The 130,281-nt window shown below is 42.7% G+C and overlaps 1 protein-coding gene across 1 annotated transcript; it reads right to left on the bottom strand.

The window, feature by feature from the left end:
- Positions 1-21,996: 21,996 nt before the first annotated feature.
- LOC126262970 (uncharacterized) lies at positions 21,997-104,478 on the bottom strand. Its single transcript, XM_049959920.1, has 4 exons — positions 104,363-104,478; positions 67,643-67,724; positions 46,703-46,797; positions 21,997-25,009 (listed from the first exon to the last, which is right to left on the bottom strand). The coding sequence occupies exons 1-4, from the start codon at positions 104,445-104,447 to the stop codon at positions 24,864-24,866; spliced, it is 408 nt and encodes a 135-aa protein (XP_049815877.1). The 5' UTR covers positions 104,448-104,478; the 3' UTR covers positions 21,997-24,863.
- Positions 104,479-130,281: the final 25,803 nt, after the last annotated feature.

The following is a 130,281-nucleotide window of genomic DNA, read 5'->3' as shown; positions in this document are numbered from 1 at the left end:
TGTATAGCTCTCACTCTCAAAATTGTTTTTAAATTAAGAATCTGTTCTGCACATGATCTACCTTTTCTAAATCCTGCTTGATAATCTCCTATATTAGGTCCTGCTTGTTCCTCTGTTCTATTTAAAAGTGCTTTGGAAAGTATTTTGTATGTCACTGGTAACAAGGATATGCCCCTGTAGTTGTTGGTGTCTGTTTTATCTCCTTTTTTATGGAGAGGGTGGATCAATGCTTGTTTCCAGTCACTGGGTATGCTTTCTTTTGTCCAAATGTCTTTAATTACTTTGTGAATTTTCTGACATGCGGATAAGCCCCGTAGTTTCCACATTTCTTCCACTATCCCATCCACACCTGGTGCTTTGTTATTCTTCAATGCTTTGATAATCTTTTCTATTTCTTCTACTGTAGGTGGTTCCGACGGTGGATTTTCATGTTGTGATTTTTGAAACTGTAACCTGTCATTAGGCTCCTCACAGTTTAATAGATTTTCAAAGTATTTAGCTAAGATTTGGCAGTTCTCTTTATTGCTTAAAACCATTTTTCCATTTTTATCTTTAAAATGTAAACTTGGTGACTGGAATCCTGTTAAAACTTCTCTGAAAGTCTTATAGAAGTCTCTAGTGTTGTTCTTTTTGAAATCAGAATCCATTTCTTCTAATCTGTCTTTGTCATATTTTCTTTTCACTGATCTGATGATTTTTGCTGTCTTTTTCCTTTCTTCTTTAAACTCTTCCCAGTATTCGTGTTTCTTATTACTGTTCCATTTTTTCCATGCCTTTAGTCGATTGTCAATTGCTTCATCACACAGCTCGTTCCACCATCTGTGTTTTGGTATTCTTCGTGGCTGTCCCATTTCTTTAACTGACTCTATCATTGTTTCTTTAATTTCTTCCCAATTATACATTTTTCGTGTGTTTAGTATATGACAGAATTTGTCCTGCTTTTGCAGGAGAAATTTAGTGTTTACTCTTGGAAATCTTCTTGGTTTTGGTTTAGGTTTGTTTGGTTGGAACATGGTCTTTATTTCTGTCAGATAATGATCTGAGTCTATGTTTAGGCCCTTCCTCACTCTGACATCCAAGATTTCCTTGTAGTTGCGAGTCGTTATTGCCACATGGTCCAACTGATATTCACCTTGATTTGGATTAGGTGATACCCACGTTTTTTTCTTTCTTGCAAGTTTCCTGAAACATGTCGACATTAATTTTAGATTAAACTGTCTACAAAAATCTATGAGTCTTTCCCCATTTCTGTTGGTTCTTGCATGTGCTGGATAATCTCCAACTACTGATTTAAATTTTATTTCTTTGCCAACTTGTGCATTAAAGTCTCCCACTAAAATTTTTATATGTTCTTTTGGTAATATGGATGTTTCGTGTTCAAGCATTTCCCAAAAATCTTCCACTTTGTCAACATTTGTTCTGTTATGTTGGTTAATAGGTGCATGTGCATTAATAATAGAGTAGCGTTTATTGCCTGACTTGAACGTCAGAAATGAATTTCGTTCTGATGGGGAGCTAAAATTAGTTATTGATTCCGTAAGTTGCTGTTTGACCATAAATGCGGTCCCTAATATAGTCGTATTATTGGAATTTTTAATGGCTGGTTTTCCTTTGTAGATCCTGTATCCACCTGATTCAAATGCATTTTCATCCAGATACCTTGTTTCTTGAAGAGCTAATATAAGTATGTTGCGTTGATTGATAGTGTCCGTTATGTGTTTTAGTTTTCCAACTTTCATAAGTGTGTTGATATTCAGAGTCCCCAGTAGATGTTTTTTCTTGGGTCTTATCTTTGAAGAAGTACTAGGAAGCCCCGACTCATCCTTACATGATGTTCTAGGCTCTCCAGAATCCAAAGGCCTAGTTGCACCGCCATGAATAGCGATGGAAGATTTGTTACTTCCTTGAGTAGTTTTCATTTTGAAAGTTACCATCATGTCTTAGGTTAAAGTTTGGTTTGGGGAAAGGTAGTTGAACCTTTCGATGATAAGAATTCAAGCATTTAGCTTAGAATTATAAGTGAGGCCGCCACTAACATGTGGGACAGACGCCTTTTGCAGCCGCCCACTGTGGGAACAGACGCTACAGTCTGGTGCTTTTATACAAAAGCCTGCCTCTTCCGCCAGTTCCGACGTTCTGATGATCTTCATCGCCACCTTCACTGCCGTTGAGGTCTTCACCGTTTCCCTGGCAAGGTACTATCACCTGGGCCAGGTGAACCAAGGTTTTTTAACGAGGTGTTACTCCTCCCCCTCCTCCTTTTTCAACCGGGCTTGGGACCGGCTTTGGCAGAGTTATATATATATATCTAAAAACAAAGATGATGTGACTTACCAAACGAAAGCGCTGGCACGTCGATAGACACACAAACAAACACAAACATACACACAAAATTCAAGCTTTCGCAACAAACTGTTGCCTCCTCAGGAAAGAGGGAAGGAGAGGGAAAGACGAAAGGATGTGGGTTTTAAGGGAGAGGGTAAGGAGTCATTCCAATCCCGGGAGCGGAAAGACTTCCCTTAGGGGGAAAAAGGAAAAAAGGAAAAAAAAGGACGGGTATACACTCGCACACACACACATATCCATCCACACATATACAGACACAAGCAGACATATTTAAAGACAAAGAGTTTGGGCTGGTGGATTTCATAGCAGCGGTAGTGTTGAAAGCGGAAAAAAATTTTTGGTTATGGTTTGGAAGTGGGTGACGTATTATTGAGTCTATATAGGCGGGATAAAATTGTATAGTAGATTACGGTAAAAAGGAGAAGGTGAATACAAAGTGAAACTACTGGCACAAACAAAAAGAGAAAATAAGATGACAGAAAAGATTTCGAAAGACAACAGTGACAATAACAAACGTAATTGTTGGGTTCAAATTAATGATATAAATTAATAGAGGGAAACATTCCACGTGGGAAAAATATATCTAAAAACAAAGATGATGTGACTTACCAAACGAAAGCGCTGGCACGTCGATAGACACACAAACAAACACAAACATACACACAAAATTCAAGCTTTCGCAACAAACTGTTGCCTCCTCAGGAAAGAGGGAAGGAGAGGGAAAGACGAAAGGATGTGGGTTTTAAGGGAGAGGGTAAGGAGTCATTCCAATCCCGGAAGCGGAAAGACTTACCTTAGGGGGAAAAAAGGAAAAAAGGACGGGTATACACTCGCACACACACACATATCCATCCACCCATATACAGACACAAGCAGACATATTTAAAGACAAAGAGTGACTGAGTGACTGCAGTCTGCGGGAAGGCTGGCCCCATATATATATATATATATGTATATATATGACATCCAATCTTTCAAATTTACTGTCTCTGATGGACACACGTCCAGTTCATCCGCTCTCAAAACCCCGCCATCTCTCTCCCCACGTCCACCACTGCTGGCGACTCACCTCCAACTGCACAACGCTACGAGCTGTTAACAGCCAACTGCTCAACACTACAATAGCAAATATTGCAACAATGCCGACCAGCCTCAGACTGCACACAGCACAGTCAGTGATTTTAATACAGAGCGCTACGTGGCGTTACCAACATAAGAACCTAAACAGCCTACTTGCTGCGTGCAATTTTGTATCAACATTGCTGTGGGTAAGCCTTGCGCCTGCCAAACCAGCAACCAACATTACATCAGAGGCAAGCGGCCACATAGCTTCTAGGGGCCAGCCTTCCCGCAGACTGCAGTCACTCAGTCACGATCCATCTGGCCACCAGACAGCATCTCAAGCGCTGACAGAGATCGCTGTCCCCATGGACTTATTCTCTGCATGGGCCAAGTGGCTAAAAGTAGTGGCTATGATATCGAGGCGCCTGGGCTGTATTTAGGTCGGCACTCGAGCCGCGATGAGTGTGTTCCCCCTCGGCCAGACATCAAATGCAGTCTCATTCCATCAATCAGGAACTCACTTTGGAGCCGCCACAATGACGACGCCGTTTTGCGTACCAGTATTCAGCTAGGAGACTTGTAAGATTTCTTGTGTTTGGTTGTATCCCGTACTTGACTGTGTTTCCTTATACCAGAAATTTGAAACTGGACTGTACTGGATCTTTAACTCATACTGTGTCTCAGTGTGCAGAACTGTAACATCGAGCTCCCGTTAGGGCTTGAATTTTGGCTAGAGTAGTAGCGCACTGTGTATTTACTAGTTAATGACATTTTCTGACAGTGTTTGGTTTCTTCCTCCAGAAAATATTGGTGTTTATTGGTTCTTCCGCAAACAGTGACTATCTTCCTATAAATATTGTTGTTCTTTCATTACTTGAGAAGAGACTTTCTTTTCAAAACCGTTTATTCCTTATTCAACAGTAATTGTCTATGTCAAGTGATTAATTCTTACAATTTTTCTAAAAATTTCTTTATTCAATCCAATAATATGATACATAACAACCGACCACCTTATACATTAGTGGGTTTTAAGATCTAGAATTCAGTGGTATTTAGCAGCACTTTCTAATTCTAATTTTAACCTTCTTACATGCTACAGGAAATGATAAGTTAGTTGTTCAATGGGTAAGAACTAATCTACTCTGATGTAACTATTCTAGAAGCTACTCCCTGCAGCGTTACAGGTGTGCCAGTCAATGTATAAACCTACTTGTTTGCCGTGCCCACCGAGCTAATCCCAGTGGGAGTGCCCCTGGCACTGGGCTGGCCTGTAGAAAATCTCTGCAGGTTCTGTTTGGAGATGTCCTGATCTACTTCCTACTGAAAATTATCTATCTACTAAGTCATTATCGGTGTACAGTTGTCAAGTCCGAGATATTTGCGCACATTCCCCCTGTTCCAGAACGTGGCGGATTCTTACCGTTACGGCGATTGGCCAATCCACGCCCTGGCGGAATGGGATAGGTCGCATTCAGTCATGTCGTAATCAACAGTTCATATATTTTCCCTTCGATATTCCCGCCGGACTTTTGACGATACCTCACTGGCAAGGCGGTTTATGGTATCAAATGTGGTCGGGTTCCTGATTAAGTGATAGGTGTCATTGTTTGGTAGCTGGTGTCTTAGGTCAGTGGCTACGTCATCATGGACAGGGCACTCGTAGATCACGTGGTCTGGAGTGCCCAATTCAGCTCCACAGTCACACGAGGGGGTAGCCCTTTTTCCGAACCGGCAAAGATATGCCGGGTACGGTCCATGACCTGTGAGAAAGTGCAGCAGTCCCTTACTTGGTTGGAAGTGCGAGAGCTGGAGCCGTTCTTTGATGTCCGGCAGCAGTTGGGTGAGTCCTTTTGCCTGTTTCCTCTCTGTCCCAGAGTTCTTGCCACAGCTCTTCTCCTCTTCTTTTGATTGCAAACTTATCCCCCATGCGCACCCCCAGAATGCTCTCAGTTTTTTCTCTTTCTCCTCTTTTTACCCAATACCAAGCCGCCTGTTCCCGAATTTTAATATCCAGGGGACACAACCCCATGAGTATCAGTAGTGCCTCTCCCAGAGATGTTCTGTATGCTCCAATGGAACGTAGAAGCATGTTACGCTGCACCCTCCTCACGGACATAGCAGGCATGACCCTCGTGAGTCTGTGTGCCCAGACTCCGGATCCGTAACCCACAATGGAGGCAAGAATGGTGTTGTGATATAACTTTATGAGTTCTGGTGGAAGGTGAAATCTTCTGTGTCCTATCATGATCAGGTTGTTCAGAGCTTCTAATTATCTTTGAGTTGTCGCTTCGATATGCTTAGCAAAACTCCATCTTTCATCAATTATCACTCCCAGATACTGGGCCTCCCGACGCCAAATTACTGGTGAGACCCCGATCCTCACCGTTGGATTTCTGGCCAATTGGCCTTTCAATAGTAAGTATGTTGACTTGTTAGGCTCTGTTGTCATTTTCGTTTTGTGGCACCATTGTGTGAGAATAGTTAATGCCCTTTCAATCTTAGGTTCGAGATCTTCGCCACTCCGACTGCCAAACAGCAGGAGGAGGTCGTCCACGTAGGGTGTCGCCTCTAGCACATCCGCACTGCTCTCGAAGCTCTCCAAGCTCTCCAGGAGAGGCTCCATGTTTACACCCCAAAAGAACGGCCTCAGAACAGAGCCCTGTGGACACCCCTTCGTAATCTTCTTGCCAATTCGCGCGCTAGGAGACGATAGCCAAACCTCCCTTTCCATACAATAGCTCCTAAGACAGCCGTATAGCGGCCCTGGACACTCCTTCTCGCTCAAGCAGGAGAAGAACGAAGGCCACCACAGGTTGTCGAAGGCGCCACTGATATCAACCGTGATGCCAACTATGTATTTGTGCGGAGACGACCCACAGACCTCGGCCGCCAGGGCAATTGCGTCAGACGCAGATCGCCCCTGCAGAAAACAGAACTGTCTTCCGCTCATCCCGCACAACACTCGGTGTGCAGTCAGTCTGTCAGCTAGCAACCTCTCCAACAATTTGCCCCACAGGTCCAATATACAAATTTGTCTGTAGGACTTTACTTCTTTTGGGTCTTTATCCTGACCTTTTTTGAGGATAACTACATTGGCCTGTTTCCAGATAGAGAGAAATGTTCCGAGGCGCAGGACCTCATTGTAGATTCTTGCTAGGGGTGTTGCCAGTTGAGGAGCGAGGTACTGCACCACTTCCGAAACAATGCCGTCTGGTCCTAGGGCCTTTCCTCTCTTTAATGGTTTTATATGCACCGCCACTTCCTCTTCCGAGAATGGGTAGACCATCGTATTATTCCTGTATTCTTCCTGCATAGCCTGCCTAATTAGGCGTTGCTCTTCTGTGTCCTCTTCAGTTCTATCATCAGGGAGGAGGGAGCGGAGAAGGACCTCAGCAGTTTCCTGCCAAGACCCCATCATCCGGTTTCCATCCCTGACAGTGGAAAGCACCATTGGCGACCTAATTTTCTTCCTTACTATCTTGTAAGAAATGCCCTAAGGATCCATGGCCAGTTGGCTTTGCACATATTTCTCCCAGATTTGCAGCCTGACTGCTCGTAGTTCCTTCTGGAACTGCTCTTTGGCTTCTCTGTATGTTTGAAGCCATCTTTGGTTTTCTTCCCAGACGACACTTCGCTGGTAGTGCCTCCTCGCCCTCCTGACAGACTGACGTTTCTACTCAAGTTCTGCAGACCATGGTGATGGAGAGGCCGCTACGGCTCTCCTCCTGGTTGGTACAGCAGCCTTCACCGCCCTGGTAATTGCGCCCACCGGCTCTTCGGCGTGTTTATTGACATCTTCATCATCCTCTGGCCACGTCAGGGCGGCAGACTCTCCTGCAAGGTGCTCCCAGTTAGTCTTGTTGTAGTTTAGCTGTACTACCCACCCTATGTCCCAGTGGCACTCTTTATCTGAGATTGTGAAGGTAATTAGATTGTGATCGCTAGTTGTGTCTCTGTCTCCAACTATCCAATTTTGTACACTGACAGCGATATTGGCTGTCATCAACGTAACATCAATGTTCGTTCCCTCGCCTCCCCTGCCCGTATAGGTGGGGGGTTTCCTGGTCTATTGCGATGACAAGCTGTAGCGACATAATAGTCTCTTCCACCTTGCCTCCTCGTTCATATCGAGTGCCACTGCTTCACAGGGGGGATTTGGCATTCACATCTGCCACCACAACAATCTTTCTCCCTCTCAGCACTATTGCCACCTGCGTAAGTTGGTCAAGATACACTTCAATGTCTGTGCCGCACTGAATGTACATATTTTTTTAGATATATGATGCCAATTGGTGACTGAAGTTCTATGACACTGCAATGATCGTCAGAGGGGTGTGAAAGCACTGTTAAACGCAGTGTCCTATTGGTTACTATGGTGGTGGCTTTTGGGTCGTCTCCGAAACCAACTACTTGCCCACTCATGGCAGCAAAAGCTATGTTCCCTGCAAGAGAGTATGGCTCCTGCAAACAGAGCACATCAAGGCTCTTCTCCTCTACCATTCTCCGAAGCTCCTGCGTGACCGGCCTGCTATTGTGTGCATTTAGCTGTCCTATCTGTATTTCTGTAGTCATGGGAAGTATGTGTGTACATAAGCATTCCAGAAAGGTCTTCCTCCAGTCATAGGCTATTCTCCCATTAAATAGGACAGACTGATTGTATATTTCGTTTAGATCAAAGATTTCATTTCATCTTTCGAAAACTTTCTTTACGAGGTCACATAGGGAGCCGAAGTTGGTGGGAAGATTCATAGTCTTTAGTTGTACCCTGTCAACAGCCTCCATGGCCGAGAAGGTGACCTTACGCCCATTTTTATGTCCCACTCGCGCTAGGAGTCGCAGTGCCGTGGTCAGGACAGCCGGCTCCTCCAGGCGGGACAGTTGCAAAGAATGTTCAAGATTTGGGTATATTCTGACAGGATCAACTGCTGTTCGTCCAGCTGGTCGTTGTCCCGAGTCAGTGCTAACATTTGTATTGCTGACTGTGTCTGCGTTTTAACTACTAACTGTGTTAACCTGCACTGGCGGTTCCAGTACAGAGCTCCCTTGAACGAATACTGGTCGGCCCACTGCTACAGGACGCCTATCTTGAATTGCCTGATTTCCTGGCGCTCGTGGTCCCCAACAATAGGGAGAGGGGGCGGCCACTTGTTCCTGTGGGTCCGTCTGGACGCACGCATCCTTCATTTCCCTTCTTCCATTTTTACGTTCTGCAAGTGTTGCGAAGAATTGTTTGAACTGAGCTGCTCTCGGCGCATCCCTTCGCCTCTTGCATGGGGATTTTCTTTTAGGCATCCTGGATGCCGGAGTGGACTCAGCCATAGTCAGTTCTTGATATTAATCTCTGTTCTAGCATCCTGTACATTGGGCAATTCCGACCAGTGGCATTGCATGTCTTTTTGCCCCTCCTGGTACAGGGGATACATATTCCAGTTCTTGTGCAATTCTTTTTAACATGATCTTCTGCTCCGAACCTGGAGCAAGCCGACTTCCTTTCACAGTATTTGTGTATGTGGCCTAGATCTCCGCAGTTATGGCAGCGAGGTACCACCAAAATGTCCCGCACGTTGATAGCGTGGAAGCCAATGTAGATCTTACCCACTGAAGTTAATATTTTCTACATTTTACCAGATACTTCCACCACATGATGCAGTTCATCTCTATCTCTCGGTCCTGTTTTGAATCTGAGTTTAAATTCATTTTTGAATTCTGCCATGTTTATGTCATCAAAATTCTGGTTTCGTACCGTCTCATAAAGGTCATTGTTGTCAAAGGTAACTGGAGTGTCAGACATGATTACTAACGGATTCCTCTTTTTTGGGGTTCGCATTTTACAGCCTTACACAGTTTTTGATTACTTAGTATCTTATTTTTATCTTCCTCTGCTGCTACATCGACTATTACAACGTTCTTTGTAGCTTTAACTTTGTTCACTTTTATTTTGTGTTTTACAGGATTTAACATTGTGAATATCTCTTGTACCTTTTTGGTGTCTTGACCGGGCAAGGGTCTCAGAAACACGGCCGTGTCCAGTCTTTGTGACACTTTAATTATCGTGTCTCTTGTTGTTTGGCTCTTAGATGTAGCTTGAGCTCCTACACCAGCCCCTGATTTTGTTGGCTTTCTTTCATTTTCCCTTTGGAGTCCTTCAACCCGCCCCTCGAACTTCGCATGAGTGATTGCCCAGGAGGCGAATTCGTTTTTCAAAGTCAGGATCGCAGCCTGGCTTATCTTGCCGTTTTTGGCATTAGCTTCCAGGTATTGTGTGATCCTGGCATGCCTCTCACTAATGCTTTCCTCGATCTGTCCCGAGCCCCCTTGTGGGAGGGAACAGAAAGCAATGAAGCCCTCGAAGGCGTACATGAATCGCTTGTCTCTGCATCAGCCATATTGTCGACAAGCGAAAAAGGATTGGGAGCCCATCTGTTGCCCCGGACCGGCCTCTCTGGCATGGAGGGGGGGGAGGGGGGGGGGACTTGCGGCTCTCCCACCGGCCTCGCCCCAAGGCCAAGGGCACTCTCGAGCAGCAGGGTTCAACGCGCCGTCGCCAGCGCACTGGTCCCCATCGATGGCTCCGTCATCGACGATTTCACCCGACGCTTCTCGGCAAGTGCACCCCGCACTCCGGAGAGGCGGATGCACCTCTCGCCCTTCGCCGCTTACTAGCCTGAGCTTCCACCTCTCGGCCGAGGACCCACTCCTACTCAGGTGGTGGGCGAGTCACCCAGTCATTCAGCGGCCTGGACCCAGCTAACCTAGCCCAGGCGATGTCACCACCTCCTGGGTTTTGGCAGAACACGCTCCAGTTACCCAGGGGCGCGGCGAAGCACCTTTGCCGACTCGCGCTGCGATCCCACGCCGACAAACGAGGTCGCCGGCATGCAGAGCACCTGCTGGTCTGTGCCCTGCGAAAAGGGAGAGGGACAGATCGTCGTTTCCTCAGACCCAGATCACCCTGTGCCACACACCCTTCGCTTTCGCATCGAGTTGGGTCCCAACCCTCCCTTCTGTGGCAAGGCAGCGTCCGGAAGAACCCGAGAAATGCCGAGCTTAACATCTGGCACCACTGGAAGGCGGAAAAAGCCACTTGAGAAGGGGAGGCTATGAGAGACGCATCACTTCCCCCTTACGGCGCGCCGGCAACGGACAGGGCCGCACCAAACGCACCGTCAAGCGACCGACCTCACGCCAGAGGTACATTGTACGAAGCCACAATTTGGAGCAGATTTATTCTCTTTTGTTAAGCAAACTTTGCTCTACCAAACCTACTCGAACATTTCTTGTTCGCCAAACGAGGCGGATACAAGAGACCCTTTGTCCGCTACTGTTCCTAGGTGTACACCGAGGGTTTTTTGGCAGCTACTTAGTTGATACCACTCATAATGTCCAGTATAGCTGATCGCTGCTGCCGATCTGCGGCAGGGAAGTTTCCCTTTTCTGTAGCCGAGCACCCGTTGCCACAGTAAGATCGTTGATGATGCAGACCATTGAAACTAATATGTCGGCATGTGCTGTACCACATTTCCTGACTTTGCTGGTGGTCACACTAGCTATTGCGAAGTTTGTCAAGAGGGGCTCTGTGGCGATGGCATATAGAGCCTTACTTGCTAAACTGAACACTCAGTTCATAGAGAGTCCAGTGATCAGAACTCGTGATGAAGCGTCAGTAAAGAGCCCTTTAATTAATTTAACAAAACGTGCACAATAGCCCATTCCCTTCAAGTTATAGTGTAGATATTCATGACTGGCGAGGGAGTATACGGTTTCAAAGTCAGAAAACAGAAGGGCACCGCAGCCCTTGCTTCGCGTGAAGGGACTAATTATGTCGCTTCGGTCGGATATGGCGCTGTATGATATGCGCCTAAGCTCTTCCTTAAAACTAGTTGCATTCACAGTTTAACCTCCCTAGCCATGTTCTTGTAGTCCATATTTAAGAGTGTGATGGGTCTCATTTATTTTCATAATCTTGCTGTTGCGCTTTTTAGATAGTGGCACGATAATATCATCTTTGAAAACGAAGGGTATATTTTTAGCTTACCATAACTCGTTCACCATTTCCAGTAACGTAGCTCCAAAAATGTCTCACAAATGTTTGCAAGAGGAGACTGACTGTTCCTTAAAGTACATGATTTTATTGAATTCATGGGATCCTTGCGAATTTATGAGTTCAGGAATGACATAGGTAGCATAAAAAGGACATTTAAATTGCTCTGGTTGTTATTATATACAATGCTGGTTATTTTAAAGCAGCTGAAGGTGCGCCTTGGAAGTTGTGAGTGCCTTTCCAGCCACTTATAACTCATGCCAGACATCATGGCGCATTCAAAAAGTTTCATAAGTATGCCAAAATGCACAGGAACTGTGAGTGGCATAAGGATAAAATTTAAAAGCCAAGTCATTTTGCTAACATTATGATATATAAACGAAGAGTCTAGAAAAATAAGGCAATGAGAATCTTGCAAAATCAGCACATACTAATCGCACTAAGAAGAAATCAGTTGTTTCTTGGATATTGTTTTGCTCGTTATATGATTTACTAGTAAGAGGGAAAAAATCCAAATGCTTTGATGCTTTACTGAAGTTTAGAGTATGTAGATGATACACTGCGGTAGGATTTTGAAAGTTCCCCTAAAAATGTCACTTATATTTCTCATAGAACCCAAAATGATTTAGATTCTGAAGCAAAGTGTACAGTTACATGTTACGAATAATCCTACATGTTGTGGGTGAGCGGGAATGCAATGTAGTTACTAAGTAAATTGATTTGAAAATCGATATTGAAGCATGCAGTAGTAGTTCAAAAGCTGAAAATGGGGGAAATGTTCGCCATCTGAAACTTTTAATGGCAGGGAAACTACTGATTGAGAGAACAGGACATGACAGGACAAACAGGAAGTAGCGTAAATGGCGTGAAAATAAAACATGATAATGGGAAAACAGGTTTTACTATAATTGTACTAGTTGCTTGTTTATGTTTATAACAGTGACCGGTGCACTGCAGGAACAGACAGGGGGAAATGAAGAGCAGATAATAACCCCCTCAAACTTTCTAAATGACATGTGTGGGGAAAAACTTTTGCCTCTACTGCATGAAAATCTGTCGGTGCCCTGGAATAAGGTAATTTAACAAGTTTGAGAGGCAATATGGAAACACAGATGGATAGTAAAAGAATCATTTCAGCACCAAGAAAAGTATAAACTTACGGAGACACAAAGGAATTAAATACATTAGCTAACAGTGGGCACTGATTTATATCAATGGGCCAAGTTGAAAATTTGTTCCAGACCAGGATTCGAACCTGGGCCTCCTGTTTGAATCCTGGTCTGGAACATATTTTCAACTTGACCCATTGACATAAATTAATGCTTACTGGCAGATAACGTCCTTAACTGGCTTGTGTTTTGCTTCACAGTAGCTGCTGGATGAAAATGGTGTCTGTCTCTGAAAGAACAGACACCATATATTCAGGGTGATTCACGAAGATATGCAAATATTTTAATATGTTATTCTACAAGTAAAACTAAAGAAAAAAGTTCATATAAACATAGACGTGTATCTGGAGTAGTTTTCAGAACATCCAGAGAACCGAAGGATTAATTTCGTAAAATTTTTAATTTACTACCTACTTGGTCCAACTCATTTTTTAAATTCCAGACAGCTGCACAAAGTTTTCAACAGAAGTTTTAGAGAATTTAATTTTGGAAAAATGATGGTAATAACGTTAACTGAAACTGTAAGAATGTGTCACATAATCTTCTTTTGTTATTTACTGTGTTCTTTCATTGAACAATACAGAAAACTAACTCGTTTCAAAGTTAGGAAATGACTGAAACAACTAACTGACGGTTGCCAGCAATGACATAAGCGTTTCTACATTCTTAATGGAAAGTATACAAATTTACTTGTATAATAATCTTTGCTTCTCTGGATGTTCTTGGAAACTACTGCAAATACAAGTATGGAACAAGTTTCATTAGATTCACCAGATCAATAAAAACAAAATAAATGGAGAGTGTGCTTAACTTTAGACTCGTACAATTTTGCGATGGCTCCATATTAGCAAAGTTGCTAAATTTCACGCAAAATCTTTTATTTGTAGAATAACATACGAAGGTTGGAACTTAAACAGTGGCAACTATTTACTCACAACCGATACAAAAGAGTTACATGTTTGCACCTGTTACTGTCCTTCAAAGTAGTCACCAGCGTTGTGCAGAACCCGTTGCAAGTGATTTGGAAGGCGTAATATACCGTTAGCACAGCCTGCTCTGTTGATGGTGCGAATGGAGCGGTCTACTGCCTGTCCAATCTGTTCTGAAGCGAACGCCACGAAGTGGTTCCTTCATCTTAGGAATCAAATCAAAGTCACAAGGACTTAAGTTCGGGGAATATAGTGGATGGTACAGTACTTCCCAGTCCCATCGACCGAACAGACCAGCCACACCTTGAGCTGTACGGGCCCGCGCATTGTCGTGCTAAATAATGGGTGGGTTGAGCAGAAAGTGTCGCTGCTTCTTTCGCAAAGCTGGTCGCAGGTGATACTCCAAAAACGAACAGTAATACCGAGCATTGACGGTGTGCCATGGAGGAACGTAATGCGTTAGGATAACACCGCCACAGTCGTACACGCCGGCCGCTGTGCCCGAGCGGTTCTAGGCGCTTCAGTCCGCAACCGCGCTTCTGCTACGGTCACAGGTTCGAATCCTGGTTCGGGCATGGCTGTGTGTGACGTCCTTAGGTTAGTTAAGTAGTTCTACGTCTAGGGGTCTGATGAGCACAGATGTTAAGTCCCATTTGAACAGTCGTACACGAGAATCACCATAACTTTCACCATACAGGGGCTCTGACGCACTTTCGACCCATAATGACGCCTTTCGTTGGACTGGCGTTTCAGTTTTGGCTCGCACGATGTGGCCCATGTCTCATCCAGTGTTACGATACGGCGTAAGATTCGACAGGCATTAGACAGCTCCATTCGCACCATCAACAGAACAGGCTCTGCTAACGGTATACTACGCCTTCCACATCGCTGGCAACGGGTTCTACACAACGCTGGTGACTACTTTGAAGGACAGTAACAGGTACAAACATGTAACTCTTTTGTATCGGTTGTGAATAAATACACTCCTGGAAATTGAAATAAGAACACCGTGAATTCATTGTCCCAGGAAGGGGAAACTTTATTGACACATTCCTGGGGTCAGATACATCACATGATCACACTGACAGAACCACAGGCACATAGACACAGGCAACAGAGCATGCACAATGTCGGCACTAGTACAGTGTATATCCACCTTTCGCAGCAATGCAGGCTGCTATTCTCCCATGGAGACGATCGTAGAGATGCTGGATGTAGTCCTGTGGAACGGCTTGCCATGCCATTTCCACCTGGCGTCTCAGTTGGACCAGCGTTCGTGCTGGACGTGCAGACCGCGTGAGACGACGCTTCATCCAGTCCCAAACATGCTCAATGGGGGACAGATCCGGAGATCTTGCTGGCCAGGGTAGTTGACTTACACCTTCTAGAGCACGTTGGGTGGCACGGGATACATGCGGACGTGCATGTCCTGTTGGAACAGCAAGTTTCCTTGCCGGTCTAGGAATGGTAGAACGATGGGTTCGATGACGGTTTGGATGTACCGTGCACTATTCAGTGTCCCCTCGACGATCACCAGTGGTGTACGGCCAGTGTAGGAGATCGCTCCCCACACCATGATGCCGGGTGTTGGCCCTGTGTGCCTCGGTCGTATGCAGTCCTGATTGTGGCGCTCACCTGCACGGCGCCAAACACGCATACGACCATCGTTGGCACCAAGGCAGAAGCGACTCTCATCGCTGAAGACGACACGTCTCCATTCGTCCCTCCATTCACGCCTGTCGCGACACCACTGGAGGCGGGCTGCACGATGTCGGGGCGTGAGCGGAAGACGGCCTAACGGTGTGCGGGACCGTAGCCCTGCTTCATGGAGACGGTTGCGAATGGTCCTCGCCGATACCCCAGGAGCAGCAGTGTCCCTAATTTGCTGGGAAGTGGCGGTGCGGTCCCCTACGGCACTGCGTAGGATCCTACGGTCTTGGCGTGCATCCGTGCGTCGCTGCGGTCCGGTCCCAGGTCGACGGGCACGTGCACCTTCCGCCGACCACTGGCGACAACATCGATGTACTGTGGAGACCTCACGCCCCACGTGTTGAGCAATTCGGCGGTACGTCCACCCGGCCTCCCGCATGCCCACTATACGCCCTCGCTCAAAGTCCGTCAACTGCACATACGGTTCACGTCCACGCTGTCGCGGCATGCTACCAGTGTTAAAGACTGCGATGGAGCTCCGTATGCCACGGCAAACTGGCTGACACTGACGGCGGCGGTGCACAAATGCTGCGCAGCTAGCGCCATTCGACGGCCAACACCGCGGGTCCTGGTGTGTCCTCTGTGCCGTGCGTGTGATCATTGCTTGTACAGCCCTCTCGCAGTGTCCGGAGCACGTATGGTGGGTCTGACACACCGGTGTCAATGTGTTCTTTTTTCCATTTCCAGGAGTGTAGTTGCCGCTATTTAAGTTCAAACCCTCGTATTAAAATATTTGAATATCTTCGTGAATCACCCTGTATACAATATCAAATTATCCACTTATATGCATATATATCACATAAGCTTAGATCATGCCCAACCAATCAGCTGTATATCGCTAAACGAAAACTTCACAAACAATTTATGCCACTATCTATTATCTGAATTGTACAAGGGCAAGCAGTTCTTACGTAATATTAAGCTGTCGTCTTGATTGATGAAACACAGGAAGCTCAACTAGTCACTTTAAACCATTCAAACGTGAGGCTTAATTCCTCTTTCATCGTACTTAGGCTCTGTTTGACGACTAATATAATGATCGTGGCAAACACTTCTATAAATTTACGCCCACACGTTCCTCAAAAAGTAAATTGTGCGCTGCATTGTGACCCCCAGCTGTCCTCACGTTGTTAGTGATAACTGAGCTCGCTGTAAGTGAAGTTATAATATAACAATGCAAACTAATAGCGCACATGCAAGTGGAATGTCTTTCATTAAAGCACTTACGAAATTTTTGCAGTTGTTGTAATGTGAGCGTAATAAGAGTAATTTGGACAGGTCTCATAAAAAGTTTATAGACCCCCTTTTCAGAGAGAGTACAGATGTGTCCAGTTGTCAAAAGACTTTTAGTGACAATTAATACAAATACTGATGACTGCCTGTTTAAGTCACGGTTAAAGGGATTAAGTATAATTATGCAGAAATGAAGAAAGTGACTTCTAATAGACCCAGGTAGAGAGCTGCGGTCCAGTGCAAAATTAATGATGAAGAAGAGATGTTTAATACATCAGAAATCGGAATGCTATAACGAATTTTTGGCCAGTGCCAGAAGTTGCATCATACAGTGAAAACCTAGTAGAAAGTTTCACTTAATTTCATACACCAAATGATGGCGTACGTCGATACGTCTTTCGATAAACGTTTCGCTTGTAGTTGTAACGATATATAGTATCTATCGATTTCTGGAGAAGTCCTTGTCTTTAATGAACGTAAACATTAATAATCTTGGTCCATTGTAGAACTTTTGTCTGTCATTGTTGCACATAACAGTTCTACACGATCTTGAACAAGCTGATACCTCATAAGTGTTCTGTTGAAACATACGAACGGTTCTCAGATACACACAGAACTAAGCCGATTTATGCAGTGTTCAAAGGAGCGTGCAAGTGCCGCCAACTTGTATGCTGTTTTATAAATAACTTTGAAATCAGAATTATACGTTCACAGCGTCACTTACACGTGGAAGACAGCTGTAATAACTCTCACAAAACCTCGGCGACTAATGTGGGTAACGCTAGTTATTCCGTTGTTGACCCCCGGTAGTGCTCGCTCTCACAGTCCACAGAAAAGGAAACGTCAAAGCTTGTGCGACTCCTTACCCAGCCACCCAGCGACCCCAACTCTTCCTCCTATCAGCAGCCGCTGTGGGAAGTGACTTCAAACCGACGTGTCACGTGATGCGACATGTGCCATGATAGTTTGGTGTTTTGTATTATAACTTGCAGTTTGCCTTTTGAAGGGAACGGCGCAATGAATATTTATCACTAACACGTTACCCTTGTCGGAAGTTCTTATAGCGAAGCGTCAGTTAATAACAAATTGGCGGTGAAAGCCTTGCAATAACAGTACTGCTTGTATGTATCTATCAAGGCCGAGTGGATAGAGATGTCGCGTTATGGAAGTGACGAAACCAGGTTTGCGTCTAGCTGTATGCTAAAGTTTTTTTGTTTCATCTTCATCTTTTCTAACAGATCCTTGAACTAAGGATCACATTTGTATTCGTCTTTGTGCCAAGCTAACATGCCATATTTAGTAGTTTCCGCACTTACACTTGCGTATTATGAAAATGCACTGTTTTAGTGATACATCAAATGAAATATCTCTTCAAAACGCTTTAGTTTTTAGTACAGTTTATACTGCTGATGTGTCGGAAAATGTACTTTAACATAAAATGCGTCGTGGCATCGCATTTCGCACTAAACTGTAGTTACAGCTTAGCACTGAACATATGTGGTCTAATACTTCTCGCTGGCTTCTCATTACAACAGAAAAGGAAAAGCAGATTTCGAATTACTGGCAACCAGCGTAACCTGAAGAAAGTGGCATTAGCACTCCGGTTATTAGCATCTGGAGACATATTAGTCATTGTTTTGCAGTTGTAAAACTACGGTAATTGTTCGTAAAAGAGATGTGCAGTAATCTAGCGTTGTGATAAATAAGAAAGATGGACAAGTTTGGTCATATTTAATTCTTATAAAACCGAATACATAAAAAATATTTGTACATTATTTACATCATAAAATGTTATAGACCAAAATTAAGATACAGTTGACATACAGAATATTTACGTGTGTCCTTCACAGTAAGTTACACACAGTCAGTTTACAAATTATATAATTTTTCATTGCATATAATCCGTTTCGAATATTCATTGTCCATACGTTTTTTCAGTTTCATTTGTTTTCGTTTACTTGTACATGAAATCCATTTGTCTTCCTAGCTGTGTGTAGTCGCTGACAGCAGGAATAGATGATGTTGCGGGACTCTTCAACTGAAGGAGTCAGAGACATATTTTGCCTGAACAGATGACGTTGCGGAAATCTTCAGCTGAAGGATTCAGAGACATATTTTACCCGTGGGAAGGTTTCTGAAATATTTGCATCTATTTAAGGTGGAAAATAACCTCTTTTCAGAAACATGTTGAAAATGCTTTATTTTGCTGCACCGCACGAGATAATTGAACCCTGCCGCGATCACAGCATACGTCCAGATGCAATAGTCTTTGTTCTGGATGAAGCGATAGACGTCTTGGTAAAACTGGCTAGTTTGAGTGCACAATTGATAGTGAAGAGGCGTAAATTTCAGGCAGAGCAATATGTAACTTTCTACTCCTTGAGGAAAGCTAACTAATGGAGGGTTCTTGTCAATGACTGTTTGAACATGCTCATTATTTAAAAAAATTTAATGGCTTTTCATATGCAGTGATACCGAAGTTGGCTCTGCAGAGTGTAAGGTATTTAATTGGAAACATCAAAATATCTGGAGAACTGTGCAGCCCCAAAAGAACAATAAAGATCAAATTCGCATGAACGACAGGGACTGCAAGATGGTACTATTCAATTTCTATTAGATGAGGCTGTTGTGAATTAAACAGAAAACAACTTTATTATTTAAATTTAGGTACCCTGTTTTAATTGCATATTAGTGTTCTATGAGAAGCCTTTAATAACTGCAACGGAAAAGTTTTTTCAAATGATGGATGAAACCGAAGCACCAAACACAAATGCATATACAGAGTTTATTGTGATCAACCATAATGGTGAAATGACATAGTTTTGACGTACTGGAAAGCTAAGATCTTCAAGCAATGATGATAATTCCAAAGCAAGGAAGATTAACAAGTTTGAAACACATTATTGCACACAAAATATTTACTGACCAAGTACACTCACGTTCAACATCAGGCAACGGTTTGTGAAGGCTGAGTCATCTCACATGTTAAAAAAAATCTGGTTTTATTTCTATTTGTTAACTGACAAAAATCAAGGAGGCTATGAAGATCATTACCGCGAAGTTCCTGATACATCGAAATTTGATACAGGTAGAATTTGTTACTTGTATGTGTAGCCGCGCATGGAACGACTCGTGGAGTTCCAGCAGTTTAGACAGCGGGAGCCAATCACGGGCTGTGAGTGAGAATTTTGTTTTGAGACAATGTGGTCGAACATAAACTGGCTTTTGTGTAGCGTCGACGCTCCATAGTCGAGACAGCGTAAGTAGATCGCTGGCAGCTGGCAGCACTGTTGCCAGCTTTCAATTGTGAAGCGGTAACGACTCCAGGCGGAAACCGTAGCCGTCCACAAGAGCTAGTGATGCCATGACTAATGATGATGATGATGATGAGTTCCAATACTCCGAGGAGCGTAGGGGACGATGCGGGAGACCCGCACCGCTGTACTAGGCAAGGTCCTAGCGGAGGCTGTTTGCCATTGCTTTCCTTCGACCGTAATGGGGATGAATGATGATGATGAAGACGACACAACAACACCCAGTCTAATAATTACTAATAACGAGACATAAATTTTTTCCTTTCTTTTACTACCTTGTACTTCATTGATATATTTATGGTGACATAGAATATTTTTCATTTGCCTATATAGTGTACGACATGAAGTGTTACTATGTTTACTTCGCTGTTTCTATATGAGTTCCTTGTGTAAGGACTTAGATTTTTTCTAATGATCTTTCAGTTAGTTTTATTAAATGTATTGTGTGAAACGGAATGCAATAGGCAGAAGTGTTGTAAGAACTGTGGAGTGAAGAGATATCGGTAGTTGTTGGGTCAAACAGTGTGGCAATCAGTCGCAGATGGTGTTGAGCGTGGCGGTACGGAAGCAAGTACTGTGTGTAGTAATAAGTTGTGTTTAACACGATATTAATACTGGCCTTTCGTGTGTTAGACCCGTTTGAAAGTTGACTTTATGATGGATATTCTAAACAGACGCTGTATTACGCAAATACTATTGGTTTTTGCAGAATGATGCTTGTGGAACTGACAATGCACTCCTGAACAGAAAGTATTGTCTTCGGTTCAGAGTTGAGCTGCATTACATAAACTGTGAATTTAATTTTGCTCATTTCCTTGACTACGATATCTGACGTATGCTAAAACACTAACAGCCAATGTGGAAACTGTGAACTGTGTTGCTACGTAAGTGACTGTTTTTGCGGGAACAGTGTTACTGTGAACCACGAATATTAACAGTAGAAGGACTGTCAAACTTCGCAATTGCTAAATTATAGCAAATGGAATATTAATTTAAACACTTCATGTGGACTGTGCCAAACTATCGTGTGTGAAAGTTGCAGTTGAACTAATACGACCTTACGTGCTGTATAAACAGTTACTTTGTTCCAGCCTATGCCAAGTGGATGCTACGCAACTCATTACCACCGGCAGCCGCAACAGGATGTAAGGAAAAGAGGATATATTAATGCCAGGGGCACGACTGGATGAACTTACAGGATTGGTATCAGCAACTTCAAACTGCTTCTACCACCGTAGCCACATCACGCCGACCCAGAACAGATAAGACTCAAAACCATTCCTCTCTTCGCGAAACTCAAAATTGTAACCAGTTTAATTTCTTTCTGCTTTGTAATAGACTATCTCTTAATGTTTCTCTCCATAAGTAAAAGTATAGTAGTGTATTGTAAAGACTGTCCACCTTCAGTGATTGTTGACCCCACCACTAACAGTAGTTATTGCCACCATTTATTTGTTTTGCTATTGAGTGTATTTGTACTAGTCGTTGCATGTGTTGTGGGTGTCTTTGGAAGGGTGTGCTTCGATGTGTATACACAGTAGTTTAAATAGGAGACTTTATGGGTTGTACTGTGAAATGTGGCCAGACGTGTAAGTTGACGCACTCATCATTAAATTTACTTACACCGACCAATTACAAAGAAGTAGCTTATTCGCCATTGGTTCGAGTTAGCATATTAGAGGAAACTTTGAATTTGACAGTTGTCAAAGTACGCAATCTTTGTTTGCATGCCACTTCGCATCATATTTGCATTCATTCCTGTTTAGATGCAAAGTTATCTGGGTTTAACTGTAACTGGTAAGCAAAATTACAGTATACATTGCCATTATTTATCAAATTAGCTTCAGAGTGTTTTACTGTTTTCACTATCAAAGGATTTTATTCTCAGAATTTTAGCAGGATTGGGAAACTTCTCGTATAGAGGTTTGATTTTGAAGTTTCCAGAAGTAAAACACATTCTTGGGCTTTGTACAATATTAATTTACTTCACGCAGTTTTTCTTTAAACATTTTCTGATTACAGATTCACGGTACTAGTAAATCTCCAGGAACCGTTTTCTTGACAAGCTGCGACAACACTGAGGCGTTAAATAGAGACGTTGGCAAAATCACATCACATTATTGGATGAGGTACGTCCACAAAGCTGTCGCGTCCAGCTCACTGCAACTCTCAGGGATCAAGTTATGCTGTTTCGAACGATGTGGGTCTGCAGTTTCAACATACTGTTCCATATACACAGGTCAGATCATTGCATGCTTTTCTCTTGATCTACGCATTTCATGCTCTCATTTTTGTTTCTTGCAGATCGTGTTACTTTTGAGTCAGTTTTATACTAAGTTTTTTGTCACTGTCTCTTCAAATTATAGTGAAAATCGACTGTCTTTTGTGGTCAGTTCGGATCCATGCGACCAAAGAGTTGTTGTTATCCAGTTGGAATCATGACATCCATGAACAGTGGTAGGAATCAGACTCACTCTGTCTGTCTGCCTCTTTCTCAACTAAAAGCAGGGAGGAGTTCTTTATTGTAAAATTTTATGGTTATGTTATCTACAGCCATTCTCGATAATTATTGTATGATATTTTAATCAAACTAATGGCCACTTTGGGTTATCTTTTTTGTACAGCATTGGTGGTCAACCAGGTCTCACTCACCCACAAACGGGCTTTCCAATTTCCATGGTGGGCAGTAGGCGGAAGGGGTCTTAAAAACATTTTCATTAGGTTTTCATAATATTTTGATTAAAGAATTTGGTACATAATCATTATTAATTTACTGTAACTCTCTTTTGTAAATTTTATAGCTAAAGATATTTCCATACTTCTTAAATAACCATTACTTTGGAACCGGTGGGCAGTTAGAAAATTTTGCAACTAACAGCGATTCGAAAGTGGGCGGTAGGTAAAAAAGATTGACTACCCTCGCTGAACAGACTCCTTTGGAGCATTATAATGTTTTTCTAGCACAATTTGCTATCGTGTTTCCATTACGTTAAAGCGTTTCCTTTTTTTAGCATCTAACGGTGTTCCGGATTCTCCGCCTAGCCAGAGGACTCTTCAGAGGTACCTGTACTATAGGCGACAGCAGCGAGTAGTACGTGAGGTGGCGCCGCTGTTAGTCCAGTGCTTACCGCTAAATGCCACTGCCCAGCTACTGCAGGCGGCTTCTGATTTAGATTGGTCCCTGGTTCGTCGTATACGCTTAAGACGACTTTGCTACGCTCTGGACTTGTTTTGGTTATTCGTTCATTCGTTCACTTTGTAATCTCTGCTGCCGTTTACCTCCAGAACAGAACCGCCTGTTTCATTCCGCCGATCTCCACGTTAGCGCCAGTCCGAATATCATAAACTGTGTTCTACCTACGTAGGATGAAGAAAGCAACCACGTGGCTTTATAGGTGCGAACTAACCGAGTGTTTGAAAATAGTCTCTGAGTGCGATACAACGTTGCTGCCGATGTTCTATTAAGGGCGGTGCCACCTGCCCAGTCTCATAGGGCAACAATTGTGATGGGCAATGCATGCGCCGTGTACGATACGGAGGCCCATATATGATGTCGGTTTGCAGCCTTGGCATCAGTTCTCAGTGGGACTCCTGAAGATGGCGGAGAGTTGAATCGCCGAAATATTGAATCGAGCTGATTTTACGATCCGGCAGCAAATCCGAAACATTTTCAAGAATACATTTCACTCACTGTTTAAACTTACGATCTCGATCAAAAATAGCTTACATACTAAAAATCAGACTGAAAGACTATTGAAAGTCTTTTGTATGATGGTGTTCTACAACCCAGGATTAATATCAGAATTCAGAACAGGAGGTCCTATAGTGCACACCTACAACATGCCAGTCTTCTAAAATGCTGAAAATAGAAACTTAGTAGGACAAGCGTCTCCCCTGGTCAGTAGTGTCACGGCAAATACCGTTTAAAGAAGTGGTTCCCAAAGTGCAGTTACTCTCTATTCCATTGGCGAAAGTTCCATGTAGCGGAAAATCAATAGTTTCGTCTTTTACGCGCCTGTCGTTCTATATCCTCCATTGTCCTTTATTATTTTATTGTTTATTGCTCAGTTTCTAGAGATATTTTGAAGTCTTAACCCAAATGACTCACTGTTGGTATTTAGTATTTGGCAGAAGCTTTGGGATACTTAAACTACAAATGGTCTAAGGAGCCAAATATTGATCTTAATATTTGTGAAGAGGTCTCCTTTAAACTTCATGTTGGTGCTGATCATCACATTTCTATTTGCACAACTACATTCCTGACAGAATCTTTTTTGAGTACATGGCTGGATATTTGCATCAAAATTTCACGTTATTTAGGCACACAACCATGCTGCCACCAGGGGCGTTGATGATTTGCTTGGTGATGAGCGAGTGCCGGCCTTTTTACCCAGCACTGTGCTAGGCTAACGATAGCTCGGATATTAAACACGGAGACAGCCTCCTAATGACAGCATATATAACGAACCTGCTGCGTCATTAACAGTTGCTACCAGACGCCAACCAGACATACTGTCTCTAGCTCCTATTCTGCGACTAACACAATCTCTGTCGCTTTCATCAGTCATAGGTGCACTAGTCAAGAGATGAGTAGAGGAGAATACCCTGGGGTGTGAATACAAAGAAAACGTTGTTCTCCATAGAAACATGAACTGCGTTGGATAGCTCCATTAGTAGACTAGAACGTTATCTATGAAAAACAGAGATATGGATTCAAGTCCCAATATGGGACACAGTTTAACACTTTCTTGAAAGTTCGCATGGTTGATATACTTTACATGAATTTCTAACTACTTACATGCGCTTTGGCAAAAGCTCACAAAATAACTCGCTATGACTATACCAAAGGTCTCCACCTAGTTGTCCAAGTAGCTTAACTTAATACATTTCTGAATGCGATGTCCTGCCTGAAACGCTGAACTTAAGGCCCCCATTCACATTTTTCTGTAGCTGATTTGTTGCCACAGCAAGATTAACACTTCCTCGGCCACGTTAGACCCCCTGTGATTCACAAACTGCGATGCGTGCGCTTCGTCGACTTGCTGAGAAGTGGAGTTGGCTAGCTGATGTCCTCATGACACCCATACGTCACAGGCTGGTCGTGAATAAGAGGCGATGTCTCCGTGAAGTGATCCCCATCATCATCTGTAGCTGGTGCCGGAGTCGGAACAACAGTGGGTGTCCTCAGCACTGGGTTGCTGGCATCTGAAACAACACACGTAATCATTGTGTCTTCCCTAAAACTGAAGTTGTAGCTAGATTTGCATCATGCTCTTAACACTTATAAAATCCTGATTCGACCAGCTACTGAGTATTGCTTCAGAGCAGACTGGAGCCTTATTTACATCTTCATCTACAGGAAAACTCTTAAGTGGCTGACAGAGGGTTCATCGAACCACCTTTAGACTGTTTGTATTCCGTTCCTCTCTCGAACAGCTCGCATGAAGAACGATCGCTTAAATCTTTCCTGCGACTCCGATTCCTCTTATTTTGTTACCATGATCATTTCTCCCTATGTAAGCTGTCAAGAACAAGATATTTTCGCATTTGGAGGAGAGAATTAGTGATTGAAATTTCGTGAAGGGATTTCTCCGCATTGCAAATTGCCTTTGTTTCTATGATTGCCACGTCAACTCACATTTCATATCCGTGACACTGCCTCACCTGTTTTGTGACAATACAAAACTAGGTGCCCTTCTTTGAGTTTTTTGGATGTCCTCTGGCAGTCCTATATGGTGTGGATCGCATGTTGCACAGCAATATTGCAGAAGAGGACGAAGAAGCTTAATGTAGGTAGTCTAGTAGACCTCTTGCATCTTCTTAGTGTTCTGCCATCAAAACACCGTCGTATATTTGCCTTTTCCATAACATTATCTGCATTCTCATTCCCATTTTAGTTGTTGGTAATTCTAGTCCCCAAGTATTTAATTGAATTGACAGTCTTTAGATTTGCTTAATTTATTATGCAACCGAAACTTAATGGATTGCTTTTAGTAATCATGTGGATGAGTCACTTTTTATTATTTCCAGCTTTTGCCAAAATAGCTAACAGAGAAAAGACAGGAGTCGAAGAAGAGCTGCACACTTGACACAGGTACATTTAACCTGAGTGGATCATAGAAATTTTCAATAGCTTGCAGTGACGTGTGTTACAGGAATGAAGTTGTGCACTGCTAGAGCCAACGTTCCAAAACCAGCCTGCACCATGTTAGATGTAGCTAAGATATAAAATTAGTTAGAGATCAATACATACAGTCACTACAGCATTTAATAGCCCTTACTATAATATTCTGCCTCCTCATTATCCTCTTATTAGAGGGTAGTTATACGAAAAGGGACATGCTAAAGGGCTTGCCGCTTTTCAGGTGGAGCTCCACCTCACTTTCCTCGTGAGGTCATTCGGTTACTCTGTAACACAATTGGAGAAAACCAAATCATTGGCCGATCGTTCCAAACACCATAACTACCAGGATCACCAGATTTGAACCATCTCATTTCGGAATTAAAATGTGTTTCTTCCAATGATTCATTCATTATTTCTCTTCCTCATGTCCTTACAAACGTTTCCACAAAGCTTCATTGTCCTACGGTCACTGGTTTCTAATGAGGATCATATCAAGCAGCGAAAGGTTTACTGTACCCATCCTGTATTTTGCGTGAGCTCTACACGAGATGCGTTTTCGAGGTATCTTTCTTGCCTTTCAGAGAGTGTCCAGGGCACACACTGGATTCGGGACGGGCGGGGCAGTGTCCGACGTGGAAAAGCAGGCTTGAGCAGCTAGCAGCAGGGACTCTGGAATTTGCACAGGACTGATAGGATAAGATGTTGCCTCCGTGAAAGTTGTCCCGTGGGCCGAGCAGCAGAAGGCCAACGGGGATTTAGTCATAACAACACATCTACAGGACTGGCCATTTTGACATAGTTACTTCACTATCGTCATGGAAAACCATTCTATAGAACACAAAACCAGCGGAACTCCTGTCTTAAAACGTTCCGGAGACAGTGAGTAGCATATCCCCAAATTCACTCTAATATTTGATGTCACAGTAGCGTATTGCCTTTTACGTCACTTTGACTCCTTTTGAAGTACCACGGCGTTAAAAGACATAAGAGCGTAAGTGAGGATACGTCACTTTGTAACCAAACAAAGGCTGTGTAATTTTAGATACAAGACCAAAGTGCGGAGCAACATATTGGCGACATAACACTTGCGATATCGTTAACAACAGTGCTTATCCATTATTGTGCTGCATGGAGCACATAAACTATTGTTACGAGTAGTTTCATCATTCAAACCTTTGCTGATGTGCATTCACCACGTTTCTCAGAGGAAGAAACATTTATTGTAATCTTTTTAAAAAATCAAAAGCGTACTGCGGAAGAAAATTCAAGTTAATTTACCTTTCACAATGTCCTTTTATCATTAGCCAGCAATGCTTTTGCAGACTGTGGTAGGCTATTTTTCATTACTCAAAGTAATCATCGTATTAATAAATCCTAGACATTTAAGTAGGGTATACGCAATTGCAAGTTAAAGCCAGTTATTTATGAGTAATTTTGTAATTGTATTGGAGAAAATGATGGCCATATTAAAGAAAGCAGTTTTGTAACAGTTGAAGATGATAAAAAACTATTCACGCTGCTAGTGGTTCAGATTTAGATTTCTAATTTGATGACTCCTTAAAGGAGTCTAATAATCAAGCACCAGCAAAGGACAATACTGATGCCAGTGATGGTATGTAAAACCCAGCAGCGCTAATGAAACGGAATCGATCGGAGATACAACGATGACAATAAAATTATTTATGTAAAAGTAATAACCCAAGCAACTCCTGTTGTGTTATTGTTGCTGCATTTCGCAATATTATACATACGGTATACAAGAAAGTTATGTGGACAGCAAGGAATTTGAAATTAGTTTTCCTTCTCCAAAAAAACTAGCAATTCACAGGTATTTAGCTTCGATGAACACTTACTGTATAAATTTAAGAATATTTATTCTGAAAATTTTGTTCTCCTTTATTACATTCCCTCGATAATTTATGGTTTTAATATTTTTTTAGACCTTTGGAGAAAAGAGAGCCACTTGTATGAATACCAAGAGCTCAGGTGGAAACCCAGTTCTAAGCAAAGAAGGGAAAGCAGAAAGGTGGAAGGAGTATGTAGAGGGTTTATGCAAGGGTGATGTACTTGAGGACAATATTATGGAAATGGAAGAGGATGTAGATGAAGATGAAATGGGAGATACGATACTGCGTGAAGAGTTTGACAGAGCACTGAAAGACTTGAGTCGAAACAAGGCCCCGGGAGTATACAACATTCCATTAGAGCTACTGATGGCCTTGGGAGAGCCAGTCCTGACAAAACTCTACCATCTGGTGAGCAAGATGTATGAGACAGGCAAAATACCCTCAGACTTCAAGAAGAATATAATAATTCCAATCCCAAAGAAAGCAGGTGTTGACAGATGTGAAAATTACCGAACTATCAGTTTAATAAGTTACAGCTGCAAAATACTAACGCGAATTCTTTACAGACGAATGGAAAAACTGGTAGAAGCCGATCTCGGGGAAGATCAGTTTGGATTCCGTAGAAATGTTGGAACACGCGAGGCAATACTGACCTCACGAATTATCTTAGAAGAATAAGGAAAGGCAAACCTACGTTTCTGGCATTTATAGACTTAGAGAAAGCTTTTGTCATTGTTGACTGGAATAATCTCTTTCAAATTCTAAAGGTGGCAGGGGTCAAATACAGGGAGCGAAAGACTACTTACAATTTGTACAGAAACCAGATGGCAGTTATAAGAGTCGAGGGGCATGAAAGGGAAACAGTCGTTGTGAAGGGAGTGAGACAGGGTTGTAGCCTATCCCCGATATTATTCAATCTGTATATTGAGCAAGCAGTAAAGGAAACAAAAGAAAAATTCAGATTAGGTATTAAAATCCATGGAGAAGAAACAAAAACTTTGAGGTTCGCCGTTGACATTGTAATTCTGTCAGAGACAGCAAAGGACTCGGAAGAGCAGTTGAACGGAATGGACATTGTCTTGAAAGGAGGATGTAAGATGAACATCAACAAAAGCAAAACGAGGATAATGGAATGTAGTCGAATTAAGTCGGGTGATGCTGAGGGAATTAGATTAGGAAATGAGACACTTAAAGTAGTAAGGGAGGTTTGCTATTGGGGAGCAAAAGAACTGATGATGGCCGAAGTAGAGAGGATATAAAATGTAGACTGGCAATGGCAAGGAAAGCTTTTCTGAAGAAGAGAAATTTGTTAACATCGAGTATAGATTTAAGTGTCAGGAAGTCGTTTCTGAAAGTATTTGTATGGAGTGGAGCCATGTATGGAAGTGAAACATGGACAATAAATAGTTTAAACAAGAAGAGAATAGAAGCTTTCGAAATGTGGTGCTACAGAAGAATGCTGAAGATTAGATGGGTAGATCACGTAACTAATGAGGAGGTATTGAATAGAATGGGGGAGAAGAGGAGTTTGTGGCACAACTTGACGAGAAGAAGGGACCAGTTGGTAGGACATGTTCTGAGGCATCAAGTGATTACAAATTTAGCATTGGAGGGCAGCGTGGAGGGTAAAAATCGTAGAGGGAGACCAAGAGATGAATACACTAAACAAATTCAGAAGGATGTAGGTTGCAGTAGGTACTGGGAGATGAAGAAGCTTGCACAGGATAGAGTAGCATGGAGAGCTGCATCAAACCAGTCTCAGGACTGAAGACCACAACATCAACAACATTTTCTTAGATCACCATACGACTTATATTTATAAATCGTTAAACATTGCACCTCTCCAAAATATGGAGGGACACACCAAATGTAATCGTGGAAGAAGGGAACAATGTGAACGAAATTTTTAATCAGGATGATTCAAAAACTTTCAATAATAGTAGAATGCTGTTAGTAAATGAAAAATGTGACCAACGGAATGAGAAAAAAGTAAAAAGCAGACGAATTGTCCAGCTTGAGAAATGAAGAAAAATGACAGAAGATCAAAAGGCAATCTGGGAAACCATATATTTCTTCCAAAGGCAAGCATGTCTCTGAACGGTCAGTCAAACCAAAGAACTGCTCAAAGTGCTTAAGGAAAGAGAGCTCTAATTTCATTGACGCTGATAGACTAAACATTCATGAAGGATTTTTGGAATTTAGGTTATACAGACAACCAGTGATCATACGTCAGTTCACTTTTAGAAAAGGCGGATAAGCGCTGTGGTAAGCCTTGTAGAGGCACGTCCAGGGAAAACTTCAGAAGTAAATACTTTTTGAACAAAAGTGGTCGGAAGGTACGAATTTGTCAATCCTTCTTTCTTGCGACGTTGGATATGACTGAATCATTCATACGCTAGGTTCTGTTAAAAAGGAATGAGGACAACAAAGAGAACGTCACAGACCGGCTGTAGAGAAATGTACCAAATGTATGTTGAAACTTGCGAAAATGATCACGTCACAGGAATATTTCTATCGAAACACAATTCCTGCTAAATTTAAGCTATCCTTCTAGGCACCCAAAAATGACATGCGTGATACATGCTACAGGTTCTCTCATATGACAGCCACAGAGAAATAAATCCAATGTTCAGAGCAGGATACTCGCATAGATGTCGGTGTTTAGGTAGGGCTAGGAAAGCCAGCATTAAGTTGGAAACTGGATCAGCAAAAACGCATCTAGCCGAATTTGATCTGGAGGCTGCCTGCTACTGTCCAAAGACAAATGCAACAGCATTGGCTTATTGACGAAGACTTGCTGTGCGCAACCTAACTGTATGCAATACAGCTTCAAGAGGCGCTGCATACTAACTTTGGAGTGGAAGGACAGCCAAATGGATCTACAGAAATTGGATCATGCTTGTTTAATTTTATAGAAATATATTCAGTTGGTAAAGATCGAAATTTCTTTTCCGATGTGGTGGGCAAAACAAAAATGCAAACGAGTTTGCTATGTTCCTGTATGCTGTTGAACATCTTGATATCCCTGTAATAAACCAAATGTTCTTTGAGCCAGGTCGCTCGCAAATGGAATGCAACTCAATTCACGCCTCAATAGAGGAAAAGACAAAAGTGCTTGACATATTTCGTCTATCAGGATGGTTCACAGCCGTGAGGACAACAAATAAAAAATATCATGTTACAGAAGTTCAGCTGAAGGATGTACTGGATTTCCCAGAACTGAGACACTAGAAAGTAAAGAACATAAAACTTGACTCTGATGGAAATAATGTCAACCGGCTAAAGATATTCTGGTTTCGGTATCTAAGAGAAAACTCAGAATACATTTGTTTTAAATATAGCAACAGTACTTCTGAAAAAGTTAAAAGAACAGAAATCTCCCGCAGAACTAAAACGAGATTGGAAGAATCTTTTACGATGTAGCCTTTGAATTCTTCTCCAGTTTCCATACAGGAAGGAAAGTTTACGGACCTTCTAGATCTCGACAACATGGCGACCATACGAGAGCAGTGTCATCACGTCTACAAGTCGTTAATGACAGATACAACAGCTGGTGAAGAAACAGAAAATAATGTTGGTGATAATAATGACTAAAGTATATTCAGCTCTCAGTAAGTCATTTTTACTGTCTCATGGATATCCTTACAAACAAATACAATAACTGACTACACGGATGTTTTCCAGTGTACATTGACATAACGTTGTTCTTATTCGTCTAGTAATTGTATGTCAGACGACTGTACTAAAAAAAAAGAGAAAATTGTTTGAAATTGTTTTCGATGAAAGTCCTGTAGTGTAAACTGATTCACAATCAATTGCGAGCGCCAGGTCTCGGAAAAGTGATCCATTATGCATGGTTCTTATAGTACGTTAACGATTTTGGAGACACTCTGAGCAGCCGTCTTAGATTGTTTGCTGGTGATGCTTTCGTTTATAGTCTACTAAAGTCAACAGAAAGCCAAAATGAACTAGAAAATGATTTAGATACGATATCTGATTGGTGCGAAAAGTGGAAGTTGATCCCGAACATTAAAAGACGTCAGGTCGTACTAGATAAAATTCTTTGAAGCTTCAGTTGCACCATAAATCAGACGTAGTTAAAAGCTTTTGATTCAATTAAATACTTAGGCTACACAGTTACCAATAATTTAAACTGGAACCGTATTCCTATGGAGAAGGCCAACGGAACATTGCGTTCTAGTGGCAAAACACGTAGAAGATGCAATAAATCTACTGAAGTCACTATTTCCATTAAGCTTGTTTGTACTCTTTTGGAGTAAGCTGCTGGAGACTGGATGTTGTTTTCCAGTAGTTACCAGTCATACTGGAGGACACATTTTGGTTATTTGGCAGGGGCACTACAAATGTAGTGTGTGGACAGTAAGTTGGAAATGTGGGTCTCACGGGGAGTGTGCCAGAGATAAGTCCCTGCGGTCGCACTATCATCTTCGTCCTCGATGGCTCAGACGGATAGAGCGTCTGCCATGTAAGCAGGAGATCCCGGATTCGAGTCCCGGTCGGGGCACACATTTTCTCTAACTGTTCCCGTTGATATTTATCAACGCCTGTAAGCAGCTAATGGTTTGAATTGCATTGTAATTTCACATTTTGGTTATATCGGTGAATGATATGTAGAAGACGGCCTGCTTAAATCAGGTGAGCGCAGTGGCACAGACCACAGCTACGGTTCTTGAGGAAGGGGGCGAGAATGTGACGCATAGGAGGTCCACGAGAAAGACAGGCTATGGCACGCACGTGACACTACAAGTTTTCGGGGGGAATGGCGGTGGTGGTGGTGGTGGTGGTGGTGGTGGTGGTGGTGGTGGGGGGGGGGGGGGGGGAGTGAGCGAGTAACTATTTCAGGCCCTTTTAATAATTCGTGATAGTGCGTTTAAATGCACGAAAGCTTTCTATTGCACACGACAAAGGCCTTTAGTGCCTACCTTTTCAGTTACATACTAATTTCCCGTTGGCTTTGTACGGAGCCGGGCGTTCGCAAAGTGTGGCAGACAAGGCAACTAGCGAGGCGTCAGAAATTCGTTGCGGGACCCGTATTTCTAGTAGACCCATAAGCATACTAGGTGTCTCAGGCAAAGGCTGCATTCAGAAAGGGATGTCATTGGCGTAGAAGGAAAAACTGCGCTTCTCAACGTCTGTAAGGGTTTGCTAGTTCTGTGCGGAGTGTAGAGCAGTGTGCGAGTAGTACGTTAAGGTTGGGAGAAGGTTTCCTGGATGACGATGGAATGAGCTTACTACTGAAAACAAAAAATGAAAACAATCGAAAATAAGCAAACGTTTATTTAACCGAAGCAGCGGATGTTGTGGAAGATGATTTGTGTTGCCGTCGAGTCATTACTGGAAGGTTACAATGGCTCTGTGGTAGAGAAAGTGAAATATCTAAGCTGTTACGAAGTGAGACGAATGTATCAGCGCCACCCAACAAAACTGACTGCCTTGAGAGAACTATCCCTATTATTTGTGACTAATAACAAATGATATTCTCTTTCTTAGGTTTTCTCTGTGATTCGTCGTCATCTCGTAGAATTGGATGTACTGCCGCTGCTCCACGTCTTCCCAGAACTATATTTCGACGTAGTATCTCGACGTCTTCATCAGGTGTTCCCTGAGACTGGTCGCTTTGTTGACTCGGTCCTAAATTCATGTCTGGGCAGTGCCTGGTGTTCCCTAACGTCTGCGTCCGCTATAGTGTGGCGTGGAATCCGGTTTTAGAACTACTGCAGAAAGCGCAGAAAAAAGTTATTTCCCTAGTAATGAACTTTAGACGGCAAGGAATGTAATTAACAGGATCAGACCTCATACGGAGCACCAGGTGGCAAGTGTTTCCTCGGGTGACAGCCACAGTGGTCACGGACAAGACAAGGAACAGTATCAAACGGCAGTCGGCAGCGACCGCCACAAGAGAGTGCTACAGCGTGCGCGGACAAGATATGCAACTCCAACAGCAGCCTGATGCAGCAGGAAGCGCACCTCGCAGGCGCGTAACGAATTCAGAACGCCCGGAGGGTGACACGGCCACGAGAGAAAGCCGCAGCGGTCGCAGACAGCATAAGCAACAGGTACAGCGACACGATAATGCTAGGAAAGCGCGTGGCGGAAGCGTACCTAATACGGAACGCCGTGGGACCGCCACCGCGAAAGACAGACGCAACGGGGGCGGACGGAAAAGAACCGAGCGAGGTGGCGCAGTGGTTAACACACTGGACTCGTATTCGGGAGGACGATGGTTCGAACCCACGTCTGGCCATCCTGATTTACGTTTTCCGTGATTTTCCTAAATTGCTCGATGGGACCGATGACCTCGCTGTTTGGCGCCTACCTCAATTCAGTCAACCAACCGGATGGAAAAGAGAAAGCCTGGAGGCGGATACCACCGCCAGAAACTGGCACGAGTTCGCGGACGGCATAGTGAACATTATGCACCGCCGGCATAAATATGGGACCCTGTCAGCATAGCGATCAGCCTCAGGGAACACCCGATGAAGACGCCGACTTACGACGTCCAAGATTGGGAAGGCACGGACCACTGGCAGTACACGCGATTCTACGAGATGACAACGATATTGTCGTTAGTGATGTTCAGAGCGCCCTATAATTTGCCATAGACAACACATTAAACTCTTATAACGGCTCTCAGAAACAAAGCACTCATTCAAGCTTTGTTGATATACTGAAGAGTACATACGACAATAGTGCAGCCTCTATTAGATTCCATCAGAGTAATGATAAATTCAAAACTGATAGAGGAGACAGACGAGGAGATTCCATGATATCTTGAGGTGTCTCGTGTTCTACTGGATATCAGTGTCGTCCAAGCACAATATTTCGACAACGTCAGCCGTTATCTTCATCAGGTTTTACCTGAGAAACACGTGATGAAGAAAACGAGTCACGCTGTCAAAATATCGTCAACAGATCGCCGGGCAAGCCTGAAGAATCACGCGGAGATTCCACGTTACAGAAACTTAGAGGAAGTGTTCAAATACCTAGACTGAGAAAATAAAAAACGAATTCTTGATAATGTATCATAATTTCTGAACAACCTCCGTTTTTCTGTTCATATTGTAAAGTTTGATTTTAATGAAGGCAAACTTTAACATTAGAGAAAATTTGGAAGTAGGCCTGAAAACAGTTATAATAGAAAATGTAGACTCAACATCTCAAAAGGAAAATAGTGCATGTTAGCAACGAAATCACACAACTAGGTTTTGAGTTTTTGTTTTTAGGGAAGATGAAAGTAATACTGGACGGTCAGCAAAAGAAATAAACAAAAGAGACATTATGGTTTGAAGTGCTTCGGGTTAACTATGAAGGGTTTTCAAAATTAAGGTTCTAAGGTGCCTGAAGAGGGAAGTTTACAATGACTGCGTATTATGAACTGCGAATTACGAGAGTGAGACATGGAGCTTTAATGCGAAACACACTCAAAAAATGAGGACTGGTCAACGACAAATGAAGAGATGCGTGTTGGTAATTATTGGGAAACAGACGAAATCAAACAAATGGATTAGAGATAAGGCTGGGGTGTAGGACACAATTACGAGCGCAATGAAAAATAAATAGTGGGAGTTATTGGTCCATACAGCGAGGTGAGTGCACGACATGCGAGCGAAGGGAGTTCTCTATGCCAAGAAGGCGACGTAATGGATGGTGTGTGTGTGGAAGTGTGGGGGAGAGGGGTGGGCGGGGGCGCGGTACACTGCACTAGAAAACGTCCAACAGCATGTATGTACCCAGGAGTGGATATCAAATGGGTAGTGGCTAGTCATAGTTGGGTTTTGAAGTACACAACGCTGCAGTACAAACTGCTAACGTTTCTACAGCGCGTCTCTTGTGCTGAAGACCGTCACACGCTGACAATAAATTTTTCATTACTGTGATGACGTTCACAGTGCTCATGTCATGTGATAAGATATTTGGAAACTACAGGGTGTTGCATATTTCTGCAGGAGGTAGTAGTATTGGTCAAAACTAGAAGAAAAGCCCCTCTAATTGTGTGTCTGGGAACCAAGACCTGTTTGTATATGGGTACCTTCATTTGTGATAACTAACGTGTAGCATTTGCAAATGAGGCAGAATTCGCAAGAAATGGAAATTACCACAATACACACGTGTGGGCAGATGCAGGTCCTCGAGCAGTCATCGAGGTGAGGAATCAGAATTGCTTCAGTATCAGTGTGTGGGCTGGAATTGTCGGTGACAAGACTCCTAAGGCTATACACTTCACCGGACTAATTAACAAAAAAATGTCTATCACCAGCTTCCGTGCGAGGAATTACCAGCGTTATTGGGGAAAGTTACCCTTGCAGAAGGACAACGGTTATGGTTCACGCACATCGAAGATTTTGCTACTGATCGTGCGGCAGTACTTCTCCGCAGCGTTTCAGGGGCAGTGGATTGGTGGTGTACGCCCAACTCATAGACGATGTGCAGACGCTACGGGTGCGTGTCATCAAGACATGTGACCCAGTTCAAATGGAGCCGGGCGTATCCGAAAGAGAACGTGATTCACTTCGAAGAAGGGCTGAGTGATGGATCAGGATGCAGTTCTGGCTATAGTGCCTGCTTGTATGTAACCGACAGATGGGAATCAAGAGTGAAGATTGACCAATATCTGAACAAGTATTGATATTCGGACATATGATCATACGAAGTTCCTTCTAGTTGTGACACTTTTTTTTTGAACAGCCTGATTTTCGTCATCGAGTATGATGATGAGGTCCCGATACTCCTTGACAGAGCGTAGGGGACGATACGGGAGACCAGCACCGCCGTACTAGGCAAGGTCCTATCTCAGGTGGTTTGCCATTGCCTGCCTCCGACCGTAATGGGGATGAATGATGAAGATGAGGACAACACAACAACACCCAGTCACCTTTAGGCAGGTGAAAATCCCTGACCCCGTCGGGAATCGAACCCGGGACCCCGTGCTCGGGAAGCGAGAACGCTACCGCGAGACCACTAGTATACTTGTCTAATAATTGAGTTTTCACTTTTTTGTAATTCGTAGGTTTTTCGTTCCATTAACATTTGCAAGAGAAAGTGTTTTTCAATGAATCAAAGAGCGTATTACTTTCCAGCACTAACAATGACGTTAAATGTTTGTGAAGCGTGTAAAAATAAGAGTGCAACATTTGAGTTATAAATAATACATGGTTTTATATAGCAAAAGCTAGCAATATTTATTGATTTATAATGTAAAAAATTGGGAATTATTGATATAACAACACATCTGGTAAACGGCCGCCACGGCTTTGGTGACAAACACATACTTTCATGCTGAAATTTTCGATAACGGCTTTGCATAAATGTCTGTATAAATATCGCTGTAATTCGTTGGTACAGTGTTTGATTTCGGCTCTCAATTCTTGGGTGATCTTGTTGGTGTAAACCAGAGACTTTAGAAAACCCACACAAAAATTCCAAAAGTGTTAAAACGCAAGATTGTGGCGACAGGTTCTGGTTGGCAAAACCGAAGATGACACGACCAGGAAAAGACTCGTGTAAGATCATCTACGTTTTACGGACGGCAAGGCAAGTGGCAAGGTCCTGTTGAAATCAAATGTCTTCAGGAGCAATGTCTCCCAATTGAGATGAAAAAAATGGCCACAACGCACACCAAAGAGTGACACGCTGGGGATGAATTATTTTCTCATCAATCATTCGTTTATTTTCTGGGGCCAGAATTCGGAAATTTTGCCTGCCGCCGAAGCCATGGAGGTGGAAATGGGGCTCGTCGCTGATGACAATTTGGTCCCGAGAATTGGCAATCACTTCTTGTTGTTCTGTGATCCAATAGGTGAACTAACTTCGTTATGCATGGACTATTGAGTCAACTGGATTTTGTAAGCATGGAGATGATAATATTTAGTGAGGATACGCTTAAGAGTGGCTGTTGACGTGTCCAATTCCTGTGCACGATGACCAGTCGAGGTCCCTGGGCTCTCGTGTGCACTGTCGCTAACTGCCACGAAGTTTGTCTTTTAAGGACTAGTATGTTCTATACCAACACCTGAACCAGTACTTTCGAATTTTGCGAGTATTCTTTTCACAGTTGATGAATTTGAAACTTTATTTCTAGCAAAAATCGGACGCATTTTTCAAATAATTGCAACCAAACATTCAATATTTTGATAGTAATGCTTAACAATAAGGTCGCGTTGTTGTATCATGTGGGTTTCCTTGTTTACTCCTTCCTACCTGTCTCCTACCGACCTGTCACGGTTAGAGACCTATCAAATCGTGATAGCCAATACAGCGCGTAATTCGAAACTTTCTCTCTTATTGTAACACCTTGTCCATTTAACATCTACATCAATACTCTGCAAGTCAGCTGATGTATGTGACTGAGTACTTCTCGTACTACTAACTCATCCCCTTTCCCTGTTCCACTCACGAATGCCGCGAAGAAAGAATGGTCGTGGCTCTGAGGACTATGGGACTTAACATCTGAGGTCATCAGTCCCCTAGAACTTAGAACTACTTAAACCTAACTAACCTAAGGACATCACACACATCCATTCCCGAGGCAGGATTCGAACCTGCGACCGTAGCGGTCGCGCGGTTCCTGACTGAGCGCCTAGAACCGCTAGACCACCGCGGCCGGCAAGAATGGTCGTGGCTATGCCTCTAAATTAGCTCCAATTTCTCGAATTTTCTCGTCATAATAATTTCACGAGATGTTTGATGGGGAAAGTAATACGTTGTCAGACTCTTCCCGGAAAGTTAACTCTCGAATTTCTCCGTGATGCACAATGCTTCTCTTGTAACGTCTCCTGCTGGAGTTTGTTGGCCATCTCTGTTACGCTCTCGCGACGACTAAACGATCACGCGACGACTAAACGATCACGCGACGAAACGCACCGCTCTTCGTTGGGTCTTCTCTATCCCTTCTATCGGTCCTCCCTGGTAAGGCTCCTAGACTGATGAACAATGCTCAACAACCTGTCGAAAACAGCCTTTTAAGCCTCTTCTTCCGTGGAGAGTTACATTTGCTTAAGATACTACCTATGAATCTCAGTCTGGCGTCTGCTTTTCCTGCTGCTTATTTAATGTGATCGCTCTGAATAGTTACTGCTAGATATTTTCCGGTAGATCCGCGCTGTAACAAATATATATGAGAAGGCCACGTGAAGATTCGTGGTTTGGGGTGTCCTGGTGTTCGTGTCCTATTTGCGTTAGGAATATGGTGTAAAAAGTTTTTACTTTAAATGGTTCAAATGGCTCTGAGCACTATGGGACTCAACTGCTGTGGTCATAAGTCCCCTAGAACTTAGAACTACTTAAACCTAACTAACCTAAGGACAGCACACAACACCCAGCCATCACGAGGCAGAGAAAATCCCTGACCCCGCCGGGAATCGAACCCGGGAACCCGGGCGTGGGAAGCGAGAACGCTACCGCACGACCACGAGATGCGGGCGTTTTTACTTTAGTCCGAACCAGCGGCCATTTGTATAGGTATTCGAACATCTGTGTTACTGTAGCTGTGTCACAGTACATTAAGCGACATATGAACTGCGAACTGGAGCTGGCGTCCAGGCAAATTGCTCAAATCGATTAATTCCTTTTGTATAAAATTTTAATTGGCCTGAAATTAATGCTAAGCTAATGGCACCATTTGTAAGTGTACCGTTCACATTTTTCAAGTAAAAACATGCAAAAAAGAACAGGTTTTTATAGGAGGTTTTTGAAGCGCACCACTTCTATACTTAAAACTTACAAGAATAGGTTCAAACTTTGCATGAAGGTAGATAAATGAATGAAGTCAAAACGAAATTTTTTTATCCAGTAATGTTCATCCGTTGTCAAGATACGATGATATAAGGTCGAGCTAAATGTAGCACTTAACATTCGTTCTCACCTGAACTGAATGCGTGGAAACGGTTTAGAGTGAATCAAATAAATTAAAAAATGCATTATTACGATCAAATTGAAAACGTGCTTTCAAAAAGCTATATTCGGATTTTACGTACAAAAAAAAAAAAAACCATCTGTGTTTCCAACATGGCGAATCGGCTCAATTTTTATAAGAAGTTAGATAAATACATGTAATTAGTGGTCATCCTGTTGTTTTGTGAGCTTTATAGGTTGCCACGACATAAAAAAAGAAAAAAAAACCTATGCCGGATTGACGGATCAATCTTCGCCGCAGTCAACAAAAATCTGCATCCGTTTAAAAACTATGGCGGCTTACGTCAAAGTTATGGCAAAGTTGGAACCAAAATGAAAGATTCTCCTATCATAGCACAAGAAAGGTGAACATGTCCTGGGCAGAGTTAGGGATGTAAAAGAATGGACTTAGTTTTCCGACCTATGTGGCACCTTCAAAGACATTTAAATCAAAACGTGTTGACATATTTGCGAGTTTTTGCAAGTTAACCCTACTACACCCCAGTTCAGTGAGCTCTTTTACCTGTAAGGAGTTGGGACACCTGCATCTCGCAATTTATATGCCAAAGCCCTTGATCCTGTGCCCAAAATCCTGAAGATTCGCCATCCATAGTAAGCATGACATGATGGTATGTGTCGTGTAATACGACATAATACATCACGTATCGTGTTACTCTTCTTGACACGATGCATTATTTTACGTGACGTGGGTTTTTGTTGTGGGCCTCAAGTCTGAGACTGGTTTGATGCCGCTCTCCATGCTACTCTATCCTGTGCAAGCTTCTTCTTCTCCCAGTACCTACTGCAGCCTACATCCTTCTGAATCTGCTTAGTGTATTCATCTCTTGGTCTCCCTCTACGGTTTTTACCCTCCACGCTGCCCTCCAATTCTAAATTGGTGATCCCCTGATGTCTCAGAACATGTCCTACCAACCGATCCCTTCTTCTAGTCAAGCTGTGCTACAAGCTCCTCTTCTCCCCAATTCTATTCAATACCTCCTCATTAGTTATGTGATCTACCCATCTAATCTTCAGCATTCTTCTGTAGCACCACATTTCGAAAGCTTCTATTCTCTTCTTGTCTAAACTATTTATCGTCCACGTTTCACTTCCATACATGGCTACACTCCATACAAATACTTTCAGAAACGACTTCCTGGCACTTAAATCTACACTCGATGTTAACAAATTTTTCTTCTTCAGAAACGCTTTCCTTGCCATTGCCAGTCTACATTTTATATCCTCTGTACTTCGACCATCATCAGTTATTTTGATCCCCAAATAGCAAAACTCCTTTACTACTTTAAGTGTCTCATTTCCTAATCTAATTGCCTCAGCATCACCCGACTTAATTAGACTACATTCCATTATCCGTGGGTACTAGTACTAAAAAGTAAAAAAATGGCGATTATGTCAAGATGTTTTGATTTAAATGTCTTTGAAGCTGCCAGATAGGTCGGAAAGCTATTTCCCTTCCTTTACATCCATAATTTGCCCAGGACAATTCGCCATTTTTGTGCTATGATAGAAGCATTTTTCATTCTGGTCTTATATTCATTTACGTTCAGGGTCACCTGCAAGAGCCTGCAGCATTCACCAATCCTCTTCCGGTCGTTCTACAAATAGACGCTGTCTTCTGGCGTTGCTACTTTCTTATAGACAATTGCATCATCTTCAAAGAGTCTTAAAGAGCTTCCGGCGCTTTCCTAACTCCATCATTCACATACCATGTAAACAGTAACGGTCCTATCACACCTCTCTGGGGTACTCCGGAAATTTCCTTTACATTGTCGATCTTGTTCCGTTAAGAGCGACCTATAAAGTTCTATCCGAAAAGAAGTCCGCCTCTCGGTAAGCTCGTATTTTTTTTCTCTAAACGACACTGTGGGACGGTGCCAAAGTCTTTCCTGAAGTCACGGAACTCGGCATTAACGTCACAATTCTTGAAGATAAAACATGTCTCGAGACTGACGTCAACGAGACAGGCCTCTGATTATGTGTATGTGTATGTGTAATTATGTGTATGACTCTTCTTAAAAACGTGGGTAACCTGCGCATTCTTCCTGTCGCCAGGTACCCTTCGTTGCTCAAGCGATCTACGATAAATCACTGCTAGGAGAGGAGCAATTTCTTTCGCAGTAGCTTTGTATGATCCTGATGCCATTCCACTACAAAAGCGATTGTAGTTGCTTTTCTGTTACGCAATTAGTTTTCTCAATATCTGCCATTTGAACGTTCTCACGATGGCTTTCACCCTCCGTATTACGATCTTCAGCGGTGACAAAATACACAGTATTTAGGTCTTCTCTCTTTGCTATCTTCCGTTACGGTGCCGGTACGACCACAGTGGCTGAATAGTCGATTTGTAACTGATTAGCGATTTTACATAAGACCAAAACCTTTACGGTTTTTAGTCAGATCGGTTAACAAAATTTTACTTTCAAGGTTTCTGAACGCTCGTGTCCTAGCTCTCCTTATGCTCATTTTCCCTTCGTTCAGCTTTTGTTTGTCAGTTAGCTTTTGATTTTTCTTGAATCTGCTTTTTGACATGGCTATTAAATAACGGTGTTTTTTTCATCCTTTAAGAGTTTGCTCAGTCAAGGCGTGTTGAACGATGCTTATGAACTACTTCCATTTGTGATCCACATCTTCGTCCTCAGCATTGAATAGTTGATGTTGATTACTCAGATACTCTGCAATTTGTATCCTGTCACTATTGCCAAGTGAAAGCTTTTTCCAGGCATTCGTAATACTCCTAGTTGCTATCACAGCCCTTGTCATCACTGATACCTTCTTCCATGCTTGGTGATTCGATAAGTTCAAGTCTGTTTGTTACTAGGAGGTTAAAGACGATATCTTCATGAGTTGGTTCTCTAATTGTCTGCTCGAAGTAATATTCGGACAAGATATTCACAATAATGTCACACGGAAACACATCTCTGGCACTATTTTTGATAGCATGCCTCTACCAATTTACACCTGCCGAATTGAAGTCAACCCTTATTATTTATTTATTTACGCATTTATTTTGCCTGGCAAGATTAGGGCCTTCAGGCCCTCTCTTACACCTAACCAGGCGTACTCAGATTGAACGAATTTCAGTTTCTACAGAACATTAAGGACATATAACGTGTTATACAGTATTAATGTTACAGAAAAGGAAATAGAGATTACAACAGTAGTACAATCATAATTATTACAATCAAAAAAATAATTATAACAATCAAGAATAATAATAATAATAATAATAATAGTAATGACTATGTATATGAAAGTAAACATATTTTTCTTTTATGAATGTCAGTCCTATTGCTAGTTGGGAATTTTCTCGTTATGTTCTTGCAGCTTGTGAGTTATTCTCATCGAGCAGAGACATAAGACGATAGAAGGGGGTGAAAGAGATATAGAAGAGGTAGAAAGGTTACAGGAAGAGAAATAGAATGGTAAAATTCGAAGATATGATGGAGAGGAGAAAGAAAGAGATGAGAGGGGCACAATAATGGTCGCTATACCGTCCCTAATATGTAAGTTTTGAGTTCCCTCTTGAATGTTATTACAACGGATTGATCAGGAAAGTTATTAATGATATTCTACACGTTCTCTCTGAAGCTCTCTACCACTACAGCTCCTGCCCCAAGCAGCCTACAAAAGCATCCGATTACTATTTTGTCGTTCTTTGATGCTTAACTTCACCAGATCAATTCACATTCGGAAACCGTGAGAACATCGCTAGATATTATCGAATTATTTACTGCAATAAATAAGGCGCCACCATTGGCGACTAACATAGCCTTACAATTTCGCTGCTCTTCTCTTCCGGTTTCAACCAATTTTCTGTTCCTAGTAATATCTGGGCGTTATAATCTTCAAAAATTCAAATGGCTCTAAGCACTATGGGACTTAACATCCGAGGTCATCAGTTCCTAGACTTAGAACTACTTAAACCTAACTAACCTAAGGACATCACACACATCCATGCCCGAGGCAGGATTCGAACCCACTACCGTAGGAGCAGCACGATTCCGGACTGAAGCGACTAGAACCGCTCAGCCACAGCGGCCGGCTTATAATCTTCAATAAGCGATACTAATTCTAGGAAGTTTCCTTGAATGCTCCTGCAGTTTACTGATATGTCTGATCTGCAATGACGAGCATTTTCTCAGAACATTGTGGCTGATGTATCTTCGAAATTGGCAGGCAATTTGTTTCAGATTCCAAAGGGTTGGGGTTGCTCTGTCCTATAAAAACCCTTCCTGCTTGCCACACACAATGCACAAACCCAGCAACCGCTTCCTGCGTATAGTGCACGCTTTCCCTATTTAGAGGAACTCGACAGTTCTTCAACCGATAGTGGAGATCGAGAAATTCGCTTCCGATGTCGTCGGAGGATTTTTTGAGCGTCTGGTTTAGACATTCCACTCTGCTCCGAAGCAGAAGAGGGCGATCGACCCTGCATGCGATGCTACAGCTAGTGAGCTTTGCCTGCACCCCACGTGCGATGCTAATTGCCTTCATCAAACCAGGCATCTGGCGAAAGGAAACGAGAATGGCCTCCTCAGAACCCAGCGGCAGGCGTCATTCGTGCGGACATGTGGCATTACTCTATAGACTCCAGCAGAGCCTCCTCCACGACTCTGGCGAAAACCACGACAAACATACCGTATGCATGTGAATTTTCAACTTCTCGAGGCGCAATGAATAGTCCATTAAATTTCGGGCATGCAGCCGCCCAAATAAGATTTCCTCTACTGGTATTTCGGCGCCATATCGTCCGGCCATCCTCAGAGTGAGTCACAAGACTGACGACAAAATGCCAAGCGCGGCCTTATATACTCCACCACGGCGGTGCTACGCATGCGGGTCACAGATGCTGGTTGGCGGCAAAGAAATACGCTTACACATGCGCCGTCTGTGGCGAAGGCGTACAAAATGCTTCAAATGGCTCTGAGCACTATGCGACTTAACTTCTGAGGTCATCAGTCGCCTAGAACTTAGAACTAATTAAACCTAACTAACCTAATGACATCACACGCATCCATGCCCGAGGCAGGATTCGAACCTGCGACCGTAGCGGTCGCTCGGTACCAGACTGTAGCGCCTAGAACCGCACGGCCACTCCGACCGGCGAAGGCGTACAGACATTCGATTCGCTTATCGGTATATGATCGGTGGCGGTGACACCATGACGACTTCTCTGTAGTTTAATTACCCCACGGGCCGGATTCCATACTTTGTCCAAATTAAAACGATTATCTCTATTTATTAAATTATTAGCTAATCTAATCTCTACAGCTTCCTTGAAGACAGATTCCCAAAAGGAAGAGGTGGATGTTAAAATCTTCACATCACTGTTATTCATGGAATGCCCTGTATCAATACAATGTTCGGCCACAGCTGACTTGTCTGGCTGTAATAAGCGTGTGTATCTTCGATGCTCCACTCCATTTACTATGGAAATAGAAAAAGACAGCTGCCTCCCCTTTCTGGATGTTGTCGTTCACCGTGAAGTTGATGGCACATTAGGAGATGCCGTATATCGGAAACCAACACACACGAATCTATATCTTCATGCCAGTTGCTGCCATAACCCTTCACAGACGATAGCGTCCTTAAGACCTTAGTGCATAGGGAGCACTGTTTATTCGATAAAGATAATTTGCAAGAAGAGCTCACATACCTCAAGAGCGTTTTTAAATCGAATGGATTTTCTCTGTAACAAATTCTTAGAGCATCCAATGCAAAACCTAGACTGCACGCATGTGATGGGGAAGAACATAGAAATTCCTTCAGATCTAGTGGATTTTTGCCCTATGTGGGTGCTCCTTCCTAGAAGATAGGCAGTATTCTTGAGAAACACTGTGTTAAGGTGATCTTCCGGCCCCACCAAGAAGGTTGTAGCTTTACTCGGCTCTGTGAAGGTCGATTTACAGCTTCGTAAAGTGGGTGTGTATGAGCTTCCTTTCGGAAATTGTGGAAAGTCGTGCATAGGTCAAACAACACGTACCGTTCATGAGAGATGTGTGGAGCATCGAAGATACACACGCTTATTACAGCCAGACAAGTCAGCTGTGGCCGAACATTGTATTGATACAGTGTATTCCATGAATTACCATGATGTGAAGATTTTAACATCCACCTCTTCCTTTTGGGAATCTGTCTTCAAGGAAGCTGTAGAGATTAGATTAGCTAATAATTTAATAAATAGAGATAATGGTTTTAATTTGGACAAAGCATGGAATCCGGCTCGTGGGGTAATTAAACTACAGAGAAGTCGTCATGGTGTCACCGCCGCCGATCATACACACATAAGCGAATCGAATGTCTGTATGCTTTCGCCACAGGCGGCGCATGTATAAGCGTATTTCGTTGCCGCCGACCAACATCTGTGACCCGCATGCGCAGTACCGCCGCGGTGGAGCATGTAAGGTATCTTGTCCTTCAGTCTTGTGACTGACGCTGAGGATGACCGAACGATACGCGACCGAAATATCAGCAGAGGAAATTTTATTTGCGCGGCTGCATGCCCGAAATTTAATGGGCTATACCGTATACACACTGGTATTCTTTCCCGCCCTGTCTGCTATTTCCCTGAGGGACTCCAATAACCATCTAACGTTGGAGCATCCAGTGAGTAACTAATATACCCAACAGCTGCACTTGTGTGGACTGGGTTGTCTTCTGGTCCAACAGGAGGGGCTTAGAAGTATTATCGACACTGGGTAGCACCTCGTACTTGTTGGTAAGGCATAAGGAGCCAAGCGTGCTGTGGATCCTCTTTTGCCTTCCGTTCCGTGATACGCGAACCGACCTCTGTCCGCCAATCACACTCGAGTACAGACGCTCCGATCAGAAGTCGCGTAGCGGAAGCCGCAGCGACAACCAGGTCACAGGGGGATTCTAACGCACTGAAAAGACCGTAAGAAACTCACTACCCACTGGTACCGTACCTGCCAAGCGCAGAGATGAACTCTGGAAAGTACTGTAGTTTTGCACGTGACTGTCAGAATAAGTACTTGCCTCGTCTTCTGGTCCTGCAACACTTGATACAGCAGAAAGTAACGCCTCCGAACATAAGGATGACTCCACTCACCGCGCCGGCTATCTCTGCCACCCTAAAACAAAAAATACATTGCCGCTTTGGAATACCACGAGAAAATATTCTACGAATGTGTGAGCTACATTTAATTTCAACCCATAGAATTCAAAAACTCCTTAATGTGAAGAACACCGAAATTTTCGTGCTAGGTGTGGCTAGAAAATAATGGGGCTGATGCTGTCACAGAGAAAGTAACGAAGCGAGAAAGAGGACGACCAATAGCTGCGAAGCGTGAAGTCTTCCCAGTCGGATACGGCATGTCTGGTGTCTGTAGACAAATCACTGTGACAGGAAAAATGATAAGTGAATAACTGACCAAAGAACTGTGGTGAAATTCCACATGATACTTGGAAAGCTACTGAAAACTATCCGTTGCTAAAATAATTGTACAGCGAAGACTGTTTATCACGTACGGGAGTTCTTGAGTGATTCAAGCGTTTCCGAGATGGCTTAAAAGACGCTGAAGATGATTCTGTCCCGGGATGCCCTTCAGCATAGAAAACGGATGACAATACTGAAAAATTAGGTCATCTTATCCGACCTGACCGTCGCTTGAGTAATAGATCGATTACTGATACCGTAGGGATTGACAAAGAATCCGTAAGACAAATTTTATATAACCAATTTAACATGAGAAAAGTGTGTGGGAAACTAGTGCTGAAAATTCTCACGATCGAGCGAAAAGAAGCTCGTGAAAATGTTTGTACCGACACTTCGAATACCACCAAAAATGATCCCGATTTCTTGGAATGATTGACAACAATTGACGAATCTTGATTTTTCACTTATGATCCAGAAACTAAACGCCAGTCCATGCATTGGAAGAGACTAACTTCGCCGACAGCAAGAAAAACTCGAATGAGCAAATAAAGATTATAGCGAATTTTTTTTTTTGTTTCGATATTCATAGAATCGTGTATCTTCACTGGATTCCTGAAGGTTAAACTATTAATCAGCGTTACTACAGGGATTTTTTTGCTCGACTCCGTGAAAAATAAAAAAAAAGATCCGAACTGAGAAAGAAGGGATCATGGGTTCTGCATCAGGAGAACACATCATCTCATACCACAATGTCTGTTAAGAGGTTTCTAGCGAAATACAGCATTCCTGTGTTAGACCGCGCCCCTTATTCACCTGACCCAGTACCATGTGACTTTTATCTACTCCCCGAGGTCTAATCTGCATTAAAAGGAACAAGATTTCAGTCCGTTAAAGCAGTAAAAGGAAAACGACACACGAAATCAAGGAATTCACTGTATCCATCAATGGAAAATTCGCATGGAGCGTTGTAGGGATGGAGGAGGGGAATATGATAAGGGTTACAGTAACCAAACATCTATGTTTTTGAAATAAAATGTTTTACAGTAATAGTACCATTATTTTGTTGCCACACAAATAATTTGGTCTTTAGTTGGAGAAGGAAACTATCGATACTACATTTCGTTTTAGTGTGATATTTCAAGTCATCATTACATCTGCATCTATATGGATACTCTGCAAATCACATTTAAGTGCCTGGCAGAGGGTTTATCGAACCCCTTCACAACAATTCTCTATTATTCCAATATTGTACAGCACGCGGAACAAACGAACACCTATATCTTTTCGTGCGAGCTCTCATTTCCCTTACTTTATTGTAGTGATCGTTTCTCCCTATGTAGGTCGGCGTCAACCAAATTTTTTCGTAATCTGAGGAGAAAGTTGGTGATTGAAATTTCGTGAGAAGATCCCGCCGCAACGAAGAACGCCTTTGTTTTAATGATGTCCACCTCAAATCCTGTATCAATTCAGTGACACTCTCTTCCCCAATTCGCGATAATACAAAACATCCTGCCCTTCTTTGAACATTCTCGATGTACACCGTCAATCCTATCTGGTAAGGATCCCACACCGCGCAGGAGTATTTTAAAAGAGGATGGATAAGCGTAATGTAGGCAGTCTCTTTAGTAGATCTGTTACATACTCTAAGTGTCCTGCCAATAAAACGCTGTCTTTGGTTATTTCCCCCTCCCCCCCCCCCCCCTCCCACATCATTTTCTGTGTGTCCCTTCCAATTTAAGTTGTTCGCAATTGTAATTTCTGGATATTTAACTGAATTTACGGCCTTTATATTCCATTGACCGATTTATAGTGTAACCGAAGTTCAACGGATTCCTTTTAGGACTCATGAGTATAGCCTCACACTTTTCGTTATTTAGAGTCAATTGACAATTTTTGCACCATATAGATATCTTTTCTAAATAGTTTTGGAATTCGTTTTGATCTTCTGATAAGTTTACTAGTCGATAAATGACAGCGTCATCTGCTAACAACCTAAGATGGCTGCTCAGGTTGCCTCCTAAATCGCCTTTATATAGGTAAGGAGCAGCAAAGCGCCTATAGCGCTATCAGAAATCACTTCTGTTTTACTCAAGGACTTTCCGTCAGTTACTACGAAATGTGACCTCTCTGCCATGAAAACATGAATCCAGTCACATAACTGAGACGATATTCCATAAGCACGCAATTTCACTACAAGGCGCTTGTGTCGTACAGTGTTAAAAGCCTTCTGGAAATCTAGAAACACAGAATCAATTTGAAATCCCTTATCAATAGCACTCAATACCTCGTTTGAGTAAAGAGCTAGTTGTGTTTCACAAGAACGATGTCTTCTAAATACGTATTGACCATGTGTCAATAGACCGTTTTCTTCGAGGTAATTCATAATGTTTGAACACAATATATGTTCTAAAATCCTGCCGCATATCGACATTAATGATATGGACCTGTAATTTTGTGGACTACTCCTACTACATTTCTTGAATATTGGTGTGGCCTGTGCAACTTTCCAGTCTTTGTGTAGAGATCCTTCGTCGAGCGAACGAACGTATACGACTTAAGTATGGAGCTAATGCATCAGCATACTCTGAAAGAAACCTGACTGGTATACAGCCTGGACCAGAAGGCTTGCTTTTGTTAAGTGATTTAAGTTGCTTCACTGCTCCAAGGGTATCTACTTCTACGTAACTCATGTTGGCAGCTGTTCTTGTTTCGAATTCTGGAACATTTACTTTGTCTTCTTTGATGAAGGTATTTCGGAAGGCTGTGTTTAGTAACTCTGCTTTGGCAGCACTGTCTTCGATAGTATTTCCATTCCCATCGCGCAGAGAAGGCATTGATTGTGTCTTGCCTCTAGCATACTTTACATACAACCAGAATATCTTTGGATTTTCTGCCAGTTTTCGAGACAAAGTTAGGATGTGGAAACTATTACAAGCGTCTCTCATCGAAGTAGGCGCTAAATTTCGAGTTTTTGTAAAAGATCACCAATCTTGGAGGTTTTGCGTCCGTATAAATTTGGAACGTTTTTCTCGTTGTTTCGTCAACAATGTTCTGACCCTTTTTGTGTACCAAGGAGGATCAGCCGCGTCGTTTGTTAATTTACTTGATATAAATCTCTCAGTTGTTGCCGATACTACTGTATATCTTTGAATTCAAGCCACATCTGGTCTAATAATGATTACTAACAAATATTATATTAAACACCTTCTCTCAAGTACTAGAGCAATGACAAGTTCTTCAGACTTAAAATTTCACAAATTTTGCTGCAGAGTTTCTACATTGCGCAAAATGGATTGTGTTGTATTTGTAACATTTTAAGGTATTCTCCCCCCAGTTGCTTCTTCAACGATGATTACCATTTAGATGAGAAAAAAACAGTGTATCTCTTTCGAAACAGTAATAAAAAATTGCAGTATTGCTGATATTTGATTTTATGCGCATAAGGCGGTGTCAAAGCTATAATTCTCTGTATTTGACCACGGCAATATCAGCAATATCGCAACTACCGGCAGTGAAAACCCGTATGTGAATAAAAATTTGGTCGTGAAAGATGGATAATGTTAATTATGATTTACATCATAACGGTAACTGGGTTACCTGACCCTATGAACCTCATTAATAAATATTTATTTTGTGCATTGTCTGAAAATTGGCGTGGTTTAGGTTATCGTAAGAAGGAAAGGAGACTGGAATTTGGTTTTCCTTCATACAATGATCGTCAGAAGTGTATTCGTTTTCTCAGTTTTGGGCTCTGCAAAAACGCCACACGTTACTGAATGGGATTCCTACAAACCTATCGTATGACACATGTACTCGAAGAAAAGATAAACAATAATTTGCAGTATTAAGTATTATATTATTTCAAGAAATAATTCCGAATGTTTCTAAAGTAGGATGGACAACTTCTGTACAGGAATAAAAAACATTGTGCCCAAGGAAGCCTTTCAGATTAAATTTGAAAATTTTTTCAATTTTTTTGTTCGTTGGGGCCCGCAGCGCAAAATATGTATTTTAATGAATGATTATTATGAATAATAGCCAGCTACACTGTTATGTAAATTGTTTTCATTTTATATGATACGCGACAAGTCCATTTCGGCATATAGCCATCATCAGTTGCTCTGTAGGCAATGGTCTTAATATAACTGAGCTGTGTTGCTGCTCACGTTGGTGCTGTTGGTAGGTTGGCATCGTGTAACAGGGATAGTGGCGTCTCGTTTTCTTTTTGTGTTTACTGGCGCCACTATGTTTGCTAGCGTTCTCTGTCTTCGAGTGGCAGCAGCAGCGGTTATCGATGTCTAGTACCGTGGTACTATCTTTGGAAGGATGTCAAGTGTTTTTCCGAGTCGGTTGTGCCGTGAGTTCGGTTGGGAGGTAGCAGCAGTGGGGTCCGGCAGTGCGAGGACATGCCAGGAGCGCTGGCGGCACGCAGGGACTGCCGGATCGAGGGGCTGTAGTTGCGAGGGCCACAACCTCTTTGCCCACCGGACCCGGAAGTTGCAGTTGAGTGAACATTAACCCAGTAGTGAAACGTCCACTACTTTGAGATCACGCCATTTGTTCGAACGTTGCTGCTCGCAGGGTCGCTGAGACGAAGAGCAACGAGTGGAATGTTTGGAGTCGGCGAAATTAGCTAGCCGTCCTACACTTCTTATTATTAATCATTTGAATTCCTTGTGTTATTATTGGTGAAGTTCAACCAGCGGTATTTTTCTGCCTAGTGGCCGCTAAGGCCCCAGTTACCTACCCTGGAGGTTAGCGTATTTTCGCGACAGTGTACCTTTCCTCTCTTTGCCACTGCTGTCCGGTAAGGAGTGTAGTTCCACAGCCTCCTCGATTGTGGTTCGGATATTTTTTTTCTTTTGGACTGCTTTGGTCGTAGTGGTTCCTTCTGCTTCTGGACTTTCTAAACACCGGATTCTAAAGACGCAGTGCTGTCCGCCGGTTCCTCCTTGTCTGGGTTATTCCATCGATCTTTTGGTTATCAGGCGTTTGGCAGATTTTACGAGAGTGTTGGTCTGCGTTTAAACTGTCACTAGTTTGAGTTGCCATCCAGTTAAGTGAATACAACTCTAGGTTGCCTGTCTTATCAGTTACGACGTTGAGTGACTTTCCCAGGCCGATCCTTGGAGCACTGTCTGAGGCCCACTTCTCTCTTGGTTTGATCAGATTGTGATGATTGTTTGTTTTAAAAAAATATTTTAGTATCTCTTGGAGAAGTTTAACTGTTTTTAAAAATTTGCTATCCAGGCCTTCAGCCGTTAAATTGTATTTTTGAGTTATTGTTATTGGGGCTTTCAGCTGACAAATAATTTTAATTTCTGGTCAATAAGGCCTTCAGCTGTGAGTGCAACTTGCTTAAGAATTTTTTATTAGACATTGTGTCTTAACAGTCAGATTTGATAATTGCAATTGGTTCCAAATAAAGTGTACGTGATTTTTTTTTAAAAAAAGAAGAAAACTGAGTAACCAACGTTAACTCAGTAAGGCCCCATCCACACCGAATCCTGCCTTTCCGTAAGTACCACGTTTCAATAACAGTATGTAATTACGACCAGGAAGAGCTATAATAAATCGTTAGGTGTTTTTGCCTTACATGTAACATCATTGCTGTCATGTCCTGTCCTTTTTCGAATTATTCCTTTATTCTTGGTATACACTGTACGGAGCACGAGAAATCCTCCACATTATGCAGAAGGGAACATTCATGAACATTCTTGAGGAAATAAAGATATATTCATATGCATATACCAACTCTACAAATTTACTAAATGAACAAACCTACCGAAAGCACAAAAAATACATAGAAAACTTTATTCACGTTATAAATTAGGAAAACGGGTAAAGTAATAAATCAGAGGCGATAAATACCACATGTCCATAGTAACAGCGATAACAACATGAAGAGAATAAAACAAAGACATAACACCAACGAAAGTCATAGACAATTACAAAATTATTACGAAAAAATTAAAAATGTAAAACAAAAATCGCCGGCCGCGGTGGCCGTGCGGTTCTGGCGCTGCAGTCCGGAACCGCGGGACTGCTACGGTCGCAGGTTCGAATCCTGCCACGGGCATGGGTGTGTGTGATGTCCTTAGGTTAGTTAGGTTTAAGTAGTTCTAAGTTCTAGGGGACTTATGACCTAAGATGTTGAGTCCCATAGTGCTCAGAGCCATTTTTTTCAAAACAAAAATCACAAATAAAACTAAAACAAACTCCAGGAAAAACATAATTGAAACCTAACCTATAAAAATGATAAAAATAACTGAATTTCACTCATCACTTGTTTATAATGTTAACTGTGTAAACATGTAATATCGCTGATCCTCTGTCATCCAAGCTGTCAGAAAAGTATCATACATGGAAACCAATTAAAATCCGATATACATCTCAGTGTACGCTAGGACAAAATAATGGTTCTATAAAGAACAGGACATGAGAGCAACGATGTTACATATATGGTAAAAACACCTAACGATGTATTACAGCTTTTCAGATCATTGTTACAGACCATTATACAAAGATCATATCTTACTTATGTATTTACAGAGCACCTGGTGATGGCAATATGCCGCAATGGGCTCATCGTGAATGATATAAGCTGTTGTTGTTGTTGTGGTCTTCAGTCCTGAGACTGGTTTGATGCAGCTCTCCATGCTACTCTATCCTGTGCAAGCTTCTTCATCTCCCAGTACCTACTGCAACCTACATCCTTCTGAATCTGCTTAGTGTATTGATCTCTTGGTCTCCCTCTACGATTTTTACCCTCCACGCTGCCCTCCAATGCTAAATTTGTGATCCCTTGATGCCTCAAAACATGTCCTACCAACCGATCCCTTCTTCTAGTCAAGTTGTGCCACAAACTTCTCTTCTCTCCAATCCTATTCAATACCTCCTCATTAGTTACGTGATCTACCCACCTTATCTTCAGCATTCTTCTGTAGCACCACATTTCGAAAGCTTCTATTCTCTTCTTGTCCAAACTAGTTATCGTCCATGTCTCACTTCCATACATGGCTACACTCCATACAAATACTTTCAGAAACGACTTCCTGACACCTAAATCTATACTCGATGTTAACAAATTTCTCTTCTTGAGAAACGCTTTCCTTGCCATTGCCAGTCTACATTTTATATCCTCTCTACTTCGACCATCATCGGTTATTTTACTCCCTAAATAGCAAAACTCTTTTACTACTTTAAGTGTCTCATTTCCTAGTCTAATTCCCTCAGCATCACCCGACTTAATTTGACTACATTCCATTATCCTCGTTTTGCTTTTGTTGATGTTCATCTTATATCCTCCTTTCAAGACACTGTCCATTCCGTTCAACTGCTCTTCCAAGTCCTTTGCTGTCTCTGACAGAATTACAATGTCATCGGCGAACCTCAAAGTTTTTACTTCTTCTCCATGAATTTTAATACCTACTCCGAATTTTTCTTTTGTTTCCTTTACTGCTTGCTCAATATACAGATTGAATAACATCGGGGAGAGGCTACAACCCTGTCTCACTCCTTTCCCAACCACTGCTTCCCTTTCATGCCCCTCGACTCTTATAACTGCCATCTGGTTTCTGTACAAATTGTAAATAGCCTTTCGCTCCCTGTATTTTACCCCTGCCACCTTCAGAATTTGAAAGAGAGTATTCCAGTCAACATTGTCAAAAGCTTTCTCTAAGTCTACAAATGCTAGAAATGTAGGTTTGCCTTTTCTTAATCTTTCTTCCAAGATAAGTCGTAAGGTCAGTATTGCCTCACGTGTTCCAACATTCCTACGGAATCCAAACTGTTCTTCCCCGAGGTCAGCTTCTACCAGTTTTTCCATTCGTCTGTAAAGAATTCGCGTTAGTATTTTGCAGCTGTGACTTATTAAACTGATAGTTCGGTAATTTTCACATCTGTCAACACCTGCTTTCTTTGGGATTGGAATTATTATATTCTTCTTGAAGTCTGAGGGTATTTCGCCTGTCTCATACATCGTGCTCACCAGATGGTAGAGTTTTGTCATGACTGGCTCTCCCGAAGCCATCAGTAGTTCTAGTGGAATGTTGTCTACTCCCGGGGCCTTGTTTCGACTCAGGTCTTTCAGTGCTCTGTCAAACTCTTCACGCAGTATCTTATCTCCCATTTCGTCTTCATCTACATCCTCTTCCATTTCCATAATATTGTCCTCAAGTACATCACCCTTGTATAAGCTATAAACAATTAACACAGCAGTGCAGCTGGCTGTTATTCATAATAGTTTAACTTTTTTGCTTATATGTTTCATTTCTATTGAAGACCGACATACAGAAAAAGGAACGTTTCTACGCTAAATTTAATGGAGTATTATCAAGTGTAGACTGTTCCCCTTGCTAGCATTCACGTATTGAATGTTGCCGGTTCTTATGAATTTACAGATCTTCTTAGATAAGAATTTATATTGGAATACATGTACTGAACAGTATGGCTACCAAAGTTCGCAAACTAACACTTCATATCGTTTTGACACTATTTTTTTTTCTTGATAAAGGACATCCTTTGCCAGAATGTAATTACGTAGCGCACATTAAGTTGAAAGTAACAACCTTATAAAGCTTTCGCCGTCGATGTCAGTGACGGTGTAGATTATTCCGTGCGTGAAATCAGCAATAATAAGTTCCTGCTTTGGTCATAAATGAAAGATTTCCTAGAAAGTTTCTCATCCAACTTCAGTCGCAAAATTTTTAAAATATTTGCATTCAGTAAGTATTTGATGATGAAGTTTATCTGTCAGTGCCCCTCCATTGACTACATGCAGTTAGCAACGCCCATCTTTGCAACGGGATATTTCGCAATTTAGGCAGATGTAGCAGGCAGTGAACGATCTGTGAGCTTTCGGATGGCCGGCCGGCGTGGCCGTGCGGTTAAAGGCGCTTCAGTCTGGAACCGCGTGACCGCTACGGTCGCAGGTTCGAATCCTGCCTCGGGCATGGATGTGTGTGATGTCCTTAGGTTAGTTAGGTTTAATTAGTTCTAAGTTCTAGGCGACTGATGACCTCAGAAGTTGAGTCGCATAGTGCTCAGAGCCATTTGAACCATTTGAGCTTTCGGATGGAGATACGGGGAATTTGATCTTCTTTTTTAATTTGAAGTAAATGAGGGAAGACTGTCAGAAAGGCTTTGCCAGGGCACTATTTAGAAAGCATCTACAAGTAGGCACACCGATTAAGTAATATTTTACACACTGGAAGGGCTTTACTGCTTACAACCAACATCCTATGTTTTTTTCAATAAGTGAAAATAAAATTTCGTTAATATTTAGTTACATTCAGGTAGGCTGCCCCCAACAATGCCATTTCTTCAGAAAATCACCAAAATACTTTTCTTCCTGAAACATTTAGGCATTAGCAAAGGCGGATTAAGAACTTATTGCGCGAAAAACGGTGTACATTGTATTTTTTTGCGGTTACTTTTCAATTTGTTTTCCCTAATCCTCATATTTTCTAAACCATTTACACTACATTATACACTGAAGAGCCAAAGAAACTGGTACAAGTGCCTAGTGCCAAATACCGCGTGGGTCGCCGCCAGCACGCTGAAGTGTCACAACACGACGTGACATGGACTCGACTAGTGTGAAGTAGTGCTTGGGGGAACTGACACCATGAATCTTGTAGGGGTGCCCATAAATCCGTAAGAGTACGAGGGGGTGGAGATTTCTTCTGAACAGCATATAGCAAGGCATCCCAGATATGCTCAACAATGTCCATGTCTGGCAAGTGTTTAAACTCAGAAGAGTGTTGCTGGAGACACTCTGTAGCAATTCTGGACGTGTGCGGTGTTGCATTGACTTGCTTTTATGTATTTAATAAAATTGCAGCCAAATGGCGATATACAGTTACTTTGCATAACACTTTACATTCACATATACATTTTACATTTTTGCTTATTCATTTACAGATTTCACTCTTTTACTTCACAGTTGTATGTGATATCGTTCACAGGCTCCATTGTGGTTCACACACACATATTGTGGTTGGTCGTGATAAGTTTTGTTTTTGCAAATTAGATGGTGAAAGCCGTGAATATATAATCTAGTTACGACATTCCGCTGTTCGAAGTTTGGTGCTGTCCATGAACGGTTCGTCATTGCTTCGGTGCCATAGAACTCCGGCCATACTTTTTCTCGTTTATCCTCCATGATCTTCAGTTGATTTCTGGAAGCCATGGTGTGTGGCATCATATATCGAAGTTTGATGTCTTCAATTAGGAATGTCTCTCTCGATAGCAGGTACACTAGTTTAGATTTTGTTGTCTTTGAGAGACCTAGTGTACTTTTTAGATAAGTAGATTTTATCTTTTCTAGTGTTTCTAGATTTTTTCCGTCAGGTGGTCGCATATAACATCCATCCCATAGGCCAGGATTGGAAAGATTTTTGCGATGAATTATTTCATGGCCGTTTTTAGACTGAGTAGGCGGCATGTTTTTGATGTCCTATATTGCTATTATTGCTTGGGCTGCACGTTCTGTTGTATGTTTTGTGAAGCATTTGGCTGTTGGTTGCAATGTCACCCCTAGATATTTAAAGTCTGGTGAGATTTTTATTTTTCGTCCTCTGATGTTGATTTCCGCATTCTTGAGTGTTTTGCCTCCTTTTCTGACAGTCACCATTTCTGTCGTTGTTATGTTTATGTGTAATTTGTGTTCACTGCACCATTTATCTACTTTCTTAATGATTTCCGCAGCTTCTGTATATCCGTAGATCCTACGGCTATGTTGTCAGCGTATGCATATATGTATACATCTTCTTCATTTTCTCCAATTCGCAGTACTTCTTCAGTGGCAGGAATGTACAGCAAAGGGCTCATTGGGTCACCCTGTAAGACTCCGTTCGATTGCAGAATGAGGTTCGAAAAAGAGAGGTTGTCTGATATTGTGACTAAGTTGTATTCGAGGACTGACTTGATTATTCTTGCCCATACGCTATCTTCTCCCATTGTGTTTTCCAGTTTCCTGAATATGAGATCTCTTTCCAGTAGATCAAAGGCTTTGGTAAAGTCTATGAACACTGTGTAGAACATTTGTTTCTTTTGTAGCGCTTTGTCGATGTTGTTTAGAAGATGCATGACTGCCGTAGGTGTTGATCTTCCAGATCTGAAGCCCATTTGTCGTTCTTAGAGGTGACTCTCCACACAGGCTTTGATTTTTTGTGTAGTTATCTTTGAAAACATCTTGAACTGAGAATTTTCCAGGACTATGCCTCTGTACTTGTTTCTGCCCGTTGGGTCTCCTCTATCTTTGCAGAGAACTTTTATTATCGAGTGCCTCCATTGGGTCGGAATTCTTCCAAGTTCCAGGCAAATGTTGAATAGTTTGATCCATACGTGCTGGAGAGCCTCTTTCGCATCTTTTACATGTTCATTATATATATTATCGGGTCCTGCTGCTTTCTTGTTCTTCGGTGTTTTTATTACTTCTTTTACAACTTCTTCATTTAGAGGTTCCCATACATTGTCTTTTTCCTTTGTTTGATGTTGTTTCTTTTTCTTCGGGAGTGTTTTGATTCCTCGTTTGTTAAGTATCTTACAGAGGTGGTCTTCCCATTCCTTCATGTCTATATTTGGTGTATGAGCCAATCTTGCTGGTCTTGCTGCTATGTATGGGTCTTTCTCTGCTTCATACGCTTCTCTTTTTGCCTCTCTTTCTATGTATTCTCTTTTATTATCTTTTATTAGTTTTTTGTAGATTCTCCTCTCTTCTGCATATAGTTTGGATGTTTCCTCGTCGTGCTGGTTTCTTAATCTGTGGAGCATTATTACGAGGGCAGTTCAATAAGTAATGCAACACATTCTTTTTCTCGGCCAATTTTGGTTGAAAAAACCGGAAATTTCTTGTGGAATATTTTCAAACATTCCCGCTTCGTCTCGTGTAGTTTCATTGACTTCCGACAGGTGGCAGCGCTGTACGGAGCTGTTAAAATGGCGTCTGTAACGGATGTGCGTTGCAAACAACGGGCAGTGATCGAGTTTCTTTTGGCGGAAAACCAGGGCATCTCAGATATTCATAGGCGCTTGGAGAATGTCTACGGTGATCTGGCAGTGGACAAAAGCACGGTGAGTCGTTGGGCAAAGCGTGTGTCATCATCGCCGCAAGGTCAAGCAAGACTGTCTGATCTCCCGCGTGCGGGCCGGCCGTGCACAGCTGTGACTCCTGCAATGACGGAGCGTGCGAACACACTCGTTCGAGATGATCGACGGATCACCATCAAACAACTCTGTGCTCAACTTGACATCTCTGTTGGTAGTGCTGTCACAATTGTTCACCAGTTGGGATATTCAAAGGTTTGTTTCCGCTGGGTCCCTCGTTGTCTAACCGAACACCATAAAGAGCAAAGGAGAACCATCTGTGCGGAATTGCTTGCTCGTCATGTGGCTGAGGGTGACAATTTCTTGTCAAAGATTGTTACAGGCGATGAAACATGGGTTCATCACTTCGAACCTGAAACAAAACGGCAATCAATGGAGTGGCGCCACACCCACTCCCCTACCAAGAAAAAGTTCAAAGCCATACCCTCAGCCGGTAAAGTCATGGTTACAGTATTCTGGGACGCTGAAGGGGTTATTCTGTTCGATGTCCTTCCCCATGGTCAAACGATCAACTCTGAAGTGTATTGTGCTACTCTTCAGAAATTGAAGAAACGACTTCAGCGTGTTCGTAGGCACAAAAATCAGAACGAATTTCTCCTTCTTCATGACAACGCAAGACCTCACACAAGTCTTCGCACCCGAGAGGAGCTCACAAAACTTCAGTGGACTGTTCTTCCTCATGCACCCTACAGCCCCGATCTCGCACCGTCGGATTTCCATATGTTTGGCCCAATGAAGGACGCAATCCGTGGGAGGCACTACGCGGATGATGAAGAAGTTATTGATGCAGTACGACGTTGGCTCCGACATCGACCAGTGGAATGGTACCGTGCAGGCATACAGGCCCTCATTTCAAGGTAGCGTAAGGCCGTAGCATTGAATGGAGATTACGTTGAAAAATAGTGTTGTGTAGCTAAAAGATTGGGGAATAACCTGGTGTATTTCAATGCTGAATAAATCAACCCCTGTTTCAGAAAAAAAAAATGTGTTGCATTACTTATTGAACTGCCCTCGTAAAACAGCGTTCCTTTTGCTGTCGCATTCAGCATCGAACCATCTTTTTACCGTCCTTGTTTTTGGATTTGTTTGCATCACTGAATTTTTTAGGAGGTCTTCTATTTGGTCTGTTGCTTTTTCAAGGGTTCTTTCCTCTATTAAAGTTTCTATTTGTGTTATTTGTTCTTGCTGGTTTGTTAATTTTTCTTTATCTATTTTTCTTTGTGTGATTTGGTGGGTCTTTCTTGCTGGTGGTAACGTGACGTTATTTATTTTTATCTTCATTGGAATGTGCTTTCGTATAGGAGTGATGGGGTCATGTCATATTGGTTGAATACTTCCTTTTATTTCCCCTTCTGCGAATGAATGGTGCTTTTTCCATTGTGGCATATAAGTGAAAGCATCTACTTCTAGGGTTTCAATGACTAGTCTTGCTTTATAGTTCTCCGTGTCTATTCGCAGTTGAGATCGCCTGCAATAATGGTGGGTTTGCTGTCGCATTGTTAGAAGAGTGTGACTATTTCGTCAATTATTTCTACAGCATTTGTGTGCGGTTTAAAACAGGCTGCAATTATATTTATGTTTGCTGCTTCTACTACCATAATATTTTCTTGTTTTATGATTTTTTTGGTGGGGGTCATCCAGTGTTTCAGTAGGATAGATATGCCTCCCACGGATCGTCCTCTTTCTCCCTTCTTTGCCATTAGGTGAAAGTTGTAGAAATCTTTATGTTGCCCGTTGTCTATCAGGAAGGTTTCTGTTAGAATTGTAAGATCCGAGTTTTGCAGAATTGACCAAGTCTGTCGAAATGCGCAACTGACATGAATGGATATAGATGATCAGACAGAATGCTTACGTACATGTCGCCTGACAGAGTCTTATCTAGACGTATCAGGTGTCCCATATCACTCCGGCTGCACACGCACCAACTATTATAGAGACTCCACCAGCTTGAACAGTCCCCTGCTGACATGCAGGGTCCATGGATTCATGAGGTAGTCTCCATACCCGTACAGGTTCATCCGCTCGATACAATTTGAAACGAGACTCGTCCGCCCAGGCAACATGTTTTCTGTCATCAACTATCCAGCGTCAGTGTTGACAGGCCGATGCGAGGCGTAAAGCTTTGTGTCGTGCAGTCATCAAGGGTACACGAGTGGGTGTTTGGCTCCGAAAGCCCGTATCGATGTTGTGTCGTTGGATGGTTCGCACGCTAACACTTGTTTATGGCCCAGCATTGAAATCTGCAGCAATTTGAGGAAGGGTTGCACGTCTGTCACATTGAACGATTCTTTTCAGTCGTCGTTGGTCCCGTTCTTGAAGGATCTTTTTCCGGCCGCAGTGATGTCGGAGATCTGATGCTTTACCGGATTCCTGATATTCACAGTACACTCATGGAATGGTCGTACTGGGAAATCTCCACTTCATCGGTACTCGGAGATACTGTGTCTCATCCCTCGTGTGCCGACTATATCTCCACGTTCAAACTCACTTAAATCTTGATAACCTGCCATTGTAGCAGTAGTAGCCGAGCTAACAACTGCACGAGACACTTGTCTTATATACGAGGTGTGGCTAGAAAAAAACCGGACTAGTACTGGTGAAACAATAAAACGAATGCAATAAGGCTGAACGTCGCGTGGCCTCTCACGTGACTCTCGCTCCGCCTACTGCTCGAGTTTCATCTGCCTCCTGCACTCAGTCTGCCCGTGGCGTCTGTTTTAAGTAGTTGACGTTTTGTCTGTGCGTCGGAAAATGTTGAGTGTACAGAAAGAACAGCGTGTTAACATCAAATTTTGTTTCAAACTAGGAAAATCTGCAAGTGAAACGTTTGTAATGTTACAACAAGTGTATGGCGATGATTGTTTATCGCGAACACAAGTGTTTGAGTGGTTTAAACGATTTAAAGATGGCCGCGAAGACACCAGTGATGACACTCGCACTGGCAGACCATTGTCAGCAAAAACTGATGCAAACATTGAAAAAATCGGTAAACTTGTTCGACAAGATCGCCGTTTAACAATCAGAGCAGTGTCTGAGTTAACAGGAGTTGACAAGGAAAGTGTTAGGCAGATTCTTCATGAAAGTTTCAACATGAACAAAGTGTGTTCAAAAATGGTTCCAAAGTGTCTCACAATTGAACAGAAGGAACGCCGAAGAATGATTTGTTCTGACATCCTGGAAAACATTGAAAGTGATCCCACCTTCTTACAAAATGTTATTACTTGCGATGAATCGTGGTTTTTTACTTACGATCCCGAAACTAAACGCCAATCTATGCATTGGAAAACTCCTGGTTCTCCACGACAAAAAAAAGCACGAATGTCAAAATCGAAATTCAAGGCAATGGTGATTGTTTTTTTTGATATCAGGGGGTTGTGCACATTGATTGGGTACCAGAGGGACAAACAGTGAATCAGCATTACTACATTAGCGTCCCGGCTACCCTACGTGAGCGAGTACGGAGAAAACGGAACGATTTGTGGAGAAAAAAGTCATGGATCCTTCACCAAGACAATGCCCAGCTCACAGTGCGTTGTCAGTGAAGACGTTTTTGGCAAAACACAACATTCCCATCTTAGATCATCCACCCTACTCACCTGATTTGGCCCCCTGTGACTTTTTTCTTTTCCCTAAAGTCAAGTCAGCTTTGAAAGGAACTAGATTTGAGACTGTTGAAGCAGTAAAAGAAAAAGCGACGGAAGTAATGTATGGACTTACCGAAAATGATCTGCAGCATTGCTATGAACAGTGGAAAATTCGTATGGAGCGGTGTAGAGACCGAGGAGGAGAGTACATTGAAGGAGATAACATGAAATTGTAAATAATTGTAAATAAATGTTTTTTCCAGCATCAGTCCGGTTTTTTTCTAGCCGCACCTCGTAGTCGTTGCCGACCGCAGCGTCGTATTCTGCGTGGGTTGCATATCTTTGTATTTGAATACGCATGCTTGTACCAGTTTCTCTGGCACTTCAATGTATGTCTCTCATAATGACTTTTGTGTCTTCTACGTATAAATAAATACTCCAACAAAACTTTTATTCATTAGGGATATGGAACATTGGGACTGTGATGCACATTAACTTGAGTTGCCATTTTCTGTATGTTTTGATTGTACCTTTTACCTGGCTGGTTAGTGAAATAAGACATTTATATTTTATGGAATTGAAGCACTGCGGATATGACGTTTTAATCAGTTGCCATGTATAGTGATTTATAAATAACGTGACAAAAAAAAAGTGATGGACCAAGAAGGCGGCAGTGTCTCCCGCTTTACACAATCACACAAGTGAGGAGAAAACTAAGGTGTTGAACTGTTCGTTTCCAAGAATAGCATGCGAAGAACAAAAGTTTCTGAACTTAGTAGTTAGAGCAGCTTATTAACACGTTTCTTCCACTTCAAGTTTTCATCATCATGAAATCCAAAAATGTGCAGTTTCTGTTCACGTATTGCATTAATTAATTCGGCGATTATTATTTTTATTTTATTTTATTTTATTTTATTTTTTTTTGTGGAGAACTTAATGTGACTCCCCAGCAAAAGTAGCAGATATAAAATTTGACCATGTCATTTCTGTGTTGTTTATTACGTCATGTAAACACACACTGCAACTGTCAGTACAATACGTCATTCAATATGGAGGCCAGGAATGACGTATTGCCAAACTATCTGTAGCAGCGCAAGTATTTGTACATCACTCTCAACTGCTAATACACATCGGTTCGCACACTGACCGAACTGTTGCTGTCTGTAAGATATGTCAGTTTCTAAGCAACACAAATACTAGGTAGTGGCGAGTTTCACATATAAATAAAATAAAGTAAAAATGAATGATATCCATCGCAAAATATTTGTTCTTTAGCAGTTAAATCAATCTACAATAGTTTAAGTGGTCTACGTCTGGTCCCAGAGGCTATAACAGAAACTGACGTTTTATAATTTTGTTCTCATCTAACAAGTTTTCCTATGTTTCTTCATCGAAATCTTACAGAATGCTTAAACTATAGAAAGTTGTGTTCTCATGTAATAACCATACTTGCTTTAAGGGGCTCCGGAAAGACTCAAAATCATGAAAAGTTCAATTTTTACTTTTTTGCGTTTTCTGAATCTGCAGACTATTACCTTTTAATAGATATATAATTCATTCAATTCCGAAGACTACAACAATTTTAAATTTTTTTTGAAATGTGTTCTACATGGGCAGTAACTGCAACTGAAGAAAATGGTAGCAAAATCTACGAACACAACAACGAGCGATGCTTGCTTTAGACAAGGAACGCCTTCGGGCTGCAGACAGGGCTGTAAAGAGTCTAGAAATACAAGCAAGAGTAAACAGTAGGAGGAACAAGAGGAAGCTGGAGGAGGAGTTTGCAGAGGATGAAGATAATCCATCCTATGGACCTGGAATGCACTAAAAAGTTAATCCAATCTTTGTCGCTGGATTCCCAAAACTTTTATTTTCTCATACTAATTACATGTTTTCTAAGGATCTTCCACACATATTTGTTTCAAACTTTCAGTAAATGTTACACAGTACCTTCTGCATAATTTAACACAGCCTTTTTCCAAAAAACTGTATATTTTTGAATATATAAATAAAAAATTGCAAAAAAATGTTGTGAATTTTCATTACAATTGAAAAAAAATCATCTTTAATAACTGAACAAAAATTTTGTAAAATCCCTGTGTTAAGTTGTAGCCCATATTCCAATAAATAATCTGTAAAAAGTTCAACTTCCTACCTCAAATACTTTGTGAGGAAAGATGTAATTTATAAGCGTTATTTTAACATTGCAAGTATAGGGCGTTCCGGAGCCCCTTAAGGAGACACATCTGCGTTATTTTAAATATGAAAACAATACTGACTTAAAAAACAAACCTCGTATACCAAAGTATGTGTACTATGTTTACTTATCTGCTATCGTGTGTATGAATGATGACCGAATGCTTAGGCGCGCGTGAAGACGTAAGTAGCCAGTTTGTACGTTGGCAGTGCCGTAGGATGTGTTAATATTGCTGACAGCGGTCTGCGCCCTCGGCAAGAGATTCTGTGGTCGGACGGACTAGCAGTTTAGCGAGTGGATAGGGAATTGTATGGACATGAGACTCTGTGTTGGTAGAAAAAGCATTGTAAAGTGAGGTGAAATGATGTGTTTATAAGAAGATAAGGAAGGAAATGTATGATGATGGATGATTGGTTGATAATGTTTGGGCAGTGGAATTATTGACAATTATATAATTTTTGGAACTGGATGTCACATGAATAAGGTAAAATTTTCTAAATACATTGTTTGCTCTTCAACAAAATGTTCCTTTCGGTAAACATATGCCTCCTAGTATTCAGAGTCTATAGTAGTTAGAATCTTTTTATTTAATTGGCTGTAGTAGCTACTTGCTGTAATTTCTGTAGTTCGAGTTACGAAGATTTTCTGTGAGGTAAGTGATTTATGAAAAAGAAAGGGCTTTGCATTGTTGGGATTCGTGATTGAAATAAGCTTAGGGAATTAAGAGAGTTGGATGTAGTTTCATATTTCTTTGATTATATACACTCCTGGAAATGGAAAAAAGAACACATTGACACCGGTGTGTCAGACCCACCATACTTGCTCCGGACACTGCGAGAGGGCTGTACAAGCAATGATCACACGCACGGCACAGCGGACACACCAGGAACCGCGGTGTTGGCCGTCGAATGGCGCTAGCTGCGCAGCATTTGTGCACCGCCGCCGTCGGTGTCAGCCAGTTTGCCGTGACATACGGAGCTCCATCGCAGACTTTAACACTGGTAGCATGCCGCGACAGCGTGGACGTGAACCGTATGTGCAGTTGACGGACTTTGAGCGAGGGCGTATAGTGGGCATGCGGGAGGCCGGGTGGACGTACCGCCGAATTGCTCAACACGTGGGGCGTGAGGTCTCCACAGTACATCGATGTTGTCGCCAGTGGTCGGCGGAAGGTGCACGTGCCCGTCGACCTGGGACCGGACCGCAGCGACGCACGGATGCACGCCAAGACCGTAGCATCCTACGCAGTGCCGTAGGGGACCGCACCGCCACTTCCCAGCAAATTAGGGACACTGTTGCTCCTGGGGTATCGGCGAGGACCATTCGCAACCGTCTCCATGAAGCTGGGCTACGGTCCCGCACACCGTTAGGCCGTCTTCCGCTCACGCCCCAACATCGTGCAGCCCGCCTCCAGTGGTGTCGCGACAGGCGTGAATGGAGGGACGAATGGAGACGTGTCGTCTTCAGCGATGAGAGTCGCTTCTGCCTTGGTGCCAATGATGGTCGTATGCGTGTTTGGTGCCGTGCAGGTGAGCGCCACAATCAGGACTGCATACGACCGAGGCACACAGGGCCAACACCCGGCATCATGGTGCGGGGAGCGATCTCCTACACTGGCCGTACACCACTGGTGATCGTCGAGGGGACACTGAATAGTGCACGGTACATCCAAACCGTCATCGAACCCATCGTTCTACCATTCCTAGACCGGCAAGGGAACTTGCTGTTCCAACAGGACAATGCACGTCCGCATGTATCCCGTGCCACCCAACGTGCTCTAGAAGGTGTAAGTCAACTACCCTGGCCAGCAAGATCTCCGGATCTGTCCCCCATTGAGCATGTTTGGGACTGGATGAAGCGTCGTCTCACGCGGTCTGCACGTCCAGCACGAACGCTGGTCCAACTGAGGCGCCAGGTGGAAATGGCATGGCAAGCCGTTCCACAGGACTACATCCAGCATCTCTACGATCGTCTCCATGGGAGAATAGCAGCCTGCATTGCTGCGAAAGGTGGATATACACTGTACTAGTGCCGACATTGTGCATGCTCTGTTGCCTGTGTCTATGTGCCTGTGGTTCTGTCAGTGTGATCATGTGATGTATCTGACCCCAGGAATGTGTCAATAAAGTTTCCCCTTCCTGGGACAATGAATTCACGGTGTTCTTATTTCAATTTCCAGGAGTGTATTTTTTGGATTTGTGTTGTTGTGTTAATTATTGGAAGTCATGTTGTTAATGTACAGCAGTGAGATTGCGTTGGGCTTGTATATTGTGGGTAATAAATGAATAGGTTAAGTTTGAGTTGCCTGTGTCAGGGAAAATTCTGTAGGCCAGTGTTTAACAAAGATAATTTTTCAACGTGGCTGACCGAGCGAGGTGGCGCAGTGGTTAGCACACTGGACTCTCATTCGGGAGGACGACGGTTCAATCCCGTCTCCGGCCATCCTGATTTAGGTTTTCCGTGATTTCCCTAAATCGCTTCAGGCAAATGCCGGGATGGTTCCTTTGAAAGGGCACGGCCGATTTCCTTCCCCATCCTTCCCTCACCCGAGCTTGCGCTCCGTCTCTACTGACCTCGTTGTCGACGGGACGTTAAACACTAATCTCCTCCTCCTCAGCGTGGCTGAGTCAGCTGGCTGCGGTACAAACCTCTCTGACAGCGGACAGCAGAGTTGATCGTAGCAGCATACGTAGTGGGCGGGGCACAAGTCGCCTGCCGGACATTTGAGGCCTGGAACAAAGAACAGAAACTGTCTCAAGCACGATCCACCTCTCACCAGTACGTCCCCGTCCTGGTGCCTGTAGCGCAAGCAGCGCGCTCATTGAGGCAGGGAAGGTGGACAGGAAGAGGAGTTCTTACGAGTGCCACAAACGGACCAAGGTTCTTCGATATACACATTTATTAAAAGTTTAGTAAGTCATAATAAGGCGGCAAATTATAGTGCTTTTGGTGAACCAGCTTATTATGAATAAAAGACGCACACCAGTTATGTAATATTCTACAATAACTACAGGGTGATTCAAAAAGAATACCACAACTTTAAAAATGTGTATTTAATGAAAGAAACATAATATAACCTTCTGTTATACATCGTTACAAAGAGTATTTAAAAAGGTTTTTTTTTCACTCAAAAACAAGTTCAGAGATGTTCAATACGGCCCCCTCCAGACACTCGAGCAATATCAACCCGATACTCCAACTCGTTCCACACTCTCTGTAGCATATCAGGCGTAACAGTTTGGATAGCTGCTGTTATTTCTCGTTTCAAATCATCAATGGTGGCTGGGAGAGGTGGCCGAAACACCATATCCTTAACATACCCCCATAAGAAAAAATCGCAGGGGGTAAGATCAGGGCTTCTTGGAGGCCAGTGATGAAGTGCTCTGTCACGGGCTGCCTGGCGGCCGATCCATCGCCTCGGGTAGTTGACGTTCAGGTAGTTACAGACAGATAAGTGCCAATGTGGTGGCGCTCCATCCTGCTGAAATATGAATTGTTGTGCTTCTTGTTCGAGCTGAGGGAACAGCCAATTCTCTAACATCTCCAGATACTGTAGTCCAGTTACAGTAGCACCTTCGAAGAAAAAGGGACCAAAAACTTTATTGGCTGAAATGGCACAGAAAACGTTCACCTTAGGCGAGTCACGTTCATACTGAGTTGTTTCCCGTGGATTCTCAGTGCCCCATATACAGACATTGTGACGGTTGACTTTCCAGTTAGTGTGGAAAGTTGCTTCATCACTAAACACAATCTTTGAAACGAAAGATTCATCTGTTTCCATGTGAGCAAGGATAAAATCACAGAAATCGATTCTTTTAATCTTATCAGCTGCAGACAGTGCTTGAACCAATTTCAGGCGATAAGGTTTCAAAACTAACCTTTTTCGTAGGACTCTCCATACAGTTGATTGTGGAATTTGCAGCTCTATGCTAGCTCTGCGAGTCGGTTTTCCTGGGCTGCGAACAAATGCTTGCTGGATGCGTGCTACATTTTCATCACTCGTTCTCGGCCGTCCAGAACTTTTCCCTTTGCACAAACACCCATTCTCTGTAAACTGTTTATACCAACGTTTAATACACCACCTATCAGGAGGTTTAACACCATACTTCGTTCGAAATGCACGCTGAACAACTGTCGTCGATTCACTTCTGCCGTACTCAATAACATAAAAAGCTTTCTGTTGAGCGGTCGCCATCTTAGCATCAACTGACGCTGACGCCTAGTCAACAGCGCCTCAAGCGAACAAATGTACGACTAAATGAAACTTTATAGCTCCCTTAATTCGCTGACAGATAGTGCTTAGCTCTGCCTTTTGTCGTTGCAGAGTTTTAAATTCCTAAAGTTGTGGTATTCTTTTTGAATCACCCTATATTATCCAAGTAACTGGTTTACGGCTGTTGGGCCATTGTAAGTACTAGGACAAATATTCATTGGAAAAACGCAACACGATCATTAACTATTTTTACTTGACCTGTGCCAGCCGGAGTGGCCGAGCGGTTCTAGGCGCTTTAGTCTGGAACCGCGCGATCGCAGGTTCGAATCCTGCCTCGGGCATGGATGTGTGTGATGTCCTTAGGTTAGTTAGGTTTAAGTAGTTCTAAGTCTAGGGGACTGATGACCACAGATGTTAAGTCCCATAGTGCTCAGAGCCATTTGAACCATTTTTGAACTTGACCTGTAATGGACTAGGCACACTACTCTAAACACGCTCTACACTAGTCCCTCACTTTCACCTTTGTTTCCATTTTATGTCGAATAAGATACCCTACAAATACATTCTGTCTAGCTCCCACTAACTGTCATCTCGTTCTGGAAATGAGCTTTGATATATGCCAGTAGAATGTGTTCTGGTATGGTCTTTGGCTTACATTACGGAGATTACACTGCACTGTATTACTTCTTTGGTTTCTTGTCTTTTTGTACATTATTATGTTAACAGTGCTGCAATGAGCACATATCTGTTACACTTTACTGGGGCATGTTGTGTTCTTTTTTTATATCTGTTATGACTCTGGATTTTCTATAATTCAGAAAAGAATATGACTTACGCATTCATCTGATCTGTTTTTGCCTTGTAAGTATTCATGAACAGGTTAAGCTTATGTACCTATTGCGATATTTGTATTTCATTCACTGGTGGAAAAAAACTGCAACATCAAAAAATAAGTAATGTAGAGTAAAGAAATTTCGAATATAAACTTCAGTAGGTGATATATTTAACTTTTTAACCTCGCAGTAAAATCAGAGGTTAAAGTACGAGCGAGATAAGCCTTTGCAAATGTGAAATGCTAGTACATGAAAAAGTGGTGTAATCGCCAGAATGTTGAATGCAACAAGGCAAAGCGGTTCTAGGCGCTACAGTCTGGAACCGCGTGACCACTACGGTCGAAGGTTCGAATCCTGCCTCGGGCATGGATGTGTATGATGGCCTTATGTTAGTTAGGTTTAAGTAGTTCTAAGTTCTAGGGAACTGATGACCTCAGAAGTTAAGTCCCATAGTCCTCAGAGCCATTTGAACCAAGGCTTTTGGAATAGCGATATTCCCTCAGAATTATTGAGTTGCACGAGGGAAAATACGATGACTAAACTAGTCCATCTGGGAAGCAAGATAATACTTGATATAGGCAAAAAACCCATAGACTTCAAGAAAAAAGCAATAATTCTAACTCCCAAGGCGACAATTGCTAACGTTGCATCACAGACAGAGCGCCTGCGATGGTGTACTCAACGACGAACCTGTGTGCCCGAATGGCAAAACGTCATTTTTTCGGATGAATCCAGGTTCTGTTTACAGCTTCATGATGGTCGCATCCGTGTTTGGCGACATCGCGGTGAACGCACATTGGAAGCGTGTATTCGTCATCGCCATACTGGCGTATCACCCGGCGTGATGGTGTGGGGTGCCATTAGTTACAAGTCTCTGTCACCTCTTGTTCACAGTGACGGCACTTTGAACAGTGGACGTTACATTTCAGATGTGTTACGACCTGTGGCTCTACCCTTCATTCGATCCCTGTGAAACCCTACATTTCAGCAGGATAATGCACGACCGCATGTTCCAGGTACTGTACGGGCCTTTCTGGATACAGAAAATGTTCGACTGCTGCCCCGGTCAGCACATTCTCCAGATCTCTAACCAACTGATAACGTCTAGTCAATGGTGGTCGAGCAAGTGGCTCGTCACAATACGCCAGTCGCTACTCTTGATGAACTGTGGTATCGTGTTGAAGCTGCATGGGCAGCTGTACCTGTACACCCCATCCAAGCTCTGTTTGACTCAATGCCCGGGTTTATCAAGGCCGTTATTTCGGCCAGAGGTGGTTGTTCTGGGTACTGATTTCTCAGGATCTATGCCCCCAAATTGCGTGAAAATGTAATCACATGTCAGTCCTAGTATACTATATTTGTCCATTGAATACCCGTTTATCATCTGCATTCCTTCTTGCTGTAGCAATTTTAATGGCCAGTAGTGTATTATACACCTGTCCCAGTATCTGTCTTACCCTACAGCTCTTGCCGTCTAGGGTTTTCTCTAGTACCATGGATGTACACTGAAGAGCCACAGAAACTACCACACCTGTCTAATGTCATGCAGGGCCCCGCGACAGCGCAGAGGTGCCGCAACACAATGTGACATGGACTCGACTAATGTTTCAAGTAGTGCTGGAGGGAACTGACACCATCAAATCTGAAGGGCTGTCCATAAATCCGTAGTAGGATGAGGGGGTGGAGACCTCTTCTGAACAGCACGTTACAAGGCATCCCAGATATGCTCAATAATATTGTGTCTGGGGAGTTTGATGGCCAGCGGAAGTGTTTAAACTCACAAGAGTTTCCCTGGAGCCACTCTGTTGCAATTCCGGGCGTGTGGCGTGTCGCATTGTCCTGCTGGAGTCGCTCACGTCCGTCGGAATGCACAACGGACAGGAATGGATGCAGGTGATCAGACAGGATGCTTACGTACGTGTCACCTGTCAGAGTCGTATCTAGACGTATCAGGGGTCCCGTATCACACCAACTGCACACGCCCACACGAATGTAGAACCTCCACCGGCTTGAACAGTCCACTGCTTACATGCAGGGCTTATGGATTGATGAGGCTGTCTCCATACAAGTCCATCCGGTCGATACAATTTGAAACTAGACTCTTCCGACCAGACAACATGTTTCCAGTCATCAACAGTCCAATTTCGTCGTTGACGGGCCGATGCAAGGCGTAAGGCTTTGTGTAGTGCAGTCATCAAGGGTACACAACTGGACCTTCGGCCCCGAAAGCCCGCATCGATGATGTTTCGTTGAATAGTTCGCACACTGGCACTTGTTGATGGCCCAGCATTGAAATCTGCAGCAATGTGCGGAAGGGTTGAACTTCCTCAGGATGAACGATTGTTTTCAGTCGTCGTTGGTCCCCTTTTTGCAAGATCTTTCTCCGGCTGTAGTTCATCTACATCTACATCTACATCTATACTCCGCGAGCCACCTTACGGTGTGTGGCGGAGGGTACTTATTGTACCACTATCTGATCCCCCCTTCCCTGTTCCATTCACGAATTGTGCGTGGGAAGAACGACTGCTTGTAAGTCTCCGTATTTGCTCTAATTTCTCGGATCTTTTCGTTGTGATCATTACGCGAGATATATGTGGGCGGTAGTAATATGTTGCCCATCTCTTCCCGGAATGTGCTCTCTCGTAATTTCGATAATAAACCTCTCCGTATTGCGTAACGCCTTTCTTGAAGTGTCCGCCACTGGAGCTTGTTCAGCATCTCCGTAACGCTCTCGCGCTGACTAAATGTCCCCATGACGAATCGCGCTGCTTTTCGCTGGATCATGTCTATCTCTTCTATTAATCCAACCTGGTAAGGGTCCCATACTGATGAGCAATACTCAAGAATCGGACGAACAAGCGTTTTGTAAGCTACTTCTTTCGTCGATGAGTCACATTTTCTTAGAATTCTTCCTATGAATCTCAACCTGGCGCCTGCTTTTCCCACTATTTGTTTTATGTGATCATTCCACTTCAGATCGCTCCGGATAGTAACTCCTAAGTATTTTACGGTCGTTACCGCTTCCAATGATTTACCACCTATGGCATAATCGTACTGGAATGGATTTCTGCCCCTATGTATGCGCATTATATTACATTTATCTACGTTTAGGGAAAGCTGCCAGCTGTCGCACCATTCATTAATCCTCTGCAGGTCTTCCTGGAGTACGTACGAGTCTTCTGATGTTGCTACTTTCTTGTAGACAACCGTGTCATCTGCAAATAGCCTCACGGAGCTACCGATGTTGTCAACTAAGTCATTTATGTATATTGTAAACAATAAAGGTCCTATCACGCTTCCTTGCGGTACTCCCGAAATTACCTCTACATCTGCAGATTTTGAACCGTTAAGAATGACATGTTGTGTTCTTTCTTCTAGGAAATCCTGAATCCAATCACAAACCTGGTCCGATATTCCGTAAGCTCGTATTTTTTTCACTAAACGTAAGTGCGGAACCGTATCAAATGCCTTCCTGAAGTCCAGGAATACGGCATCAATCTGCTCGCCAGTGTCTACGGCATTTTTCACATGATCTCTGTTTGCGGAATCCATGTTGGTTATGATGAAGGAGATTTGTATTATCTAAGAACGTCATAATACGAGAACATAAAACATGTTCCATTATTCTACAACAGATTGACGTAAGCGAAATAGGCCTATAATTATTCGCATCTGATTTATGACCCTTCTTGAAAATGGGAACGACCTGCGCTTTCTTCCAGTCGCTAGGTACTTTACGTTCTTCCAGAGATCTACGATAAATTGCTGATAGAAAGGGGGCAAGTTCTTTAGCATAATCACTGTAGAATCTTACGGGTATCTCGTCTGGTCCGGATGCTTTTCCGCTACTAAGTGATAGCAGTTGTTTTTCAATTCCGATATCGTTTATTTCAATATTTTCCATTTTGGCGTCCGTGCGACGGCTGAAGTCAGGGACCGTGTTACGATTTTCCGCAGTGAAACAGTTTCGGAACACTGAATTCAGTATTTCTGCCTTTCTTCGGTCGTCCTCTGTTTCGGTGCCATCGTGGTCAACGAGTGACTGAATAGGGGATTTAGATCCGCTTACCGATTTTACATATGACCAAAACTTTTTAGGGTTCTTGTTTAGATTGTTTGCCAATGTTTTATGTTCGAATTCGTTGAATGCTTCTCTCATTGCTCTCTTTACGCTCTTTTTCGCTTCGTTCAGCTTTTCCTTATCAGCTATGATTCGACTACTCTTAAACCTATGGTGAAGCTTTCTTTGTTTCCGTAGTACCTTTCGTACATGATTGTTATACCACGGTGGATCTTTCCCCTCGCTTTGGACCTTAGTCGGTACGAACTTATCTAAGGCGTACTGGACGATGTTTCTGAATTTTTTCCATTTTTGTTCCACATCCTCTTCCGCAGAAATGAACGTTTGATGGTGGTCACTCAGATATTCTGCGATTTGTGCCCTATCACTCTTGTTAAGCAAATAGATTTTCCTTCCTTTCTTGGCATTTCTTATTACACTTGTAGTCATTGATGCAACCACTGACTTATGATCACTGATACCCTCTTCTACATTCACGGAGTCGAAAAGTTCCGGTCTATTTGTTGCTATGAGGTCTAAAACGTTAGCTTCACGAGTTGGTTCTCTAACTATCTGCTCGAAGTAATTCTCGGACAAGGCAGTCAGGATAATGTCACAAGAGTCTCTGTCCCTGGCTCCAGTTCTGATTGTGTGACTATCCCATTCTATACCTGGTAGATTGAAGTCTCCCCCTATTACAATAGTATGATCACGAAACTTCTTCACGACGTTCTGCAGGTTCTCTCTGAGGCGCTCAACTACTACGGTTGCTGATGCAGGTGGCCTATAGAAGCATCCGACTATCATATCTGACCCACCTTTGATACTTAACTTAACCCAGATTATTTCACATTCGCATTCGCTAATAACTTCACTGGATATTATTGAATTCTTTACTGCTATAAATACTCCTCCACCATTGGCGTTTATCCTATCCTTGCGGTATATATTCCATTCTGTGTCTAGGATTTCGTTACTGTTCACTTCCGGTTTTAACCAACTTTCCGTTCCTAATACTATATGCGCACTATTTCCTTCAATAAGAGATACTAATTCAGGAACCTTGCCCTGGATACTCCTGCAGTTTACCAATATTACGTTAACTTTTCCTGTTTTTGGTCTCTGAGGACGGACGTTCTTTATCAACGATGATAATGTTCTCTCTGGTAAGCCGTCAGGTATTTTATCGTTTCGCCCAAGGGGGGGTCCCTCTAACCTAAAAAACCCCCGTGTGCACGCCACACGTACTCTGCTACCCTAGTAGCTGCTTCCGGTGTGTAGTGCACGCCTGACCTGTCTAGGGGGGCCCTACAGTTCTCCACCCAATAACGGAGGTCGATGAATTTGCAACCATTATAGTCGCAGAGTCGTCTGAGCCTCTGGTTTAGACCCTCCACACGGCTCCAAACCAGAGGACCGCGATCGACTCTGGGCACTATGCTGCAGATATTAAGCTCAGCTTGCACTCCGCGTGCGATGCTGGTTGTCTTCACCAAATCAGCCAGCCGCCGGAAGGAACCAAGGATGGCCTCAGAACCCAAGCGGCAGGCGTCATTCGTTCCGACATGTGCTACTATCTGCAGCCGGTCACACCCAGTGCGTTCAATAGCTGCCGGAAGGGCCTCCTCCACATTACGGACGAGACCCCCCGGCAAGCACACCGAGTGCACACTGGCATTCTTCCCCGACCTACCCGCTATTTTCCTGAGGGGCTCCATAACCCGCCTAACGTTGGAGCTCCCTATAACTAATAGGCCCGCCCTCTGTGACTGTCGGGACCTTGCCGGAGAATCGGCCACTGGCCCAACAGGCGAGGCATCCTGTGGTGGCTCGGAAACGATGTCATCACCACTAGGAAGCACCCCGTACCTGTTGGAAAGGGGTAAGGCAGCCGCCACGCGGCCAGATCCCACCTTCGCCTTTCGGCCAGGCACGCGCGAGCCCACCACTGTCCGCCATTCAACCTGGAGTGATGGCTGACCGGTAAGATGCTCACTGCCGGAAGACGCAGCGACATCAGGGGTTCCATGTGATTCCAAGGCCACCGAAGTAGGCATAGGTCTCACCACAGTTGCCCCAACGCCACTACGAGCCGACGCCTGCGCCTCGAGCTCGATGAGCCTAACAGACAAAGCCTCCACCTGTCCCCGAAGAGTGGCCAATTCTCCTTGCGTCCGCTCACAACAACCACAGTCCCTACACATGACTATGTTTACCCTACTCTATACGGTGACAAATTCCCAAGATAATCTTCTGATGAGCTACTCTGATAATCAAGAAACACTCACTGAAATACGAGACGCGAAAACTACGCTAGGTTTTCCCAGAAAAACTATTTAAAAGCTAAGCGCAGCAAATAAGTACAAAAACACTGTTATTGAAATAAAATGTTCTACCTAGTAAGCACTCGAACACGCAAGAAATTACAAAAATAAACTAGTAATTACACAGATAACTGAAAATAAGTCGCTGCTGTTTGTAAAATATGTAAGAAGCAAACGGTGTACTCGCCTTAGTAGTAGCAGGAGCTAGCGATGCGCTCTCGCTGACGGTCTAAATCTAGGAGATTTGATGTTTTACCGGATTTCTGATATTCACGGTACACTCGTGAAATGGTCGTACGGGAAAATCCTCACTTGATCGATACCCCGGAGATGCTGTGTCCCATCGCTAGTGCACCGACTATAACACATCGTTCAAACTGGCATAACCTGCCATTGTAGCAGCAGTAACCGGTCTAACAACTACGCCGTACACTTGTTGTCTTATATAGGCGTTGCCGACCGTAGCGCCGTATTCTACCTGTTTACAAATCTCTGTATTTGAATACGCATGCCTATACCAGTATCTTTGGCGCTTCAGTGTAATTAATATTTTATACGTACCCCTCTCGTTGTTCAAACGGTTCAGAAGGCTCTGAGCACTATGGGACTTAACATCTGAGGTCATCAGTCCCCTAGAACTTAGAATTACTTAAACCTAACTAACCTAAGGACATCACACACATCCATGCCCGAGGCAGGATTCGAACCTGCGACCGTAGCGGTCGCGCGGTTCCAGACTGAAGCGCCTAGAACCGCTCCGTCACCAGGCGCCGGCCTCTCGTCGGAACTGCAGCGGGCCAACTCATGTCGTACCTTTCAGGCAATTTTCATCATTCTTCTGCAAATCCACACATTAAACGGATCGATTCTCTTCTTTTCCGGTTTCGGAATGAAAATGTAATGGTGCCACAAAAATTGTCACAGTTGAAAGTTTGTATCTAAATGTTTTAGAATGTGGTAGTCCGATAGTTATAATACTTTAGGCATCTTTAGGCGTTTGAGTAGTTATAAGTCACACAAAAAGATGAGTGCCTAGTTCTTTTCATTATTACATGAAATGACTTTATTAGCTGAGCTCTAATGACACCTGCCACATAATATGACCGTTGTTGCCCGAAAATGCAGTATTTAGCAGCGTGAGCAACACCACAATCGTTATTAAAATTTTGACCTTTGTTGTGGTAAGGTTGTTAGGCAGTTTTCGGCAGTTTCTTCGAGCTTTTGAAAAGAGGCGCAACTTGCGAAGTAGAGGTAGTATATCAAAAGTGAGATGTAGACGAGAATGAGACTACAAAAATGTATTATGTTCTTGGGACCTTTCAAGCGGGATGTACGAACTTTCAGCAAAATTTTGAACATTGAAAGATAGGAGGCTGTGAACAGCTATCAAATCGTAACATACAGATAACGTGCAGCAATCTTCGTTTCACTTATGTACCAGATGATAAGATTTACTATGCAAATTATCTATGCAATCAAATTAATAACTGCAGAAAGCAAAGAATTACCATGGTGAGCAACAAGTTGGTGAGAAGAGATAATCTCGTACAGTAGTAATCTCGTACAGCAGTCAGTTCTCGTTATCAGCCGATGCAATAGTGTCTTGGCGACTTTCACAAGACCAGTAACCCTACTGTCAGAAAAATTCGGAGCTCGTTCTGCATGTCGTCACCTACGGAGCCATATTCAGTAACAAAAAGATTACTATACACTTTGCTAATTGGTATATGAAGTTTCGGATACCCTATAGGCTTCGCTAGTGTGAGGCAATTAGGAACTAACTGGAGAGAAAACGTCACCCAGTGAAAGGCGCTGCATAGAAACTCCGCCCCACGCTCAGCTCGATGGATATCTTACTGGTGTTTTGGTTTTCGTCTGTCTGAAGTGTGCTGCAGATTTACACTGTTGTTCATCAGACGTATCTCACTTTCTCTGGCAAAGAAACATCGGCGATTGTATTGTAATTACTACGAGCGGATGATGCTATTCATACTTCTGATTATTGAAGACTGAATGGCAGTTTTGGTTAATGAAGACATATTCCAGACAGTACTGTCAGTCGCAAAGGAATTACAGACATTGGCTGCGAGTGGGCATTCATTTAAATCAGTGGGGAAAATTGGAAATTTGTGCCGGACTAGGATTCAAACCCGGCTATTCTGCTTGCTAGGCAGATACTCTGACTGCTAAGCCATCCGGGCATAGTGGTCATCGCAAGTATACCGACTACTCCAACTCGCCTACAGTCCGAAAATATTCTCAACTTATCCGCAAACCACTAAAGTAATGCCCCTTCTCCACTATTCTCGTTACTCGCGGAATTTCTTTGATTCCCGTAAGCTTGGTGTGCATCTGCACTGAAGCGGATCACTGGCTGTGCTAGACTGAATTATACAGGATGATTTTTTCCACCGTGTACAAACTCTAGGTACTGATCGATGAGAGGATACGGAACAAAAAAAGGTCTAATGTACTTTGTAAGAGGTATGCGATGTATGCGCTGCCTGCAATAGGCAAGACATAGGAGAGTCTCTGACCAGAGAGCAGTATGTAGTTAGTTGTTGCTTGTCGCTAGTCGGCATTAGTCTTCAGTAGTATGCAGTAGTCTTCTGTAGTCTGCGTGAGTCTTCAGTAGTCTTCAGTAGTCAGCGTGAGTCAGCAGTAGTCTTCAGTAGTCTGCGTGAGTCGGCAGTAGTCGGCGGTAGTCTGCGCGTGTCTGCGCGTGTCGGCAGTCTGCTCTGGTCGGGACTCTGGACGATGAGTATTATTGTAGAAGGTAAAGAAGCAGCCTTGCGCATATCTAGTAATATATGTGAACTGTCATCCAATTTCTTTCAAAAAATGCACCAATAAAATTTTTATAATATAAAGTAATTTTTTTAAAAAAAGCATTCATTTCAATTTAAAGATTTTATCCAATGAATAATTAATTCCTTTCATGAATCACAAAGCATAGGCCAGCATTGCACGGAGCTGTGCCGAAAATTTTTTATGTAAGAGCAAATATATTCGCAGTTTTTATTGAGGTAAGAATTTTTGCTTCTTTTATTCAGAATACAGGGCCGAGGCGCAGCGCTGCTGTCGTCATAAAATTTACCAGGTTACTGAATTTTTTTTATTATTTTTGGGTTTAGGAATTTTTCTGTTTCGAACTTAACATTAAATGAGAAAAGAATTTTGTGGGTACAGTAAATGTGAATGCATTTCTGCACGGAGATTATAAATTGGAACTAATTTTTTTCAGAGGTTACAATATTTAAAATTCATTTAATTATTATTTCCGTGGGGAGTTTACACTTGGTTCATTTTAATTAATATTTCTGCGGGGAGGTTATACATGGTTCATTTCATTTAATTATTATTTTTGTGAGGAGGTTACAACTTACGTCCGGAAATGCCTGGTTTCCATACTACAGACCATTTATTCAATCAACAGATCGTTACAGAGGTAACGGCCTTGCCGCAGTGGATACACCGGTTCCCGTGAGATCACCCAAATTAAGCGCTGTCGGGTTTGGACGGCACTTGGATGGGTGACCATCCAGGCCGCCATGCGCTGTTGCCATTTTTCGGGGTGCACTCAGCCTCGTGATGCCAATTGAGGAGCTACTCGACCGAATAGTAGCGGCTTCGGTCAAGAATACCATCATAACGACCGGGAGGGCGGTGTGCTGACCCCACGCCCCGCGTATCTGCATCCTCCACTCAGGATGACACGGCGGTCGGATGGTCCCGGTAGGCCACTCGTGGCCTGAAGACGTAGTGCTTTTATAGATCGTTACGGAGACTGCGGTCTAATAAGCGCTGTACTGTGCAGCCACGGTTACAGCATTTGCTGAAAATAGTTTCCGTGTGCTTCAACGCATGCATGTACGCGCCATAGCATCATGTTCTCTCTCACTCGTTCACATCGGCCAGGCTTCATCCGAAAAGTGTCAAAGCCACATGAATACGCTGCTACAGTGTCTCCAGAACTGGAATGGGCTACGTATACACTATACTTTTGACATGGCTCCATAACCAGAAATCGCACAGATTGAGATCCGGTGAACCAGCAGGCCACGCAACTTGACCCCTTCGTCCGATCCATCAACCAGGGAAGACACGATTGCGATGCGCCCAGACGTTAATGGGGAAGTGGACAGGGGTACCATCATGCAGCAGCGCATAACCGTCGAATCATCAATGGCAAAGTCACCCGCAAAAACGCTGATAGTTCCGGCCTGTTAGGCGACGTGCATGGAAGACTGGTCGCAAAATACAGTCGCCAATTATCCTCGCCCACACATTGCTGCTGCACCGATGCTGATGATTCGCTGTTACCATACCACGGGGATTCTGCATACTATCCCACAGATGACTTATGGAAATTGAAGATACTCCACGTAAATGTGGCCTTATGTGTGAATAGGATGGATGACACAAACCCCAGAATCGTGTTTGCCTGGTGAAGAAACCAGTGACAAAACTACTCCTGATGTGGAAAGTCTGTCGCTAGTAAGCCCTGCATACGCTGTAAATGATAAGAGTAGTAACTATTGAATCGGTGAGTGCAGAAACCACTTCACTCACAAAATGCAAATTTTTCGGGAGGGAGAGAAAACGTCATAACTCCTCCAAATTATCAAATACTTTAACTTTTTCTCCCCTCTGTTATAATATGCATCTATGTTGCTGCCATGCAAAAATTTCCTAATTTCGACATAAATTAGGCTCAGGAAAATTTAAAATTTGATCCGGACTTATGCTGTTTCTGCACTCAACTGGTTTTTACAGACAGCTGAAAACTTGGAAAAAGGTAATCATTCATTTAAAGTCTATATTTTTTCATATTATATCAAAATGAAGTTACAGTATTGCAAAGTTATCAGAAAACAGGAATGCAACAAAGCAAAACGTTCTTAAAATAGATCATTCTCGACCAATGTATGATTGTCATGTGCAATGGTTGGCCAGGTAAATAGTGCATCATAGAAAAGTTGGAAGTTTTCAGGAATATGAATCATCATCTTTTTGATGTCTTCCATTTTCTTGATGTTGATTGGAACTTTCCCTGATGGGTAGGCTGCAATACTTAAGGAAAGTCAGTACCTACGCTCCAGGAAGCAGGTTTCAGCGGCTGATAGCTGTGCTTTGGTAATCCACCAATGGAAGTGTATGCTGCGATTACTCCTTTTTCTTCACAGATATAGCGTAACTCTGTATATCGGGTGGAACCAAACTTGAATTTTGCTTCTTTTGGCACACTTCTCCCTCACCATTCTCTGGGTAATGGTTTTTTTTTGTGTAATATTCCTTCCACCAACCACCAAAATCTTTTACGTCAGTGGTGAGTAGGTTGGCGATGTGAAAGTTGTTACTGGACTGAACACATAACTCTTTATATTCATCAGGTGTATAGCCTATATCCGATCATTTTTACGTATCATCCTCTTAATAGTCCCAAAATCTTGATCGTTTGGAAGATATCAATGCCTTAGAACCGAAAAGTAATGAAACCTTTGTTCAAAACGCCCTGTATTTGCAAGAGCAAGGCAGAATCTTATCATGGTGTGATTCCGATTCTGTCCGCAGGTGCCGTCGGAACAGAAATAGAGATTTTTAACATGTGATGCAACATTAGTGTCAATGTATTTCAATAACATGCTGTATATCTCATTGGCTCCTTTGTGGGCTACTCCTTTGTGGAACAGGAATATTTCAGATTTCATTGTTTTTAGGTTTATTATCCCAAAACAGTTCACCCAAAGTTGCCTCAAGTAAAGTATGTCCTGAACTGGGATCGCTGAAAGGGGGAGATTTTGCATAAAATCAAATGAAAGTGCGACTGTGTCTTCACATTCCGCACATAACTTGGTGACGCTTCGAAGTTCATTGTAAAATTTCTTGACTCGTCTTTTGTGGATAGTAAGTTCAGCAAGAGCAGCCTTTTACCTGTATCACCATTAGAGGAGCTCTTGATTTTTACATCAAGTTCTTCACGTTTTATGCAAGTATCTACCTGCGGACGTCCGAACTGTAATGAAAAGTTGTCATGAAAATACGTAAGACAAAATTCATATTTTACATCCAAATGAGGGTACTTTTCTTTAACCTAGGAATGATTTTTTTTAACATCAAGGTGGGCATCAAGATAACTGATATCTTTGGTGGCATAGTGGGTAATCTTGGTGGGAAATGATGAATTATGCTTATGTGTTTTAGAACAAACTTTGGTAGAAATCGTGTTCTTCTTGAGATTTTTACCTCGTTTATCTTGAGGTGAGTTACCCTCTATTAGGAGATCAGTAAGCCTTCGAACCCTGCCCTCAGTAATGCCTTGCAATGAAATAAACGCTTTCTTACATACCCTTTTCTTTTCTCCTCTGTATAGTAGGAAATATTCGAAACTGGCTGCTGTTTCTCTAGGTTGTTCAGAACGAGGCATACGGTGCTTAATGATGTGTGTTTCAATTAGTTGTTGCAAGAAAATATCTTGCTCGTCTTTTGATTTCAACTGATTCAGATTAGCAATAACTTCAGATTTTTCATCACCACAAAACTTAGTAAAGCATTGTAATTTACAGTTACAAGCAGCACCTGTTGTTCTAGATGGGGTTAGACGCCCTTTGCGGTTGATGTGTTCAACCCTACAAACTTTAGAAGTTCTAATGACGTTTCTTCGATGTTTTTCTTCATTTCTCTTCCTCTTCTTAGGAGCTGTTTCATGGTCACTTTCACTGCTTGTGGTACTCACAGACATATTGAACATAGAAATGTTAAGCACGAACTTGGAACACGTTGAAAACGATCAACAAAAGACTTCGATAAGAGCAGCTGTTTAGGCTGGCAAACGCATAGCACATGCTCGGTAAAAGGGGCATGCGATCTAGCGATTGGAACAGAAATCACGTCAGTCACTGACTCATGTTATTTCTGCGTTCAGCGGTCGAAAAAGCCACCCTGTGTCTACGGATCCACTCAACAGACTAAAGTGGTTTTTGCACTCAACACGGATCTTGCCTTTCTATGCATCTTTTCATCGAAAACGATTTTTCGCATTTTTGTGACTGAAGTGGTTTCTGCACTCACCGATTTAATTGTCATGGAGAACGTTCCACACGGTCGTCTGGTTTACCCTCTACAGGCAGGCCAATTGCATGGTTCTGACAGGGTAGTCGCCTTCCACAGTGTTAATCACATTTTCCTCAAAAGTCTGGTGTCCGAACATTTCGGGTACGTCCTTCACGATTTCCTGCTCCCTGAAAAGGAACTGTCTCAGACAAACGGTAAAACACTGTTGCAGACATTGAATGCTGTGGTTGTTGTCGGCGGGGATAGGTCTCCTGATGCAACCTCGCTGCCCGCCGCTCATTGCCATTTGTCATCCCGTAAGTAAACACCCTGTCGGCAAGCTGTCAGTTCGGATACGGAACCATTGAGTAAATCACTGTGTCATATCCGGTACAGGGTGAGTCAGCAAGAGAAGTGAATCGGGTACAGCATTACCAGTTACTACGGCAGGAGAGTGCGCTGGGGCATGACGTATGAAGAACAGTACCACCCTCTAGGAGGAAACCATGCCATCTGAACTGTGGCTGCATGATACAGCGCTTATTAGACCGCAGTCTCTGTACCGAAGTACAATTGAATAAATTTTCTCTAGCATGGAAACTGTGGCAACGGCATTCTAGCAGTAGATATACCGGTTCCCGTGAGATCACCGAAGTTAAGCGCTGTCGAGCGTGGCCGGCACTTGGATGGGTGACCATCCAGGCCGCCATGCGCTGTTTCCATTTTTCTGGGTGCACTCAGCCTCGTGATGCCAATTGATGAGCTACTCGACCGAATACTAGCGGCACCGGTCACAGAAAACCATCATAACGACCGGGAGAGCGGTGTGCTGACCCCACGCCCCTCCTATCTGCATCCTCCACTGAGGATGACACGGCGGTCGGATGGTCCCGATAGGCCACTTGTGGCCTGAAGACGGAGTGCATGGAAACTATGCATTTCCGGTCGTAAGCAAGTGTTATGGCAGGAGAGTGCGCTGGGGCATGACGCATGGGGAACAGTACCACCCTCTAGGAGGAAACCATGCATTCTGAACTGTGGCTGCATGATACAGCGCTTATTAGACCGCAGTCTCTGTACCGAAGTACAATTGAATAAGTGGTCTGTAGCATTGAAACCATGCGTTTCCGGTCGTAAGTTCAAAAATGTTCAAATGTGTGTGATATCTTATGGGACTTAACTGCTAAGGTCATCAGTCCATAAGCTTACACACTACTTAACCTAAATTATCCTAAGGACAAACACACACACCCATGCCCGAGGGAGGACTCGAACCTCCGCCCGGACCAGCCGCACAGTCCATGAATGCAGCGCCTAAGACCGCTCGGCTAATCACGCGCGGCTCGTAAGTTCATTAGAGCTTTTTTGTTCCGTATCATCTCACCGATCAATCCATAGGGTTTGTACACGGTGGAAAAATTTCCCTGAGTAATATACAAGTGTTTAGTTTGGATGTATTTCTATTATTTTATTTGAATTTTCAAGATACTAATGTATACTTCGTCTAAGCCTTTAAAGAATAGAAAAAAATAATAATATGAAAATGGTCGATCAGAACAATAATACTGACATTAAAAATGTTACCAGTAAATCAAAGAAAAGTAATGTTTTGATTAATAAAAATAATATCGACCTATAAATCAGTAAATAAATATTTATCCGAGAAATCATCACTCATGTTTCATTCTTTCTCGCTTGGAATTGTTCACTGGTTGGGAGAAGGTGTGCGCACACATTGGATTTGTTATTTCTAACGTAATTGACTCTTGAATCCTCTTGGCGATTGGAGGCCCAATACTGCATAGCATTGACGCAATGTACTTGCCGAAGTTGTCGTGGCAGTCGTTTTGATTAATTACTGCTGCACGATTTGAAATGGATTGTAATTTATCAATTGCACATGAAAAAAGAAATCGATTTGCGGGTCGTCTAAAATTTTTTTTCTGATTTTTGATGACAATGTCCCGCGGTGGAGTAGAAGGCATTTTTTGTTTCAGTATTGCCATGGCTGTCTCAGTTTCTGCTGGAATCTGTAATGTGGTTGGGCGTGGTCTCGTTGAGATCTTCAGCAGCAGTTAAATCTATAGATGGGGATTGTGATGTCTCTAGTTGTGATTGTTCATTTGAGTTTCTTGGTGATACCTGCAGTCAAAACATTAATTTTGTAACAGGCGCCGGCAACTTCAGGCGAATGGAAGAATATAGAGTATGGGTTTAGAGAGCGATGGAACCTTGCAGGAGCTCTGGGTGGAAAGCTCATCGACATTCGTGCCTCTCCCGCTACTGGATCTGATCATTACAATTACAAAACTTGTTTCAGTATTGTATTACTAGCTTTCGATGGTTCCAGTTATTGTTGATGTAGGAGATATAGGAACAAGAGACAAATGCTCTTGCAGTGCCAGGCGATTTTGTTTTTGTAGGGGATGATGCGTTTCCGCTAAAGACGTGTTGGATGAAACCTGACAGTCGGCGTAACATATCTCGACAAGAAAGAATCTACAACTATCGAGTTTCAAGGGCTTATACCATCCCCAGTGAAATACTAAGAAAAGACTTAACAACAGCATTTATAAAGAAGAGACATTTAAAAATTGAATAATTAGTAGACACTAGCCGCTCAGGCGATCATGTATTTTTCTCATGCATCCGTATTGTAATAATTTTTCTGTGTAAGTTTCGAGGGCAACGAAATATAACAAAATGATCTAAAGAAGACAAGATGCGCTCTTTTGTTAATTTTTTAGTCGTCTTCACCTCTTGTCTTGGTTGCGTGTAGACGGACATCTTGCGTGTGCTGGCAAATGTAAGCATATTTGTACTAATTACGCACATAATATATTGATTTAATATTATTGTTCAGTTTTAATTTGTAAGAGGTGATCCCGATTTCATGTCCGCCTTCCTTGAATAAACCTGCATTCGAGTAATTTACGGTGCAACAATCGCAGCGGCCGATGCAGTCAACGACGCCATTACATGGCGATATTTGCTTATAAAAATTAGCGGAAGCGAAAAACTCGCTCGCTATTAACATAATATATATTTTTCTCCACAGCCGCCCGACGTTGCAGAAAATACGTAGCTTTAAGATTCCTATTTTCAGTACAACAGCCGAGAGCCAGAGCCTCGACTCCGACTACAATGCAATGGTTAACGGAGGTAAGAAAAAATACTCTCGCGCGTGTGTGGGCCGCAATAAAGATTTTTTGCTTTAAAGTGAACTGACTAGCCGAGGAAATTATTATGAAAAGTTTATTCCATTGTTCAAGTTATATGCTCATGTTTTAAGTTTCAGCGAGTCTAACGTTCATTAAGGTAACAAATAATTTCCACTAAAGAGTAATACGACAAAAAAGACAACTGCACAAAAGCATTTATTGTAAATCAAAATTGAATGAAATATCATTTTCATTAAGGCCCACCACGTAAGTCGGCAACAATCACCATTACGAATCAATTTGTGTACTAAATAATAAACTAAATTACGACGGCCGACGGACGCGAGAGGCTCGAAGAGTCGCGGAAAATACTTTCAGCATACTTGTGAGTAAATTCAAAGTATTTGAAAAACCAATATCTTTAAAAATACAGTTTGTGGGTAAGGTTGCACTAGCCTGCTGCTCGTTGTACAATTGGCTGCAGAAAACGAATCCCGCCCACAGCTCACGACGTTTAATTGACTTCGAGGATGAAATCCGTCGTATTTTCCCTGGATAGAATAAATTACTGGCCTACAGAACCTTCCATAAACTGTCGAGAGACATCCTCATCGACAGGCGCAACAAATTCGAGGTAAGTACCCTGATTACTATACTAATGAAGCTGCCGTGCCCTGGCAAAATGTACTGCTCATTGAGGTTCCAAATATCGAACTGTAGAGCATATCATTGTCAGTATTGTGCTCCCGTTAATTTGTACAAGGTTAACTCCAGTTTATATGCATCACAAAGTAAATGCATTGCCACATGTATTTTATCACATGACTTTGCTGATTATAGTGCTAAATATTTTCGTATTAAAGGAAGGTGGTACAGTTTCTCTGACATACCTACTCTTTGTACAATCATTCTAAAAATGTAGTAATAATGTAAGTCTAAAAACCAATTTTGTAAATATGCGGGGTGTTACAAAAAGGTACGGCGAAACTTTCAGGAAACATTCCTCACACACAGATAAAGAAAAGATGTTATGTCCGTAAACGCCTAATTTCCATGTTAGAGCTCATTTTAGTTTCGTCAGTATGTACTATACTTCCTCGATTCACCGCCATGATTTCATACGGGATACTCTACCTGTGCTGCTAGAACATGTGCCTTTACAAGTACGACACAACATGTGGTTCATGCACGATGGAGCTCCTGCACATTTCAGTCGAAGTGTTCGTACGCTTCTCAACAACAGATTCGGTGACCGATGGATTGGTAGAGGCGGACCAATTCCATGGCCTCCACGCTCTCCTGACCTCAACCCTCTTGACTTTCATTTATGGGGGCATTTGAAAGCTCTTGTCTACGCAACCCCGGTACCAAATGTAGAGACTCTTCGTGCTCGTATTGTGGACGGCTGTGATACAATACGCCATTCTCCAGGCCTGCATCAGCGCATCAGGGATTCCAGGCGACGGAGGGTGGATGCATGTATCCTCGCTAACGGAGGACATTTTGAAAATTTCCTGTAACAAACTGTTTGAAGTCACGCTGGTACGTTCTGTTTCTGTGTGTTTCCATTCCATGATTAATGTGATTTGAAGAGAAGTAATCAAATGAGCTCTAACATGGAAAGTAAGCGTTTCCGGACACATGTCCTCATAACATATTTTCTTTCTTTGTGTGTGAGGAATGTTTCCTGAAAGTTTGGCCGTACCTTTTTGTAACACCCTGTATAATATTTTAAAAATGAAAGTATGAATTTTTATTTCAATTAGTACATTTGATAGAGTGGGTCTTTGTTGAACGAATGGCCGAATGAAAGAATTGCTCTTCTCAAACGAGAAGGTTTTGGGCTTATAAACGCAGTCAGTGACAGCTCCAGACCGTTCGCTTTCGGCTGTGTTTTTTCTCAGTTCTAGGCAATACGACCTCCTCAAGTTTTTAAATTTTGCAATTACTTCTTTCAGTCTGAATCCTAGAATTTGGAAAGCATCACTAATTCTTTTGAGAGCTGCCATTTTGATGTCTCGGTGTCTGTAGTCTTTGCTGCTTACATCATAAAAGACATGATGAGCAGCGTAAACATCCAGAAATTGTAAAGTTTTACTGTCTTCCTACTTGATCACACGTCCTTTAATGACAATAGTTGTTGTCATCTTTTTGTCTGTAACACTAAATATTGGGTACTCACCTGGTAGCTTAGTGGTCATCACGAAGGAATGTCATACATAACGGCCTGGGTTCGGTTCCACGCCGGGTCGGGGATTTTCTCCGCTCAGGGGCTGGGTAGACTTGCACCAGGCGAACGGTATACCCGCCTAGAGAGCCAGTATAGGGAGAGTGTGGCCAACCGGACGATACGGCGGCCATTTTTCTGCCAAACCGCGGGCGGGACTTTTGAATGGACAGTAGTGGAGTAGTGGAGTACACACTCACCGAAACAAAAGCACAAGACAATATGGCGAAATCATTCGTTAAATGCCTTTGTTTATAAGAATAATGTGTTATACACTCCTGGAAATTGAAATAAGAACACCGTGAATTCATTGTCCCAGGAAGGGGAAACTTTATTGACACATTCCTGGGGTCAGATACATCACATGATCACACTGACAGAACCACAGGCACATAGACACAGGCAACAGAGCATGCACAATGTCGGCACTAGTACAGTGTATATCCACCTTTCGCAGCAATGCAGGCTGTTATTCTCCCATGGAGACGATCGTAGAGATGCTGGATGTAGTCCTGTGGAACGGCTTGCCATGCCATTTACACCTGGCGCCTCAGTTGGACCAGCGTTCGTGCTGGACGTGCAGACCGCGTGAGACGACGCTTCATCCAGTCCCAAACATGCTCAATGGGGGACAGATCCGGAGATCTTGCTGGCCAGGGTAGTTGACTTACACCTTCTAGAGCACGTTGGGTGGCACGGGATACATGCGGACGTGCATTGTCCTGTTGGAACAGCAAGTTCCCTTGCCGGTCTAGGAATGGTAGAACGATGGGTTCGATGACGGTTTGGATGTACCGTGCACTATTCAGTGTCCCCTCGACGATCACCAGTGGTGTACGGCCAGTGTAGGAGATCGCTCCCCACACCATGATGCCGGGTGTTGGCCCTGTGTGCCTCGGTCGTATGCAGTCCTGATTGTGGCGCTCACCTGCACGGCGCCAAACACGCACACGACCATCATTGGCACCAAGGCAGAAGCGACTCTCATCGCTGAAGACGACACGTCTCCATTCGTCCCTCCATTCACGCCTGTCGCGACACCACTGGAGGCGGGCTGCACGATGTTGGGGCGTGAGCGGAAGACGGCCTAACGGTGTGCGGGACCGTAGCCCAGCTTCATGGAGACGGTTGCGAATGGTCCTCGCCGATACCCCAGGAGCAACAGTGTCCCTAATTTGCTGGGAAGTGGCGGTGCGGTCCCCTACGGCACTGCGTAGGATCCTACGGTCTTGGCGTGCATCCGTGCGTCGCTGCGGTCCGGTCCCAGGTCGACGGGCACGTGCACCTTCCGCCGACCACTGGCGATAACATCGATGTACTGTGGAGACCTCACGCCCCACGTGTTGAGCAATTCGGCGGTACGTCCATCCGGCCTCCCGCATGCCCACTATACGCCTTCGCTCAAAGTCCGTCAACTGCACATACGGTTCACGTCCACGCTGTCGCGGCATGCTACCAGTGTTAAAGACTGCGATGGAGCTCCGTATGCCACGGCAAACTGGCTGACACTGACGGCGGCGGTGCACAAATGCTGCGCAGCTAGCGCCATTCGACGGCCAACACCGCGGTTCCTGGTGTGTCCGCTGTGCCGTGCGTGTGATCATTGCTTGTACAGCCCTCTCGCAGTGTCCGGAGCAAGTATGGTGGGTCTGACACACCGGTGTCAATGTGTTCTTTTTTCCATTTCCAGGAGTGTAATAATTTTCACACAGCCAATTGACAGGTCTGTTTTCAAATTTAACTATGTGTATTGCAAGTTGTTTTATATGTAGTAAAAAGCAAAAACGACTTACTTCGCATAGATAAAAGTACTTGGTTGGTTTCCACGAGGCTCCTGTTTGATTTATGTCAGCCCTGTTGACTGCGACTGCTCACTGCTTTCGTCTTTCTTCATTGCGTGGAAATGCTAACATGCGAAATCCACCTTCGCCTCTATTGGAACAACCAAATGCAGCACAACCTGGCATCGTTTACGAACGTCTGCAGAAAGAATTACATATGTCAAAAACAATACTGTACAATTACTAACGTGTTTACTTCAAACATGTAGGTCTACCGACGTCATCACAAAACGCTTCATTATTTAAACTCGTATTTAAGATCGCAAACGCTAATTACGTACTAAAATCGATATACAATTAAATCGAACTTGCATGCACAACGCATAACAAGTATCTCAATAATTCAAATACCTTTTAGTCGTTTCCAAAAGTCCTCTGAACTTCACTTCAATTAAAAAGCACGGCGAACATAGGAAGCGCGAGAGGCGTTTGGCGCCATTTTTCTGCCATAGCTAATCAACCAATCACGGGCAACTTCACCTATGGCCACTCTCTCTGTATACAGGCTGTCTGTACCCACCGGGAGGCCCTAACCACACGGCATTTGCATATTACTAGATATTGGAATAACGCACAGCAACAAAAGAGGCAAACTCACAACTGAAAATCAGACACATTTCTTATGGAGTGTGACTCCACACGCCTGCCTGTGACCTCAGCGTCAAACTCAAATGGCTCTTCGTTCACACGGGCAGTGTTCCATGGCAGCGTGCCTCACGCTAGCGTTTCACGCCCCGTGGGAACCCAGCTACGCAGATGGCAGCGGTTGGGCTGACCGGTGGCAATGTGGGACGGCGCATGTGAGCAGCGGGGTGGCTGGTGAGCCGCATAGCTAGTCGGCAACAACAGCAGAACCCTCGACGCGGACGTCTCGGCCGGTGAGTGGCGTCAAGGCTTCGTGGCCTGCAACACTAACGCCTCAGCTAACGGGCGGAGTCAGTGGGGAACGCAGGTGGGGTGCCGGGAAGCCGCGCCGACCGTGAATTAACGTGCCCATGCGCTTATGCTCTGTTTACACTAGCAAGTTATTGCAGCAATTTACTTGCGCGGAGGAACTTGCCGCGCGATTTGCGAATGTAAACATAATGCCAAGTCGACTTGCGACTGTAGCAATTTATTGCGGAATTGACTTGCTGCACGTTTTCCGCTTCCAGTGTAAACACCACGCAAGAAGTATCTGCAAGTAACTTGCAGCTTTTAGGATTTATTTCTATTTCCTGCAAGTAGGAAGCGCAAGTTATAGTAAGTATGTCGTCTGCATAACACTCATATTTAACATTATACTTAATGTGGTGACTTAATGTTATGCAACCATCCTACGTGTTACATGCAAACAAATTTCAGAAATGGAGGATAGACGGGAATGGATGAAGCAGGATACAGAACATTTTATTGAGTCGTGGAGAGCTACTCCGAAATACGGAACGTGCATAACCGAGACTTTAAGGATAGAGTGAAGAGGATGAGCTCATTAAATGAAATCTCGTCGACACTCGACACATCTATAAAAGAAGTACATAGAAAGTAGCATAACTTGAAGACACAACCCCTTTGCTACCTGCATCCACTTGCTTGTTGTTTTAGGAGTCTAGAAAAAGACGATGTGTAATTATTACATTTTCTATTTACTTAGCTTGTCACTTTCCATTTTATGAGCATTAGGAAAAAAAAACATTTTTATAAGCATATCATTCTGTAAAATGCAGTTTATTTCAATAAAAATTTAATTTCATTGTTGTGTTTTCAAATACCTTCAAATAATTTTCCCTTTTCAAGACGTTAAAAAAGGCTCTACATACATCGGGTACGATCAGAGAAATCGTGCTGACGGGAATATGAAACAACTACATTAGGGACTTGTATGAGTCTCCTACAAAGAAAAAGTTTCAAAATTCAAACTTTTTTGGTGGTATGTTTCACATAAATAAATGAAATTCCTATTTTATTCGTGGCTCACCGGTAGCTATAAATCATAGAGTGACTAGCAAACGTTCCTTTGCTAAAATAGCGGTACCGAAGTTTGTGTCTCGTTTTGATATGACAGGCGCTATTAACATCAACAAATACTCACAAGGGAACCTCCCCATCGCACCCCTCTCAGATTTAGTTATAAGTTGGCACAGTGGATAGGCCTTGAAAAACTGAACACAGATTAATCGAGAAAACAGGAAGAAGTGTGGAACTATGAAAAAAATAAGCAAAATATACAAACTGAGTAGTCCATGCGCAGATAGGCAACATCAAGGAGAATTTGAGATGAGGATCGCCGTGGTCCCGTGGTTAGCGTGAGCAGCTACGGAATGAGCGGTCCTTGGTTCAAGTCTCCCCTCGAGTGAAAAGTTTTATTTTTATTTTTAGACAGTTATCAAAGTTCAGGCACTCACACATAATCAACTTCGCTCTCCAAAATTCCAGAACATGTTCAGATTTGCTTGGGCATATGAAGGATTTGACGGTCTACACACGGAAACGTTTGAAAACGTTAAAAACATATGTTTTGACAGAGCACAGGGAAAACCGTGCGACTGTGAAACTGTTGCATTCATTTGTTGCAGTGTATGTGACAAACTCTTATGTTTTCATCACTTTTTTGGGAGTGATTATCACATCCACAAGAAAACCTAAATCGGGCAAGGTAGAAGAATCTTTTTACCCAATCGCCAAGTGTACAAGTTAGGTGGGTCGACAACATATTCCTGTCATGTGACGCACATGCCGTCACCAGTGTCGTATAGAATGTATCAGACGTGTTTTCCTGTGAAGGAATCGGTTGACCTATGACCTTCTGATCAAATGTTTTCGGTTCCCATTGGAGAGGCACGTCCTTTCGTCTACTAATCACACGGTTTTGCGGTGCGGTCGCAAAACAGTCACTAAACATATTGCAGTGAACAGAGACGTTAATGAACGAACGGACAGATCATAACTTTGCGAAAATAAAACATTTCACTTGAGGGAATACTTGAACCGAGGACCTCTCGTTCCGCAGCTGCTCACCCTAACCACGGGACCACAGCGCTCCTCGGCTCAAATCCTTCTTGATGTTGCCTATCGTGCGCATGGACTACTCGGTTTGTATATTTTGCTTTTTTTTCATAGTTCCACACAACTCCTTCCTGTTTTCTCGATTGATCTGTGTTCAGTTTTTCAAGGCCTATCCACTGTGCCAACTTATAACTAAATCTGAGGGGGGTGCGATGGGGAGGTTCCCTTGTCAGGGTCATTTGAGGTCATTCTGCAAAAGTTTTCAAAAGTATCCATGCTCTCGATACTAAGTTCTTGCAAAAGGTTATTACAGGCACCATTTTGCGATCTTCTCATTATCTACTCTCTAACCCAAATACTTCTCTTTTCCTTTTTCACGTTTTGCATTACAATTACAAGACCTGCAGCATATCTCACCCGCCTACTTGTCATTTTACACTTCGGCTGACACTCGTAGTGGTTCTGAAAGCATATGTAAACAGTATCAGCAAGTTGTTGACGCAAGTTTCTTGCCAAAGAACTTGCGGAAGAATCTTGCTTGATTCGTGCTATGCTGTGTAAACACAGCTGCAAGAGGCTAGCAATAACTTACAGCAATAACTTCTGCAAACGACTTGCTAGTGTAAACCCAGTTTTAGTGTAGTCACAGGAACGGGCGCGGACACATCGCGCGATTTTCTCTTCCATCGGTGTGCGGGTCAGGGTTAGCAGCAGGCGACTCCCGCTCACGCGGCGCGCACGTGCACTGCGAGGCGCGGCCCATTGTACTCAGCGCGCACGTATTGGTGCGGCGCGCTGCTACAGGCAGGCAGCAGACTTTGCTCCGGACGCTGGAATGTGGGAACACAGAGTCTGGCGCAGCATCGCAGCCGACGCGCAGCAGCACCTAGGCCGGCTCGCAGCGGAATAACAGCGGCGAATACTGACCGACCGCACAACATCGAAACATGAACCAAAGGTAAACGGCCACCTTATGGACCGAACGGCGAGAACTAATCGCGTTTCTGACACTAATGTACATGGACAGGGAGAGGGAAGAAGGTTCTTGGATTCTGTATGACGACAATGTACAGGAGGTCGAGCAGTAAGGACTAATGATAGGCACCCACGGCTGCCGTTAAATGTCAGAACAGAAAATAAGGTAGAATAAAGAGAATATATTTCAGTGTAAGGAATACAGGGTGTTACAAAAAGGTACGGCCAATCTTTCAGGGAACATTCCTCACACACAAATAAAGAAAAGATGTTATGTGGACATGTGTCCCGAAACGCTTAATTTCCATGTTAGAGCTCATTTTAGTTTCGTCAGTATGTACTGTACTTCCTCGATTCACCGCCAGTTGGCCCAGTTGAAGGAAGGTAATGTTGACTTCGGTGCTTGTGTTGACATGCGACTCATTACTCTACAGTACTAGCATGAAGCACATCAGTACGTAGCATCAGCAGGTTAGTGTTCATCACGAATGTGGTTTTGCAGTCAGTGCAATGTTTACAAATGCGGAGTTGGCAGATGCCCATTTGATGTATGGATTAGCACGGGGCAATAGCCGTGGCGCGGTACGTTTGTATCGAGACAGATTTCCAGAACGAAGATGTCCCGACAGGAAGACGTTCGAAGCAATTGATCGGCGTCTTAGGGAGCACGGAAAATTCCAGCCTATGACTCGCGACTGGGGAAGACCTAGAACGACGAGGACACCTGCAATGGACGAGGCAATTCTTCGTGCAGTTGACGATAACCCAAATGTCAGCGTCAGAGAAGTTGCTGCTGTACAAGGTAACGTTGACCACGTCACTGTATGGAGAGTGCTACGGGAGAACCAGTTGTTTCCGTACCATGTACAGCGTGTGCAGGAACTGTCAGCAGCTGATTGGCGTCCACGGGTACACTTCTGCGAATGGTTCATCCAACAATGTGTCAATCCTCATTTCAGTGCAAATGTTCTCTTTACGGATGAGGCTTCATTCCAACGTGATCAAATTGTAAATTTTCACAATCAACATGTGAGGGGTGACGAGAATCCGCACGCAATTGTGCAATCACGTCATCAGTACAGATTTTCTGTAAACGTTTGGGCAGGCATTGTTGGTGATGTCTTGATTGGGCCCCATGTTCTTCCACCTACGCTCAATGGAGCACGTTATCATGATTTCATACGGGATACTCTACCTGTGCTGCTAGAACATGTGCCTTTACAAGTACGACACAACATGTGGTTCATGCACGGTGGAGCTCCTGCACATTTCAGTCGAAGTGTTCGTACGCTTCTCAACAACAGATTCGGTGACCGATGGATTGGTAGAGGCGGACCAATTCCATGGCCTCCACGCCCTCCTGACCTCAACCCTCTTGACTTTCATTTATGGGGGCATTTGAAAGCTCTTGTCTACGTAACACCGGTACCAAATGTAGAGACTCTTCGTGCTCGTATTGTGGACGGCTGTGATACAATACGCCGTTCTCCAGGGCTGCATCAGCGCATCAGGGATTCCAGGCGACGGAGGGTGGATGCATGTATCCTCGCTAACGGAGGACATTTTGAAAATTTCCTGTAACAAAGTGTTTGAAGTCACGCTGGTACGTTCTGTTGCTGTGTGTTTCCATTCCATGATTAATGTGATTTGAAGAGAAGTAATAAAATGAGCTCTAACGTGGAAAGTAAGCGTTTCCGGACATATGTCCACATAACATATTTTCTTTCTTTGTGTGTGAGGAATGTTTCCTGAAAGTTTGGCCGTACCTTTTTGTAACACCCTGTATAATAGGCCACTCTAGGACGACGAACAATTATGTAATCGGTGTTATTAATGTAATCCTGGAGTTCTCGTAATTCTGCCTAAATATGAGCCATGTTCCTCCCTCGTCTTATGTCGTCTTCTTAGCCAAGCCATTAGGGTTTTTTTTTTACTCAAATAGGATACCTGCGAGTTTGTCGCTTTAAATGATGACGTATTTTACACATTTCAATGTAGCTATAAAAAAAAAGGGGGGGGGGAAGTTTACCCGCATAACGTCCGTCTTCCACGTTGGTGTGTATTTTTTAAGCCTAATAATTTTACTTGTATTTTATAAAAAGTTTTCTTGTTAGAAGTTCTAGTTCCGAATGACGCAGTACTGACTGTTATAGGGGCGGCCTCCTCATCTGAAATTACGGTCTTGTGTTTTTAATATTCACGTTCTAGTGGTATACAATACGAAAAATCTGTTTATGTACTGCATCTGTGGGTTGTATTATACACCTTGTTCTCACATTTTAAAAAAATGGTTCAAATGGCTCTGAGCACTATGGGACTCAACTTCTGAGGTCATCAGTCCCCTAGAACTTAGAACTACTTAAACCTAACTAACCTAAGGACAACATACACATCCATGCCCGAGGCAGGATAGGATTCGAACCTGCGACCGTAGTGGTCTCGCGGTTCTGGACTGTAGCGCCTAGAACCGCACGGCCACTCCGGACGACTTTCTCATTTTAAATTTACCGTCTTCATTTATATTTTACTTCGTCAAAATTTTATGATAAGTTATTGCACAGGTGTTGTCCCTAGCAATTCTGTCTTATCAATGTTTTATGTGCATTACATTTATAAAGTTTTAGTGGGTATGTATATCCAGTTTACGATCTCTCATTCTTACAAGGGAACCTCCCCATCGCACCCCCCCTCAGATTTAGTTATAAGTTGGCACAGTGGATAGGCCTTGAAAAACTGAACACAGATCAATCGAGAAAACAGGAAGAAGTTGTGTGGAACTATGAAAAAATAAGCAAATGTACAAACTCAGTAGTCCATGCGCAAGATAGGCAACATCAAGTACCATGTGAGCTCAGGAGAGCCGTGGTCCCGTGGTTAGCGTGAGGAGCTGCGGAACGAAAGGTCCTTGGTTCAACTCTTCCCTCGACTAAAAAGTTTAATTGTTAACGCACTGCGAGAGTTTATAACGTTTGTCTTCGTGCATGCTTGGCCAGCAAGATCGCTGGATCTCTTCCCAATCGAGACCGTTTGGATTTTGACGATCTCGCGCCCACTTGGACGGAATTTGGCATGATATCTCATAGGAGGCATCCAATATCTCTAGCAATCAGTGTCTAGCCGAACAGCTGCTTGCATAAGGGCCAGAGATGGACCAACGCTTTATTGTCTTGGTCAGTCTGTAAAGCTCTTTCTCTGGAATAAATCATCCAATTTTTCTGTAATTTCAAGCATTGGTTGTCAGTAAATGTACATCACATCTACTGACTTACGTCCAATTCGAATAATTCCTTCGTGGTGCATCGTTTTTTTCTTATCTTAGAGTGTACGTAATGGCTGTCACAGATAGATGGGCAGCTAAGCTGAGCTGGACTTTAGGAGTTAGCCTCAGCCACCGACACATCTTCGCTGGAGTACAGACGGCACTGTCGCTACGAGCAGCTGAAGTGGAAATTCCACCAACTCATACTTACAAGCATTTAATGCACACACACAGCATACAAATCTAGATCTCGCTACTTCTAAACTTCCACAATCTTAAGTAACATTAAAAATGTTTTATAAGAAACTACTCATTTCAAATACACTGGGTGGTCAAAAATTGCATGCCCCAAACTGACAGTGATGATCATGGGCGCAAAAACAAACGTATTTCGTAAAGCAACCATGTGCCAGGAAAGCATACTGTTGGAGTACTGACTATGCAGGAGGTCATTGTTGTGTGTGATTCAGAGTAAAATGGTGTTAAATGTTTTTCATTGCTTCATTGTGTCGATCAATATTACATTACAATAAATAGTGAAAGTGAGCACCATTAATCTCTGTACAGAGCATGTATCAACGTAGCGGGCGTCTAGTGTTCGGTATAAAATGCATGGTGTGTTCTGTATTTGTATGGCTGCTGCAAGAATTCTTGCAACCAATTCCGCCTCCCAGTCAACAGTGTAACAATACACCTCCACTTGCATGCAGCTCCAGAGAAAGAAGCCTAATGGAGCGAGGTCTAGTGGTCTTGCAGGACAGTGTTAATGGGGTGAGATCTGGTGATCTTGCAGGACAGTGTTAATGGGGTGGGATCTGGTGATCTTGTTGCAGGACAGTGTTAATGGGATGGGATCTGGTGATCTTGCAGGAAAGTGTAAATGGGGTGGGATCTGGTGATCTTGTTGCAGCACAGTGATAATGGGGTGGGATCTGGTGATCTTGCAGGACAGTGTTAATGGGGTGGGATCTGGTGATCTTGCAGGACAGTGTTAATGGGGTGGGATCTGTCCTGCAGGCACCAGTGTTACCCACTGTTTACTGACTCAGTGTCAAAGAACATGGCATCACAGCACACTACGTATCTCAGACTAAAATTTGGCGAAACACCGTTAAACACAACGAGTTTTACCTGCTTCTCTTATGTGTTACCTAAGCATGCTCAGTGCTCGTGCACTATGGGCTTCAGACACATGGTTTATTTATAAAATATATTTGTTTCTGTCTCCTGTATTATCTCTGTTAGTATGGGCACTGAAGTTTTTAACACCCTGTGCAGCATTTGATATAATTTTGATCTTTGTTTGAGTGCAATTTATTGTGATATACTTTATTATTGATATTGGCCTAAATTGTAATATAAATCTAGGATGGAGTTGTATAGTGGGGAAGAGCCGATACCAGCAATAGACGGGAGGCAAGCTAAAAGAAATATTGGGGGTAATATAGTAAGCTGGTATTGGTTGTCAAGACTGGAGGATAACCTGTTTTTAGACTCGAAAGGGTAACGATCTCTGGCTACGTGACGCGACTAAGACCATTGGGGAACTTTCAAGTTTTTACAGGAAATGGTATTGATAAATGTTATGGAACTAACACTTTGACCCATTACCTGTGTGGGACACTTTGAGTCTGTTTTCTGTGAATTTAAGTTTGTCAGCTGAGTTAGCCCACCTCGATTCCAGTTTTCACCACAATGTTTATAGTGAAAGACAGATAAGACATGCATTGTGCAACTTCGATGATGGAGTCCCAGTACGTGAAGGTGGACAAGAGGATCTTTGTCTCTCCGTAGTTGATGCCATGTCCCATGTCGAGAGAGTGTTCAGGAGCAGCAGACTTTCCTGGCTGACCTAATCAGGTGTGATGTCTACGTTCAGCACGTCTATCTTCAATACTGTGACACTTCTGGTCAGTATATGATTTCTCTCATGAGAGAACTAGGTAGCCCTTAAGAGTTACACGAACGCGAATTCACAGCTAAGATAGAGTACATGTTACATAAACTGAAGGTGGGGGGCGGGAGCGGGGACAAAGGAAAGGGAAGCGAAGGGACTATTCGTGTCAGCTGCTTCGGGACTTTACGCAGAAGCAACGAGTGAAAATGTGTGCCGGACGTGGATTCGAACCCGGGATCTCCTGCTTACTGGGCAATTGTGTTAAACACTGCTCCACGCGGACACAGTGTTTATAGCAAACAGCGCGGAGTATCTTGGCACGCCTCTCAGTTGACCCACATTCCCATCTAGCGCCTCCTATCCGCTGTCACAGTCCGTCTGTGTTTAAGAGATCCCCACATCGCTTGTACTCGCTCTGGAGGGTGGAAGATACACTTTGTTTGATGTTTGTTGAAAATGTTGCCGATTTTAAGGGACGCGCCACTAAGATAAGGTAGAAAAACCATCCTCATGGATATCTCAGTTTCTTCTGGCTATCCTTGAGATTTAGTGTGTGCTGGTTCAAATGCATTTTGAATCTGCTTGTCAGCGTACCCGTTATCGACGAACACAGGGTTAAAATGCACAAGCTCTGCCGATAAGCTCTCCGAATATGAGATAAAATGGTTCAAATGGCTCTGAGCACTATGGGACTTAACATCTGAGGTCATCAGTCCCCTAGAACTAAGAACTACTTAAACCTAACTAACCTAAGGACATCACACACATCCATGCCCGAGGCAGGATTCGAACCTGCGACCGTAGCGGTCACGCGGTTCCAGACTGAAGCGCCTAGAACCGCACGGCCACACCGGCCGGCAATATGAGATAACTCTAGTTTTTTGAACGAGAGTCCGTAACACACAACTGCGACTGGATGGGTGATGGCGGCTCGCATCTCGTAGATTAGGCTGGCGAGATTTCAAAGAGAAAAAACCGGGACACTTGTATTGACACTTTATATCTAACTACACTTATTCTTACTTTTCTTGCAGTTATCCTGATATTTCGAAATCGATAATAGCCCTATGACGAAGCAGCAGCTGAAAAAGCACACCAGCACATTTATGTGAAAACCGTGACTATCGTGGCAAAACTGGGACGTCCGAAAAACGTATCTTCATTTCGTGAACTGGAAATGAGCACCTAGTTACGTCACACATAAACAAAATTCTTTTCTTCAGTAATAAGATAGACCGGCAGTATACTCGTACTTTTTTACGGTGTAGCCTGGATATATTTTCTGCAATGCTTACTCACTTACTAGCTACTTAGGTACATTTTGTTAATCCTAAAAAGTGTAATATTACTAATCAGTTATCATATACAAACTATACATTTCATACTAAAATTTAAGATTTCGTATGGCTGCACATTGTTAGGGCGAGCGCGCATACATGCCAAAGCACTGCTAACACACGCCTCATCGCTCACATTCTTCAGTCTCATTAGCAGTAATCGTTTAAGTGATTCTCCTTTTTACTTCCCTTGGTTTTCTTTTTACTTCTCTCGAGAGCCCTAAAGTGGAAGCTCGGCAAATTAGAGGCGAGGGTAGGTAAAACCTGTTTTTTTTCCATCATATCTCTTACTCTTTCCTCAGGCATAAGACGAGTGGAGAATAATGTTAACGTTCTGTTTCTAGGAAACTTGTTTTCACTAATATTTAACTTTGTGGGAAATGTTATTAGAAGTATTTTGCTTCTCGATTAAAAACCAGGACAATTATTTGTCCCGAACGATTTTTTCGGGACACCAGCACATTTATGTGAAAACTGTGACTATCGTGGCATAACTGGGACGTCCGATAAGCCAAGCCTACCGTAGATATAGGGCACAGTTGTTTGGTTTACGGAACACACTGTGACCCAAGGGACCATCTTCCTTTCTACGTATCATGTCATCTAAAACTGAGAGGTCTCCATTTTTTTCCATTTCCATGGTGAAGCAAATGCTCAAAGGAATTAAGATCCAGAAATGAAGGTAGTGTTGCTGCCCCATGTGGCCGTACCACAAAGGAGTCGTCATATATCTCCAGAAACATTTAGGTTTCAAAACCGCCGAATGAAGTGCTATTCTTCGAAGACTTCCACAAAAAAAAGTTAACTACTGAGGGAGACAAAAATGTTCAAATGTGTGTGAATTCCTAAGGGACCAAACTGCTGAGGTCATCGGTCCTTAGACTTACGCACCACTTAAACTAACTTATGCCAAGAACGACACACACACCCATGCCCAAGGGAGGACTTGAACATCCGGCGGGAGGGCCTGAGCAATCCGTGACATGGCGCCTTAAGCCGCGCGGCCACTCCGCGCGGCTGAGGGAGACAAAAAAATGGTTCAAATGGCTCTGAGCACTATGCGACTTAACTTCTGAGGTCATCAGTCGCCTAGAACGTAGAACTAATTAAACCTAACTAACCTAAGGACATCACACACATCCATGCCCGAGGCAGGATTCGAACCTGCGACCTTAGCAGTCGCTCGGCTCCAGACTGTAGCGCCAAGAACCGCACGGTCACTCCGGCCGGCTCAGGGAGACAAAGTGCTAGCCATAGCAGCACGGTCAGTTTACTCAAAACATTCTTCGTTAAACAGAAATTGATTCGACGTAAGCACATGTTTGAAAAGATGTAAGATGTCACGTTGATAGGCTTTCTCATCCCTGAAAAATCGTTCGACGATGTCAAATGGTTCGCGATGTTCTAAATTCTGAGAAGAGTAGGGGTAAGCTATCGGAAAAAATGTATGATATACAATATGTACAAGAGCCAAGAGGGACCAATAAGAGCAGAAGACCAAGAACGAAGCGCTCGGATTATAAAGGGTATAAGACAGGATGCAGTCCTTCGCCCTTACTCTTCGACCTACACATCGAAGAAGCAGACGGATATAAAAGAAAGTTTCAAGAGTAGGATTAAAATTCTAAGGGAAAGGATATCAATGATAAGATTCGCTGTGACATTGCTATCCTCAATGAAAGTGAAGAAGAATTACACGACCTGCTGAATAGAAAGAAGAGTCTAATGAGTACAGAATGTAGATTAAGAGTAAATCGAAGAATGACGAAATTAATGAGAAGTAGCAGAAATGAGAACCGCAAGGAACTTAACATCATGATTGATGATGACAAAGTAGACGCAGTTAAGGAATTCTGCTACCTAGACAACATAATAACCCATCATGGATGGAACAAGGAGGACATAAAAAGCAGACAATCACCGGCAAAAAGAGCTTTCCTGGCGAAGAGGTGTCTACTAGTGTCAAACATAGGCCTTAATTTGTGACAGAGATTTCTCGAAAAGTACGTTTGGAGCACAGAATTGTATGGTAGTGATACATGGACTATGGGGAAACCAGAAAAGAAGAGAATCGAAGCATTTGAGGTTCAAATGTTCAAATATGTGTGAAATCTTATGGGACTTAACTGCTAGGGTCATCAATCCCTAAGCTTACACACTACTTAACCTAAATTATCCTAAGGACAAACACACACACACACACCCATGCCCAAGGGAGGACTCCAACCTCCGCCGGGACCAGCCGCACAGTCCACGACTGCAGCGCGTAAGACCGCTCGGCTAGTCCCGCGCGGCAAGCGTTTGAGGTGTGGCGCTACAGAAGAATGTTAAAAATTAGGTGGTCTGACAAGGTAAGGAATGGGGAGGTTCCCCGCAGAATCAGCGAGGAAAGGAACTTATGGAAAACACTGTGAAGAAGAAGGCCAGGATGGTACGATATGTGTTAAGATACCAGGGAATAACTACCATGGTAATAGGGGGCCTGTAGAGGGTGAAAACTGTAGAGGAAGTCAGAGTCGGAATATATCCAGCAAATAATTGAGGATGTAGGCTGCAAGTGCTGCTCTGAGATGAAGAGGGTGGGACAGGATAGGAAAGAGTGACGGGGCCCCATCAAACCAGTTAGAAGACTGATGACTAAAAAAAACAAAAAGAAAAAAAAGCTGTCTTCCTCCAGCTTAGTTTCTATGAGTTGTGTTGCATCCACCAGAAGTACTCGTCCGAACAAAGAGCACTCAGCACTCCGTCTTCAGGCCACGAGTGGCCTACCGGGACCATCCGACCTCCGTGTCATCCTCAGTGGAGGATGCGGATAGGAGGGGTGTGGGGTCAGCACAACGCTTTCCCGGTCGTTATGATGGTATTCTTGACCGAAGCCGCTACTATTCGGTCGAGTAGCTCCTCAATTGGCATCACGAGGCTGAGTGCACCCCGAAAAATGGCAACAGCGCATGGCGGCCTGGATGGTCAACCATCCAATTGCCGACCAAGCCCGACAGCTCTTAACTTCGGTGATCTCACGAGAACCGGTGTATCCACTGAGGCAAGGCCGTTGCCCGTGAACAAAGAGACCACGTCGAAACTCACAAACACATCAGTTGGTTCGAGAAGCAAATTCTTTAGTCCCCCCCCCAGGAGAAAGCACTTCTTTCTCTCTCTCACACACACACACAGAGACACACTGCCACGCTGTACGGACTTACGACAGGCGACGCTGGCAGGCTGCCGGAAGAGCAGGAGTAGCAGCAGAAGCCCCGTCAAACCGCAGAGGCGCCCATTCTGCGACATGGTGCGAACCGACGCCGAGCCTGCTGCAACACTGCTACTCCTATTGCATTTGCTGCAGTAGCCGCTGCTGCGCACTGAGTAATGAGGAAAAGCGACGGCCGCCCATTTTGCGATGCCTGTTCCAGGAAGGCCGGCGAACAGGCTATGACCAGCAGTCCCGGCCAGTGACGCGTCTTCCTCTTCCTGTCCTACGAGGAAACCAGCGCCAGCGTCGCGGCCTTGTACTTCCGAAGAGCAACCAGTTCCGAAGTCACGTCTCCTTATGACCTGCAGCCAGCATCTGTACTGCTAAACGGCTAAACCGTGGACGGTCACAGCTGCAGGTTGATTTTCATTTTTTCATGTAATTATTGATCGCTATTAAAATTTTAAAATGCTCTCATAATATACTCGTTAAGAGATACAATCTTACACTACTGGCCATTAAAATTGTTACACCACGAAGATGACGTGCTACAGACGCGAAATTTAACCGACAGGAAGATGATGCTGTGATATGCAAATGATTAGCTTTTCACAGCATACACACAAGGTTAGCGCCGGTAGCGACACCTACAACGTGCTGACATGAGGAAAGTTTCCAACCGATTTCTCATACACCAACAGCAGCTGACCGGCGTTGCCTAGTGAAACGTTCTTGTGATGCCTCGTGTAAAGAGGAGAAATGCGTACCATCACGTTTCCGACTTTGATAAAGGTCGAATTGTAGCCTATCGCGATTGCGGTTTATCGTATCCCGACATTGCTGCTCGCGTTGGTCGAGATCCAATGACTGTTAGCAGAATATGGAATCGGTGGGTTCAGGAGGGTAATACGGAACGTCGTGCTGGATCCCAACGGCCTCGTATTACTAGCAGTCGAGATGACAGGCATCTTATCCGCATGGCTGTAACGGATCGTGCAGCCACGTCTCGATCCCTGAGTCAACAGATGGAGACGTTTGCAAGACAATAACCATCTGCACGAACAGTTCGACGACGTTTGCAGCAGCGTGGACTATCAGCTCGGAGACCATGGCTGCGGTTACCCTTGACGCTGCATCACAGACAGCAGCGCCTGCGATGGTGTACTCAACGACGAACCTGGGAGCACGAATGGCAAAACGTCATTTTTTCGGATGAATCCAGGTTCTATTTACTGCATCATGATGTTCGCATCCGTTTTTGGCGACATCGCGGTGAACGCACATTGGAAGCGTGTATTCGTCATCGCCATACTGGCGTATCACCCGGCGTGATGGATGGTGTGCCATTGGTTACACGTCTCGGTCACCTCTTGTTCGCATTGACGGCACTTTGAACAGTGGACGTTACATTTCAGATGTGTTACGACCCGTGGCTCTACCCTTCATTCGATCCCTGTGAAACCCTACATTTCAGCAGGATAACGCACGACCGCATGTTGCAGGTCCTATACGTGCCATTCTGGATAAAGAAAGTGTTCGACTGCTGTCCTGGCCAGCACATTCGCCAGATCTCTCACCAATTGAAAACGTCTGGTCAATGGTGGCCGAGCAACTGGCTCGTCACAATACGGCAGTCACTACTCTTGATGAACTGTGGTATCGTGTTGAAGCTGCATGGGCAGCTGTACCTGTACACGCCATCCAAGTTCTGTTTGACTCAATGCCGAGGCGTATCAAGGCCGTTATTACGGCCAGAGGTGGTTGTTCTGGGTACTGATTTCTCACCCAAATTGCGTGAAAATTTAATCACATGTCAGTTCTAGTATAATATATTTGTCCAATGAATACCCGTTTATCATCTGCATTTCTTCTTGCTGTAGCAGTTTTAATTGCCAGTAGTGTATGTTAAAGGTTTCACCATCTTTACTCGCCCGAAAATACCTGACACGGTCACTCGCGCGGATGACAGGTGCGATCCACAACATAGACCTGGTATTTGGACACGTTGATCGGTGTCCATGGATGATTTTAGAAGTATTTTATTTAAATCAGAATATTATACGTTTAATAAGCATATACAGTAAGGTATACACTAGGTGACAAATGCTTTTGGCACTTGTTCGTAAATAGCTCCAATGCAAAGAGCTAACTTGTCATTCCCTCTGGCAACACTTCTGTCAGGGGCAGTGTCAAACCTCAGTAATCACAAGTGCAGCCTGATCGGTCTACACTTAAGCACCAGTAGCGTGATTCAAGTCCATTGCCCATTGAGTTATCCCACAACCTTGATAAACTCTTTCTACAACGTCTCAGCGATCCACAACGATATTACACAACAACGAAAGCTCTGATTTCTATAACACCTGTTTCTTTAGCATTACTTTCCCTACAAAAGTTACTACTAACTTCGTTTGATGTAAATATTAGTACACCTTGCAATTATGGGTACTATAGTTGCATTTTCAACCAAGAATAACTTCGTAATATCTGTTTCTGTTATACGAGCTTCATATTTGCATCCGTGTGAAACCATAATAATATTACAACGTCTTGTTATAACATTATTAGGATATTTACTTTTCCTCCGTTTAGCTATTCCATCTTTTCCTAAAAGAAATACGTCCTCGTGAATTACAAATTTATCATTTCCTCACACGTCCTATTCCTGAATCATGACCGCTTTCGTGTACGCAATCCTCGTTCTCTGAGTCGTACTATATCTGTCAGTATCTTTATCAGTCATCCATTGGAACCGTTCCAGTCATACATCAGGATCACTGCTAAACTCTGTCCTAGGTTTTTTTTTTTTTTTGTTTACGCTTGACATTGATTTCACAAACAAAAACTATAGAATATATACACTTCTCGTAGATAAACATTCTAGCTAAAAAGCGGATTACCCGTAATTAGTTTAGGTACTCCTAAAATTACGCACATGAAATTGTATTGAATCTAGGACACCAACACACACTGAGTTTCAGATTGGAGCAAAAGTATTCACGTGGGTACCATTGTCCTTCAGGCTATTGTAAGTTCCATAAGCAATGCAACTTGCGTAACTGAAAGACGATGATGGTTCAAGCTAAGGCATGAAGTGTTAACGGAAAGGTACTGAAAATGGCGCGAATTCAGTAGTTCAGGCTAGTCAAACAAAAGACATCGGGAAAATCATGTGGATGGCCATCGTCAACCGCGCGAACTTTGGGCGCTTGAGACAGTTGTTGTTGTTGTTGTTGTGGTCTTCAGTCCAGAGACTGGTTTAACGCAGCTCTCCATGCTACTCTATCCTGTGCAAGCTGCTTCATCTCCCAGTACGTACTGCAGCCTACATCCTTCTGAATCTGCTTAGTGTATTCATCTCTCGGTCTCCCTCTACGATTATTACCCTCCACGCTGCAGTCCAGTACTAAATTGGTGATCCCTTGATGCCTCAGAATATGTCCTACCAACCAATCCCTTCTTCTAGTCATGTTGTGCCACAAACTTCTCCCCAATCCTATTCAATACCTCCTCATTAGTTACATGATCTACCCACCTAATCTTCAACATTCTTTTGTAGTACCACATTTCGAAAGCTTCTATTCTCTTCTTGTCGAAACTATTTATCGTCCATGTTTTACTTCCATACATGGCTACACTCCATACAAATACTTTCAGAAACGACTTCCTGACACTTAAATCTATACTCGATGTTAAGAAATTTCTCTTCTTCAGAAACGCTTTCCTTGCCATTGCCAGTCTACATTTTGTATCCTCTCTACTTCGGCCGTCATCAGTTACTTTGCTCCCCAAATAAGAAAAGTCATTTACTACTTTAAGCGTCTCGTTTCCTAATGTAATTCCCTCAATATCACCCGACTTAATTCAACTACACTCCATTATTAAGACAACTATTTCAGTTAGGAGCTGCGTACCTCACGGCGCGCAGATGACTCAGACTACATTCGTCCGATACACGAGAATGAGAAAAGTTAGTGGCTTCCAACAAACTTCATACATGATTTCATACCTTTCCGGAATTTACCCCCACAAAATAGTGAAAGGAACCAAGTTTATCACTAGGTACATTTTCGCTGTTCATGGAGTAAATCTTCTGCATCAGGAACAACATTTTAATCTATTAAAAAAATGGTTCAAATGGCTCTGAGCAGTATGGGGCTTAACTTCTGTGGTCATCAGTCCCCTAGAACTTAGAACTACTTAAACCTAACTAACCTAAGGACATCACACACATCCATGCCCGAGGCAGGATTCGAACCTGCGACCGTAGCAGTCGCGCGGTTCCGGACTGAGCGCCTAGAACCGCGAGACCACCGCGGCCGGCATAATCTATTAACTCTTTACTACTAACTGTTTTCACAACACATTTTGCAGGCAGTATTCACATGTACCGTTGAATGTAGTTGTAAAACTGTATCATTGTACAACACATAGTTTTGGAGTTTTGCTATTTGGGGAGCAAAATAACTGATGATGGTCGAAGTAGAGAGGATATAAAATGTAGACTGGCAATGGCAAGGAAAGCTTTTCTGAAGAAGAGAAATTTGTTAACATCGAGTATAGATTTAAGTGTCAGGAAGTCATTTCTGAAAGTATTTGTATGGAGTGTAGTCATGTATGGAAGTGAAACATGGACGATAAATAGTTTGGACAAGAAGAGAATAGAAGCTTTCGACATGTGGTGCTGCAGAAGAATGCTGAAGATTAGATGGGTAGATCACATAACTAATGAGGAAGTATTGAACAGGATTGGGGAGAAGAGAAGTTTGTGGCACAACTTGACCAGAAGACGGGATCGGTTGGTAGGACATGTTCTGAGGCATCAAGGGATCACCAATTTAGTATTGGAGGGCAGCGTGGACGGTAAAAATCGTAGAGGGAGACCAAGAGATGAATACACTAAGCAGATTCAGAAGGATGTAGATTGCAGTAGGTACTGGGAGATGAAGAAGCTTGCACAGGATAGAGTAGCATGGAGAGCTGCATCAAACCAGTCTCAGGACTGAAGACCACAACAACAACAACAGATTTGGAGATATGACGTCGTAAACACTGAGATGAGATGCGTGAAAAAATAGCTTTTCTTAACAAAGAGTGCAAGTTACCCAGATTAAACTCATCGAGTGTTTGGTAGAGAAAGAACCTGACGACTTCCAACAAACTATAAAAATTCTTTCAAAACTTTTTCTAAGCTCTTTCGCTAGTCCAAGGGCGAATAATCCGAAAATAATAAAACCAAAATATTTAGGTCTTTGCGTCTTAAACTACAAAGCTTTTACATTCTTAATGTCAAATATTAGCTTATTTATAACGTAATCAGACGTTGAAAGAGCGGTGAAGGGGGGGGGGGGGCTGGAGGAGGGGGTTTACTGGTCCAGACCAACCGAAAAAAACGGCTCTGAGCAGTATGGGACTTAATATCTGGGGTCATCAGTACCCTAGAACTTAGAACTACTTAAACCTAACTAACTTAAGGACATCACACACATCCATGCCCGAGGCACGATTCGAACCTGCAACCGTAGCAGCAGCGCGGTTCCGGACTGAAGCGCCTAGAACTGCTCGGTCACAGCGGCCGGCTACTAACCGAACTAACAGTACTTTCCAATAGGCATCTGAACATCTTGCTAAAGGTGTAGACATTTAACGTGAGTGTGTTTACAGACCAAGCTATGCTACCTTCCGCAGGTTCACCCAGTCTCCGACCATCCCGCCAATGAGCTCTGTGTTGGTTTCTAAAGAGAGGCAGTGTATTCAAAATAAAGGTCTGCTTGTAGACACGGGTTGTCTCAGTCTCAGAAATGTACGTCGGCGATCTTATGATTAGCGGCAGAGAAATGCTGTTGTCACGAACTCGAGCTTCGTCGTAAAAGTAATGGCTACATGGAGACCAGACAATACGGAGACCGTTGTACACATTGCACAGCTACCTTCCGATTATCTCCACAACAGGCTGTACTGTTTCGAATACAGCTACGTACACTAGGTCAGCAACTCCCAGAAACCGTAAACAAACCCTGAAATACACGAATTCCTTACTGAACACAATCAGAGAAATCATCCAGAAAAGAATCTGCTGTTATTGTTGGAATATCATGTAGAGGAACATCCACAACCCAAATCCAAGTCATACTTTAGACCACAGCGGTGCCAAGTTGTAAATGACACAATCCCGACAAACGGGAACATGTACAAAATTTGTCTGTGCCCCTCATCAGCATATGACATTTTTGGCCACGTGAACACCCTCATTCTTACACGGAAACACTCTCATAATACCTTCATCGCAGACTGGCAATTATACGCCGTACAAATCCAATTTATATCTACGAAAAAGAAACTTCCTCATCCCCAGAGGCTACGATACCCACACACTATAAACTATGAGGCAACGTGGATTGTATAACAAATACTGACTACCAGACACTTAAGTGAGTACTCCAGAGTATTCAGGTAGACGTAGACATAGATAATATGGAACCGTTACACCATCTTCAACTGCATTACTCCCTCACTGAATACGAGCATCATAAAATAAGAAAAAAAATGTATCAATAAATCTACGGTAACAATCTAAAAGTTGTGATAAACTTGTAATAGTACCTCCACATTTAATAGAGAAATAAAAAGTAACAATTGTGTCGATACAGCATTAACGTCGTTCAGATTGCAGCCAACACGATCCGTAAATATCGGATGGTAATGGTTTTATCGCCTCCAGTCGCCCGAAACGTCACCAACCTTTATTTTTACGAAGTTTATAATAACTTTACAAATTATCCTGCATAATGATATTACAACGAAAATTGAGATTTAAAAGTGTAATACTAATTCTGCCGTGTGATGTATCCGGGTTTCCTTCCATCATTTGAATGAATTCTTGACACGCGGAAACATTTGTGTTGACTGACCATTACTGCAGTCCCGTTTTACCCTTCCTCTTTTTGTCTCTTCTTCTTCTTCTTAGCTACCGCGGCATGGTAATTGTGTTCAGCCAATTGCCAAATAATTCTGTATAGTTCTTACGGAATCTTATTGCTTGGTGTTCTCACTGTATGCATTGCATCAGTAATAATCGTTGAAATGGCTGATCGACTGTGAATTAAGTAAATAGCCATGTGCCTGATCGTCCAAATTATTTCTTTGTTTTTGAATGTCGGTATCGTAGATTTGGGCCTTACAATCTCCGTTATATCCATGCAACTGGCGGTTGCGTGATCTGTGATCTCAAGCTTCCATCACATATAAAAAAATCACATCTCAGATACGATTCTGCGTGTAAACCTGTGAGATAATATATCGACGAGACTACACGTTTCAAACGTGAAACTTGTGCTGAGGTGAATATTATACAATGTTACGTTGGTTGTCATTTTTTCGTTGATAATCACGTACCACATGGTTTCAACAACCATGTTGCTGAGCAAAATTCCTCCGAGTAATATTCCAGTTTCTCTGAGGGTAGATTTCCTCTTCGTGATTTTTCTTGCTGTTCTTCGTTAGAAACTAATAGATCTGTTTGTCTGTTAAGATATGCTGCGGATTGTGGCCCTTGTGTATGTAGCTGAACTCGAAAAAATATGACTTAATATGAGTCAAGACCCTTGGTATCGTTATTACGTCGACGGGCAGCTCCATGCTTACTGACTCCCATCTGTTGACCAAGGTCCTTCCATTTGTTGACCAAAGTCGTTGTAATACTATTCCCAATTTCCATGCATTCGTGCATGCGGTTGTTCAGGAGAGATTTGCATTTTTCCCTTACATCCTTGGGTTTTAGATCACTACTCGTCGTTGGCAATGTGAAAGTGTTGTAACCCATTTTAAACATGTTTTACCTCATGAAGAACCTGTATAGCGCTCGTTGTCTGATATGGTAACATGAGCTGGAAGACTCTGTGCCAGATAACTCAGTTTACTTAATACTAAGATTTTTACTGTTTGCACTTTTTGTTTCATGTTTAGTTACCTGTTGCAGTGCAAGTTGTTGTTTGCTCTAATTTTGTTTAGCAAGTTCGCCCAACTTCGTGTCTACATGATTTCCACGCTCATGCCCGGAGGATTCTGTGGCACTGTGGCAGCTGCTTTGTTGATACGAGTCATTCAATCCTGTATCGTCGACATCGCTGCCGATTTGCAATAGTGAGGTTTCCCTTTCATATCGCCGTACGCTGCACAACATTTCCTGACTTTCCGAAGGTCGCGCCAGATGCTGGGGCCGATATATTTAGGGCTCTGCAGCTATGGTACACAGAGCCATAAATAGCGCATATCTTTTCCGGATTGAACGCCTAATCTTAGATGCCCGCTCAAGATTCCACTGACCAGGACCCGTGATGAAACGTCAGTAGTGCAACGTGTACAATTCTCCACTTTCTGCGTGGTTTCGTATACGTATTCATGACTGATGAGGTCCCATGCCTTCTAAGAGTCCAAAAACGAAAGGACACCGCAGTCCTTGCTCTGTGCGAATGCACTGATTATGTCACGGAGATCACACGAGAAAGATATTACGCTTCGGCCGGATATGGCGCTCGCTGTATTGATATGCACCTAAGTTCTTCTTTAAAAATGGTTGCATTCGAAGTTTATCGTCCTAGCCACGATCTTATTGTCCGCATTAAAGAGAGTGACGACTCACATTTTATAAATTACTTGCTGTAGCCCTTCTTAGGTCGCGGCCTTCTTTGAAAGCGAGAGATATATTTTCAGCGTTCCGTAACTTATTATTGCCATTTCCTGTAATGTGGATCTCCAAAGTTCCCAGTAATGTTTATAAACTTCTGCTAAACAGGAGTTGATTGTCTCGTCTCCCAATAGGATGAATGTCTTTGATGGGTATGGTGATTACTTTCGAATGGGACCATTACGTGGTTCTTTTGCGGCGGGTTTTCGGTTTCTGTTTGACAGCCCCTCATATTTGCGTCACTTGTGTAGCTTGGGTCTGGCTTCGAGGCGGCTGTCCGCGAATTCGTGCCAAGCCTGCTCGCGCCACCCGTTGGGACTTCACTGTCGCGTAGCAGCTGCTCTGGTCGCTTATGGGTGCATTCGTCTCGCATGAGGTCCGCTGACAATCGGACGGCGCCACATCGTCATCGCCGATTTCGTCCAAATTTATGGCATACACAGGGCTTGGCCAGAAATGAAAGTGACAGAATTACGAACTCCAGATGTCCAAGCGTTTAGGGAAAACAGCATTTACGGTGAGGGTCGGGCGAGACATCAGCCATTTACGTTAGGGCACTGTCACGATAGCGGATGCCACAGCGGAAAGAGTACGGGACGGTAATAAAAGGATCATGGGGTTGAGTCCCTATTTGGAAAGTGTTTTTTGTTTTCAATTTTTACATTACTTTCACTGCAAATAAAACTAAATTGTATTTATCAATATCTTCTACAAGGCATTAAGACGAAAGGCGAAAGAAACTTTGGGATTGCAAGTAATTTCCAGAAAAGGACTGGACTAACAACGTCCACTAGGATTCACCCAGTAACGTTTCAGGTTCCGTTAGTGTTATTTTGACTTTCCAGAAGCCCTTGGCAACTGTACATGAACCATAAGTTCCCCAGATTTTATGATAACTATCACTTCAGCACATGTAAATCTAATTTGAAATAATAAAGAATATAATTTTATATGCGAAATTCTCGTGTATGGTTTACAACCTCTCCCTGTACGATAAATATCATCCCAGCTCGCGCATATTAACTGTAAAATAATAAAAGAAATTTTATATGTTGAGTTCTCGTGTATATCTTACAATATCTCTCTGGAAATTTATTTGTAGTCTTAAACTTTTCTTTGTCTTTCCTTGTAATGCCTTTTATGAAAACCTTATTAAATATTATTTATTGAGCATTACACATATTTAAGTCCAACGTAAAAATAGAAATATATGTACAAATTTGGACAAAATGGGTGATGACGAGTAGGCGCAGTCCTCTTGTGAGCTACAGGCAGAACATGTTCGGGACTGGTTCTCTTGTATGAGTAATGCCCCGAACCAACATACACTCACAAAAGATAGAATATTAGCTCTTTAGATTTGTGTGGCTCTGATAACATTAAAACGTTAGTGACCAGCCCAGCGTGCTGCACAAAGTGTGAACAGTATCAAACCGAGCCAGTGATTCCTTGATACCACAATCATCTATTTGATATGACAGTTTATGAACTGCTACCAATCAAGGACCAGTTCAGCAAAGGATATGTGAATGTTCCTCACACAGTCGTAGCTGCTCGGAAACTCATTAGAACCTTTGGTCAGATCCATAACTCTCTTGCATATCTCCATTTGATATCTTGACGTTAAACGCATTATTCAGAAAATCATACTGCAGCTCAAGAACTTCTTTGTTATTGAGTTGCATATTTTCATCTAGCCACTTGTATAAATCGTAGACTTTGGGACGAAACACCTGTGGCGGCTTGTTCAAAGTTGCTAAAATGTGGTGGCTTATAGCCTTTCGACTTACGAGCGTAGTAATTGTAACTACACTACTGGCCATTAAAATTGCTACACCAAGAAAAAGTGCAGATGACAAACGGGTATTCATTGGACAAATATACTAGAGCTGACATGTGATTAGATTTTCACGCAATTTGGGTGCATAGATCCTGAGAAATCAGTACCCAGAACAACCACCTCTGGCCGTAATACCGGCCTTGATACGCCTGGGAATTGAGGCAAACAGAGCTTGGATGGCGTGTACAGGTACAGCTGCCCATGCAGCTTCAACACGATACCACAGTTCATCAAGAGTAGTGACTGGCGTATTGTGACGAGCCAGTTGCTCGGCCACCATTGACCAGACGTTTTCAGTTGGTGAGAGATCTGGAGAATGTGCTGGTCAGGTCAGCAGTCGAACATTTTCTGTATCCAGAAAGGCCCGTGCAGGACCTGCAACATGCGGTCGGTCATTATCCTGCTGAAATGTAGGGTTTCGCAGGGATCGAACGAAGGGTAGAGCCACGGGTCGTAACACATCTGAAATGTAACGTCCACTGTTCAAAGTGCCGTCAATGCAAACAAGAGGTGACCGAGACGTGTAACCAATGGCACTCCATACCATCACGCCGGGTGATATGCAAGTATGGCGATGACGAATACACGCTTTCAATGTGCGTTCACCGCGGTGTACCCAAACACGGATGCGACCATCAAGATGTTGTAAACATAACCTGGATTCATCCGATAAATTGACGTTTTGCCATTCGTGCACCAGGTTCGTCATTGAGTACACCATCGCAGGCGCTCCTATCTGTGATGCAGCATCAAGGGTAACCGCAGTCATGGTCTCCGAGCTGATAGTCCATGCTGCTGCAAATGTCGTCGAACTGTTCGTGCAGATGGTTGTTGTCTTGCAAACGTCCCCATCCGTTGACTCAGGGATCGAGCCGTAGCTGCACGATCCGTTACAGCCTTGGGAATAAGATGCCTGTCATCTCGACTGCTAGTGATACGAGGCCGTTGGGATCCAGTACGGCGTTCCGTGTTACCCTCCTGAACCCACCGATTCCGTAATTGCTAACAGTCATTGAGTCTCGACCAACGCGAGCAGCAATGTCGCAATACGATAAACCACAATTGCGATAGGCTATAATCCGACCGTTATCAAAGTTGGAAACGTGATGGTACGCATTTCTCCTCCTTACACGAGGCATCACAACAATGTTTCATCAGACAACTCCGGTCAACTGCTGTTTGTGTATGAGAAATCGGTTGAAAACTTTCCTCATGTCAGCACGTTGTATGTGTCGCCACCGGCGCCAACCTTGTGTGTATGCTGTGAAAAGCTAATCATATGCATATCACAGCATCATCTTCCTGTCGGTTAAATTTTGCGTCTGTAGCACGTTATCTTCGTGATGCAGCAATTTTAATGGCCAGTAGTGTATATTGAATAAATTAATTTTATTTAAATAATTGATATGTTTTAGTATATTTGAAATTGATAATCAATGGTTTTACATTGTGAGGAATGAAATAAAAGAAAAATTTGTTTGCACGATTGGGAATCGAACCAATGCCGCCAAATCGCGAGTTTGCTAGTCCACATTCTTAACCAGTTTCTTCCCCAAGAATAACGTTACACAAGTACATCAAGTAAAATTTGAACAAAACTGTCTATTTGTTTCATCAGGGTCTGTGTGTGTAAACTGTATTCAACTTTTAATGTTTATCCATTGGCGATGAACAGTCAGATTTGTGGACATTATTGAAACTTTCCAAACTAACTTTCATTCCGTTTTCTTTTTTGTAGCCGATTAAAGTGCGTTTTTGTTACATAATCGTAAAAATTTGCGAACTTTTCCTTGTATATTTTTCGGTTTCATTAGGTTGTGACGCTGTTTAGTGATGTACAGCCAGAAACCTTCCTCCCTTTTATTTTCTTCTGTCAATGTGTAGTGTAGTGTATGTCCATTGATTGCGTTTTGTGATTGGGTACGGAATATTATCTCGGTATAGAATATCTGATGGTGTAATATGTTTGAGAGCTGTTCTTTTTGCACTCGCTAGCTTCTGTCTGACAACGTATCAAATTGCAGTTACTTTTGTAAATCCAAATCTGTGTTCTTCGCTGTCGATTAAATTACAAGACGGACGAAAACAGTGAGTCTGCTAGATGGACATCATAATGTTTTAAACTGGTCGATGTTTTTCTTTTAACTGTTTTGTACCAGGATGCCTTTACATTTGATGATTGCTCCATCAACAGATATTTTTTGAGACAGTCTTCCAGTCACGGGGTGGAAATTTTATTACGATCACATATTTACTTTTGTTTTCCTTCAAATGTAACTCAATTCAATTAAAAATTGTTTCACATGGTGAAATCCGGTGAGGATATGTTTCATGTCTATAGGAGGCTTCACATTGATTGTAGTAATTTCATTGAGCAAGTCAGTTGTTAAGCTGTTGAATGACCTTTGCCGTAATTTGTACATTGAACATATAAAGAAGGCTCTAGACTTTATGCTAACGTCTATGAGGTTTATTCCACGGCTTTCTGTATGGAGAGTTATCTAGTCAAATTTAACTTTGAATGTGCTTCCACGTGTTACAAAGTGACCTAAGGCCGACATAATTGACATAATTGTAGTAGCCGTGCTTAGAGGAATGGGTATAGCTAGTTCCACATTGTTGATTTTTGCAAAGCTATATATATTCGTCAGGGATGCCCTCTGAAATCAGTCGAGTTTCCTCATGCTACTCTTTTGTACACTTGCTCTTACCCGTGCAAGTATCTTTCTTTTTGAAACTTCCCCTTTGAATAATTTTACAAGACTGTGCTTAGACTGATGCACAATATTTATAGCGCAACGCAATCTGACTTTCCACACACAATATTTTGTTAGCGCAACGCAATCTGACTTTCAATAATCTCTAGAAGAGAATGGCCCTGACTAACATTAAACTATCTCTTTCACAAATCACTTACCTCACAAAAATCTTCGCTGCTCAAGCTACTGCAATACAGCGAGCGCCACTACTGCCAGCTAAATAAAAGATTCAAACTATGGAAGGCACTAACTACTGATAGGGATAGTTAGCAAATGAAAGATATTAATAGAGAACAAACAATGTATTTACCTTGATATCATGACAAATTACAAAACTGCGCCATCTCTCTCCCCACATCCACCACTGCTGGCGGCACACCTCCAACTGCCCAGCGCTACGCGCTGTTCACAGCCAGCTGCCTAACACTACAATGGTTGAGTATTACAACAATGCAAAGCAGCCACAGACTGCACACGGCACAGCCGGTGATTTTCATACTGAGGTGGCGTTACCAATAAAAAAACCTAAACAGCCTACTTACATAGCCCCCATGCTCCCCACAAAAAATTTTACAAATTGGGTTGGGCAGTGCCCAATACAGATTTGAAAAAAATTTTTCATAATTACAATAACTAAGAAATCAAATGCACACACTTATTGATACAATGTTGGTCAAAAGCTAAAATTTTCTCACAGTCCATAAAGACAGTCCTGATCATTCATCACATTGCAGTGTTTTTCTCAAAGTCTGAGCAGTAAAAGACAATGCACACAGACGTAGTGGATTTCCATGCAGTCTTGAAGAAGTAGTGTTGTCCTTCCAACGGAAAGACAGTGCTGACTCTTGACATGCTGACAGGTAATGGGCCACAACAGAGCAAACCCACAACAGAGTCAGTCGAAGTTTTGAAGAGTATTGGTGTGTAGGTCATCACAGAGCAGACCCACTGTAGTCCTGGTAGAGATTACGGTATTGGTGGGCCACCAGAGGTGCAGACCCACTGTAGTCCTTGTAGAGATGGCTAGCAGCCATCTGTTATGACTGTGCAGGTACACAATCACCATCGAAGAGTCTTGCGGATAATGTAGCAAGTCCATAACCACCACTTGTGCACTCACAAAGTTTTTGGAATTGTCCTCAGAACCAGCAATGCTGTTATCCAGTCCCTTGCTGAATCATTAAATCACATGCAAACACTATCACTCCCTACTTCTCACATATTGTCCATATACTATGACCAACAGAAACGTGTGCAGTGAAATGTAACTTACAAGTTACTTAATTTGATGACCTGGTGTCAATTACAATTTTATAACATAAGAATACAATTACAAGGGTACAGAAAACATCATTAAAAACATAATAGTAGAGATAACATTCGTAGTAATAGGGGCTTTACAAAAGAATAGAAATAAACATATACATCAGTGTTACAAAAATAATGACATAAGTACTTACATAAAGATCAGAATAGCTTTTGAAACATCAACTTTACACATGAGCATTAAAATAGAACAGAATTACTAATGTCTAACATCTTTACAAAGTAAATAACATATTATCAATGCAAATTATATTTGAGGATAACAGTATTCCTCATCATAGTGAATGTAGCTTAGTATTAGAAAAATTCTACAACATAAGTCTTATCAGATATATATATATATATATATATATATATATATAAATACAGGAAAAACATAAATACACAAGGGAACACAAACACATAGGGGGATAACACAATGGAAAGGACAGGGTTCGTTTTCAGTGTAACTTTTGGTACTGCAGTATTTTGCGAACAAAACCTTTTGTTTGTTCTTGGAGATCTCCCTTCGTTCGTCATTATTCCCAAAAAGTCCTATCTGTACCTCTTTTCTGTATTTTTTTCGTATAACTTCTAAATGCATTTCTTCCAATTCATCACAACGCAGTCTCTTATATAGTCTACCCCCTCTTAAGCTAACTTAAATCTACTGAGCTCAGACATTAAACTAAGGGACGAGGCAATGCAGCAACACATAAAACAATAAACGCAAACAGCAATGACAAAAATTGCAGATTTGCAAAGGAAGCAGCATTTTAGAAATTAGCAAAGCAATTGTAATATTACAACTAATCTAAGGTAATGTGCAACAAATAATAACAAGAAATCATTAGTAAAACTGGCTTAACAGAATAATACAAAGTCAAATTCAATAACACTATGCCTGGCAAACAGCAGCAACTTATACCTAAACATGACATAGCTCAAGCAGAAAAAATAGTACACTAAAGATAACAATGCAGATAAGGGAAATGTATAATCACATCTTAATGTCTAAGTAATTAAAGTGGTGCACCACAAAAACTAATTCTACAAAAAATTACTCAGTAGTTGAAAAGAAAATTATGTATGCAGTTCCTGGTATTAGTCCCTTCTTATTGTTCTTTCCATTCCAAGAGCTCCTTTTTCGAAGAATGTGGATTACAAAATTATTATTTAATAGATCTGCAGACAGAAAATATTTATATTTATGAAACTTCCCCTTTGAATAATTTTACAAGACTGTGCTTAGACTGATGCACAATATTTATAGCGCAACGCAATCTGACTTTCCACACACAATATTTTGTTAGCGCAACGCAATCTGACTTTCAATAATCTCTAGAAGAGAATGGCCCTGACTAACATTAAACTATCTCTTTCACAAATCACTTACCTCACAAAAATCTTCGCTGCTCAAGCTACTGCAATACAGCGAGCGCCACTACTGCCAGCTAAATAAAAGATTCAAACTATGGAAGGCACTAACTACTGATAGGGATAGTTAGCAAATGAAAGATATTAATAGAGAACAAACAATGTATTTACCTTGATATCATGACAAATTACAAAACTGCGCCATCTCTCTCCCCACATCCACCACTGCTGGCGGCACACCTCCAACTGCCCAGCGCTACGCGCTGTTCACAGCCAGCTGCCTAACACTACAATGGTTGAGTATTACAACAATGCAAAGCAGCCACAGACTGCACACGGCACAGCCGGTGATTTTCATACTGAGGTGGCGTTACCAATAAAAAAACCTAAACAGCCTACTTACATTTTCTTGTGCAATTAGCACATATAACGTGCTTTATATTGGATCTGTAATCGAAACCTAATATTGTCATATGGGAGACGACCTTTAATGAACCTGAGTTTTAATACGCATTCCGAGTCCTATATCGATGATGATATCTGATTTCGATTTCTTTAACTTTGCCCCTGACGCCAGTTCATACTGGTCAGTGATTTGTAGGACCTTCTCTAAATCATTTTCACTGGTAACCTCGAGGCCCACGTCATCAGTGTATGCCCTAGATTTGATATTTTGGGCATTTATGTTTAGTCCTCTTAACTGTTATTCAATAATGACTAGCAGAGGTTCTAATGCGATGGTGAACAGGGCCATCGACATTGGACAGCCTTCTCCTCCAGAACTATTACAGTTAAATTTCTCGGTTAGCTGACCGTTTATTGGAATTGTGGATGAACTTTAATATTCTGAGTATGAAATTGATAAAGCGTTGTGGAAAACCCATTGCCTTTATCGTCTCGAGTAAGTAAGGATGGTTTACTCTGTCAAAGGCTTTTTGAAAACCTAGTGACATTATACCGAACCTTAATGTAAAAACATCTGATATGGCTATTATATCTCTACAATTACATCCGGTCAGTGTAATTGTTCTATCCTTGCCCACGCTAGTTTGGTATGGACCGCCTTTGAGTTAGTATATGTCACATGATCTTTAGTCACTCTTATGCAATGTTATGAGCCTAAGGATTTCTATGGATGCACTGTGTAGGGTTTTTGGAAGTAAAAGGACAATTTCTTCCACAAAGTCTGTTGGGTTTGCGCCAGCGTTCATTAGTTCATTGTATATGCATAATAATTTAGTTTTAATTTGTTCTTGAAAAAACCTTCAAAACTCTACGGGTATTCCGTCAGGACAAGGCGATTTATTTGTAGGACTGTGTTATATTGACGCTTCCAAATCCTCTTCATCAATCTCCAACTTGAGATCTTCTGAATCATTATTGATGAGTTTTCTTTGAAGATTTTTTAAGAGGCCCTCTTGTGCATTGTTATCGATAGGTCTACTGTACATCAAATCAGCGAAATGGTTGTAAATGCCTTCTTTTATTTCTTGCTCTGTATTTAACGTGATTCGATTTTTTTGTTTTCATTTCTGTCAGTATTTTCCTTTGTGCATTCTTTCTTTCACGTATGACGTGATGTATTGAGGTTTGTTCATGGTGCATATAATCAAGCATCCTCGTCCGGATTTTGTACCTCTCTAAATGTTTCCACTTCAGTGCGAAAATTTTTGATTTTATTTTCTGTATCTTGATGTAATTTCCCATAGCTGAGGCATCCAGTCTATAAAGGTCTCGAAGACATTGCAAGTAAAAATATCTCTTTTTCTTGTACCAGAAATTTTTTTCACCCGAGTGATTCATTAACATTTTTCGTATTTTGGGTTTGGCCCATTAGAGCCACCAGGTTTTGCAGAATTGTACGATGCGAATTTAGCACCGCTGTCTTCTCATGTACGGCTGAATCGTTCGTGACATTAATCATCTTTCGAGTGTGCGACGTTCAATTCCCACGTTCCTTTTGCTCGATAGGTTTCTTTTTTTTTATTTTCCATGCCTAATGTACAGCTGCATTATCCGTGAAACTAGTGGGCCACACTTCATTGTGTAAGATTCGTTTCTTTAAGTTGTGAGGGACATAAGTTCTGTCTAGTCGACTTGCGTATGTGTTCGTGATAAATGTAAATCTAGGCCCATTTACATTCTTATGTTCCCACACGTCAGTTAACTTCATCTCCATTACTGAATAGGTTAATTCCGGTGACGTTTTAAAAATGAGGGTTTCGTTTTTAGCATTTAGACTCTCACTCTTTTTTTTTTTTTTTTAAAAAAAAGAAAACCTGAGCTCTGTTGGATTTTTACTGTTCCTTGATGGCTCCTGCTGTCTGAATCCATTGCACAAGTTTTTCTCATCGCGTAAATCTTTAGAAAGCGGTTTACCTTTTCCTGTGGTCCAGTCAGGCGAGATACTGTAGGAACCTGAAACGGGTGTTTATCTTCTCCTGCTAACATAATTTGAGCCAAACCGGTGAGCCTCGTCCTACGCGCACCTATTACTAGATTTACATTTGGAGAAGATCTGCCTAAGACTTTAAATCTCACTTTCTCCTCCTAAGATCCACTGGCAAAGGGTCTCTTTAATAGATCATCTATAGAAAACTCTTTCATACGAAAAGATGACGCCTTTTTCTGCTTTTTCTGTATTAATTCTATTTGTTCACAGCTAGGTCAAGCTTTCTTGGCCATTGTCAAGTGATTTTGTGGTTCTGCAAGAGAAAACTCGTTTTCTTACGAACATCTATAGCCTTTTGACTTACGATAGTAGTAATCGTAACTAAACTGAATGTATTAATTTTACATATATGAACTGAACTTTTAAATATATTTAAATTTTATAGTTAATTGTTTGAACTTCCTAGTACCACTGCCTCAAAATGACTGCACAAGCACTTTTGAGATATGTATCTCCCTTCTTCAAAGTTCATGACATTCTCCCTTTTGACCGAGCGAGGTGGCGCAGTGGTTAGACACTGGACTCGCATTCGGGAGGACGACGGTTCAATCCCGCGTCCGGCCATCCTGATTTAGGTTTTCCGTGATTTCCCTAAATCACTCCAGGCAAATGCCGGGATGGTTCCTATGAAAAGGCACGGCCGACTTCCTTCCCCATCCTTCCCTAATCCGATGAGACCGATGACCACGCTGTCTGGTCTCCTTCCCCAAAAACAACCAACCAACCATTCTCCCTTCGAAACAACTGTATCCATTGACGTTTTCTTCAGTTTTATATTTACAACAAATTAAAATTTGCTCCCGGTTCTCATACTGTTATAAGTACGACTACGGTGAATATGAATTCAATTTAATATTTTGTTTCGTTTCTTGAAGGCATCGTTACGAAAATAGAATGATGACTCTTATCTTGGACAGCTTTTATATGAAGAATCTGCAACTATGAAATTAACATTTCCCACTTATTTCGTACTCATTGTTAGAAACTCATGCTTCAGTTGTAGTTGTCTATTGTCTCAGTTGTAAAATTTGCCACAGTGTATCGTAGAATTTCATTATGAACAGAAAACGTTTGGACAGTTCTGAAATAAAAGCAATTTTGTATAAAGAAGAGGAATTTAGTAAAGTATAGTCTGATGGTGATGAATAGATTGATGCCATTGTTTCCAAGGACACTGAATCAGCTAAGATTTTGACGTGATGTTGGAAATATGGATACTATTGCTCCTGAATCTGATGGAATATTAAATCAGAATGTTTTCAAGTAAGTACATTCCATGTATCATTTGTTTACAAAAGCGGTAATAATAATAATATAATAATATAATAATAATATTTGGAGCAAATTATTAACCTTAAAAACATAATTAGAACACGTGCTGGTCAACCACATGTTACAACGTTTATTGATTTTAGAAAAGCTTATGACCCCATAGACAGAGAAAACCTCATTAGAGCTCTGGAGGCCGGACGGAGTGACCGTACGGTTCTAGGCGCTGCAGTCTAGGCGCTGCAGTCTAGGCTCTACGGTCGCAGGTTCGAATCCTGCCTCGGGCATGGATGTGTGTGATGTCCTTAGGTTAGTTAGGTTTAATTAGTTCTAAGTTTTAGGTGACTGAAGACCTCAGAAGTTAAGTCGCATAGTGCTCAGAACCAACTCTGGAGGAATTTGGAATTGACAGAAAAGCTAGACAGATAGTAAAGCAAACAATGACAGATGCCAAGTTCAAAGTCCAATTTCGAGGCAATATTCTGAATCTTTTAAAGTCGAAACGGGTTTGAGGCTAGGGGATGGACTCCCCCCTCCCTCCCCCCAATTCTGTTCAACATCACTGTGGAAAAGATTGTGAGGGAGACATTGGAGGAATACAAACAACTAAAAATAAAGGGAATTTCTTTTGGAGGATCAGTTAAAGAAAGTTCTGTACCATTGGAAAGCAAATGAAAATGATAATAGAAGGGGACTACAGGAACCTCTCAACTGAGGCACCTATACAAAAGGGACGGCAGCACCAAAGTCGCAACGCCCACTTAGCTCTGCTATCACGCTGTGGGAAAACGTCGTGTACGTATGTCTTGCATTAATGGCTGGTAGTGACCGAGGGAGCCCTAACAATACAACGGTACGAATATCCTGCGCTCTCGTGTGTTGTCTCTTCGTGCAACAGTATTGTGGCGCCATTTTTCAACACGACAATGCTTGTCCACACACGGCACGTGTCTCTCAGTTACCTGCTAAATGTTGAGGTACTCCCGTGTCCAGCAAGATAACCCAAATCTTTTGCTGATAGAATATGTGTGGGACCAGTTTGGATATAAACTTCGACCCAGTACTTGTATCCAGGATATTAACGACCAGTTGTGGGTCAGCTTGCAACAGAACAGGACACAACGGCTTTACGATACCTTTCCCAAAGGAGTCAGAACAAGCAACCAGGCCAGAGGGGGTGTAACGTCATACTGACAAGTGGGCTCGTACTGCCAGGTTCTGCGTAAACTGTGATTCTTTAATCAGTGAAATATCACCCTCTCAACCCGTCAAGATTAATTTCGTTTCCTCCTCCGCTTCTGGGTGATTCACTTACATGTCAGAGAGAGTATTTTAATTTCTGCGTGGGACAATGTTGTCCATTGTACCAAAGGTAAATTAAAATTTTGTATGTGAAAGTAAAAATTAATATTGTGTATACGTGTGTGGGCGTGTGTGTACGCGTGTTTTTTGTGTCGCCTTGTGATGTGTAACAGACTTCAAAGGCTGCCTCAAAGTGCTATCACTTTTCTATCTGTTAAAAGTGAGACATAACTCGGTACATGCGAATTCGTTGACAGATGTCCGTGCCGATAAGTGATCCAGGAAACGGAGTTACCGATCACATCACGAGGAGCAGATCTGTATGAAGGAAACCCACGCGATTGGCGAAAGATAACACACAGCTACATCTTTTCGTCGGTTCTTTCGCAAGCAAGCTGGCTGCGTTATCCCTGGCAGCTGTTGCGGTGACGCTGCCGGGAAGAGGATGCTATGACGTGTTACTAAGACTTTTCACTTTCCACCCTCCTCAACCTGGACGCGCAAAGGTTCTAAGACGCGATCCACGTCCAGCGCCAACTAAAGATTTTTGAAATTCCATACAAGTGATCCAAACTCTATTTTCATTCCATTTGTCATATTCACTTGTGTATACTGGATATTTTTCAGTCAGTAGTTTTCGGCAGCCGACATGTTACGCCACAGGAGTTCGAGTGCAAGCCTGTGATCTTCGGTTGCCGGTAGCTTTGTCCGCTGCAATAAGCATTTTAATAGCAGCTAGTGAGAGAGCTACTGAGCGGATGGAGCTTTTTTTTTCTTTTGGAGGTAAAGTGTTACTGCATTGCTTGCTTACACGTAAATGTGATGGATTTGAAAAAAGAAAAGTTTTAGTGGAACTTTTTCTTTATCGGTTCGGGTTTGTTGGTTTCATTGTTCGGACGAGAATAAGTAAACTCTTTTTATTGACATGAATCGCACTCAGAGGCATTAGATTTTACCTCTTCTTTACCATTTCAGTAAATATTAATTTTAGCAGAACAAAATTTGTTATAAAGGATAAAGTTTGTAAAGGTGATTGTAGTAGTCGGGAAATGAATTTGTTTTTGCAATACAGTTTTTTTAAAGGTAATTTTCCTTCAATCATTTAAGAAGTTCAAATTCCATCACTGTCTTCTCACAAAAGAATTCTATTTTCTGATTGCGTGTTACACCGCACAGCACGGAGCGGAAAACGGCTACAAAAAAGGAAAAGCAAAGCATGGCCTTGCATTGCAAAGGCTTATTAATTCTCATTTAGCTTGCTTGCTACTACCCTGCATATTATACGTCCATCGCTTCGAGCAGTACCAAGTTTCCTAAGTCGTACGAAATTTGATAGCGCCAGTTTTACAGTGCATTAGGTTTCAGTCAGATCATTGAGTTAACTTCGCTTTTCAAAATTCATTATCAGAACAGTTTAGGTAAACTTTATTTCAGATTCCGATTCATACCTAAAAAGTTATTCTCACAGTGCAGTATTACATTTGCGTGTGCATTATTCAATGTTTAGAAATTTGTTAGTTAATTTTTAAGACGTAAATTTACAGGGCATTTATAGAAATATTTTGGTTAGTTATTCTTTCATGAAACTATTGGTAATTTCATATAGCTTTTCGTTCTGATGGCTTTGCGTACCGGAATTTCAAGTCACTTATTGTGACGTCATACATTGTAGCATCTCACTGCACCGCACAACAGAATTTCAGACAGCAGCTTATTTAATATACAGTTAAGTTTCCCACTCATCTTACAAAGTTAACTAAAAAGAAACGAACATTCACATTTTGCAAATATGCATTCTTTTTCTTCATCAGACGCAGCTGGGGGCTCCATGACTGCCAGTCTGGCTCACACGAACGAAGAGTTGCTGCAACATTACCACCCTAGCCCTTAGTACAAATACAATTCCCTCGCCAATAGAAAGCTTGCCTACTCACAAGGGAAGTCTCTCAGCTCGAACAGGAATTCGGTGTTCCAGTTGTATTGAGATGCTTTACGTACCACTGTGATTAGGATAGTAGAAGCATTCCATTGTGTTACTCTTAGTTGCCCACTGTCCGACTTTAAAAATGTAGGTGAGGTACCTCAACAAAATGCAAGAGACAATATTCAGAATCACAATAGACACACTTTGTGAAAATAATATATGGGCAATCCTCAGAATAACATTCTTGAGCTGTGAAATCAAATGTCACTTCAATCACATTCTTGAATTCAACAACCTTGCCTGAGTATTATACCCAGCCAGTTGCCAGCAATACTGGAGCATAGGCGGATCACTGCAGCAAATAGCTGGTTATGAATAATTAGAATGCATTTTCATTATGAAAATTCTATTTCCTAATTCAGTGTGGAAGTCACTGCAGACAGTGCTCGTAGAGTCTCTTGTCCTTCTTGCATATGTTTTATATTGCCGGAAGAAATATGCATCCAAATGCTGTACGTATTTTGGCGGAATGATCATGCATTTAGTGTGTTTACCTTGAAATGAATCATTTACTATTGTTTGATCCTTGTGAGCGCTCCAAGAATCACAAAGCAATAATCACTACTGATTATTTGCGGCACTGTAATTGACAACATCCATGAAAAAGGATTTTCAATGGGCTTTTGGCATTTTTCCACTTGTGCTAACCTCCATATGTGTGTTTTGTGGAAGACTGTCTTCAATGGCCTTCTTAACTTTCGGGCAGAGAGTTTAGTTACTGAAGACAAATATACCGTTTTTTTGATAGGTGTCCACTAAATGAAAGTCCAACATCTATTGAATAACTATGAATTTCGTTGTATGCGGACTGGACAAAATAAACTTAATTTTTCCTCTTTTTTTGGATAGCATCGCACCAGAAGTTAGTTCATAGTTGAACATGCGTTCATCAGTGGTCCAAATGCAGTGTGGCTGATTTGAAAACTTGCAGTTTTCTGGTTTCCTTCTTCGACAAAACGTGCCCAATACTGGGGGATTTCTTGGTCTTTGTGTAGGCTACATCCCTGGCTCATGAAGGCAGTGATGTGCCTGCGGGACGTTGTGTCATGTTGGGATAGACTGTACTGCTTTATCTCCATTTCTTTGATTGCCTTGTTTCCTCGAAATCGATGTTCAATATGTCTTTTTTCTCTCCACACAATCAAATATCACTTTGATGTTCTGTGTGCTTTTGTAGATGGATCTCTCTTCAATAACGAGCTGTAGGTCGCAATTTCAGGTGGAGGTGTATGATAATAATCATAAATACGTTGAAGACGTTCTTCCGAACATTTTGTTAAAATTTTAATAATATTTGATTCATTTTCTGGTGAAGGTTCATAGTCACCAGAACTGTTAGCTTCCTTTGGGGAGTACTTTTTCCGTCACTGCCACAAGCACTACAGTCTTGAAGTATCCTATCCAACGTAACTTCATCTGAGAACTTAAATGATTATTCATGTTTCTGAATAATCAGATGCATCTTGTCCTACACCGTCATCCGTTGGGTAACGCCTTATTAACCTTGTTGCCACAATAATTAAAACATTCCAAATATTAATGATTTTGTTCATTTTTGCCGTATATATATGACAATACTGACACGTGTATACTAAACACGCCAATTACTTGCTGAGGTAACTGACTGACTGGCGTGTTAACCCCCCACCCCCCCACTCCCCCAAGGCTGCAGACGCTGTTGTGTACAAACCAAGAGCAACACAATCATACGCCATCACAGGCGTGGTTAGAAAAGTGAGGTGAGTCTGTGCACAAATATTTAAATACAACATCCTATTCGAACCGAGAGACATCCATTGTCAGAGCTGATAATTGGTTAAAAGATACTAAGAATATGTCTGAGGACTGAAAAGTTGCCCTGGGCAAGCCGTCACACAGGTTCCGCTCATTTTCATCACTTGCTACATTTTCTTTTTGTCCTCAGAGCACGTGGCCGAGAAATCTCTCTTAACACATTGTCATCGAGAGCGACGTCTATACACGAACACTCTAGTTTGCTGTCTGGGACATGGCTAATAGAACCCAAAATCGTCATAAGTTGCTTCCAGGGCTCGGAAAATAAGCACATAACAGTTTCTCCTGGCGAGAGTGTGGACCACGTGTTCTTTGGATGTGACAATTTGAAGCAAAATCCACGACTGTTGCTCGGCGGCTGCTCGATCAACAATGTTCTCTTGCAACATCTGCGCTAACAGTAATGATAACTGGAGCTGACACGATGCCTTTCTTTTCCTGTGTACGGGAATACACGAAAAATAAATGTCGAATCAGAGAGAATTTATAGATGAATAACAAAAAGAGACAGAAGTAATACGTGAATTTGAATTTGTCTTTTTGTACGGTAACTATAAGTAAGTAATATATGACACCTCCCTCCCTCTCTCCCTCTCTCTTCCCCTCCCCCCCCCCTTTTTCTTTCTTTGCGATCAGTGTTCCGACGGGTTTCATACTATCCGCCATTTTCCTCATCTGTCTGTTGAACACGTACCAGTCTCTACCTTTTAGTATTGTGAGTATGTGTTAATTCATATTCTAACAATCTATACCTTCTTCCAGTTAGTATTATAATATAGTCATTTGCTCGTCGATTCTTGAGAAACTTGTCGATCTACTTAATTTTCAATGTGTTTGTTGAAGCATCATATCTCAAATGATTCGATTCTGTTCTTTCTGGGTATTCCCAGTCTGTATTTCACTTCCACGCAATGCTGATCTCGAGGCGTACGTTCTCAGAAATTTCTCTCTCAAGATAAGGCCGATGTCTGATATTAGTAGAGTTCTTTTGTAGGAGATTACTCTGCTTCCTAAATTTTTCTAGCTTCGTCAGTCATGCTGTTGAGTAATTTTACTTGCAAGGTGGCATTTCCTCTACCCTGTGGTCGCCAGTTTTGATACGAAGTGTTTCGCTAATCTCCTTCTGCTGTTCCTTAAAATATTCGTTTTTCGTTGGTTAAC

Source organism: Schistocerca nitens, chromosome 6 (assembly GCF_023898315.1).
Source record: "Schistocerca nitens isolate TAMUIC-IGC-003100 chromosome 6, iqSchNite1.1, whole genome shotgun sequence".
NCBI lineage: Eukaryota > Metazoa > Arthropoda > Insecta > Orthoptera > Acrididae > Schistocerca > Schistocerca nitens.
Note: the sequence above shows the minus strand (reverse complement) of the source record. Positions and strands in the feature narration are given on the sequence as shown.

Coding starts and splice junctions, on each gene's coding strand:
- LOC126262970 (XM_049959920.1), bottom strand. CDS start 104,447: ATGTCGCAGAATGGGCGCCTCTGCGGTTTGACGGGGCTTCTGCTGCTA. Junction 46,798..67,642: donor TGCTGTCCGCTGTCAGAGAG/GTTTGTACCGCA, acceptor TTTTTGTTTTAG/GGTGGCAGAGATAGCCGGCG. Junction 25,010..46,702: donor TTGCAGGACCAGAAGACGAG/GCAAGTACTTAT, acceptor GTGTTGTTTCAG/ATGCCAGCAACCCAGTGCTG.